Here is a 144,179-nt window from a genome sequence, read left to right as displayed (position 1 = left end):
TTGTGGATCAGCTGCTTGCATGAACGAAGTCCAAGGTTCTGGAGAGGATTGTCTCTCCGACAATCTCTCATCCTCCTGGCTCACATCTGTGTCCTCTGATAATTCAGAATCCACATTCACAGTAGGCTCAAACCTTCCATCTTCAGAGGTATCAGAGTCAAAACTCCCAGCAGGGTCAATCCTTCCAGTCACAACAGTTTTGCCTTGTGCTTCTCTATTAAGATCATGTCAAATATAATTTCAAATGTGACCTGTGGTGAGTTTGTTAAGAGCACCATCTGCACGAAAACAACCAGTCTCAAGAGCACCAAGCACTCCTCAATTAACCTCTATTTCTCAATTAACCTCTATTTCATTCTAATAGGGTGCGAAGTGTCTCAGGTGGCACAGTTTTGAAAACCCTGCCTTAAACACAGAATTATTCAGAGTGTGTAATAGGACTGTTTGAATATTTTGTATTTTTTTCTGAGTTCAAGAACACTCAAGAACAGCCGTTCTGTACTTCAGGCAATCATTTTGCACTCAAAATGGAGTTTTCAAATTAAAAAAGTTTCAAAACTCTTTGCACTTTCCTATTCTATTCAATTACTATCCACAACCTTTATCAATATTCTCTTCATCCATTATGTACATACATGCTGAAGTCTCTGTGGATTGGCACTGCTTTGCTTAGAACATGTCAGGAAATGGTTCAATAATTTTAAGGTTAAAAATCTCCAGTGTGCTGAGGAGAATCCAAGGAATGGGTTAACTCTGCCTCTCTGCTCTTTAGACTGAGTCTGTCAATCTTTCATAGCCATGCCTCTTGCGCATACATTCTCAGTTTTGACTCTGTCTTCAGCTCAAATAGACACTTATAGATTAATTCCAACATTCAAATTCAAAGAGCAAAAGACACAGAATTTCCCTTCCTTGGATTCTCACTTGGGCAACAGGAAGGCAATTGGCTTTCTCCAGCGTTTGCAGGGAAAATGAACTGACAGGCAGTCTTCCCGGTGTGACCAGCATAACTGCCATTATCCAGCTCAGTCCAGTGAAAAAAGCCAAGATCCCTTGGAATTTCCCGCAGTCTGCGGAGGGGACTGGAGTCATTGCCCGGTCTCCAGTGGATACTCGTTGGTGGCAATCAATCAGCCACAGCAGCAATGTTTCTACTTGAAACAAGTCTGCCTTATTCGAAGGGCCAGCCTGGCCCCAGGCCCCAAAGAAATGCTCCTCAATTCTGAAATCGGCTGTCACAGGAGCAGCTGCCCGAGTTAGGGCAAAAGTCCTTTTCTCCAAAAAGGTCGCTAAGGCCAAGGAGAAGGATGTGCAGAGGCGTCAAAAGGCCCTAGGCAAGCAAAACACTAAAGCTGAAAAGGAGGCAGAGTGGATTTCCAGTGGTGACATCAGGATGGTGTGGAGAAGGGTGATGGTTCTCCATTCCCTAGATCTGAAATTTTACAGCCTCTGAGTGAGGCCAGGCAAATTAATAACTTGAGCTCCCAGTCTTGGTCACCAGATGGCACTCGAGAGCAACCCTCTCAGCCACAGTTTTCAGTGACAGACAGCAATGAGATGTTCCTTTCTCCCCTTTCTAATCTGTTCCCAGCAGAGGGGCTTTGGGAACCAGCTCCAAAAAGGATAAAGTATACCCCAGAGGCTAACTTTACCCCTACAGTGGCAGGACTCCATCCAACAGAAACTCAGGAACCAGAAATCTCCCCTCAAATGAGGCTCTTGATCTAAGAGGCTATTGCTCAGGGGATTGCTGCAAGCTTGCAGCAAAACCATCAGACAGCCTCTGTAGCATCTGATAACATGAAATCGCCAGGGGCATCATTCTGCACCCCAGCTTCCAAGAGAATTGTCGGTCCTCCAAAGGTTTAATTCCCCTACCTCTTCCATGCAAAGCCAAGAATCTCTTGGATGAGGAGGAACATAGGGAATTGATGTCTGAGGATGAAGGGATAGCTCCAGAGCCCCCCAGCCTTCACAAGGCTCTTTCACCCTGCCTTGTTTAAGACTTTTTATACAAGGCCAAGACTACAGCTCACAAAGGAGCGGACCCATCCACGTCAGATTCAGCATTGGGCTTGTCTGACTCAAATGATTACTGTTTTCAGAGCCTACCACAGATAACGAGGCGATTCCCTCCCTAAAATTATTCCTGGATGTTGTCCAGTGACAATGGGCATTCACAGCCTGCTGACTACTGTAGCCTCTGCTCCCTTCAAGGGTGACAAGCTATTTCGAGAGGCCTTAGAGCTATCCTCATAGAGACCAAGGGCAAAAAGAAGGTCCTACCCTCCATACCCAGGTGCACTGACCGCTGGCCCTCACCTTACTTTCGAAGGTCCTCATTCAGACCAGCAGATGCTGTATCTGACTTCTCGCATGCACAAAGGATATATTTCCAATGTCAGGATCGCCAATCCGACAGGGCCGGCTACAGGAACAAACAGCAGTCCCAGTTCAAATGGCCATTTCGAGGTAGTGGAAATTGTCCCTTCTGTCACGCCTGACGACTGCAATTCCAATCCCCCCATTGGTAGCTGTCTAAGTCTCTTTGTGGTTCAGTGGGAAGAAACCACCACAGATGCATGGGTCCTGAACACAGTAGGCTAGGCTTCACTCTCAAATTTCTCTCCACACCCCCAAGATTCTTCATTCATTGTCCCATCTTAAAAAACATCTCAAAAATCTTTAAGTTTATTAAAATGAAGGAAACTGGCATAAGTATTCAGACCCTTTGTAACATCACTTGAAATCTAGCTCTGGTGTCCTCCATTTCTCTTAATAGTTGCTGAAATGTTCCAACACTTTGATTAGATTCCACCTGTGATAAATTAAATTTTTTGGACATGATTTGGAAAGACATACACCTCTATAGAAGGCCTCACAGCTGACAATGCATATTGTAGCACAGCAAAAGCCATGAGGTCAAAAGAACTATCAGCAGAGCTCAGAGACAGGATTATTGTAAGGCACAGATCTGGAAAAGGCTACAATAAAATTTCTGCTGCACTGGAGGTTCCTTAAAAGCACAGTGGCCTCCATAATTCTCAAATGGAAGAGGTTTGGAACAACCAGGACTCTTCCAAGAGCTGATTGCCCAATCAAACTGAGCAATCAGGGGCCTTAGTAAGAGAGGTGACTAAGAACCTGATGGTCATTCTGACTGAGTTCCAGAGATCCTGTGTGGAGATGGGACAGAATTCTAGAAGAACAACAATCACTGTAGCCACTCTGGGCTTTATGGCAGAGTGGCTAGACGGAAGTATATCCTCAGCGCAAAACACATGAAAGCCTGCTTGGAGTTTGCAAAAAAGTTCCTGAAGGACTCTCAGCCTGTGAGAAACAAGATTCTCTGGTCTGATGAAACCAAAATTGAACTACTTGGCCTCAATTCTAAATGTTACGTCTGGAGGAAACCGTTCATCATCTGCCCATCATCATCCCAACAGTGAAGCATGGTGGTGGCAGCATCATGCTGTGGGGGTGTTTTTCAATAGCCTGGACTGGAAGACTGGTCAGGGTTGAGGGAAAGTTGAAATTACAGGGTTGCGCTTAATGAAAACCTGTTCCACAGTGCTCAGGACCTCACACAGGACCAAAAGTTCATTTTCCAATATGACAATAATCCTAAGCACATAGCCAAGACAATACAGGAGTGGCATAGGGACAATGCTATGAATGTCCTAGAGCAGGGGTCCCCAACCACCGGGCCGTGGACCGGTACTGGTCCGTGGAACATTTCCTACCGGGCCACCGGTTTGCTGAGCGCCGCCATCTTGTTTGACGAGAAAGTGCTTCCGGGTGAGCTTTTCTGGTTGGAAAGTGGCGTTTGCGTCCTGAAGGAATCCTTGTGCCTTAGTTTCATCGAAGGGGGGGGGGGGCTTCAAACGAAACTAAGGCGCGAGGATTCTTTCAGCACCCAAGGCAAGGCGAGCCGAGCGACCACCCCAAAGCTATCCCGAAGCGAAGCCCATCGACAAAGGAGGAGTTGAAGGTGGCAGGGAGAAGCGGGGGACAGCTGGCTGGCCGGTCGCTCGGCTTGCCTTGCCTTGTCATGCGTGCTGATGCCGGTACCGGGCCGTGGATCATTTTGTGATGCCGGTACCGGGCCGTGGCACAAAAAAGGTTGGGGGCCACTGTCCTAGAGTAGCCCAGCCAGAGCCCTGACTTGAACCCTATCGAACATTTCTGGAGGAACCTGAAAATGGTTGTCCACTGATGGTCACCATCCAATGTGACCAAGCTTGACAGGATTTGCAAGGAAGAATGGCAGAAAATTCCCCAATCCATGTGTTCAAAGCTTCTTGCATCATACCCAGAAAGACTCGAGGCTGCCAAAGGTGCTTCAACAAAGTACTGAGTGAAGGGTCTGAATACTTACGCCAATGCAATAGTTCATTTTTTTTTTCTTTTTACTAAATTTAGAGACTTTTCCAAAATTGTGTTTTTCACTGTGTCAAAATAGGGTACTGAGGGTAGATTAATGAGAAAAAATGAATTTCAATAACTGTAGAATCAGGCTGCAGCATAGCAAGATTGACAAAAGTGAACGGGATCTGAATATTTTCTGAATGCCCTGTACGTGTATAATAAGACTCTGTCAGTCTCTGAAACTTTTGGTTCTTGGTATCTTGGGTTCATCAAAAAGTACACAGTTCACACATGAATCCGGAGGTGGCCTCATTAGGTAGTATAGCATCTGCTTTCATGTAACCGATTAAATGCTATTAAGCCATCTGTGTTGAACAGTGCTGGATCTTATTTTTGAGAAATGCTACTATCATTGCAAACCATACCCTGTTTTAATCAGCTTTGGGAGTACTGCAAGGACCTGCTGAAACACTAATCTTGTATTTCTAGTGTAAGAATATGGAAAGGCTGAACAGGACCTTTTTTATAGGCATTTCATATAAATAAAAGTTTTTGTACAACAAATGGTGTATTTGTAGGAACTAGAAGTAGAACTAGAACGTCAAATATGGGCCATATTTGACGTTCAGCTCCTCTGAACACACATGCACATGCACACACACACACCATGCCCCAAGCTTCTCTTTAATACCATTCACATAGTTGTTGTCTACTCCACATTGAAAAGGACATTTCTGCAGTGGGGAATCTACTCTACTTTGTAGATTGCCCTGTGCAATTTTAAAATCCTGGATTTCAGATTAATAAATGACTTTAATCAAAGGTGCTCAACATGTAGGCCTAGATTTATCTGAGTCACAAACTTAGTTTGTGTCAAGATGGCTCCCAGAACTCTTGTATTGTCAGATTTTGAAGCAGAAAAATTAACATAAAAATGATCTTTTAAAAAGTAATTCCTGTTTTTCATATTTGGTAAAGTGAGGTGATTTTTACTTCAAGCTGCTCTGTTTTCTTTCTGTTTGCTGCAAAACAGAAACAAAAGGAATCACAAGGAAACTGTTAGTATAATTTAACAATGGGTGCAGGTAGTCCTCAACTTACAGCCATTCTTTTAGTGACCAAAATTACAATGGCACTGAAAAAAGAAATTTATGATTGTGTTTCACCCTATGTCCCTTGCAGCATCTCCATGATCATGACAAAATTCAGATGCTTGGCAACTGGTTCATATTTATGATGGGTGCAGAGCAGAGGTGGTATTCAGCAGGTTCTGACCAGTTCTGGAGAACCAGTAGCAGAAATTTTTAGTAGTTCGGAGAAGTGGCAAATTCCACCTCTGACTGGAGATTTTACAGTATCCTTCCCCTGCAACACCCACCAAGCCATGCCCACAGAACCAGTAGTAAAAAAAAAAAAAGCGAATCCTACCACTGATGCAGAGTCCAGGGATCATGAGGAGTCACCTTTTGTGACTTTCTGACAAGCAAAATCAATGCCAAAACCAGATTTATTTTACAGCTATATTACTAATTTAATAACTGCAGTAATTCACTTAACGGCTGTGGCAACAAAGGTAATAAAACAGGGCAAAACTCATTGAGCAACTGTCTCATTTAGCAACAGAAATTTTGGGTTCAATTGTGGTAAGTTGAGGACTACTGTATTCTGCTTTCTGGCTTTCAGGGTTTTTTTAAGATAATATATTACTGCATCTACCATTCTTTTCTGTTGTAGTGCTTAGTTTTGGAACAGTCTCCTTCTAAAATGTGGTTGGCCCTAACTCTGATAGCCTTTAGAAAGGCTTTAAAACTGATCTCTTTTCCCCCATGGACATTATACCAAGATCATAATGGTATATTTGCTGTTTTAATTGTAAGAGTCTTCTAGTTTTATTGCTTATGCTACCTGCAAATGTGATCATGAGTGTTGGGGAGTCGTATATAACTCTTCCAAATCAGTCAGTCAATCATTATAGTCCATTTTACTACCATGCTGTATAGTGCTATGTGTTTAGTTTGTATAGTGTTATGTTGAGCGCAAGAGTTAACAACAGTTTTCTTTACTTCTGCTAGTGAAAAATAGTTGAATCAAGACATGAACTGAGATTGAAATCTTAGTATTTGACCTTCTAGGTTTGGACATGCAAGAACCATTCTTTCCATTTCATGCAATTTAAATTATTACAGTCCGTTCTGTTACTCTGGTCACATGGTATATGTGTCAAATAATTGTTTAATAGTACTTTGCTTTCTTGCTATCGTCCTTAATCAGTTGCTTTTTCTGCTCAAGAGTTAAGCATTCATTAATTTGTACTTTCCTAGTGTGCCAAAGGCAGAAGAAACAACCTAGCATGGTCTACTTTTCAATCTAAACATCACTCAGATTTATTGTCATGTTGAAATCACTTTCTAAATTACAATGTAATTTTTTTTTCTCCTCAGGATTTGCAAATAGAACGTGAAAGAACTGTCTTCAATATATCTGGTGGTTGTACAGCTCTTGTGGTGGTGTATTTACTGGGGAAACTCTATGTGGCAAATGCAGGTGATAGCAGGTAAGCTAAATTTGTCATTTAGCTGGAAAATTGTAAGTAAAGTTATTTTTATATTTACATTTGTATGTGTTCAAACTAAAACATAAATGTATTTCTGTCTCCTTTCATGAATTCCATTTTTCACAAAAATTAATTCTGAATGAAGTTATGTTCTCCGCCACTTTCTGATGCTAAATCTTTCCTTCTGGCGGTGTCTTAGCTGACTTGAAGTTTCTGGGACAATCTCTTAAGATTTTTCTTCCCCTTCCTTTTGATGCTCTACCACGTCTTCTTGCTGCATTACAAGTTAAACATGTTTCAGTGTTCGTCTTTTCTTGGGTTTTTTGGCAGTTGAAGCAAATAGTCCAGCAATCCAGAGTGAACGCATCAATCTGAAGTACTGAAATAACTTGTAATTATATTTTATGTGATTGGGTTTTTTTGCCTTCAAAATAAAACTTTGATTCATTTGGCAAATTCATATGTTAAAGTGTCCTTAAAATGAAATCAGGTCTTTGTGTGAAGGCTAGGCCAATTCCCCCGTCCCCACTTGAAGTATACTTTTATCTTTCTCTGTTGTGGTTTGTGTACTCTAATTTTTAATGATTTTTTTTTTAAATTCCTTTTTAAAATTCTTTTTAAAAATTTTTAAATTCCTTTTTTAAGGCATGGATTTTAGCATTGTTTGCACAAAGTTGCATTGCTGTTGTGCAATAGCATTTTAAAAAAATAGTTCTGTTAATGTTTCAGCAGTACATTGCAACATAAATACAATGCATTAAGCATAAATGTATATCAAATGCACTGGCTACCAATCTCTAAAACTATTCTGATAATGCAGAATTTATAGTAAAATTCTCAGCCAAAGATTTGTATTCTAGATAAATATATAAAGTTTACTCTTGTCTTCATAATCAATCATTTCTTTTATAAGAATTTTCTTAGAGGAATATAAGAAAAATACTTACTTGACTGATTTCTTCATCTGAGCCTAACATACTAAACTTATGAAAATGAGTAAGGAAATGCTTTCAGTAACTGCAGTGTTAGAGCAATCCAGATGGCAATAGGGAAATGGCCTGGCACAGCAGCAAAAGTCAGTAAATCCAAATAAAATACATTTTTAAAAAGAAATCCAGGAAAGAACTTCTCTAGTTGTACATATTATGATTACTACTAGTCATATTAGAATGGACATATTTACTACAGTATAATTTTTAAGCCGTTGCTAGAAAATACTAACATTTATGTTTGGCTATTTATGCAAATAGTTAGTAGATGCATATCAAGTACCAATGTATTTAATTGTAGGAGTCAGTGGAGAAAAATCATACTTAACAAAATTTCTTTGTTCCTTTCCTACTCTTGCTGTTTTCTGATCCATATAATAAATAACTTCTTGCTGTGAATATAGTAAACTCTTTTTTGTTCATTGTATCTGTCCCACCTCTTCCTTTATAACATTTAAAATGCTTCTTTAAACATGCATATGTTTCTGCCTCACCTATGCAAAATTCCTAATGTCTGTAGCCTTTTGATAAAATGAGACATACTTCCTATGGTTTCAAATTCCTAAAAACTGTCAAAAAGGAATTGATAAATGATTTTATTACTTTTTAGCAGATTTTTGAATCTATTATAGAGATATGCAGTTCATTGTTGTGTTTCAAAAAATTTCTGGTTGAAAATGTATGTAACAGAATCAGGGCATCTTATGAATACTTTTTCACAGCAGGAAGAGAGTGTTTTTCTTTTTTCTTTAGAGTATTCAAATGCCAGATGACCTTATACAAATGAAATTACTCTTTCAACTCTGCAGCATGGTAGTATGTGCAGCTTAAGCAGGATGACTTTCTCCTACATATTTGGATTTCAGTTTTCCCTCTTTACAAGAAGCTTGAAATCTAAGCTATATCACAGAGTTGCTAAAATATGTTGAATGTGTTAGTCTGTTTGATGGCTTATGAACCAAAGTATGCTGGAATACAGATTTCTTTTCCTTATATAGAATCATATGAAGGTGCCTTGGGAAAAATAGGATTTGGATTATGGTTTTGACAACCTGGACAAAATTATTTGTTATAACTTTGTTATTTGAGTTATTAACTTTTATTATCAGGAAATTCTTCATATAGCCTGGATATGACTTAAGACTCCAACTTGAGTCTACTCCTTCTGTGCTTTACTAAAAAGCATTATGTGATAGACTTGATTGATTAAAGTAGTGATGGAGGTTAGTATCTGTAAGTCAATCTGGTGATAACCATATGGAAGATTAGGCTTATTATATTAGGGAAGTACATTATGAAGAGTTTAATTCAACAAATGAAATTAAAGAAAGAAAAATAGTCATGTTGTATGTCTCTGAAACTAAGAAAAAATATAATAAATCTGAAGAAAAGTAGGCTGGTTTTGTGGAATAGAGTTCAATACATGCAGAGAATTAAAAGTATAGTTTTAATACATGGCTATTGCTAACAGGTATGTCAGAAGAAGTGTCATCTAGGCTGATAAAAATGCATCTGAAAGTACAATAGGAGCCTATTGATTAGTGAATACATACATACATACATATGTTTTCTTAAGTTTTTGCGGGTACTTACATGTATGGTATTCAGCTTTGTTCGGGTATTTTCCCACGTCATTATAGTTGTGCTTTTAAAGTTGTAGCAATCTCATCTGCCATCATCAGGTTTCTGTATTGTGTTCGACGAACAATACAGACGAACACAATACAGAAGCCTGATGATGGCAGATGACATTCTGCTGAAATGTTGCTACAACTTTAAAAGCACAACTATAATGACGTGGGAAAATACCCGAACAAAGCTGAATACCATATGTGTGTGTGTGTGTGTGTGCGCGCGCGCGCGCGCACATGCGCACGCACACACACATACATATATACATTGCTCAAAAAAAAAAAGGGAACACAAAAATAAGACATCCTAGATCTGAGTGAATGAAATATTCTTATTAAATACTTTTTCATTACATAGTTGAATGTGCTGACAACAAAATCACACAAAAATTATCAATAGAAATCAAATTTAGCAACCCATGGAGGTCTGGATTTGGAGTTACACTCAAAATTAAAGTGGAAAAAAACACTACAGGCTGATCCAACTTTGATGTAATGTCCTTAAAACAAGTCAAAATGAGGCTCAGTAGTGTGTGTGGCCTCCACGTGCCTGTATGACCTCTCTACAAAGCCTGCCACTTCTGGCACGCTTGCCATAGGTTCACCATCATGGTTATAGCAAAGATTTATATAAATTATTTACATAAGTTATAGCAAAGCCACAAGGTTACATAGATCTTATAAAAATGTTGATCAAAAACAGTTTGAGCATCTATTTTCTCTAGCAGATGATCCCAAAGAAACAGTTGTATCACTACTGATAAGGAAACAGAGTTGTAAGTACTGTACCTTCATGGTGTGAAACATTAAACACATTCCTAGAACAGACATAACAACTTTGGTAAGTGACTTATAGCAAGGCTGTAATGGTTATTCTAAAAAGCAGATAAGCAAATGCTTCAAATCTTCTGTTTGTTTTCCCCTCCTCGTAAATGTGAACTTTAATCAATCACTATCAGACACAGATTTGTATAATAATAAAAGTTCATTCTGAAGGATTTTAAGCATGCAGGCCTGCACATATATTTACAGACACACAAACACACACATATGAAGCATAAGCATGGTTATATAATCATTTAACTTGGGTTCTTATTCTAACCCATCACACTGATGGTTTAAAAAAGGAAATTATGTAAGGAAGTTAAAATTCATCTGAATATATAAGTATGTTACTATATAGGTATCAGGCAGTGCCTTATTTTACCAGTTGATAAGAAAATAATGTATGTGCTACTGTGCTTCAGAGAAATCTTTTTAATGATGCCAAAATTGCATAAACAAAACCACTGTTGAAACGTTGTTTGAGTTAGTTGTGACTTTGTCCTCTTTTGTCAAATTAATTAGAAGCTCCAGATGCATTTAAAGATGCAAAGATTCTCTGTTGTATCTTTATGAATTAAAGTATCCACTGGCTCAGCATATGATTTAGATTCATATTCATGGTCAAACTTTGTTATTTCAGAAAGAATTAGTTAATAAATTGCTTCACTGATGATATTTCAATTACTGTAGTTAAAAAAAATTGAAGGCAGTTTTAACTATAACATTACATATTAAACAGTGTTTACTCATTCTTTCTTTTGACAGAAACCTAGTTAGGTTTTTTTTTGTCTAAACATGGTTTTGTTTCTGCTAGACATGCATTAATTTCTGCTAAAATGTTTTTTTTTCCTGAAATGACATGTGCATTCTGAATAAGTAAGCCATTTGCATAAGTCATGTGGAGCCAGAGATTGAAGACCCTTCACTCCTCTGAGGTCCTAGCCTGCAGAAAGCTGTTCAGCAGTGTGATTTGTGCTATATGTTTCCTATGGCATAGGCAAATGTGCTTCTTTTATTTTTTGATTCAATACATGGAACACATCAATACTTCAGTTTCTTAAAGTCATCTTTTTTAGGGACTGCTCTCCACACTCTCACTATATGTTGGATTTTTCAGAGCCATAATAATTAGAAATGGAGAGGTCATTCCAATGTCTTCAGAATTCACACCAGAAACAGAACGTCAGCGGCTCCAGTATCTGGTAAGAGGCCTAAATCCTTATATTAGTAGATGGTAAGAATGGATTTTTAAAACCAAGGTGTTGGAAGAAATGTCTATCTGGGTTCAGTTCTAAGTGGGAAGAAAGACACTGGAAACATGGAGGCTGATTGGAAAGATGGTTTAATGGTGGACAGGACCACATGGTTTGAAGTCCTGGGTAGCTGACTACATGGAGTGGAGAGTGAGATATAATTATACCCTCTCTTGGGCTTTGAACTTGCTTCCTGTTCCTGTGAAATAAATGTATTCTGATTAGTTGTCAGACTCCCATGGGGCAATGCATGGATAACTTTGTAGGTTGTCTTGAGTCCCAGGCTTGGTTAAATCTTGCTGGGTGATGTAATCTTCCCAGGTGCCATATGGTGAGATGGGTAGATGGCTAATCCTATTATGTCCTTTTAAAAAATAAGCCTTTATTGAAAAATTAAAACATTAAAATACAACATACAATACAATTATTTAAAATAAAAGTGTTATGTATATTACAATCCAATTTAATAGTGCTTGCATTTCAGTTGTTATTCCAGTGCATATTTTATACTTCTATTTGCAGGGGTGGCTTTCTACCAGTTCTGTCCACCTCTGTAGAACCGGTAGCTCTAAAGAGCAGCAGACATAGAACCGGTTCTATGTCTGCTGATGTTTTTGCCCACCTGACTGCCTTTATTCATCTTACCTGACCTTTATTTCCTGCTTTTTCAACTTCAGCTGCCGAGCGAGGCACAGCTGCAGTTAAAGAAGCAGGAAAAAAGTACTGTTTCAAAGGCTGCTTCTCGGCACGCAGTGCTGCTCAGCTGTCCAGGCACCAGGCTGATGACGATTTACAGGCGTGCGTGCAGGGAAGCACATCGTAAATCACCGAACCTCATAAATCACTGAACCGGTAGTTAATCCTGTCGGATCCCACCCCTGCCTATTCGTGTGTGTGTGTGTGTGTGTGTTTCTAAATTATGCATTCCTTATTTATTTGTTTATTTCTTTTGTTTATCCAAATTTTCCCATACTGTATAATAAACTGAATCATCCTTCTCTTTTAATTCTAATGAAAGTTTGTCCATTTCCGCACAGTCAAAGATCTTTTGGATAATTAAACTATCTGTCAACATCGAATCTCCTTTCCAACATTGTGTGAGTGCTAATCTCGCTGCTGTTATAATATGCAGGATTACATATTTTATCTCTTTTGTATAATTCCCTTTAATGATTTCCAAAAGAAACAATTCTGCTTTAAATTCTGTTTGGACTTTTGTAATTTCTTTTGACCATTTTCATATTTTGGTCCAATATTTCTTAACTTTTGGACAAAGCCACCATACGTTAAAGAAGGTACCCTGTATTTGCTTATATTTCCAACAATTTGGATTTAAATTAGGATACATTTTAGCCAATCTTGAAGGGGCTAGGTACCACTGATAGCACATTTTATATTGATTTTCTTTATATGCCGCTGATTTTGTTATCGTATAATTTTTTTTCCAAATCTTTTCCCAATCCTCCAATTCTATATTATGTCCCAAATTCATGGCCCACGCTATCATCGGTCCTTTCACTATTTCTTCTGCTAAATCATATTCTAATAAATAATTATAAATCTTTGATATCAATTTTTCCTCTGTAGCTGTCATTAGTTTATCTAACTGATTTGGTTCTATCTCAATTCCGAATTCCTCTTGGTCTTTTTTTATATTTTGGTTTTGAAAACACAGACTAAAAGTAACTGTAAATCTAACAATTTCTTACTTAAACTTGGGTCCTGGTTCTGTATCCTCTGTCAACTCAAAATCATTCTATGGTCTTTTAGAGTTGCCAACAGCAAAGGGAGGGGGGAGCAGTGCGACAGCTTGCAGCCGAAACTGCATTCCATAAATGTTTTCAAGATAGTAACTAGGTGACCAAAGTTTCTGCCGCGCAAAATTCTAACTGATTAGAAGCATCATCAAGCTTCTAATCATGAGCATGATTGATGACTCTTGGATATGGATTTATTTTATTTATTTGTCAAGCGATTATAAGATAATAGGTATAAGTATAAACATAGTTATGAATACATGAAATGGATACATATAAGAGAAATAAAAAGAAACAATAGGACAGGGACGGTAGCACGTTGGTGCGCTTATGTATCCCATTGGAGAATATGAATTATGCTACACCCAGGGGGTAGAGGAAAACCAGGGTCGAGGGTGACAATGAATGATGTGTCTCAGAATCAGCTACACCCAGGCAATGCCCCATCTTTAAACTCCCAATAAATCCTTTTGAAGTTTTGGAAGTTTTACTTGAGGTTCATGATATAAATGGGGTTATGTGCTGGAATCCTAACATCTTCACTGCTGGGCTTCCCCAACAGCCATCTACTCTAGCTCCCCACAGAGCATCTCTCCCTGCAATCACCCAGCAGCAAAGCCCACAGGAAAGAGAGAAAGACACTGCCAGTCCCATGATCCTTAGTGGGAACACAACTTTTTTTTCGAATAGTTTTTATTGAAATTAAGCTTTAAAAACATTGAACGTGGTGGTCTTTTTGACATATATCTCAGTCTTTACATTGTTTTATATATAAACAAAATATCACCAAACAATATAAACATTTATATACATATATACAGCTATACAGCTATATACACATTTACTTTGATCTTTATATCGATTTCTATCCTAGACATTATCTCTAGTTGTCACACTCTATATTGCAAAGTCAATGTTCTTATAGAGACTCCATATTATCACAGTTTCAAAATTTCCAAGTCTCTATTTTGTTTCTTTTCTATTCACAGACTATGTAACACCAAAAAGTTAAAGCTCTACAAAGTTTATCTTATGTATCTCTTCTTTTTTGCCCCTTCCAGCTTTATTCAGTTCTTATTATTTCCTGGTTTCTTTTCCACAAATTCTTTCACTGTCCAGCACTCTCGCTGCTACTGTTAAACCTTTCGCAGCTCTCACCTCTCACCAGGCTCCATGGTTCTGATCTCTTATATGCGCTCCCTTCCACCGCTTCACTCAATAAGCCTAGGGGAATACCTTTGTCAAATTCAGACCACCGTTGTTCCGCTCATTAATCACTTGCTCCGTCCAGTCATCAGATCATCTAGGTGGCCATTGCTGGTCGCCTTCTCCTGATCCGCTTGGATCCTGGTTTCTCCTGCCCTTCGCTGCCAGCCGCCGATTGCAAATGGTCCGCAGGATGCCCCACTCTTTCAGCTATCCCTTCGGGACTTCCACCAGCTTCGGCGAGCTCAGTGGGCATAGGAAAAGTGGCTTGCGAAGCAGAGAAGATTGCTCGCACCGCCGCTCTCTCCGACAGCTGGCCCCACCTCCCAGTGGGAGCACATCTGATTGGCTGGCAGCTGCTCCCTCCTTCCCCCTTCTGGGATATCCCTCTCAGACCAGGCCCTAGGAAGTGCACTTTAACAAAGTCAACAATAGGTAAATGAAACACAGCTGTTTCATCACAAATTTATAAGAACAGGCTTTCAAAAGTTCAGTTAATAGCTCATTTTCTAATTCCCCCCATTAAAAATCAAATTGTCCCCCTGTGAGGTGTGGGCCCCACATTGGGAACCACTGATCTACATGCTACTAAATTTATAATGAAAATCCACTGAAACAGTGGTGGGATTCAAAATGTTTTACTACCGGTTCTTTGAGCGTGGTGTGGCTTGGTGGGCATGGCAGGGGAAGAATACTGTAAAATCTCCATTCTCTCCCTACTCCTGGGGGAAGGTTACTGCAAAATCCCATTCCCTCCCCACCCTACTAACCTGCTTTCCAGATCCTTTGTAGAGTAACAAGAAGAACCAGCAAATCAGCTGGGACTTGGGAGGCAGAGAATAGATGGGGCAGGGCAAGTCAGAGATGGTATTTGCCGGTTCTCCAAACTACTCAAAATTTCTGCTACTGGTTCTCTAGAACTGGTCAGAACCTGCTGAATACCACCTCTGCACTGAAGCCATGTCAGATTTCAATATCAGTAGCATATATGTTTTTACAAAATAGGTCTTTTACTTTGCTCTTTTGTAAAAGAAAAAATTTTGAAGACCAGAAAAATGTAACTGTCTTACCAGATTTGTGAGAGTAAAAACAGTAGCATTCAGAAAGCAGAGGAAGATGAAAGCTTTAAAACAACAACTTATCAAGAGCTCTCATTAATTTCTTAAAAAAAATGTTTTAGGCTGAAATCTCTTGCCTATTAAGTTTATGGATTTTCCACTAACTAAGCAAATGATATGTATACTTTTTAAATTGTCCATTCATTTTTATTAAAGAAAGTTCATATATTTGGGATTGGCTGATACAGATTGTTTTGGCAATGGGACTTCTGTTTGGGCAGTCAAGGGAGACTGAGTCTAGATACCACTTTTCCAATAGTTTCATCTTCCAAGAAATGCTGAGGGTATTGGGAATCTATTAGCTCTTATGTTAGATGAGAAAATACAAATTAGTATTACTGAGTTGTGACGCTCTGCTCTGCTCAATAGAGGATCAAATGTATAAGCAGCTTCTCCCGATCATAAATGCTAGAAGAAAGATCAGCAATTGTGTACGCTTGACAATGAAAAGGTGTAACAGGGGTTTGGGGATAGTTTGATGAAACAAGGGAGAAATGTGAGTTGTAACTATGGATTTCTGGGATGATTGCCCAGTCAATGTCCTCTTTTAATTTGCAGGCATATATGCAACCCCATTTGCTGGGAAATGAGTTTACACATTTGGAGTTTCCAAGGAGAGTTCAGCGAAAGGAAGTTGGGAAAAGAATGCTTTATAGAGATTTCAGCATGATTGGTTGGTAAGTGCATGCCCTTTTGGGGAAAAATGGAAAATATGCTTTAAAAATCTCCCTACAGATGTGGTTGTACATATGCAACATTTAGAAATATAAAGGTATGATAATATACATTTCAATTACAAAACTAAGGACACTATATTGGAACGTGGATGTGGAAAACTGGTTGTGTCAAAATGTGGGAGATCGGGTGAAAACAAAAGTTCAGTCTTGTAATTTTTTCCCTGGTGGGGGAGGATAGGGGGTTGATAGGTGTGCAGCATCCTTGGGGCCAGTCATAAGGATGAAGGACCATAGGGGATAGCTTTAACTTTGGATCGTAAGTAGCTTTTGGTAACTTTAAAAAGCCACTAAGTGACAAATTAGCACTTTGTTTACATCTACATCTACCTCTGCATCTTTATTTTTTTCTGATTTTCTTTTTTTTTTAATTGAGGTGGTGCTTATTTTTCTCTGGAAACATATTTTAATCCAGTTGGTTTTCCTAACGTGCCTGCTGAATATAACACCCGATGCAGCTTTTCCTTTGTGTAATTGAGAAACTCTGCTTTGCAAATATAGTTACTGTAGGACTTCAGCTTTCAATGTTGTGTCTGGCTCACAAGAAGATAAGGCAAGTAGATGATGGCAAGGCCAATCCTGACCTTTCCAGTCCTCTGGTATGAATAGTTTTATAGAGTCAAGCATTAAAGTTCTGTTAGGCTTCATCTTCTTGAGAGTCATCTAATCAAAGAAATTCCACTGACAGTCTCCATTAGCTTTGCCACAAATACCAAAATAAAATTTAAAATGGCAACATCCCTTTTCCTGGTTTGGATTTATCTTCAGTCTATACCATGGCATCATGGCGGCATCACATGATGTATTAGCACTTCCCCCCCCCTTCACTAAACTGGGTGTGGGCGTAGTTAGCACACGACACATCTGGCCTAAGGGCCAGGAGTTTGACAGCCCTGGTCTATACCAAGCAATTTTATTAGCTGCTGCTTTGTCTTATTAAGTGCAATGGTCTTTCCTGCTAGATTGGAAAGGGTGTCAACTATAAAGTCTACTGAGGGTTGTCTGTGTACTGTTTTCACTTGTTGAGCTGTGCTTTTGTTTCCAAATCCATATCAGTTCCCACTATGAATGGTGGTTCAGTCACCTAGATAATATATAATGCATGGGTGTGTATTAGAACAGTGTTTCTCAACATCAGCAACTAAGATACATAGACTTCAACTCCCAGAAGCATAATCTCTTAGAAGTCTGCAAAAGAGCAGTGACTGTCTCTTAATGGTGTTGCCTTTCGCTTCAGTTATGCATACAATTTTATCCATGTACAGCTAGTCCTCAACTTACAACAGTTAATTTAGTGACCATTCAAAGTTACAGTGGCACTGGAAAAAGTGAGCCATGACAATTTTTCACCGTTACAACCCTTGCAGCATCCCCACGGTCATGTTATCAGAATTCAAACTCTTGGCAACTGACTCATATCTATGACGCTTTCAGTGTCCTGGGGTCACTTGATCACTTTTTGTGACCTTCTCACAAGCAAAGTCAATGGGAAAGCCATTCACTTAACAACCATGTTACTAACTTAACAACTGCACTGATTCACTTAATAACAGTGGCAGATGGGGCAAATTCACTTAACAAGTGTGCCGGTTAGCAAGAGAAATTTTGAACTCAGTTGTGGATGGAAGTCGAGAACTATCTGTAGTTCCCTTTTTTAAAAGCTATTTAGGCGGACAGCTGAACTTTTCTCTTAGACAAACGTAAAACTGAGGATGATTTTTTTTAACGTAATAGTAGCTACAGCTTCCACTAACTGGCAAACAGAGAAAAAAACCCACTAGAAATATTATGGAGATATTTGGGCTCCAGGTCTTGTTTGATTTCTAACTGTGTATGCAGGTGGCATAGAGCTTCATGGATTTTTTGGGGGAGTCTGGTTCAGTGATGATAAATGGGTGTATACAACCTGCGTTTTGCTCAAGATTTTCAGCCGTGGCTCCAAGAAGAGGGATCTGACCTTCCGTGTATTCTGCACATCTCTTGGCAGTGACAAATGAGCTTATTTTCTGTAGTTGCACACGTGGCAGAGGAACAGAAACAGTGGCATTGGGGCAGGATGAGCTGGAGAAAAAAAAAACAAGCCTCACAGATAACCCTCTCAATTGATGAGGAATGAGTTATCATTTAAAATTTAGGGCTCAACGTCACCACCAAATTGGCATGAACACATAATACTTTTTCTATGAGTTCATGATCACATTTACACTCATCCCCGATCCGCAGCTCAAGCAGCTTCCAAGCCCAAATGTCTGTTTGAGGCTCCTTTTCCATGGTTGCTGCTGCTGTCCATGACCGTTTCAGCTGGGGATAGAGCCTTGCTTGAACCGAAGCACTTGTCCCTGGTATGGCAACCTGGTTCCTTCTGAAGCCCTTTCCAGTTTTAATGGAGCATCCTAATTGTATATCAGTTTAAAATTCATTTGAGAGCACTAGATTTCCTTTTCCCCCCACCCTCTTCAAAATACGAGTTTAGTTTCTTTTGAAAGAGTCTTAGTGCTTTCTTTAAAAAACAGCATCCTGTTTAGATATTTGATTTCAACCTGGAGCCGGTGATGGTTTCTGTCAGCTAAATGTTGCTGGCTGTGTAACCAGCAAGGTTTTACATGGCCATGCTATTTGTTACTAGTTGGTGCGGATGTCCTCTTTTTTCCCTACCCTTCTCCATTTTTGGGCAATTCTTTGTTTGCTTCCAAGAGTTGCTAGACATGCTGTTATTTCCCTGTGATGTTAGCTGAGTTTGAAGCTGTGAAAATTCACTTCCTTTTACGTGTCTCACATTAAAAAGCCATAAGAACAGGACCACTTGCAGGTCTTGAGACAAAATGTAATGAGGAGAGCACAACATTTATGCTGCCATGCCCCAGATTGCAAGAAAACACTATGGTGGCTATCTGGCTATGCCTAGTTTAGAACTGTATGATAATTCCTGTTTGGGTCCTTGCATTGCTTCATCCTGAAAGATTTTGCTTTTACTTCCAAGTTGTTTTAGGGCATAGGATCATTTTTTTATTTCAATATTTCAGTTTTGACTTTGAAATGCACTGTCAACTTCTGCTTATTTGTTTTGGAGGTCAGTTTAGTGCCACAGCTAGGCTGAGCAGCTGGAGAAACAGATTCAGAAACTTATTCACAGTGAAGTAGCTGATTGATCTTGTTCCTGCCCTCTTTTTTCTATCCTATTTAGATACCTCTCTCTGCTATTTTTTTTACAATTCCTTCCTCAACTTACAACCATTTGTTTAGTGATTGTTTGAAGTTACAACAGCACTAAAAAAAGTGACTTAAGACTGTTGAAGCATCCCCATGGTCAAGTGATAAGAATTTGGATGCTTGACAACTGGCATGTATTTAGGATGGTTGCAATGTCTCAAAGTCACATGATCACCCTCGCAAAGTCAGTGGGGAAGCCAGATTCACTTAACAACTGTGGCAAGAAAGGTTGTAAAATGAGGCAAAACTTACTTAACAACTGTCTTGTTTAGCAACAGTCATTTTTGGCTCAATTGTGGTTATAAGTCAAGGACTATCTCTATTGTATTTCTGTCCTGCTACAATCTAACAGTTCCTGATCGCTTAGACTTAGAGACTATTTTCCCCTCTCCTCTTTTACTGCTGAATATTTTTAATTGAAGTTTAGTAACACTGCTGTCTATACAATCTAAATTTTATTTTAGAAGTGTAAATCTTGATCTTGGTGACAAACTGTTTTAGAATCCTGCCTATTTCCTTTCTAATAAACAAATAAAAGCAAACATTTGTGTGTGTGTGTGTGAGGGGGGGGAGGGGGAGAGAGAGAGAGAAAACACACACATCGGTGCTCAAGTTTGAGAAGAAAAATAAATCTAAAGTCAACATTCTGGGATGAAAATGAGAGGGTTTTGGGGGGGTGGGGTTACTACCCACATGTACACATGTACCTTTTTGTAGTAAATATGTAATAATAATAAAACGTAATAAAACACAGTTATGCTTATAGCCATAATTAGTACTGGCAATCACTACGGGGGAAATCGTGTAACTGTATCTCTGCTTCTTGCCTCCTTTTCTTGCCATTCCCTTTAGAGCGCTCAAATTCCTGCTTATAGTCTTATACACATCAAAAACAATGAGATTGCTTCGGCAACCTGGAGTTAGTAGCCACAGCTACGCTCTTTTTGCTGGAAGCTAGGAAACAAATGATTTCTCTTGGCAATCTCTCCTTTACCTGACCCTTTTCCCCCTTGGGCAGAAAGAAATTTCAAGAGTGAGTGTTTTGCATAGCCATAGCACATTGCAGGTCCCAGCCCCAGATTGCCTTGCAATCGCTTTCTCTGTAATCTCTCTGCTCTACAAAGTGGGGGGGGGGGGAGAAAATATTTCTTTGATATGATTACATTGGGAATCAACACTTCAGAATTCACATTTTTGAGACAGAAACTACCGAGGAATTTTAATGATCTCTTTACAGAATGGGGGAGTAGTAGTATTCCCTCTTACATGTCCTATTTCAGAAGTGAGTCCAGAGGACAAGTTTACAAAGTGTGCAGAAACTGTTGGAGAAAATAATGAGGAAAAATCCCATTGCAAAGAAAAATTATGCAGTGGAGTCCATCTTTGTTCTCTGATCTTATTCTTTTATTTATTTGTTTGTTTGTTTATTCAACATTTATAACCAGTTCTCCCCTCCTGGGCTTGGTCTTTTTCCCCCCGAAGACGACTGAAGCGGTGGTCCAAAATGGCCACCCCGAAGAGGAGGACTCAGCTGGACTAAGATTTGTGCAGGAGGGAAGAAAGAGGTGGATAACAACTGAACCGGGACAATTGGGCGAAACAATTAAACAAAAAGTTTAGTTGGTAACATTGAACTTTTAAGAAAAGAAAAGTGAGCGGCAAAAATACAAAGGGACAGGAAAAAAAATAAGAAAATAATTTTGACAGCTAAGCGGGGCTTCGAACTGGGAAAGGAAGAAGCCGGAACTAAAGATTTAATTAAACTGGACTAAAATATTTTGGCAATAAACAGGCATAAAATAAAGCTGGACTTAAGATTGTCAATAATAATAATAACAACAACAACAACAACAACAACAATTTGGAGACTGGATTGTGCTGGAATATTGCGGTTCAAAAAACCCTAAATAAAAAATAGGGGGAAAAGGCGAAGACTTTGCATAACGGAGAGTGCCATCTTCTGACAAAAACTTGAACTCAAACAAAAGGGAAAGCATCCTGTTTCTGTATGAACTGGTGTTGATATAATGTTAAAGAAATATTGAAACAAAGTAAGAATCTTAGAAAGTGAAAGCTGAACCAGAATAAAGAAAGAAGCAAGGAAAGACTGATTGGGGGATTGATTGATGTTTTTGGTATAGACCCTGGGCTGGAACAATTGAGAACTTTAGAAAACTGGAAGAAGAAAGAAGGAAAGTTTCTGAAAGTTTGGAATGGAAAACGTAATAATAGAATTAAGTATGCATATATGAATGTATAACTATTCTCATATTTGTATGTAAAAGTGATGACCTGGAAGTATGTTGTCCACTAAAAAGAGCTTTTTGTTTTTATGTGAAAAATTGAATAAAATTTGTTGGAAAAAAAAAAGAAACATGTCATGAATCAATTTCTGGGGCACCCTTAGCGACAGGGGAGTGTCCTCACAGATCTGACAGACTCAGTCCAATCAGTTAGCAGTGACTGACAACCCAATTCTGGATGATATCTCTACCATAATGGAGAAAAAAAAGGATAATAACTCCCCAAATGAGAACTCGCAGGATTATTTCTTGTTCTTTTTCTTAATCATATTCAGGATTAGTGACTGACTACAAATTTGAGACCATTTAACCAGTTTAACACTAATATATTTCTTTGCCTCTTGAAGTCCCTCTTGCTTTTTCCTTGCCTTTATCCTCCTGTTTCTGCTGTTCTTTCAGTCTCCCTGTTTTTGCTAACTTGCTTCATCACCCTCTTTGATCTTCATCCTTTTATGCATTTGTATCACTAATTTGGGGGTGCTGGGCCAGCAGTTGGGATAATCAGGAAGGAATTTAGCTTAATTTCCCATCTTTTATTATACCAAAGAATATATTTTTATTTGTAAAATTTTCATCACACTCCTTATATTTGTACAAGCTGTATAAGCTAAGGGAGGGGCTTAAAAGAGGAGAGAAAAACATGGGAATATGTTGCAAAGATGAAGCAAATGAATACACAGAGAAAGAGAACAGGGAGAAAATAGTGTTAAAGGACTGGACTGATACTTGAGTCCAAGTTTTATAAAATTATGTTATTCCTTCCGCAGGGCATACAAAACCATTGAAGAGGATGACTTGAAGTTTCCCCTTATATATGGAGAAGGCAAGAAGGTAGGAATAAACCTTGTGTGAAAGGAACCTGAATGCTGCATCATATTTACTACTCAATTTAGCCCCAAGTTGTTTGGAGTTTTCTACTTTCTTCACTTTATTTTATTTTTCTGACAATTTAAAATAGTATTTTGTTTCTAATAATTCAGTTCCTGTGTTCCATGACAAACAAGAAGCCTGTTACAGAAAAAAAGCAAGTTTCATTACTTTTATTGCTGAACTGTTTTATTTTGATTTTTGTTTGCTTTATATAAGTATGCATTTGAAGGCAGTTTAGGATAGAGGGGTTTTGAAAAGAAAAAAAAAGTTTGGATAGGCAGTTCTGCAGTTTGATTCTACAGTGTATAAGTGATCTTTTAAACTGGGAAAAATAAACTTTTTGGATTTGTGCAATTTTGGAGAGTTGTAGAGATCAAATAAGTTTAGGGCAATAAGGATGCCTATTGAATTTCTAGTTACTAGGGATTTTTTTGGGCTGCATTCACAGTTCATTCTTGGAATAAAATTTTCTTTCAGGGATGTGGATCAAAAACAGAGAAATAATTCTGTCAGAATAGCAACCGATTGCCAAATAGAAAATTAGAAAATAAATTATTAGCACTGACCCCTATAATTCTAAAGATGTGGATCTATGAGGAGTGTGAGGACTCTGTGATCTCAAGATTGCTTTTGTTTGCTCATCACATTTATAAGCCCTTCTCTAGTGGCTTGATTGCTTATTTCAATTAATCATATGAACTTCTGCATTGGTCGGACTGTTCTGGTCAGCTCTGCTACAGCTTACATGTATATTTTGATGAGAATTTTGTTTTTTCAACAGTATTTCTGCACCCTTTTTTTGCCCTATGTATGTATACTTTTCTCTGTAACAGTTCTTCCTATTTGCTACATATTTTAGAAGAATTTAGTATCTCTGAAAAGTAATCTGAAGAGTTCCACGCTGTATCTAGGGGAATTGGAGATTACAGTTTCATAACAGTGATGTTAAAAAGTGACAATTTTTTTGAAAGAAGACCCAAATTCTGTTTTCTCTTTAGATTGCAAAAAAAGAATATTGGTTTATATAAATGGTTCTCGAAGTATGGCCAGAGGGCCTCTAGAGATCCACAACGTCAAATATTTTAAAACTCAGTTTTAATTTCTAATATAGTAAATATTGATAAATATACCCCACATAAATCAAAACACTTTGGGGTCTCAATCATTTTTTAAGAAGGTAAAGGGCTGCTGAAACCAAATGTTTGAGAACCACCGGTTTATAGTAGGAATTTTTGACAGCTAATTTTGACTCCTCCTAGTGGTAGCAAACACTAAACTGTAAGGTGTATATGAGGAAAGTCACATGGCCAAAGACATGCTTATGTTCTTTTCTAGTGCCCTGTCAGTTGACATCTACTTGACATTTGAGAAGAAAACTTTTAATTAGCCCTTGTTCTGATATATAAGACAGCTTTCTTCAACTGTAGATATTTAAGGTATGCTACTTAATGTCAAATGATAGAATACAGCACTTAGGACAAATAGCTCCTTTGGAATTATTTAAAGTGGTAGCCATTCAATAATACCTAATTCTATTATTTTTACTATGTATACTTAAGGGTTTTTTTTTCTTGTTCAGGAATCTTTCCCCTAGTCTTCTCCAGTCTTCTCATGCTTTTATGATATTTATCTCTTCCTAGGCTCGTGTCATGGCAACCATTGGAGTTACAAGAGGACTTGGAGATCATGACCTGAAGGTGCATGACTCAAACATCTACATCAAACCTTTTTTGTCCTCTTCACCAGAGGTAGAACATTCATATATATCTATTATAGGGGAACATGAATTAAACCAATATTTTCTTTAAAAGCCAACGAAACATGTATATACTTTCTTTGTATTATTATTGTGCCTGTAAAAGATTTAAAAACACTTGAGTTAAGAAATATTATTACTTAAGGAACAGATGATCAAACCAAATATTTAGTGGGACTTATATAGTGTAGGCTTTCTAACCTAAAACTATTAACAGCAAGTGAGCGAGTCATACCTTTTTATTATAAATCTGCGTACATAATCTGTCTCTTTTTTTAAAAAAAATGATATTAGTGTTGTTTTTATCTGAAAATCTTTATGAGTCTTTCCAATTGAAAAGGAAGATATATGTAAATAAATAGATATGAAGTCGTTTAGAAAGCCCATTTGTTTTTTTAAATTGTGGAGCTAAATGCCTTGAAAGGCTCTGACATATGTACACATAATATAGAAGGCTAGTCAAAGACATCATAGCTTTTTCTAGGAGCAGCAATTCCTTCAGGCTATTGAAACTGATGTTTTAAGGTTGAAAGGGTGGGCAAAAGATGAAGAAATTCTATTTTTATAAATTGTTTTCTGCCAAGAATGACCTAGAATCGGTGAACTATTAAGACACATATTACAGTTTTTTGCCTCTAAGACATGATACTCCCAATTGCCTACTAGGTGATCAAAAGCATGCCATCAGTGTAAGTGGTTTCTTCTTTATCTTCTCTACATGGAGTCAATTTAAGGCAGCTGTGTGTATGACCCTGTGATTATATACAATATGTTTAGCTTTTACTTAATGAAACAAATGAAGCAAATATTACCAATCACTTGTTTTAATAAATCTAATTATAATTTGGTTGATGTTTTCAAATGCCACAAATTTAGTAATTTGTTTTAAATGAGTTGAATATTTGGTACTAATTTTTGACCTCTTAATTCACTTCATTATTGGTCCAAGAAATTAAATGACCCAATTTTGCCTTGCAGAATAGCGTTTAGATATTGCATATACACTATTTATGCAGGGTTCATTAGAAAGCTAAAAGCTATAACGCAATTCTCCAAGATGTTGCAGCTTAATCACATTATTAGATCCCTTCACTTTCCTGGTTTGTGTTGGTTTTTGTTTTTCCTATGTCCAAACTTCAAAAATCCTTTAAATAAAGACTACATTGAAATGAAGGTTCTTGGGCAACTTTGCATTAGTCAGCATGTTAACACTATACTGCTATAAAAAGGCTAAAGCAAATATGTCCTCAGTATGGTGTCTTTTAGGGTTCTAGGAAACTAAATAGATTCTTGAAGGGGAGAAAATATACAAGTTATGTGTGTTAGTAGTGAGCTTTCCAACTTCTGGATTATAGTTCTACCATTTTGATACTTTTAATGAGGATTGAATAATTATATGTGAGTAAATTAATAGGTACCACTTTGGTGGAAGATAACAGCATTCCACGTGCCTTTGGCATATAGCTATGTTGATCACATGACCACAGAAATTGTCTTTGGACAATACTGACACTCTCAGCCAAAAAACAGAGATGAGCATTGTGCCCTAGAGTTGGATACGACTGACTAGTTCATCAGAATTTAAATACTTCATTGATTTTCCCATTTCAGCAGATCAATTAAAATGATAATTCTTTTAAACTTTATTTGGGGTTATTTAACAGGAAAACAATAAGTATTGAAACCAAACTTCTTAAAGTGTTGAAATTCTGTTTCTTTGTCCTAGATTTTAAATATGAATAAAACACAAAATATCATGAATGGCCCTTTTCTTGCATTGTCAAAACATATCCCAAGCTGCCAACTGTCAACTACAAGGTTAATGTGATATTATAGACCAGGTACATGTTTTTCTGAATCCTGGTCTAAATGGTAATTTCGTCTTACCTGCTGTGGTAAGGTTACTGCACTTCTTTAAAAATAGTCAGTGATGAAGTAATTAAAATCCTTGATAATTCAATGGTTTTTTTTAAAATCAAGGAATCAGGTGATTTGACAATGCTAGGAGTATGTGTAGGCAATTAGAAGCTAGTGCTTTACAAAACAGACAATTGAAAAACATAAAGAATATAATCTGCATGTAAGAATAATTTTAAATGAGTCTCTATTTTTTCAACATGGAAGTATGTGAAATCTAAACTTCGTAATGTTTTCCTGATAAATTTATTTTTGAGGTGAAAGGGTTTTTTTGTTTTGTTTTGTTTATAGATTCTGGTCCCTGAATTCTTTCAAAGGGAAGTATGGCTTTTCTTCCGTTCTTCCAGGAAGAACTGTGTTTTCCCTTTTTGATTTGGACTATTCCCCCTACCTTAAGTCAACTTGAAATTACGAGGATTAGACTACAAAACATCCAGAGGAAAGTAAATTGGAACAGACTGGGGACAGTTTACTTTGGAAGATAATTATAGGCCCAAATGTTCATTTATTGATAATGGAAAAAGGTCTAGAAAAAGGTAGACAATAATGGCTATTCCCTAAAAGCTCTTATCTTTTCCCATTCCATGGATTATTTTTCAGGTAAGAGTTTATGATCTTCTCCAGTATGAACATGGACCGGATGATGTACTCACCTTAGCTACTGATGGACTCTGGGATGTATTATTAAATGAAGAAGTAGCAGAAGCCATCACTAATTTCCTGCCAAACTGTGACCCTGATGATCCACACAGGCATGTAACCTCTCTTCTGTAAGCTATCTTTGAAATTGTCCTGCTTTTTCCTGAGGATAATATTGAGGGTATTTTGTTATAATATTTGCTTACCACTTAGAACCAAAAGCATTTTCAGCATGGTTTTCGTATTGTATTTCACAAGAGGCTAATTTTAGTTCTAAAATTTTAAAGTGAATACAAATATATGCAAATAAAAAATGGACTGTAAACAAAAATGTGATTGGAGTCAGTTCAGGTTGAACCAAAGCAAATTTTACTGATTTCTGAATCCTGAAAAGAGATGCGCTTTTGTGAAGCATAGATTTAGGAACTTCAGCTATTGCTTAAAAGCCGATCAAAGCTATCCTATGCCCTGTAGGGAAGAAGATCAATTTTTAAAAACATTTAAGCTGATCTGCTTTCCATTTCTGATATTCACTCACTTTGTTAAAGACAAAGATGAATGCCTGCATATAGCAGTGATTGATGGACTGATTGCATGGTCATATTCAGAAAAATGCAAGCACACATAAATCCTAGAATATAAACAAACATCTAGTTAATAGTTCTTGTATGTGAATTTGTAATAAATGTCAGTTTGGGTAGGAAAGGGATATTAAACAGGACATAATATCTGAATTGATTCATAACTTCAGAACTTGAAAAGGTATACTGACAGTTGAGCACTTTTGTAATCCTAATGTATATCAAAATGAATAAATTGTACAAGATTCTGTTTGGTAGATTTTGTACTGCAATGCACGCTTAAATTTAGTTCCTAGTAAACATCCAGCTTTAATAAACTACCTAGAAGTAGACTAGTTATTACCAAACAAAGTAAGAGTGTTAAGTATTATATGCAAGTACTGTACCTCAGGGCAGTTATTAGATTTGAAAACAAGAGAAATGGTTTAGATGTAAGAGATATTTCTGCAAATTTTCAACTAGATCACTTGTTCACATGCCTTCTTTTAGATTTGTGAACTTCTTTTATTTCATCCAAACACAGTTATTTCTGATAAACTATTTTAAATGATGTTCTTGTCAATATCATTGCCTGTATGTATGCATACATATACATGCATGCATGCACAAATACACAGATATGCCCATGTGCAGAAACACACTTGATGAGGTCCACAATCTTATTTAGTAAAAGATATCCTAGGTGTCAATAAAGCAACAACCTTGCTCAAGATACCAATGTAGTATTCTGAAATTTGAGTATATCTTTTGGTCAATTTTTTTCTTAAATTGTCCTTAAGATCTACTTGTATATTGTCACTTATTAGTGATATTATAGGAGTAGATCTTAAAGAGAGTTCAAATGAGAGATGTATCTCATTTTTCTTTCTGCTTATTGTTTGCACTGGTGTTTCTTTTTCAAGGGAATAAATAAAAATGGTCAGTTCAGATTGCTTGCCTGAAGTGCCGTTTGTTGTCTGCAGTGGTTCCACGATCAATAAATTTAAGGGAGAAGCAAATGTATATTCTGAAGTGCCATACCAATTAGGTACTTCATTAGGGACGACTGATTGCTTGAAAGATACTTCAGCAATTTTGTAAAGTTGCTTTAAAAGTTGCATCTCAAATTCACTACATTAGAGGAGAAAGCATGATGTAATGTTGTTATTGATATTAATCCTCAGATTACTCGGAACATCCTGCTCGTGCATTGCCAAGAAAGAAAAGCAGCCTTCATTATTTACATGCTTTTCTTATTTTTCATTATTTAGATTTTCATTATTTACATATTTTCTATCAGTTTTTTTACTGCCATTTGCTTGCTCTTGTTTAATTTTAGTGTTGTTTTTTCTGTAATATCTGTATATTTTTATTTTAACTATTGAGAATTCCTTACTATGTTCAAGAATTTTCACTACACTTAAAGCATGAAAGATTACAAGCATTTTGTATCAGTAGTTCCACTGTATTGGTTATACTTATTCTAGATCACAAGTAAGCAGTTTGGCTTGTTCCAGATGCTTTGAATTTGTTGGTTTTAACTAGTATGGGCAAGAATAGAAACTGTGGGAAATAAAGCCCAGAATATCTGAAACAGATGAATACTCTGCTACATATATATCAGTATATCACTAATTTAGTTATGCCAGATTAGTTGCCTCTTGCAGTGTAAATTATTCTTTGGTCTTCTGCTATAAGATGCAGGATAAATGGTCTCTTCCTGGTCTCTTTCCTCTTGAGAAAAAAAATAAAGTTTATAGACATTAGACAAAGGATAGATACTTTGTATTAATAATACATGTTTTCCAAAATGGAGAGAAGATTCAGTTCCCTTCTTTTGTAGCATTTAAGCCCCATTGCAGTTTGGATATCTCTAATATACTGGTAGCAGGAAATGTAATAACAGATCTCTCATTATCTTCTCTAGTTTAATCTGGGCACTTCAGGTTTGCAGCTTTGCCTCATGTAATCATAATTAAGTTTCCTAATGCCTGGTAAGACATGTCTTACCTTGCTCAAGATCCCAAGGGTAAATAGCTTTGCAATGTTTAGATTGGAATACTTTTTCCTTCCACAGTGGAAATTGTGTGCAAACTATGTTCTTATCTGTTGAGTTTATAACATTTTTCAAAATAGTCAGAACATTTGGTCCTGGCTGAGGACTATGAATAAGGTAGCAAAATCTGAATGTTAATAAAGCAAATTTATGGTGATTAATATGGGCCATTCTTTCAAACAATAAAGATCCTTTTTGACAGCAGTTTTCAATATTGGCTTTTCCTTCTTTGCTTACAGGTACACACTAGCAGCTCAGGATTTGGTAATGCGAGCTAGGGGAGTGCTGAAGGACAGAGGCTGGAGGATATCCAATGACCGACTGGGCTCAGGAGATGACATTTCGGTCTATGTCATTCCTTTAATACATGGAAATAAACTCTTGTAAAAGCAGCATCAGTGCTGGTACAGGAAATGTTTGATTATTAACAAGATCCTTTGAAAAAGACAGTCCTTTGATAAATGAAAGTAATGGTTCAAACATTCTCTTAAGCTTGAGTAACCTGATCTCTTTATACCTGAAAGCAAGGGCTGATTTGCACATCTCTTAGAGGTTGCAGCTTCCCTAAGCTTATATTATTGGTACATATCAAGACCAGAACTTCAGTGCTGCTAGTATATTTAGTGTTTTCTTTTTAATGTTCCTCCTGGTGAGGACACTGTTGTGATCTAATTTAATTTATTTTTCCCAGTTTAATGTAGCCTAGAATACTGAATGAGATGTGAATTGGGAAGACCATAATTGAAACTGGATAGGCAGCCTTTATTTTCCCAATTTCTGTGCTAGCTTACTTTTATTTAGAAGACACTTAATTTATAATTACTAAAGTTAGAAAAGCTGGTAACTACTTAGGTATCGTTTGAAGGTAGTGATGTTTCAGTGGAGAGGTTCTAGAGTTTTGCTTATGCATATTAATTCAAGCTTTCTTTCCTCTTCACTGTAATGAATGGAAGCTTTTTGTATGTATAGATTTTTCTATGGTGAAATTAACTTTTTGGGTGGTGAAATTAACTTTTTTCTGGTTTCAGTCTAGCACCTGTCAATAAAATTGCCTAAGAGAATAGAGAAACATTGGGTGGTAAATCTATTTTTGTGTTATCTTTTTGTCAAATGTGTAGCTATGATGTAGCAGACTGGGAGATTATTTTAGTTAATATTTACTTGTTATCAGATTTTTCATGCATTAAATGCTTTGGTCTCCTCTTTCAATGGTATTCCTATTGAAAGAATTTTCCTACAAATACTGTTGATTTGGATGTACTGTATAAATGTTTGTCTTGTTTTTTCTTTAGCTATTTAATGCTAGTGAATATTAGAACATTCCTTTAGAACAATAAGCTTCTCCCATTTTCCTACTGTACTCTTTGAGCATTGATTTCTTTTACTGCTTCTATTGTAATCCGTTGCCAAGATGCAGTGGGTAAAAGTGTAAATTATAAATCCATATAGTATAGCAAGAATTTATGAACAATAAGCTTCATTAGTTTGTTTGTAATTGCCAATATTAATAAAATATCAAAATAGATAAGAATAAATATTCCAGTAAGAAACTTACTCAAGCAAAGTATTCATAATTATATATACATAATGCAAGCCACCTCTTCTGGAATTAGATGCTTGAGTTGGATTCCTCAGGTATTATCTTCTCAATCAAGAAATCTAGTAGCATGTTCTATATCATTTAAAAAGTAAATGATATGGCTGGAAAATAAGAGATCAACTTTTGAGAGATCTGAAATATTTTAAATATTTTCCAAAAAAGAAGCTTTAAGCATAAGAAGGAAATGGTTCTATATGTTTTCATATCTTTTTTCTTTAACATTTTCCCATCTTCAGTGTTTTAAGTTGGTATTTTTTGTGGGGCAGGCATTTCATATACTGTCTTTGCATCAATACAAATGTTTCTCTTGGTAGGGTAGTGCTACTGTAAATAAGTTTGAATCCATAACTGAACAGTTCAAAAGATAATTAACCTATGACATCTCTAAATATGTATGCAATAATGTATTTTATAGTAGGCTTCATGAAACTGTTATAAACAACATTTCATAGTGTATGGTCTTTTCAACTCTGTAAGGAAATCTGGAAGTGGATATTACACAGAATGTATTTCTGCATTCACAGTGTATACTTTTCAGTTCAGGTAATTCTTAATGTGGGTCGCTATTGATGTTCAGTTTCATTTCATTCTCATATGTGAAATCGGTGTTTTCTGGGTAAAATACTGTCACTGGTTCATCATCACTTTCTAATGTAGCATGTATATGGAAAAATGTGCTGTTGTGTTGTTTGTCTTCATTTTTCTTTTACATATTCCTCACTTCCACCACTAAAACCCTCTTTAAATGCAAATTGTCTCACTAGGTAATTAAAAATACATATTTGATTTTTATGTTGCTCTACCACGGGAGTCCCCAATCCCCAGACTGTGGACCAGTATTGGTCTGTGGCTCATTGAGAACTGAGCCACACAAATGACAGGCAAACGTGTGAAGTTTCATTTGTGTATGCACAGGAACTAGATTCTGCACGCGAAACCATCCTCTCCCTGCCTGTGCCACTGCTGCTGGCCCGTGGAGCTGGAAAGGTTGGGACCACTGCTCTATCACATTGACACATTGTATTTTGTTACAGCCTTTTTAGACACCTGGGCATAAAAATGAATCGGAATAGTCAATAGCAGGAATTGTATGTATTCATCACTATTACATTCTGTGTAGTTACTCTTTTTCTATAATTGCTAGTTTTACAGTAATCTAATGCTAGAAAACACAGATTCAATTCCAGTGTTACATTAGTTCTTTGCAGTTACTACTTAATTTGCATAAAGAAAAACATGGGTATCTGTAGAAGCTTCCTGTTTTTCATCAGTTGTGAAAGCAACATCATGCAGTTGTACCACAAAATCCACCTCTTTTGGTTGTAGATGTGATCATATGCCATATGTATAAAAGAGATAGGATTTGCATCATGGCAGTGTAACATTGCTTTTGTCAATCTATCCTTTGACACCCTCCCCGCAATAATATATCCATTAGCAATATTTTCAAAAGTAGTCTTAGAATTGACTGCCATGTGTTTTTCCAGGTGCAGTAGTAGTGACATCCTTGTATCAAAATAACACATGGAAACCAATTATAAATATCTTTCTAATAGTTCTGTCTTAATAACATTGTAGCGGCTACCAAATACTTCCTGGAAATACCAAAAGTCCCAGTCAGGACAATTAAAAAAATGTAGTCATGTCAATCCAATGCAAATCTAAGCAACATTGACTCACCTAACAAAATTCAGAAATTTAAGCTGACATTTAAGTTTCCTTCCATTTCTATTGCTGCAGAGCTTCTTCAAAGTTTTGATCTTGTTCAAAAGATTGCTTTGAATCAACAATGAGTCTCTCTCCTGCCCTCCCAAGAAGTATATTTTATATATGTCTTTGAGTAGTATCCAGATGAACGTAAGTAGCAGCTATTTATAAACCTCTGCAAAGAATTTGGTCTTCTAGAACAATACACTGTTGAAGGAACTGTATCAATTTCTGCATATGATAGAGTTGGAGTGGATTTTATGCCTTGTGTTATTAGACTGCAAATGAAGTCTTGCCAATCTCAACAGAGGTATCAAATGGTATCTCTATTTATTTGAGAAGAAAAAGTTCCACTGTGTTAGCAAAACCTAGCTAAGGCTTACATAACATCCCTTCTACATGAATGCATATGAAATAATACTCCATTAATCTATTCTGTTACGGAGTTTGTTATTATTATTTAGAGCAGGTTTCTCCAGATATACTAGTCTATATTTTCCAAATTAGTATTTGGGTTAGTTTGAGTTTTGGTCATTTGGGGCATTGGAAGAATTGTTCAGCACATATGGAGCAATACAAGCTGAGAAAGACTATCTTAAAAATAATGATGCTATACACCAAAACGCTGAAAATGAACAAGACTATAACTTCATTATTATATATTAAAGATCTTGAAGGAGTGTTGTTAAACAAAACCAAATACCCAGCCTCACTCCTTCACTCATCCACAATGGAGGAAACATCTGTATTTTTTTAAATGACTGTCTCAGTTAAAATCTAACTGAAAACATTTATAGGAAAATATAAATTTAAAATTCAGAAAAAAATTGTTGCTAATAGAGCAATATAAATTTCCATAATGTTCTTTGCCTGGTACTAAGTCAACAACATATAATTTCAAAATTCCAAGATATATTAATTACATTATTAAGTTTTACAACTGTGTAGTCTAAAATTTCCTTTACCAAATTAGGCAGTATTTTGGGGGTGATTCTTCTAACACCTTATTTCCAATTGTAGCTAACAATTATATAATGTTTTTAATGAAACATTCCAATTCAAATTATCTAAGATCTTGTTTCATTACTTACCAATGCCCATAAAAAGGATTCGTCTTAATTACAATCTAAAATCAGCAGCACATGACAAGTGGTCTTGGATTCCAAACAATAGTGAAATGGTTTTTTATCAAGAACTGTCAAGTGCTGAAAGTAAAGTAGTCATTGTATGTATTTTCTCTGAGGTCTGATTCTTATTTTTGATAATGAAGCACTAGAAATCTACAAAGCCCATTTTAGTACTTTTGCCCTTTGTACATGTACTATTGCAGTTTGCATTTTACAAACATTTGCACATTCTCAATTTACTTTGTTTTCTTTTAAAGAGATGTTGTAGGCCAGGGGTGTCAAACTTGATTTCATTGAGTGTTGTAGTTGTCTGCTGTTGGAAAAGGAGGGGCATGGTCGGGGTGGCTGAAGGAGCGTGGCTCGGGGATGTGGTCAGCTTGACATCAATCATGTGTGTGGTACCTGTGGGGATTGGGCTGGGTTGGGGAGGGAATTCAGGGATTTCCAGTGGGTGGGACGGGGGTTGGGAGGGTTGTCCCACAGGATGGGGTGAGGTGAGGCAGGGCAGCTATAGCCAGAAACCGATTGCCACCCTGTGCTTGCTGCCCTTTGTGTACGGGGGATGGGTGAGTTGATTTCTGGTTGTAGCTGCAGTCTGCTGTTCCCTTAGCTGGCACACGCTGTGGCTCTGAATCCCACCACTGGGTTGGCTGTCCATGCAGACTGCTGGGTGCGCTTATTCCATCCCACTGTCTGTTTTGGCTTGCAGTTGGAGACCTGTCATCTTGGCCCCTTTGCAGGTCTTGCCCTTAGCCTGTGTGTTCTCCTCACATACCTGATGCACCTCGGCCCCACTGTGGGCTGCCACCACTGCCACTCAGCAGACCCACCCAGCCCAAAGAAGGCGAAGCAGCCAGCTAGAAAGGCTGAGTAGGGGTGGTAGAGCAGGCCCAGGCCCAGGCAAAAGACAGCCACTGTGAGTGAGGAAAGCTGAATCCCCATTGGTGCCATGGTTGCCCATGCCCATCAGAGATGGGGGAAGGCACGCAATCACAGGTGATGATGGCAGTGGCCTAGTAGACCTGCGTGAGCTGCTGGCAGCCCATAGTGGTGTTGAGCTGCATCAGGTGTGTGAGAGGAATGTGGTCCATGTGCAGGCCAAGAGCACAAGACCTGAGAGGGGGCTGAGATGAGTACCGGTGACTTGTTCCCCAATGGCAAGCAAAAACAGATTGGACAGAGTAGGTGGGCTGATGGTGTCTGGCAGTAACCACCCCACACCCTCTTCACCTTTCTTACCCCGTGGCAGTAGCCCATGGCAGAGGTGCAGGGGAGAGGCATGCTGGATGCACCAGGCAGCTACCTGTCCCAGCCACATGGAATGGTGCAGGCATGTCCGGTGGTGTGCATAACATGCCTCCCCGCCAACTCTGCCTGCTCCCAGTGCTGCCACACTTGTTTCTTGGAGGGCCAGCTGCAGAGCCCCTGCTGCCGGACACCCCACATGTACACACACCTGAAAGCCGGTAAGGGCAGTCTTCCTAAAACAGCTAAGGGACTTGCCCATGTCGCTTTTGCCTGGCACATACCCTCCTGGCTGGCATGCATACACACAGGTGGCAGGTGCATATATGCACAGGCCTAGGCCACCCCATCCCGGCATATGTGCCTGCACCGTCCTGCTCGCCTGCGCCCGTCAGGATGGCATGGGCAAGGCTGAAGCAACATGGACTGGCCCCTTACTGTTTCCAGGAGGGTCATGCTGGCTGGATCTGACCACATTGTGGGCTGGATCCGGCCCATGGGCCTTGAGTTTGACACCCCTGTTGTAGGTAGACTTAAACCTCTACAATCATTCTGCCAAATTATACCTGTATTTTACTTGAAAACGTATTCCATTCCAATCTTTGCTTTATTTTAGTGGGATAATGATTATATTTATGGAATATAATATTTTCTAGGCTCAGCATTCTACATGATGAAATGAATTTGATGGATAAAAATGATTTAGATTAATGTACTTAACATTGTGACTGTCATTTTTTTTGTAATTTAAGAACAAAAATGTTTAGCAAAGGGATATATTTTATGTGTTTTGAAAAATTTTCAGTGCAATTAAGAAAGCTGAAAAACCAGAAAAATGTATGCACATTAAAATTTTTAAATGGAATTGTAAAAAAATAAAAATAAACAGAAAAACTCATTAAGGCTTTTTATATTGGATGGTGTTTCTGTGGGATTTATAGCTGATCGGTAAAAGCATAGAAATTTTTCATGACATGAAATCAAATGAAGAAAGTCTAATTAAGAGCAATCTAAATACAGTATCATACTTTATTGTGAAAGTTAAATGAAAATTTCCAGTCTGCAAATTGTTGTTATGCTATTGCTTTTCTACCTGTATATTTTAGGATATATATAAGTTCAGTGTACAAGTCTCCTGCTTGATGAAAAAGTGTTAAAGAAAACCAATAGCAAGGATGTATGACTTATTGCTTACAAAATTGTATTCATTTCATTAACTTGGCATTCAGAGTTTTATTGAGTACTATCAGAAGTCAGTCAAATCAGCTTTTTCCTTGCTAGTTTATTTCAATTCATTGAATGCAGAATTTATATATGGGTTTTGATATAGAAAATACATGGCTACTGATGAAATAATAAACTACTGGCATATGATAAAATTGATTTATATGCAACCCTAATCTCTAACATCTTGAACTGTACTATTGTCTAAGGCAGGGGTGTCAAACTGGATTTCTTCAAGGGCCTGATCAGCATTGTAGTTCTGCTGTGTGGGCCAGCGACAGTGGTCAGGACAGATGCCTCCTGCAGCACCCTGTTGGCCAAAATGGGGTGTGTGAGGTCTGTGTGCATCTCCCCTGCACCTCGTTTTCGCCCTCCATGGCCTCCTGGAGCACTCTGCCAGCCGAATGTCCATTTTTGGCCTGTTTTTCAGCCTGGCTTTGGTTTGTTTTCGGATGTTTTCTGCTCATTTTTTTTACCCAGTTTCAGTCAGCAGTGCTGCAGGAGGCCATGGAGAGTAAAAATGAAGGGGGGGGGCACCGCATGGGTCCGTTTTAGCCGCCAAAAGCACCACAGACCAGTCCCTTGATATTTCCAGGCTGGCCCCCCCGACTGGATTTAAGCACCCCACATCCGGCCCGCAGGCATTGAGTTTGACAACCCACGTCTAAGGCAATAGTTAAGCTATCAAATTGAGTCATAAAGGGCCTCCTTGATGACTTCTTCAAGGTATCTTAATAAATGAGATAATATAATGAAAGAAAATATTAGTTCAATTGATAAAAAAAGATCTATATTCAGAGAATATTTATTTTAAAACTTTCCACTTTATCACATCTAACCCATATCCTGCTAAACTTGTGATCCTTCCTAGATGCCGGGTTGGGTGCCTGTATGTCACTTTTTTTTGTTTATATGCATTTGATTAATATATTTCAAATATAGTGCTTTATCTATTTAGTTAATTACTAGAGAGGCTTACGAGACTGCCATCCCTACTGCAAAGCCTATTTTCTGAAAGCACAACATAGTCTCAGAACTGCAACTGTGCACATCCATGCTGTATTCTTTACATACTAATATGGACAACAAATTTTAAAACCAATAGAAAATAATTACTTTATTGAAATAATTTCCTAATAGTAATTAAAATATCACATTACCAAATCAGCAGCCTGTTTCCAAATCTGTGGCATAATTGCTTTTTGCTTTTTTAAGAAAACCTGGTTTCCAAGTAATATTTTCCCTGTGTCCCTATATCTTGCTCACTCTTTTTCTGACTTTTCATGCAAAATATAGATGGCAAGAAAACACTGAAAGGTTAAAATAAAACTGGACTCTCAGTAACATGGTAATTTTGCTATGGTGCACAAATACATGCTGCAAACCATTAGCTGCCATTCCAACATGGCCTCCTGCAGCCCACTGCCAGTGAAAATGGATCTGGGGAGGCACATACCCAAGCTCCATTTTCACTGGCAGAGGCACTGCGGGCTGGTCCTTCGCTGTTTCTAGGTTAGCCCTGATGGCCAGATGTGCATTCCAAAACACAATAGTTGATTAGCAGGTACATAATAAATTGTGTATTTTCTATTTTTGTATAATCTGGTATGTATTTTCTAAACAAAGAAAAGCTCGTGTTTTTGGCAACAAATGTGTTTGTTGACTCTAAATTTGTTTTTCTGCCTGTGAATGTTGACAGTATTGAAAATTGCTCATTTGGGTTTAGTATGTCTTCAAGAGAACAATTCCTTTCCTAATTTTAATATGAGGCTAAACTTTGTTATTTCAGGATGTGCCAGAATATGATACATATTCCTCAACATTGACAGGAAATACCATGCTTTTTAGGTTTATTAAGATTGTTTTTCTGAGCCGGTACTATATATTCTATTAAGATTCTTCTGTATTGCTATTATCATTAGATTTTAATACATTAATAATATATTCTTCCAACAGCTAAGTTCACTGACAGAAACCTTATTTCAATCATTAACCAATAAAAATATATTCAGTAAAACAAAGCAGTTAAATCAAGATCAGTGACTGCTGACAACCATTTGTGGATGATGTTTCCACAATGTTACAGAATTTTGCCATTTTTAGAGACTAATTTATTCTAGTTATCTAAAAAATAAGGCAAATAAAAATTATTGGAGTGACCTGGAAATGTAAATTAAAGGGTTAATCAAATGATGGTGAATGTCCTTTTAGAACTGATAAAAAAAAACATGGGCTGTGGCAAGTTCATTGTTCAGTCTATGTTTATATAGTTGTAATCACTTCTCAATTTGGAAGTAGCAATAGATGCAAAAGACATTTTAGAGCAGTGATCCTCAACTTTTCCAGCTCCATGGGCCAGTGGGAGGGGATGGTTTTGCATGCTCGCGCAAATAGAGCTTTGCATGCTGGCCCACTGCTTGCATGACCTGGTTCTTAATGGGCCATGGACTGGTTTCAGTCCACAGACTGGGGATTGGGAACCCATATTCTAGAGAACTCCACGTTGTATGTTTCCAATTGAGAACTAGCTTTCTAAACACAGGTTATAGTTTTAACATGGGATATTCAAAATACAATTATTTATCTCTAATGAAGACAGATATATTCAGAAGCATTTTTGAAAATCTGATTTCATAATTAAAATTTCCAAAATATAGGTTATACTTTAGCATTTCACTATAATTGGATATTTCTTTTAAGAATTTCTTGAGGTAACATTTTGATTTAACCCTTTTAAAATAAATTTAAGGTTTAAGACTGTCATAAAATTTAATGACCATGTTTCCAAGTTTCTAAACTGGGTGACATTTACATTTTTATATAACAGAATTATATTTTATTGTTCTTTCTCTATGGTCTATATAATTATTTTATTGAATAATTATGTATGGATATCCAAAAATAGATATATTTATTCATTAACACTAACTTGGATGCCAGGTTTTTTCCACCAGCAGGACTGTTTTCAGCAGTCCTTCAAATATGAGTGTTGAAAGAGGAATATAGGAATGAAGAGACAACCCAAACCAAAAGTATGTGCACAAGCTTTTTCCTGCTAATTTTCCCCCCTAAGTATTCCCTTACTCCTTTCTCCTTCACTATTCTTTATGAACTGTATTGTACAAAAGCTTGTATCAGAATTCCTGAAATAGCACTAACACTTTGGCTTCTTTGGCTTTATTCTGTATTTTCTGTTTGAATAAGATCAGTGTAATGACATCTAACATCAAGAATTTCTATACAGTGTTTAACAATGAAGGCTGTTAGAATTTCTACTTAAGTATGGCTTTTTAATGTTGAAAAGACTATGAGCGATACTCATGAAAAATCAAGAAATTTCTCTAAAATTCTTAATCCTTTATTTCTGTAATTTGAAATTATGACTTCTATTGTTTATATTGTAGTTAAATAACCTATGTTGGATTGTCTTTGAAGTATTGCTCACTGTAGATCTGCACAATCAAATGATGAATACATTGTTTACAGAAGTCAAAGAAATAAATTCAAGACCATAAATATCTATCTGGGTAACAATTTGGAAAAAAGCTGATAATGGAAGTGCTACTTTAAAACACATAACAACATTTCAAGCATTTAACATTGTTCAAACTGTATATACAATTCAATTTTTTGGAATGGTGATATTAATGTACTGAAGTTACACCAAATCCCCAACTTACTTATATATAAATATGCACATTCATGTACACATACATATACAGAAGGCACTTACCCTATGAAATGAGCCCAATTTGAAATTTTCTCCAATGGTATCTCAAAAGACCCTAAAATATGGCTCTTCAATCCAGGTTTTTGGTGAGAATGATCAATGCCCCTTTTCTTTTTTCCTTGTTTCTATCGTGTTTCTCATATAAGGCCGGGTCTTTTTTTTTTTTTGAGCCCCCCAAAAATGGATAGGCCGTCTCTTTGGGGGTGACTTAATTCCCCCCCCTTGCATCTTCGGGCAGGTGGCGATAGCTTGGATGTTTACCTTGGCATTGGTGGGGCACTTCGTATCGGGGTCAATGCAGGCAGCACCATATCTGGGTGTGCAACAAAAGTACTTCCTAGCGGCGAGCCCCCCCACCACTCCCCCCATTTCGCATGTTTTAATATAGGCCTTAATTTGGGGGGAGGGGCTTAATTTCATTTCATGCCTATAAAACATGCTGGGACTTCCTCTTGGGGGAGGCCGTATTGTTGGAGAAACAGGGTATCCAGTTTTTTTCTCTTTGCCATCTCTGTTCCTTTGGCTTATCCTTTTTGTACTGTTCCTTGTTTTTTAAATGTTTTCAACTATTTGTAACATACAGAGCTGCTGAGTCAGGCAGCATATACATTGAATAAACTATTATTAATTATTAATACAAGTTATAATGTACTTTATGATTTAGGAATCATGTTTTCTAATGACTTTTACATTTAAACAGTTGAATCTTTGTTCCTTTAGACTTCAGTAATACTACTGAATAAGACTAAAAGAAGTAAAGATAATTGAAAACATTTCTGAATACATGTTTAACAATATACTAAAACTGCACTGCATATTGTCTGCAATGCAGCTTGCTGTTTCATCCATAAAAACCTGGTTACTACACCGTTATGTCCCAATAGATACATGTAAGTCTTCCAAATTAGTTTTAAGAATAAATGAACATTGGGGGTAGCAATAACAAACATGTCAAAAAAACAATTATAATCTTATCAATTTTGTAAAAACACAGCTGAGCATCTAGTACACCCCTTCTTTTACAAGTGTTTTATTACTGGTTCTAACAATCTAGAGAAGCTAAAAGTCTTAGCAGAATTTAAAGTTTTTATAAAGCTACTTAAAGCAGTTGTGGGGAGGCAAGATTTTGCATATACATATACAGTTTTCTTAAAACTTCACTTCAAAAACTCTGAAAAAAATATTGCTATTGTTTAGATCTTTCTCTACTACTGTTTTACTAGAATCCTTATACTTCAGTTATATCTTTAAACAGGCTGTTCTACAATATATAGCTTTCTAACTCTGGGCTAAAATGATATATTTTTAATGAAGACACGATTAATTATATTAATACAAATACACTATAATGTACAACTTTTCAGATTTACTTTTATAATTTACATATTTTACATATTTAAAATAGTATAAAACTAAAAAATATGGAAGAAAATAATATGAGCCATGACCTCCATTATGGTTGGGTAGTGAATCTTCACAAAGTAACCTAATGTATGAATCCTTTACTAAAAGCAAGTTATAGAATTTCTTTATTATTCACAGGTTAAGTATTTCAATGAAATTTTCCATTAGAAAGTTTTAAAATGATTTAGAAAATGTTTACAGAGTTCTTTTTTATTTACTAAAGGTAAAAATATAGATATTTAAATATATGGGTTCTGATAATAATATGCACAATAAGTTTATTTCATGTTTTAATATAGTTTTAGTAGTTTTATTTATCTTAATGCAATCCTAACGTTTTTCTATAGTCTAAACTTTGAAATATACAGATGCATGATTTCATTCAATTTTGATGCCTTTAAACTTGAAAAAATTACAATATAAAACAAAATCCCGAACACTAATTTGTAATATCTCATTAGGAAGGCATTCTATATTAAAATATATTAATAAAAGTAACTATAGATACTGATCTAGAAGCAAAGTATATAGTTTATACAGGACACATAATATTTATCAGAATATTAAACTACTTTCAATGTTCAGATTTCAGATGGTTTTTATCATTCAACTATTTTACAAAGTCAGAATTGCAACATGAATTGAATTCATTTGCTTTATATTATTAATACAAAACATTTAAGATATGAGAAACTACGAGGCTATTTTGTATGTATTCCCAAAGTACAAAAATACTTGCTATTTTAGTTTTCTATATACAATTTAGTCCTACAATAGCAACATTTCTCAAGATGTCATATATTCAACGGCAATAAAAGCTAAATCAGGAGACTAGAAGCAGGTAGTCAGATTAACAGATTTTTAAAAAAGGTTGTAACTATGAATGCCTGTGCTTTTTAATAGTATTTAGTACTCTGAAAAGGTGCTACCAGACCCCCCCCCCCTTTTTTTTTTTTGCAATAATAGGTTAACATGATTTTCCTGGAATATTCCCTGAAAGAAAATTCTTAAATATTTGTATTTTCATTAAAGTTCCAGCACATCCACATATTCGTAAGATTATTTAAGGAGTCAAAAGAAAGCCAAGTCCTGTGTCTTTCCCGAATATAATCCCTGGGAAAACAAAGGGGATTCCTGTTGTTATTGTCTTCATTTGCAGCTGATCATCACCAGCACTAGCAAGGCAGTAGCTTGCGCAGTTATCTCCACAGCGGGCAGTATCACAGCCCGACGAACAGCACAAACTACTACCTCAGCCAGGGTCATGGTGCACCCGACCCATCTTGAGTGGGGAAGGGGGGGCGGAGGCGATAAGGGGGAAAAGAGGGATGGAAAGCATGCTCAACTTTCAACGAAGCGAAATCTCCAAAGAGAGCTGAAGGAAGATTTTCGCCCCTAAATCTGCCGCAGACATCAGCCCGGGTCTTGTCCTCGTCTGGCTACGGAGACCCCGCCCCAATCGTTGCTCTCCCCATCAACGTTGCCATTTTCCTCGCCTGACCTGAACATCTCGTTTCATTAGGCACATTAAAGGCCCCAGCTGTGACCAGCATAATAGTCGCCCGTAGCGCCACAAAGAGGAAAAGTCCCTCAGGAAATCCACTGCGCTGCACCCGCTTTTCCCCCTTCAGCGGTTACTCGCCTTTGTCCGAGCAACAAGGGTATCCTCTTCAGGCATGCATCACCTTATTTTAGGAGCAAAAAGCAGGAATTCACAAAGAGCCGCCCAGCGAGGCGCCATTCCGAGCGGTCCATGGCTGCAGGTATATGACGGCGACTGTCTCCTGCCCCGGCTCAGAGAATGAGAGACAGAAATGGGTGATGGAGGGACGCCAGAGACCCTGAATTCTTTCTTTGTGAACAGCTGCTGTCCCCCTCTTTTTTTCTCCCGACCGAAGCTAAACCTTTCCGACTGCATATCTTTGACGCTCCCGCCTCTTTCGGCTCCCCTTCCCGCCCACGCGGCTTTCTCGGAAAGGATGAGAAAACTCGCCTCCGCTGGCAGCCTCTCGCGCGCCCAACCGGCGGAAACCATAGAGAACAGGGGAGGTGAAGGGCTCGCAAATTACACGTGACTAGACCGGTGTGTCATACAGGCTGTTGCCGGCGCCATTTTGAACCAGAAGGATGGGGGAGGGGGAAATAAAACCAGGCAGATTCCAAGTTCTTTTTCTTGCTAATCTTGTTGGGAAGTGATGCGAAGATCGAAGCTTTACAAATCGAAACCCCGAAGAAAGTTGGAATTTTTAATGGATTTCCAATGCAACCCAGTTTTCTGTTCTGTCATCAAGTTAGGGGCCATTCAGCAGAAAACAAAAAATAGCGGGAAACTTGAAAGGCTACCCTTTTCGCGCTCTTGGTGAGGAATAGTGGGAAATGTAGTTCAGAATGCACTAATTCCAACCAGCGGCTATACTTTTCGTGAAGAATTAACGAAGATTTGATCGTGGAATAAACGCATTTTTAAATATAGGAGAAAAATCGCGTTGCAACTAAGTTGCGGTCTCTGCATTGAGTACATTATCCTGAAAAATGCAAAATGCGTGCGCGTTATTTTATATGTATGGAATGGAGAAATAATGGCTTTCACTTAATAGAACCACGACGGAGAAGAACTATCAGTAGCTGGAACCCAAGATTCTCTTCACCTATTCAAGCACTTTTGTCTATTCTCCCCTTAATCGTCCTGTTGAAAGTACTGAAACTAGGATCAAACAGGTTTTTAGTGTTGGGAAACTATCTTCTAAATGGTCATTATAACTTATTCTACTACAAAGCTTGGAACAGATCAATACTGCTGTTTTATTAACTTAACCTTTTTAACTCATATATTTAGTCAGACAAGAGTTCTACACATCATATAACATATAATCATAAAACATATAACAAGAAAAAAGTGAGGGAAACAGTTTTCCACTAGAGAGAGAAGATGGCAAGGAAGTAATGGGCAGTAGAGAGAAAGCAGAGCTGTTTAATTCATTCTTTGCCATCAGTCTTCACGCAAAAAGAAACTAGTCCAACCTACCAAAAATAACTAAAAGACAGAGTAGAAATAAAAATTAAAATAAGAAAATGGTAAGAGAACACTTGTCTGATCTTGATGAATATAAATTGCCAGGACCAGACGGATTACATCCCAGGGTTCTGAAGGAGCTGGCAGATGTTCTCTCAGAACCATTGTACATATTTTTTAAAAGTCCTGGAGCACTGGAGAACCACCAGAGGATTGGAAAAGAACTGGTTTTTTAACTGGTGTTAAAAAAAAGGGGGGGGGGAGGAACAGACCCAGGAAACTACAGACCAATTAGCCTAACATCAATACAAGGGGAGATAATGGAAATTGTCAGAAATAGATCTGTGAACATCTAGAAACAAAGTTATGATTTGTAGCCAGCACAAGTTTGTTAAAAACATCATGCCAAAGCAATCTTATTTCATTCTTTGACAATGTGACTAAATTAGCAGACTAGCGAAATGCTGTGGACATAGTATATTTAGACTTCAGCAAGGCATTTGATAAAGTAGACCACAACCTACTTCTTGGTAAACCAGAAAAATGTGGGATAGACAGCATCACCACCAGATGGATTTTAACACACGGTATTCCACTAATAGTCCTTAATGATACTACATCTACGTGGAGGGAAATAAGCAGAGGGGTACCACAATATTCTCTCTTAGGCCCAGTACTCTTCAATACCTTCATAAATGACTTAGAGTAGGGAATAGAAGGGGAACTCATCAAATTTACAGATGACACTAAGGTGGCAGGAATAGCCAACACCCCAGAAGACAAGCTTAGGATCCAAAAAGATCTTGACAGACTTGAACAATGGGCCTGTCCAGCAACATGAATCTTAATGTGGAGATTTTAAACCCAGGCAGGAAAAACCAAAGGCACAATTACAGAGTAGGCAAAACCTGTCTGAAAAACAGTAACTGTGAGAGGGAGCTTGGAGTCCTAGTGGACGATCACTTAAACATGAGCCAGCAGTGCGCAGACCCGCCAAAAAAGCTAATACAATCCATGGCTCCATAAATGAAGGCATAGAATCAAAATTACATTAAATATAAGTACCACATTATAAATCCTTAGTAAGGCCATACCTGGAATACTGCATCCAGTTTTGGTTACATTAGAAAAAAGATATTGAGACTTTGGGAAAAGTGCATGATTAAGGGCCAGGAGACAAAAACATGAAGAACAGTTGCAAGAATACCACAAAGAACACGGGATCAATTTATTTTCCAAAACACCAGAAGGCAAGACAAGAAACATTAATTACAAGAAATTAATCAAGGAGAAAAGCAACCTGGAATTAAGGAGAAACTTCCTAACAGTGAGGACAATAAACTAGTGGAATGGCTTGCCTTTAGAGGTTGTAGGTGCTTTATCACTGGAGGTTTTTATGAAAAGTCTGGACAGCCAATTGTCTGAAATGGCATAGTGTCTCCTCATTGAGCAGGGACTAGAAGACCTTCAAGGTCCCTTCCAGCTCAATTTTGATAGAAGTCACAACATCTTTCAACATGCCCAAATTTACGGAACTCTTCTAAAAGAAATGTTAAATGTTAAGAATGAAGTTTATTACTGCTTAATATTACGTGCTGCTTCTACCAAAAGCTTGCTATGATTATGGATGCAGACCTTCAAAAAATTGAATATATGGGACTATATAATTTCACCAACTAAAAAAATGAAAAGATCCAATTTGGTATAATAAGGCCTAGAAACAAAGAATTCTAGTTTTACCTTAGGCACAAAAGGTGGGTGGGTGATCTTGGCCAATCACACTAATCCGAACCCACCTCACAGGGTTGTTCTAAGACAAAAAGCAAACATTATTTCAGCTCTTATGTGCACCTCTGTTTGACATTGGGTTGATTGGAAAATATGACTTGGCTGATATCTTGGCTGGTATCCATTGATCATTTGAGTTTAAAACTAATTTAGGCATTGTTCATTTTGCTTGGTCCCCATACCAAAGACTTTAGTTTCTCTATGATTTGACCATCTTCTAGCCTGCTGCTTCATTCACCATGAGTTTGTAACCAGAAGTCAGGAAAGCAGATCACAGGTGAGAGAAATGTACCATAGATTAATTCTTGCCTGATAAAAGCCATCTGGCCTCCAGTTTGCTTCTGAAGGGCAATGTCATATTGATCTGAAGCAGGGACATTTTTTTTCTGCAAACGGATGTTTAAATGAGCTAGACTCCCGGAGCTTTTTGAAAAAGACATTTTGGCACACTGCTTAAGGACTGTTTTGGATTGTTTTTTCCTGTAATAGAAGCTCAGCCTGGGTCATTGGCAGCAAGCCCATGTTATCAGCAGTGGAAGAAAACAGCAAAGGTGAGCTGGGGTGGTGGAATGCAGACTAGCAAGTGTCTCTGTATAGGGCACTTGTAACTTCCTAGAGCCGTGATGGCGAACCTATGGCATGCATACCACAGGTGGCACGTAGAGCCATTTGTGTAGGCACACGAGCTTCAGGCAAACTTACTTCACTGCGCATGTGCGCGCCTCTCAGCTGATTTTCAGGCCTTTTTCAGCCTGCCAGAGGCTTGAGGGAAGCCTCTGCAGGCTTTGCAAGCCGAAAAATAAGCCCATTTCATAACTTCCTGTATTTCCAGAAATACTGGAAGTGACGAAACAGGTCCATTTTTCAGCCAGCAAAGCCTGCAGAGGCTTCCTTCAAGCTTCTGGCAGGCCGAAAAAAGCCTCAAACAGGCTGAAAATCAGCTGGGAGGTGCACTGCAGGTAAGAGGGCAGCAGCGGGGGTGGGGGAGGAAATCACGCATCCATGCACAAGGTATGGGGGTGTGTGCATTGCCTTCTGGATGCTGGCACGCAAGCATGCACGCAAGCGCACAATTTTTGGCACAGGAACCCAAAAAGGTTAGCCACCACTGACCTAGAGCATGGCAAGCAGCCATAGAAATTATGGTTCTGGAGCTGCTTGCCACTCTGCAAGGGGGAGGGTGCAGGGTGATCAAAGGGCAGAGATGGGGTGGGAGAGAGGCGGAGTTGGAGGATATCTGTGTCCTGTGGGTAGGCTACCAAGCACCCAAATTTTAATCACATTTGACTAAATCCATTTTTTTCAGTGCCATTATAACTGAATAATTGCTGAACAAATGGTTGTAAACTGAGGATCACCTGTACAGACTACCCCAATTGTGATGTCTGTTCCAGTTTAAGATTTAATATAATCAGATTAGCATGCTAATAGAATATATACTAGAGCTAACAAACTTGTAACTTCAACTCCCTTTCCCCCAAAGCACCAGTTTTATTGATTTCAATTAACCAGACTGAGAGCGAGGATGACAAAGTTGTCTCAGGAGCCACATGTTTTTTATCAATGCTACCAGGATTATTTATCATATTCTCTTATTCTAAATTCAGGGCACTTCAAAATATTTTAGGTAACTTAAAAGTCTCACTGAAATTATCTTTGAAAGTATATTGCTATAAAATGATGTTTATTCATATATCTTTGCCTACTTCACCAAAATTCTTAAGACAAAAAAAGAACATAACTCAATCTTACAAATATACTTATGTAGTATTTGTGACAATATTCAGAGTACTCCATTACAAAAGTGAGCGACTTGAAATATTTGCCCAGTTTGAAAGTTATTGTTTTAAGCAGGCCAAACAACAAAAGTGATATGACTGGGATTTCAAACAATTTCTAGTAAAAAGTATATCATATTAACATAATTTTTATGACAAAATGGTTTTATTAAAAAATAACCCTGTGATTGTTGTTGTTCAGTTGCTAAGTCTTTGCAACCCCATGGACTATAACGCACCAGGTCTCCCTGGACTCTAAGTAAAGGGAAACAACAACTGTACTTTGACAATTTACTGTATCTCTATGCTATCTTCAAAAACACACTTCTTTCTTGTATCACACTCACATCATAACCAAAAAGAACAGGTTTTTTTTAGTTTGAAAAGATATTACAAAACGAAGCACTTAAGATAGCTGGAATCATGACAATGACATACAGTAAAATATTGCTGATACTTGAAAATATCTTGTTTTAGTTATAATTAATGGTTCCAAGCTGATTAGGACCAAAACAAAGAAAACACATACATTTCAAATATAAGATTTTTTTTTAAAAAGTGTAGCATGGAAGGGCTAAAAGTAAAATAATTAGTTTGTGAAATGAGGTATGATAGTTTTGAGTGTTACATAACCATTTTCTGCCAATGCAGATTAATTTAACATAGCAGCTCACACGCTGTTTGCCACTATCTTTATTCACATGACTTGTTAGTAAAATTATTATTCAATGGCCACAGATAATATACATTCAAATATGCCAAATGAAAGAAAGAAAAACCCAGTATGCTCAGAGATGAATGCACATAAGTAAAATGCATATAAATTAATATCCATAATAAATATAGTTTCAATCCTTAAACATTAATATTTAAAAATAATTTAAATAATAAATGCAGTTTTTTTACAGAACTGTATGATTTATTATACACAGAAATACACATTCCCTTTGTTTACAAAGGCTGGTTACAGATAATATGGAATGTTACAGTACCATCTTGCATAAAAGTTTAGTACAGTTTGAAAAAAGAGTGTAAAACTCCTGCCTAATAAATTCAACAAATCAGTTTCTTAATTACATCATTAAGTCGTCCACAACAAGCTATACATAAGTCCACTTTTCAATCATCACTTCAAGTTACTGTATCGAGTACTGTACTTTAAAATGGATTCTTCTCAGTCAAAGGCTTGTACTTTATACCTCCACTCAACTAGATTCAGATGCGAGCTTGATATGAATCACTGAGTTCTGGTTATAAAGTTTAGAAGCTGTCAATGCTGCTTACCAAGTACAAGTCATATGAGATTTATTAGAGATGTGTCAAGTCATAATAAACATTTTATTAGATGATTTTTTTCTTTAAAAAGTATTAAAACTTGGTCATGACTCTCCATTCTGTACCTTGGATACTGGTGGGTGCATGAAGTCCTTAAATGGCACTAATGCTTCTTTGAGAGCAGAGCAGACTTCCGAAGATGAACAGGTGATACATTCTACTAATGTTGGGTACAGAGCAATAACCTGTGCCCATGTGTTATCATCAACTGTAACAATAAGTACATTTATTAGATTTTTAGAACCTTTTTCACCGCCACAAAAGTATTATTAATATTGTTTAAATTTGGAGGAAAATTTGAAGGACTTTTTAGTGCTTTTTATTTCTTGCAATTCTTAACTGTAAAATTGGTCAAGTTAATGAAGCAACTACTGGAGATTATCTTGACAGAAACAGCTTTTGTTCTAGCAAATATGCTCCCATACGCAATGGGACCAGATAACATGTGGGCATTTGCATCTTGCCTGAATATGTCTTACACCACAGAATTTCTGTGATTAAAATTCTGCAGAAACCTGGTTTTGAAGTCAGTTATGGTAGTGTTTTAGCCATTAAAGAAAATGAGTCATTCTGTCTAGATGTTTCTTTTCTTCTATTAAGAAATTAAATCAGAGTTATACTTTCAAGGAACAACAAAGTTAAGAATGCAAAAATATTACAATAGACTTTCTCAGCTAAGATAAGATGGATGGACAAATAAGCTATGTAAGGCAGTGAAGGAGGCACAGGGAATCATTCCTTAGCATGAGATTGCTCAGCCACACAAATATCCAAACAATGCTGAACAGTCTTCTGTTCCTAGCACTATGGCTTCTAGCTCTCAGTAGCGTTATCTACTCTTAAGCTAATAAGACTCACATACCCATAAATAACAGTTTTCTATGTCCATTCTTCCTTGATCATAATTCAACTGTTCAAGACACATCTCCAGTGAATTGCTTATGACCTGCCTTTCACTAAAGACCATTCATAAGTGAATGGTAATTAAGTTTTTGTTGTATGAAAAATAAATAAAATCGAACAGAATCTGTTTCTAGCATTTTGGGTAAAACCATAGTGACATTTGGAAAAAAGCTTTTAAATTATTTGGTATTGGTTAATGCTATCAGAAATACAAGACTATACAGAATTAGAGGTTATAAACAGATATTAAATAAATTGGGGAACAATTTCAAAATGTGAATTGGCTTTATGGGAAAATGATTCAAAGTGGTACCAAGACTGAAATATAAAGTATTTTGTGCTAAATTTATTTCAGGACACCTAAAATTGATATAACTTTCATATATGTAACAAGCAGTTCAAAAGCTCATTAAGTTAAGGGATTCCTCAAGGCATAATGGTAATAGGTATCAGAATTTCCATTGCTAATAGAAACATAATTTCCATTACATTTCTGTAACCATAAAATCTAACGTCACAAATGTGGCTCAAGGGTTTTTTGGCATGCCATGGCTTTGGAGCTACAAGAAGCCCCTGAGGCACAGTGTAGTATGAAGTCTCAGTCTTTGAAAGCTGCAGCTACCCTATCAACATGGTGCAAAGCTGTAGCACCTTGGGAAGCCCCAGATGCCCCATCGCAATTCCAGCCACAGTCGCCAACCTGGACTCTGCCTCCTCAGCTGACTTCACCATCTTCTTACTCCTGCTGTGACAAGGCATGTCCATCCTGGCTCTTTTGAGACAGCTGCTGATCATGAAGCCGTTTTCCCCAAGTCTCATGAAAAAACTGCCATATGTGACTCTGGGAAGTAAGCCTTGTATGGCCAGCAGCTGCTTCATGAAGGGCCAGGCCAGGCATGCTTGGTCAGCAGCAGGAGCAAGAAGATGAGGTAGGCAAGGACACAGTGTAAGGGCAAAAAGGACATAAACAGGGGGAAGGGGGTGGATGCGAGAAGTTGAAGCATCCCTTCATTAAATGCAACTGGGCCATCAAGTGCCCAATTTGGATCACATGACTGCAGGGGTGCTAAAATGGCCTGATGCTTCAAGGTTTGGCCGTAAGAGCCTTCGTTATGCAATGCTGTAACTTCAAACGGCCACTGAACAAATGATTGTAACTTGAGAACTAGCTGTAGAATATCTACATTTAGTCTCGTGCCAATTTGAAATTAGTATGATTGATTATCCTTCTGTTATATAATCAACTCATTATATATCTAACTATTCTTAAAAGAATCAAAATATATTTAATTTGCTAAACCAAAACACTTTATTTGCTTTTTTTTAAAATAATTTTTTTAAAAATGAGTAATTTCTAAATTCCATCTTTGAAACGTTTAAAATAATATCCAACTCTCTTTCAAATTATTTAGAACAAATACTTTAATCTTCCAATACATACTGCAATAGGAAAAAATTGCTAACTTATATAACTGTATTTTAAAGCATTTATGGCTTAGCAACTGCAAATTATGACTCATCGTGAAAATCTTTACAATATCAATCTACACTATCAGAGCCAAATTTAACAGTCTATCTTACAAGACTATAATTAATAAAAGAAAAAGTTGATACCCTATAAGAAAATATTACTTACCATTTTCTGGCTGAGTTTTTTTAAGAGAGTCTATGAGAGTACTGACAGCTTTTAAAACAAATATTATTTCTGTAACTTGTTGCCTAGAGTAGGAATAAAAAATAAGATGATGTTAAAATTGTAGAAAGTTATAATCAAGATCTGATTATGCTTATTTTGTAAAGGACACTTTTGTCATTTCTCTATATCCCTTACTATGCTTTAATTTAAATAAAAACTTGTATTTTATCTAAACATTTCTCTTACTTGATTTATTTCAAAAATATTGGTCATTTATAATTAAAGTATCTTCAATAAAGCAGTGGAAAATAAGACTAGCTAAGTATAGTTCTGTTTTCATTATGCATACTAACAATTACTTGAGCAAGTACCGTCCATAGGATGGATTCAAAACAAGCTTGCTGACAAATAATTATGAAACATACAGGTGAAACTTGAAAAACTAGAATATCATGCAAAAGTTCATTTATTTCAATAATGCAACTTAAAAGGTGAAAATAATATATGAGATAGATTCATTATATGCAAAGCAAGATAGTTCAAGCTGTGATTTGTCATAATGAGATGATTATGGCTTACAGCTCATGAAAACATCAAATCTACAATCTCAGAAAATTAGAATATTATATGCAATCAATAAAACAATGATTGTACATAGAACAATATCGGACCTCTGAAAAGTATAAGCATGCATATGTACTCAGTACTTGGTTTGGGGCCCTTTTGCAGCAATTACTGCCTCAATGCGGTGTGGCATGGAAGCTATCAGCCTGTGGCACTGCTGAGGTGTTATGGAAGACCAGGATGCTTCAATAGCGGCCTTCAGCTCTTCTGCATTGTTTGGTCTCATGCCTCTCATCTTTCTCTTGGCAATGCCCCATAGATTCTCTTATGGGGTTCAGGTCAGGTGAATTTGCTGGCCAATCAAGCACAGTAATCCCACGGTCATTGAAACAGGTTTCGGTGCTTTTGGCAATGAGGTCAGGTGCCAAGTCCTGCTGGAAAATGAAGTCAGCATCCCCATAAAGCTCGTCTGCGGAAGGAAGCATGAAGTGCTCCAAAATCTCCTGGTAGACGGCTGTGTTGACCCTGGACTTAATGAAGCACAGTGGACCAACTCCAGCAGATGACATGGCTCTCCAAATCAACACAGACTGTGGAAACTTCACATTGGACTTCAAGCATCTTGCAGTGTGTGCCTCTCGATTCTTCCTCCAGACTCTGGGTCCTTGGTTTCCAAATGCGATGCAAAAGTTCCTCTCATCAGAAAAGAGGACTTTGGACCATTGAGCAACAGACCAGTTCTTTTTTTCTTTAGCCCAGGTAAGATGCTTCTGATGTTGTTTGTTGTTCAGGAGTGGCTTGACAAGAGAAATATGACATTTGAAGCCCATGTCAGGATCCATCTGTGTGTGGTGGCTCTTGATGCACTGACTCCAGCCTCAGTCCACTCCTTGTGAAAGTCCCCAACACTTTTGAATGGCCTTTTCCTGACAATCCTCTCCAGGCTGCGCTCATCCCTGCTGCTTGTGCACCTTTTTCTTCCGCACTTTTCCCTTCCACACAACTTTCTATTAATATGCTTTGATACAGCACTTTGGGAACATCCAACTTCTTTTGCAATTACCTTTTGAAGCTTTCCCTCCTTATGGAGGGTGTCAATGATGGTTTTCTGCACAACTGTCAGGTCAGCAGTCTTTTCCATGATTGTGCTTCCTACTAAACCAGACTGAGAGACCATTCAAAGGCTCAGGAACCTTTTGAAGGTGTTATGGCTTAATTAGCTGATTAGAGTGGGACACTTTGAGCCTAGAATATTGAACCTTTTCACAATAGTCTAATTTTCTGAGATTGTGGATTTGGGGTTTTCATGGCTTGAACTACCTTGCTTTGCATGTAATGAATCTATCTCATATATTAGGGTTCAATTTTTAAGTTGCATTACTGAAATAAATCAACTTTTGCACATATTCTAATTTTTTGAGTTTCACCTGTATGTATACTGAGGAAGAAGAGAAGCCCAAGCTTTGCAGAAATACTGAAGTAAATTTTAGGGAAAAGGAACTTAAAAGACAACCTTTCTTCCTTGCCTCCATAAAGCATTCTTGGCACGCTCAGCCTTGTGTCTATTTGTATGGACAGAAATACCTGGGGTAGATTGAAGTATGTAAGGGTGACATTTTATTGCAGATCCTATTTGTTTCTAGAATTTTTGAACTCTGGCTATGTAAAGAATGATGAAGCAAGAGTTGTTGCTGAGTTGTTTGTTTTTCTTTCAGACTGCTGAGTTTGGAAGATGTTATATGTTAATAAAAAAATCCCTGTAATATTTCATTTTTAAAATTATAGTATAGGCATTTCAAAATACGTTTCTGTTAGAACCTAGTAATCTGTTGTCCAAAGTAAGGGAGAATGCAAATGGATATTCTTTGGATAATTGCTCATATTAATTTCAAAATGTGCAATCTAAGGATTACTGTGCATGCGATTTCTTGCCAACACTTTTCATAGGAACATTAGAATCATTCTCAGAATTAAGCATCTTTCTTCTAAATTCTAATTTTAGGCAAATCAAACTAAAACTTTAGCTAAAAAAATAAAATAAAAATCTCAGCTAAATATTATACAGAACGATTGGCTAGGTGTTTACTTATTGGAGTAATACTTTTTAATGCAATGAAACAGCAAGAAAGAGAGAGATTGTTGTAAGCAAAATATTGTTACTGCAAAACACATAATTTCCCCCCAGAAATTTTTAGTTAAAATAACAATTCTTAGCTCTTAGTATTGTAAACTAGAAAATTATAATAGCTGAACTAATGAATAGAAAAAGATAATCTAACCCAATATTAACTTTATGTTTATATATGATAATTAAAATATATAATAGCAAATACTTTCAGCTGTTCAGTCATAGTCATAACCATCTTTTACCAGCAAGGCTTTTATATAAATCTAAGGGCAAGTAGTATTGATTGGAATCCCACCAAAAACTGAGCTTACAAATCTCAAAGGGGCCAATAAGGCAGGACTTACAAGTTAAGGGCTTGCAAAAAAAAAGCTGGAACAATGTGCCATTTGCTGTAACATTCTTCCCTTCTTTGCTTTTAGAACATTTATATCCAGACTGTCTGGGATGATATGTGCAAAGTTACATATGTTCTTTTTCTGTTAGTTTATTTTAAAAGTAGGAAATTCTTTGTGGGATTATTATTGTCAAATTTATTTAGCAGTGAAAGCAAAGACTACTCTTATAATCATGATGGTATATTCTGAAAATATTTCTTTCTTTAAAACCTTTAACAAATCATTTTGTTATTGGGTAATACATGTTTGCCCAAAAGAATCCTAGATAAACATTAAGTCTCAGGTCTAAAATTAATTAAATGATCACTAATGGGTGATCAGTAAGTAAATGGCCTTATTGAGAAAAGGAATACAGACAAAACAATGATCATACCGTGGAAGAGGACACTTGCCACTTAATCTTTCATCTTCTATGTAACGATAAAGCACATCTTGAGATCGTTTTAATAGAACAGAAAGTGCCATTCGTGAAATATAGCCTTCTTGAGGAGTTGTTACTTTGTTACTGAATGAAAACTGAAGCAATGTTTCAAAACACATCTTGGAAAATTCCTCCCTCATACGAATATCAATTTCTGCCTCTGTCAAAATTAAAACATCCTTATTTTAATAATTTATTTTAAAAGTAGTTAGTGGAATGAATAGTAGGACATATAAAGAAAGACAAAATACCCATAGAGAAAATTAATCAGAGCAAAGTATAACAGGGATAATATAAGAATGTATAGGAACGATTTAACACAAATCTGATTAACTGTGGCCATATCTATATTTTTAATGGTTTAAATTGTCAGCTATTCTAGATAATCATTTTTCCCTATTAATAGACAGCATTCCAAAGAAACTAGTGAGGTGTCAAGGTCTTTTGAAATCAATAGCTTAAATGAGATATAAATAATTTATAATAATGATGAGACTTAAACATGACTTTATTCTATCAGTTTCCTTCCTATCTTCCTTTTGGAAATAAAGATAATTCAATACAGTAGTAGAAATCATATATTTAATCAAACTTATATCACAATATATTCATTGATTAAAGTATTTAATCAGAATATTTAGTAACTTCATCGTCAAGACGTGTTACTTCAAGGAGAAATGATTTCTCAATTTGTTAAGTTTTACCTACAAGTAGAAATATATATTTCTACAACTTAATTTTTAAGAACAGTCACTAAACTATTGTGATTGTAAATATTTTATTAAAAAATATGGTTGCTATATGAGCATAGGAAAAGGCACATTTTAAAGAAGTTATGTGACTAGATGTCTACCTAATGCTACCTTAATGCTTCCTTAATTCAAGAATATTTTTTTCTGAACCCAAATGGCTACAAAGACATAAATTAAATTAAAATTAAGCCCATGTAAATTTCAAAAGACACCCCTTTTGTGTTTTGGATCTGAACAGTACACACTACTGCTAAACATATTAAATCTTTTCCACTGAATTTTTATTGTGCCTGAATATATCTCTTTATAAAATTCTTTTGATTGACATACCTGTAAATGAAGAGGACTGAGAATGTATTGAACCTTTATTAAGCATAGTCATAATCTGACTAACAAATTCCTTGGGAATAAAATTAGCGTATGGCAATATCTCTGTACTGATGAGCTGCACCACCTGTAACAAATGACAAAGTTTTTGAACTAGTAATTTAGTAAACATTCATAGCAAGATTGAAGCAACAACTTCCAAATTAAATGAAATTTTGAATGTCAGCATACTGGAGTATACTGGCCACTTTGTTTAGTATGTATATAAAAATCTTCTGCAAACAGGTATCACAACTGACAGCAAAAGTTATACTTTACAATATTTAGCAATTATTATGATAAAATATTTTGTTATGCAAATATGAACTGTATATTTTTGGATGCTAAGAAATCTATACTTACTTCAACATCAATATTTTCATTTCTTTCAAACTCTTGAATAGAAAGATTATCTGGAGGTACACTGAAAGGCAAGTAAAATAGCCTTAATTAAGGGGTTGGAGAACCATTTTGTAAAAAATACCAAAGAAACATTATCTTTGCTTTAGTAAATATTTCTATGGGAAGATCATTTTAATTAGACCTCAGAATATATCAGTGGTTTACAATTAGTTCGTTATTTACTTGTTTTACTAATGGAGAACTAAGACACATTTGTGAATCAATGGCGGAGTTGATTCTGGAGATTTCACACATATTATGGTATCAAACAATTGCAGCAGCAAGATAGAACCACTATGTAAGTTACAGGAGACAGAAGGACCACAGCTCTTTCCAAACATTTTATGATTCTTAACTTTACTTTATGGTGCTCTTTATCGATTTTGTGTGAAGGAAACATTGGATAACATGGTATTGTCAGATAACAGAAAAGATGCATAGAAACGTGTGGGACAAGATAAGTGGTTGCTAAACTTTTCGGCACCAAGTGCCAAAACGGGAGCGTGCATGTGTGTGCGCGTGTGCACTGGAAACCGGAAGAGCAGCTCCCCAATGCGCACACATGGGAGTGCCGGAAATCAGAAGCTTAGCTTCCTGACTTGCACATGGGTGCTGGCTACCTGGTCTTCCGGTTTCTAATTCGCATGCAAAGACCAGTTGGGCATCGTGTGCATGTGCTCTGGGGAACTGATCTTCTGGTTTCCGGCATTCCCGCATGCACGAAGACCAGCTGGCCAGGGTGCATGCGTGTGCCGGAACCCAGAAGAGCAACAGGTGATAACTGGCATGCCTGGAGAGATGGCTCTGCGTGCCGCTTCTGGCATGCATGGCATAGGTTCGCCATCACGGACCTAGACAGTCTACTACAGGGATGTCAAACCCAAGGCCAGTAGGCCAGATCCAGCCTGCAGTGTGTTTAGATCTGACCCGGAACGCTGCCCTGGAAACAGTGAAGGACCAGCCCAGCATCTTGGCCCAGCCCAGGCCAATTGGCGCAGATCTATAACCTGGTGGCGGCCATCCAGGCTGGAATGCAGTCAGGCTACTCCCCCCCTGCCCCAGGTGCATGCACAGGAGGACCACGTTCTGTGCACACACTCAGGGGGTGCTGAGGTGGCAGGGTGACCCCTCACTGCCTCCAGGATGGCCCCGCAGGTCAGATTTAGGGCTGATCACATTCCGGCCCATATGGCCGCCACCAATTTGTAGATCAACGCTGCTGTTCAGTGGTTTGGCCTTGCAGTCCAAGTTCTCTTTCACCAGGACTGCTCCCGCCTCTGCATGGGAAAACCGCTCCTGGCAGTGCTGCCAATGTCTCCCTCTCCCCTTGTTCCTTCCTGAGCACGGAGGAAGGAGATGGGAATGAGAAGGGATGGAAGGAGGGGAGAGAAGGAAGGAAGAATGGAAAAAAGGCAGGGATAGGACAAGTAAGGGGAGGAGGGAGGGAGGGAGGGAGGAAGGAAGATGTGGATGAGAAGGAGGGAGGGAACTTATGAGAGGGGGAGAGGGAGGGTGGGTCTAAGGAAAATCTTGCTTAGCACTTGGCCACAGCAGCCCTGCTGCCCTTTTGTCATCCCCTTGCTCCCTCTTCTCCTGGTGGTCTTCCATCCCATAGCTGAGGTTGCTTTACTTACAAAGCTCAGTCTCCTCACAAGAAGAGGGAATGGGCCTCCCTCTGACCCATACACTTTGCCTTCCTGCACACACCATGAGCAACTGGCTAAGGAGAATGAGCACAGCAGCAGCAGCCTTGAGGAGGAGTTAAGCACAGCTGGGTGCCCCCTCAGGGAATCGGACTTGTGCTGTGATGTGGGGTCCTGGCATCCTGAGAGCTTGAGGGCTAGGCACTTGCCCTTCATTGCCCAGGGCTCTGTGCAGCCCGTACCACTGTGTGTGGGAGTCCTCTGCATGACTTAAGAGTGACGGTGAGGCTCCTCCTCTGGTGGACAAGAGTTGGTTCTTACCCTAGTCTTGCCTTCTGCTGGAGACAATGGAGCCCCCCAGCCCTGCCCGGGATACCACAGTGATGTTAAGCTGCCCACACCCATCCTGGCCACGCCCACCCAATTGGCTGAGACCACCTGTCCATACCCACCCAACCATCCTGCCCCCCCCAGAGGTCAACCACAATCCTGATGCGGCCCTCAATGAAATCGAGGTTGAAACCCCTGGTCTATTACTTGTGTAACAGAGTTACTTTTATATGGTTACTGTGTCAAGCACATAGCAAATACTTATTTGTTTATATATAAATAAATTTATATATATTGTTCATCTACACAAGGTTACTATTATTTTCAATAGGTGATTATTTTTTTTCTATCTTCCTTTTAGCACTGTTCAAGGGTGGCACCACACCTTGCCATGGTAAATGCTCTTATACAATAGGATAAAAACCCCACAGCTACCGCTGAATAAAAACAAGCCAAAAACAACTGCTCCAAATATTGCGGTCGTTATTTAAAGGCACAATGTGGAAAAAATTTCAAATTATTCTATTCCAAAACACTTGAACTTCATCCTCCCTACATTGCCCCACAACTATACAATTATACTTTACCTTTTAGTAAACAAAAAGTTTTCAAAAGTGTTGGCTAGCTCTGGCCACATAGTGTCAAATTTTCCAGAGGAAGCATGCTGTCTAGCAACCGGTAACCCAATTGAGAGAACTTTAAGGAGTGAAGAGACTGCGAGTTTCCATGTGCTTTCTGAAGGGCAAGCATATTTCAGACTAAGAGGCATCCTTAGTGTCTGTCAAAATAAAATATTTACATTGGTTTCAGTAAGATATATGTATATGAAACATATGAAACTTAGCAGTACAGGTAGTTCTCGATTTACTAGTTTGTTTAGTGACTGTTCAAAGTTATAGGCACTGAAAAAAGTGACTTATGACCAATTTCCACACTTATGACCATAATAGCATCCCCATGGTCATATGATCAAAATTCAGATGCTTGGCAATTAACTCATATTCATGACAATTGCAGTCTCCTGGGGTCACGTGATCCCCTTTTTGTGACCTTCTGACAAGCAAAGTCAATGGCGAGGCCAGATTCACTTAACAACAGTGTGACTAATAATTACAGTGATTCACTTAATAACTGTAGCAAGAAAGGTCATAAAATGGGGCAAACTTACTTAAATGTTTCACTTAGCAACAGAAATTTTGAACTCAATTATGGTCGTAAGTTGAGGATTACCTGTACTTGCATTTAAATCCCACTTACAGGCAAAGAAGAAAACAACCTAAAACTTTAGCTGGACTTAAATGCATGAGGTGGAAGAGAAGTCACAACATGTATCATTTATGGGAATGAGTGAAATCTGGGGAATTTTTTTAAAGGCATTTCATGTTGGTTCTGCAAATTATTAATAAGAAACCATCTCAAATGAATGGACATGCAAACTGATTCACACATATTACATACACATACTATTTTTCAGGTATTCTCTAAAATGGTAGAAAAACTGCTGGTTCTCCACTGTATAGCTCTAGGAAATACATGCAAAATTTGAACCAAGTATGTAAATAACTAACAGCCACATACCAAGAAATATCATGTCTGTGGCTTTTTTCATTATGTTCCTAAACATTAAGGGTTGCTAATAGAAAGAATATACTTCACATTAAACTTATCATGTGTATGTGTGGGTAGGCTTTTATGTTACCTCACCTCAGCTTTACAAAACAATGTAAAACTTAAGACATTTAAACACTTTGGTCAGCCCCTTTATTATATATGGCAGGTACCACAGATGAAATAAAGATTTGAATAAATTTTGAATTGCAATGTTCTTTAGACTTAAATGACTTCATCATCCATGAAAGGTAATTAAATTAATAATTTAAAACAAGATAATGTACTATTTTTGATTACTATATCTTCATATCTTTCAAATAATAATTGCTATCAAAAAAGGTTATAAAGGAATGTGATCCACACTGATAATTGACAAAATATGTGATTCTCAAAGAACAAAGATATGGGAGAGTGTAATTATTGAAATAATCTTATAACTGCAAAAAAAAAAAAGGTAATAAGCCACTCTTAGGCTTTCATGCAAGTTTCACAATCTAACCTCAGACTTGGAAAACAACAATGCAGCTCATTTTAAAATCTATATAAAATATTTACCTTGATAATATTTTGAAGGACTCTTTCATTTACCACAGCTTTGTGACAAGCAGTCTTTTGGTACAGATCTACCACAACTTCTAAAGATCTTTCTGCAAATGGTACATAATTAAGTGCTACCCATTCTGCCTGAAACAACAAACAACAGATTTTATAAAAGAAAATAAATAGGCCTAGTTTGGTTGCATGCACATTTTTTGAAAATTACTAAAAGAAAAATATCTGATCCATGAAATAATTTTTAAAAGACATTCCCAGTCCCACATATCTATATAGAATTTTGAACTGGCAATTACGTTTTGAATCAAAGACATTTTTAAACACGTGCAATATTGCAGTTTATGAAGGAAGAATGTTAAGCATGATCTTTTAAAGGATTTTAACTCACCGGTGCAAACAGTTGTATCTATAGTGATCCCATTGTGTTGCATAACAAACAGAATAAGGAAAAATTAATATATTTTTATACTTTTTACCTATATCATTCTTCTGATTGAATAGTATTACTAGTGAAAATGCAATCAAATCAGTGACATTATGTTTGAATTTCATAAAATAAAGTATTAAAAGTAAAATATGTCATTTAATATTCACAAGAAAATGCAAAGTTAGTTAAACCATCTTTGCTAACTAGGACATCTATTTTGTTTTTATAATGTCTTTTCTTAATAGTATCGATATCAAGTAGGAAAGTGACCGGAAAAAAAGAAAACTGAAAAACTTTACATATCTATTTAATTAGTTGGTAACATAAATATTGCAGTTGCTTGATACTTATCAATTCATGCAAAACTATATGTATTTTTCAATCTAAGCTTTTAAAAGCAAAACAGTAAAAGTAAAACATCTTACCTGATTGAATTTTGCATTGGCAATGTGTTTTGTTTCTAGCTGTCCATATTGTGGTGGTTTACAGGAAAATTCAACAAAAGCTAACAACTGATCAAAGATAGCAGGATACATTACTTGCATGTTTTCTGAACCTATACATATAGCCTATAAAAACCAATTAAAAATTAATTTTCCAGAAAATATTTAATTCATTGCAAAAATATGACATGTACATAGTTCAGAAATGTGAAATGCTATAGGAATTAGGTTTCTTTAGTATGAGAAACCTTCATGAAGTCTGTTACTGCTACAAAATATGCTGAACTGATAAAGCAGTCCAGTTTGCTGAACTAATTCAAAGGGTAATTACTTAACCTCTAAACTTTACATTAAATATACTAATACATTAAAGTGGTAACAATTCAGAAATCAATGAAACTCAGATTAGCTAACATTTGATTTACTTATGGTAGATACAATAGTAACAGTGGAAAATGCAGATCAGACAGAAAGATAGAAGTAGTGAGTATTTTTGTCAAATTGCAAAAAAATTATAATTGATAATTCAGGGCAACTGATCCCTGAGTTATATACAGATTATGGAAAGAATACAACCAAAATTCTATAATAATAGTGTGCATAATAACAAAATAATTGATAAAGAAGATAGTTCAAAGGAAGAATATAGTGAAGATAATAATAGTAGGTCAAAACAGTCTGAATGGTATGCTTGTTCAAATGATCTGTCCCACTTTATGCAATATTATATCAAACAAAAAATATTCTAACACAATGGAAAGCTTCAGATAGCTATCACTTCAATTTGTAATTCTATGATGAAACAGGTTAAATAAAATATTTTGAAGAGAATGATTTCACAATAACTAGGTTAATATTAAATAATCTATTTACTTAAGGTAGTCCTTAACTTACGACCACAATTGAGCCCAAAATTTGTGCTAAGTGAGAAATTTAAGTGAGTTTTGCTCCATTTTACCACCATATTTTTAGTGAATCAACCACTTGTCAAGCATTCAAACATAAATCATGTGACCATGGGGACGCTACAATGGTCATAAGTGTGAAAAATTGTCAGAAGTCACTTTTTTCTATGCCGCTATAACTTTGAATGGTTACTAAATGAACTGTTGTAAGTTGAGGATGACCTGTATATTGAGCATTTATCAATATATTTATCTTCTAGGTGGCATATGCAAGAAATTGGTCCATTAAGAAGTCCAAGAATGAATGAGCATTATGATTGTTGAGCATTTGCTTAGAATGTGTATCTATTATTACCTTTATTGTCAGAATACAACATGTGAACAATGAGATTGGCTGAGCTTCCCTTCGTGCTCCCCAACACAGCTCACAGTGAGGACACAAGTCCCTAACCCAGTCCCAATCTTATTACACTATGTGACCTTGTTGCACAATGCACCAGCCCCGCAAGTCTGTCATACTATGGTGACATGAAGTTATTTTCCGTTCAGAAGTCTGACAGCCCACAGGTAGAAACTGTTCTTCAGCCTGTTGGTGTGACTGGCTATGCTTCTATATCTCCTACCCAATGGTAGGAAATGAAGAAGTGCTGACTGGGACGTGAGTCATCCCTGAGAATTTTTCTCACTTTTCTAAGGTAGCGAGCCCTAGCAATGTCATCTAGTGCAGGGGTTGCCAACCTTTTGGAGCTCACCAAACTCATAATTTTAAATTCTGGGGAACCACTAATATGAATTCAAATTTCTTACCAACTGGTTCTGTGGGTGTGGCCTGATCTGTGGGTGTGGCTTGATGGTCATGTGACTGGCTGGGCATGACTTTTACCCAAAATCAGGCAAAGCAGGCAGGCAGATTGAGTTGCTCACAGAATCACAGATTCACTTAGAGATCTATGATTCTGTAATCAGCTACCTGGGTCTCTCACATAAAATTTGCTTGCAAGCCAACCCATAAAATTTGCTAATTTTTTTAATACTTAAAAAAAGAAATAATGAATATTCCACTGAAATCACAAGATTTCAATTAAGTGTAATGGCAAGTTTCATTAATTTCACTGAAACTATATTAGATTAGAATTACACTGATCAATTTAATTTATATTTTACATGTCCATTTCATTTTAAATGAATTACAGCACCAGAAAATTCATTTCAGATTTGTATTTTTTGAAAACATTTTCTTGATTCAGAAAATATGTACCGAATATAACAGTGGTTGCCAACCAGTGGGCTGGGGACTACTGGTGGTCCTCGAGAAAATTTTGGTGGTCCACAGAGAAATGTCACACCCAAAGCATCCCCCAAAGCAATTAATCCAGGCTGCACAGGAACATGGCCTGCAGGAACACAAGGCTTGTGTTGCTTGCATTGCAAACAACATGAGGTACTGAAGGGACAGGGAAAGGGCGGAGGGGGGAACTTGCCCCACTCACCCCACACGCCTCGCCACTGGGCAGCTTCTATGTGCTTCTTTCTTCTGCTTTCGGCTGCACACAAGGAAAGCAGCAAAAGTCTTTCTTTCTCTCCCCCCAACTCTGCCAGAAATGACTTTGGAACCCTACAAGGCATCTTGCTCCAAGAGGCTGCGCCGGTGCAACAAGTCTCACAAAGACTTATTTCTGGTGGAATTTGGGGGAGAGAAAAAAAGACTTTTGCTGCTTCTGCTGCTTTCCTTGCATGAAGCCAAAAGTCTCTCTCACCTGAGAACGGAGCTGGAGACGGTATCCTGTGATCCCAAATAAAGAATGATCGATCGGTAGGAAAATGGGGTGGGGAATTTTCCTGCAGACTTTTTTGGGGATTTTCCCAGGGTCTCTGGTCTGTGGGATTTAAAACTATGAGTTTGGTGGTTTGTTGGCGACCCCTGAAATATAAGGTTAAAGAACTCTGACAGGCAAGGTCTAGCAAAAGAGCCTTCTCTGCTGTTTCCCCCACTATATTCTTCCCTCGGAGGTGAAGCAGACTCACCCCCACTATCCTAATTTTCTGAAAAGCAGTAAAAACATGGCTCTGTGGTCTTGCATGAGAAGCTCAGAGAAGCACACAGCTGTGGGGCTGGTTAGTCTCTGAATCACTTTTTAACTAATTTTAATCTGCCACCTCTTAAATTTTTAACTTTTAAATATACTGTTTTATATTTTAACATTTTATTGCATACTGCCCAGAGTCACTATCTGAGGGATAAATATGAAAAAATAAATACAAAAATAATAAAATTAAAAATGTAACATTAATCTATGTTGTGACAGATCTTTTGAATAAAGAATACTGAGCAGACCGCTTGAAACAGTATTTAAGATGTAGGAAAATTATTTAAAGTAATTAAAGTTAATTATTGTTAATATATAAGGCCATGGATGACAGCATAAAATAAATTGAGTGCTTTTCGTAAAGTATTTAAAAATTGTGTTACCTTTTGTAAGACATCTAAAGCTGTAAGTACAGCTTCTTGCAAACTTGTTAGAACTGCCTCAGTATATGATGGTAAGATGAAAGGAGATGCATCAGAACTGATTGGAACAGAGATTGCACCATGTAGAATGACGCCTAATTTTTGGAGATCATCCATACTGAAACCTGTTTTTATGTGTTGATAGAGGGCTGGAAATATCTGTATTAAAGCTGTAAGAAAAGGCTGGCTGGGAATAAAAGTCATTTTATCAAAAGAAAGCGGGGGCTGTGTACTTTCTGAACCAATTCTAAACCAACTGTTCCATGCAGCCCACCAAAGATCCAAGTCTTCAATTTCATCAGTTATCACAGACGGCTCAGTTGCACTATATTTTCCAATCCTTTCTCCTATAGAATCAGTTCTCATAAAAGATCTTCCAAGGCCAGTGGCAGTCACTGATCCTATGAGGATAGGCACAGGAACATTAATAGCAGGTGGCGTATCAGGTTTTTCCATTTCTCTAACAGGAGATACAATTTGTAAGATTTCCTGAAAGCTTTTCAAAGCAGCCAAAGAAACCTCATTGTTTTTGCTGAGTGCAGCTGACTGAATGTGATCAAGAAGAACATCCCAAGCTTCAGAAAAATCTCCTATTAGGGAAAAAGAAAGCTCAGTAAGATATGCTTCATCATTACTATGATATATACTAAGAACAGCTCACTGGTAAGAGAAAAATTGATTTGTTATAAAGTATAAAAATAAGACATATTACACTACTCTCCAAGGATGTGTGAGATTTCACTAGCCACTCTGCCTCCGTGGACAGTATCCCAAATCTACTGCCTAATCCCCTATTAAACAATACTATGCAAATTCAAGTTACAGTAGGAGACCATTTCAGGAGAAGTCCTTTGTTAAAGCAGAATGTCAATTAAAGCTTAATTTACATCATCTGTGTCATTTTACCATTTTACACAATTATGTATGTGATATAAACTTACAGATAGTCCTTGCTTAATGACTACTTGTTTAACAACCATACAAACCTATGCTGATGCTGAATGAATGGTTCTTTATTAGTCCTCGCGCTTATGCTCATGATCAAGGTGATTGGCCACTAGTTTACAACATTGCAGCATCTTGCAATCACATGATTGCCATTTACTACCTTTATTACTGTCTTCCTACAAGCAAAGGTAATGGGGAAGCTGGCAGGAGGTTGCAAATGACAGTCATATGACACTGCACTTAATGCAATGGTAGAGTTTGACAAGAGCCAGAATTTCCATCGCTAAGTGGCTGGTTACATGAAATTGCATTTTCCAACCTCATCACTTAGCAACAGATATTCAGTCCTAATTATTTTTGTTAAGTGAAGACTACATGTACATAAATGATGAAAATTTAAAGGAATCATATGAACTAATTCAAAAATAGTGGACTCTGGTACCTTGGGATGCTGTTTTGATAGAAAGTTTTTTGGGGTTGCACTTGAAATTAATTAAGATCCAATTAACAATAAGGAAACAGATGGTTTTAACAGAGAGTGTCATAAAAGGAAGAAATTACTTTTCAATTAATGCAGAATCGACAAGAAAATCTTATGATATAATGAAGTAAATAAATTAACCAAATTTGTATTAAAGATAAGAGTTATAAATATAATCGAGATGAAAATTAAAATGTCTTATTTGTGCAAAATACATCTGCAGAACCAAAATGTCTATATAAAAACCCTGTCTTAAACATAAATAAGAATCCACCGTACCTAAGGACTGCAACAAATACCGCCTTGTGTTGAATATTCTAGCTACTCCAGCCAATGTTAGTACCCATGTCTCAGCCCACTGTTTCTCTGCTGTATCTCGTGAATGGTGAATGAGAATGTTACCACCACCAGATTCAATCTTCTCTTTATCAGCAGTTGTAGAAGATTCCCGCACTCTATCCAGCAAATGAAAGAGAACCTATAAAACATTTAAGATTTTTAAACTAATATCTAATAAATAAAAACATTGGCAAATGTCTTTTCTGTAATGAAGAATTTGTAATCGGTATTTTATTTCATTTTATTTTAAATCAGTTTTCACTCCTGGCAACTACCTGGACTAGTCCCTGCTATTTTCTTGGTAAGATTTGAAGAAGGGATTTGTCTTTTTTTTTTGTAGGGCTGAGAAAGAGGGACTGGCCCAAGATCATCCAGTTAGCTTCATGCCTAAAACAGGCTCACGGTCTCAGTTTCTAGCCTGATGTGTTAATCACTACATTAATCTGGCTCTCATTTTAATTTTACTATAATATTTTAAGTTGAATTACCACCTTTGATACAGATTTAAGAGTTACAACAAAGCTAGCTTCTTTAAGTGCTTTTCCTCTGAAATGGAGTAGAATTTTTAAACATTAATTATAATAAGTTATTACTTATACAGTAATAAAGAATTAGAATCATATTACACCACTTTCTAATTTCACCAAATTCTAAAAACATGCTCAAGTGAGAATATTGATTCTATTAACTAGGGATTCAAAATGCAAAATTGATCTAGATAAAACAGAGAAAGAAAAAAGAGGATATTGTATGAGAGAACGCTGTCTGAACAACAGGACAGTAATCAGTGGTTTTTGTCATCTCTCTAGTTCAATCACATGGTTTGTTTAGTTGCTATGTTGCTCAGAAACAATTTTGCTGAAACCAATTGCAGTCGCTAAATGATGTATGTTGTTTGTTTCCATAAATAGTATTTAATTGCAATCTAATACGGTAATTTGATGATGCGCAAGAAGCAGTCCACGTAGTTTTCTTTGATTTTTCCAACCAAGCAAAAACTTCAATTTTCAAGAAGCAAGTAGTCGCTTTTTCCACAGTATGACTCAATCTTCTAATTCTAGAATCTATATTTGATCTTTTACCTGTTGCTAGAAATAACTAATCTCACCTTTTAGCAAATTATACCTGTATCCATTTTTCATATATGTAAGAGAAACTTTCTGGACTGTTAGAGCACTCCTCTCAGAATTTACACTTTCCAACTTAGGTGGGATGCAAAAAGAGAACTAATACAGCAGAAAAAAAGTGAAGTCACCCACACAGCATCTTTACTTGTATGTAATAGACAGTGCATTCAGAAAGTATTCAGACTCCTTTCACTTTTGTCAATTTTGTTATACTGCAGTCTGATTCTACAGTTGTTGAAATTCACTTTTTCTCATTAATCTACACTCAGTACTCCATAATGACAAAATGAAATCAGAATTTTAAAAATGTCTGTAAATGTACTAAAAAGAAAAAACTGAAGTATCGCATTATTCAGTATTCAGACCCTTCACTTAGTACTTTATTGAAGCACCTTTGGCATCAATTACAGCCTTGAGTCTTCTTGAGTATGATGTAACAAGCTTTGCATATCTGGATTGGGGGATTTTCTGTCATTCTTCCTTGCAAATCCTCTCCAGCTCAGTCAGGTTGGATGGCGACCGTTAGTGGACAACTATTTTCAGTTCTCTCCAGACATGTTCTATAGGGTTCAAATCAGGGCTCTGACTGGACCACTCTAGGATACTCAGGTTGTCCCTAAGCCACTCCTGTGCTATCTTGGTTCTGTGTTTAGGATCGTTGCATGTTGGCAAGTGAACTTTTGGCCCAGTCTGAGGTCCTAAGTCCTATGGCATAGGTTTTCATTGAGCACATCCCTGTACTTGGCTCCATTCAGCTTTCCCTCAATCCTGACCAGTCTTCCAGTCCCTGCTACTAAAAAACACCCACACAGCATGATTCACTATTGGAATGATGACGAGCAGGTGATTAGTTTTGGAAGTGTGGCTCTAGCTCATGATTTAATTGGAGTAACTGCTGGAATCCTGTCACGGTGCCTGGTTTCCTCCAGATATAACATTTAGAATCGAGACCGAACAGTTCAATTTTGGTTTTGTTAGACCAGAGAATCTTGTTCCTCACAGTCTGAGAGTCCTTCAGGAGCTTTTTTTGAAAACTCCAAGCAGGCTTTCATGTGTTTTGCACTGAGGAGAGGCTTCCGTCTAGCTACTCTGCCATAAAGCCCAGAACGGTGGCAGGCTACAGTGATTGTTGTTCTTCTAGAATTCTGTCCCATCTCCACACAGGATCTTTGGACTTCAGTCAGAGTGACCATCAGGTTCTTGGTCACCTATCTTACTAAGGCCCCTGATTGCTCAGTTTGATCGGGCAATCAGCTCTTAAAAGAGTCTTGGTTGTGCCAAACCTCTTCCATTTGAGAATTATGGAGGCCACTGTGCTTTTAAGGAACCTCCAGTGCAGCAAAAAAATTATTGTATTGTTCCGCAGATCTGTGTCTCGCAATAATCCTGTTTCTGAACTCTGCAGGCAATTTTTTTTACCTCATGGCTTTTGCTCTGCTACAGAATGCACTGTCAGCTGTGAAGCCTTCTATAGAGAGGTGTATGCCTTTCCAAATCATGTCCAATCAATTTAATTTACCACAGGTCAACTCCAATCAAGGTGTAGAAACATGTTAGCAAAAATCAAGAGAAATGGGAGGCACCAGAGCTACATTACAAGTTTTGTTGCAAAGAATCTGAATACTTATACCTATGTGATCTTTCAGTTTTTTATTTTTAATAAATTTACAGATATTTCTAAAATTCTATTTTCACTTTGTCATTATGGAGTACTGAGTGTAGATTAATGAGAAAAACTGAATTTCAACAACTATAGAAATCAGGCTGCAGCATAACAAAATTGACAAACGTGACTGGGGTCTGAATACTTTCTGAATGCATGTATACGATAAATAACTACAAAACCCATGTTGAAAATACAGTCAAATGTAATTTACAGGCCTGGAAAGATTGGTAACAGAAAATAATTAGTACATAAAAAGGATAATTTTGAGAACTGGGATCAAGTATATTGTAAGAACAATATTATTACATATAAACATCAGTACCTTCCATATAACTGTGTGCCATGTTGAATGCTGAAGTAAAGTTCCATGAGCACCAATTGTAGAGAATAGAGTCTGCCCAGCACTCTTTCTAACTGCAGGGCGTGGATCTACACAGAGTTCACCGAGCTTGGCATATAGGCAAAGCCAGAGGCAATCAAATGGTGGTGCTGGATGGAAGGGACGGTTCAATGTTGTCCCGTTTTCTTCTGCTTGCTTCTGTAACACTGATTCTTCCTTGTTTAATTCCTTTTCAATAATTTCACCTCTTTGGAAGAAATAGTCTGAAATATTCCACTACAAAACAAAGAGGACTTTTTTATATATGATTTCTGAACATAAAGAAGAATGGCAATCCTGCACTGGTAATGTAAAAAAAGCCCTCGCAGTTAAATGCACTATATAAACGAATTGTTCTGAACATTTAGCTATGCTTTAGCTTGGTATTATTTTTATGCACCATTTATGATGGATTGATGAATGTAGGCATTTGATGAACTATTGTTAGGTATATTCCTTCTAAAATACGTGATTATGATTTTGAATAAAAATATTATAGAACACTTTGGTAATTCCTTTTTAATGAAAACCAGTAAGATGAAAAAGCAGATCTTTTAGCCAAATTCCCACAGAAATGGAATTTCATCAAATACATTTTGGTTTAGAAGTGAACTATTTTCTTTTTAAAAAATCACTAAAGTATTTATATGTATGCTTTAAGTGAACCAGCTCCAATTTTAGGTTGCTGATAATACACAAAATACTTCCTATTTTGTATAGTAAAAAATAACACTTAAAATGGCAATTGTGTCCATTATTTTATACAGAACATGGTATTTTATATATCGTAATATCTTTTAAGATCATTGAGTTTTATTTCAGTGATACAGGTATATGTACAGTACTTGGATGCCCTAATATATTAACATGTACAATCAGGAGTAAGTAAAGTTTGCTTAAAACAATAGTCCCTAGCATTAGGCACATGGTTACTATAAGAGCATGTTACATTGTATATTAGTGCATTAATGTGTTAGTATATTAATGATTGATATGTTGGTAAATTCCAAATTAATGTCTCTTTAGTTAGATCTAAAAATATGATACCTAACTTGATTGTTAGGTTCTGTATTCTGACTAATATGCTAGTGATAGTTTAAAAATGGTAGCTGAACTATTATATTTAACTTTTTCTTTTAAGTTTGTGCTATGCAATTATAATGGCTCCCTGCTGGCCATAACAAGAATACTTATTAACATTTATTTGCCAAACGCTTTTATAACTCCATATTTATTTTGAAGCAATCTCTAACATGATTTGGTTTATTTATCAGAAAATGAGAACAGAATATCAATTTAAACCTTCACATAAAAATCTACATATTTAGGGGGTAAAAATAATAGAATAAATTAAGCCTCACCAAAAGACCAATTGATGTTAAACTGATGTTTAGTTCTTGGTTGTGAAGTCCAAAACTTCCAGCGACATCTACTACAATCTGTAGGCAAGTACATGGCATTGTTGGCAAAAAGTCAGTCACAACCAACTGGAGACACTGGAATGCAGTCCGGATTAGAGATTCTCTATTAACAAAATCAATACTTAGTTATAAATAAGAATTATGATACAGGTGGTCCTCAACTTATGATCAATTGTTTAATGACTGTTTGAAGTTGTGATGGATTTAAAGAAAGCTACCTGTGACCTATCCTTGAAGTTACAACTCCTGATCCCCCATGGTCACATTTGTTTATTTATTTAAATATATAAAGGTTGAAAGAAGTGCATGGGTTTGCATTATAATACACCGGCTGAAACTACTGTTCTTCCCTATAGGTTCGAGCCATCTCTTTATGGAGGTTAATCAACATGGATTAAGACTATTTAATTAAAACTCTAAAATCTTGGCCTCTCCAAGGAGGAGTTTCTAATGATGGACTGTGAATGTGTATTTAATGCATCTAAACATAGTATTAAAGATTACAATGTCCAACAGGAGTTGTCTGCTTTTTCCAAGAATGTTTTCTTGAGCAGATAGTCCCCCCTTCACAAACCAGTGAGACATGTATCTCCTAAATTTTGGAGGGCATTAACTCCAGCTAGATCTGATGCTCTGCCCATAGCAGTTACGGAGGGCTGAGCTGATACAAAAAAGTTCCATATGGGTTGAGATTGCGCCCTTGTGGACAAGCGAATCACTGAAACCACATCTTGCTGTATTGCACCCTCTATAAGGACTCATCTTAATGTTTTACTTAACACAAAATATCCCACTAATTCTGATCCTTTTTATGTACAAGTACTATTGGATCAGTATAATGCAGTTTCTTTGAACATAGTTAGGTTTTGCTATTTGGTCTGTAAAATTAGGCAGATCATGGTTACCCATTAATAATTTCATAAATATTAATAATTTCACCATTAATTATTAAGAAGTTCACCCTCAGTTGTAATATATTACTATGTCCTGTCCTATAGAGGTAAAGGTTAAAGCCTAGGGATTGTATTTAGTGTACTGGACTGTGTTGGTTGAAATGTCAGCCTCCAATTTTACCATCTTTGATTTTAGTTATTGGTGCTACCCTACTAGAGGTGTGGCAGATAAGATGATCAGCCATGTAAGTATTTTAAATAAAATAGATAAATAAGATACACTTACCCCTGATCACTTCTAATTGCTCCCATAACTCCAAGCACCAAGGGCCATCCAGGCCCTAGACTGTCCCCTTGGCTTTGCAAAATCTGTAAAACACATTCCAATTGCTTGAGTCTAATATCAGGGTGACTGATATTTGACAGCTCTTTCAGTGGGTTTAGTAACAACAGCTGAAGCCTCTGGAAAAAAAAGAAATGAAAATATTATTCATTCAAAGAAAGTAACAAAGTAACTAGAAATGGTAAGATAGTTACCATGATCAGTTGCAAACATCTTCTGTAACATAACTTAAAATTAGAAACAACATAAAATAATGTTCCAACTGTCTCATGAGTGATCAAAACCAAATTCTCTACTATCATAATTTTGTGATTAACCTGCTGCCAGTAGTCCTATTCTTAGAAATACTAGCAGATACAAACAAATGTGACTATACCACTTCTAAGTGTAGGAAAGATGCTTTCCTTGGGATTGAAAACAAACAAGTGCAGAAAAGTTACTTACCGTACTAATGACAAGACTGATTTACACCCAACCTTGTTCATAACTATCAGTTTTATTTAAGGGGACTTTATCATATAAATGGGTAGACTTCATACCTCTAAATTATAGACTATAATTTATAATTTATAGCTTTAAGACATTTTAAACTCCCCTCTTATCATATTAACATATAGGGCCACATCTTCTAACACTGTGATGGCGAACCTATGGTACTCGTGCCGGAAGTGACATGCAGAATCATCTCTCCAGGCATGCCAGCCGTCGCCTGTTGCTTTTCAGGGTGTGTGCAGGCCAGATGGTCTTTGTGAGTACTTGCGTGCCAGAAACTGGAAGACTAGGTGGCTGGCATGCACAACACTCAGCTTCCCAGTGTGCATGCATGTCAGGGAGCTACACTACTGGTTTCCGGCACTCGTGCACACCGGGGAGCTGCTCTTCTGATTTCTGGTGCTCCCTGTGCATGCGTACGCTCCCGTTTCAGCACTTGGTGCCGAAAAGGTTTGCCAACACTGTACATATCTGGTAACAATATAATCACTAGTAAATTAATGCCATGATATGTATTGTATATGCCATAACTTGCTCGTAATGCATTTTTATTCTATCTGGGCTGCAATCCTCTGTCAACTAAATGGGGTTTTCTTGAGAAAAGACTATTCATCAGTGTACCATTATTCAGTCCAATAAGCAGATAATTTCCTAGGAAACCCACTGATTAGCAGAACAACATTATAATCAAATAACATGGCATTGAAATTCTAGTTCTACTCTATTTATAACTACATTTGAATATAACTGCAAAAAACAATTTTGCTTCTTACTCAACATCATTATCAATTAAACTAATTATTTTCTAGCACGCTAATTTACCTGGTTCTGAGAGAGCAAAGGGTCATGGTTAAATGTCAATCCAGCTTTGATGAGAGAAGTTAAAGCTTCTGCTCCCCATTCCCTCATCCTTGAGTTTGGATGTTGGCAGACCTACAGTCAAAATGCCCATTAATAAATATGCAGCACTCTGTATTGCTTTTCAGTCTATAAAATCACTGTTAAGAATATTAATGTCTATGCTGATAATTATAAACCACTCTGTTTTTACATAAGCAAAGCAGTTGTTGCATTATTAGAAGCAAAATGCTTTGTATTTATTTTCAAAAATTAAATATGGTAAATTCAGAGCATATTTATCAGTGAATAATACCTTTATATTTTTCATATTTTACTATAGCCTCTACCCAATTCTGATGATTTGCATGGTTGTAGATTTATGTGTTGTGCCATCCTAACTTCTAAAATGCTAATTCTGCTTATATTAGAATTCATCTCTTTGAGATCTCAGTTTGGTTTTATATATCATTTTCCAACATCAGAATGTGGTAATTCTACATTAGGAAAAGATCAGATAGTAAATAAGTAAGACATACTTGCAAGGCATGCTTACCTTCTGAATTAAAAAATTAGGAAGCAATAAAGGAAAAGGGAAAAATGAAAAATATGAATCTAAGGCAATTCAAGCAATAAATATTAGAATAACAAAACTAAGCTTTATATCGAATATGTATTCATATCTGATGCCTAACATTTCCAGAAGTAATATAATGGTTGAAATGTCAGCCTTGTCTGGAAAGATCTGAATTGAAATATTGGTTCAGTCATGTTGCAATGAATTGTCATAGCTGCCAAGTCTAACCTATTCCCCATATTTGTTAAAAAATGAAACTGAGGAAGATAAAATCATTTATTATCAGCATATAAATAGTAAATAACAATACAAAATATTGGTGTAGCATTGTAGTTTAAAATATGGAACTGACCTATTTTTCAAACTGAATTCTACTACTCCCCCACTTCCTGAGTTTGCCAGCCTAGAAGTAAATTATTTTAATGATATATCAATGCAAAAAATATAATTTTTCTATTAATTTTATGAAGAGAAAAATGCATAGTAAAAATGAAAAAAGATCTGACAATGAGGTGTGGAACATCTATATTCCAATGTTATTACTGCTATTATATCTCATAATTGGCAATGTTGGCTTGAACTGAAATTTAGCAACATTGAAGGGCTACCTGGATTTCCACGTCTGCTAAGCTGAATCACTGCATTTCTGATCAATATAAATTTGTAAATTTTCAAGCATTAATATTTAATATTATACTTGTAGCACCCAAAATCTTGGTAATATTTCTAGCTATAGAACTTTTGGGGTTCTGTAAATCCTTTGAAAGATATGTATTACAAAAAGCAGAAAGAACTACAAAACAGAACTCTGTATCAATTAAGCAGCTGCAACATAGGGCAACATAGCTGCTTTTGGAATCTGGTTTTGATTGTATCTGCAGGGATAAGTATGGTCATGCATAAGCACTTCACTTTGGTAGGAAAAAAAACACCTCTGTTTTGAAAGATTAGTACTCCTTAAGCATATTTATTAAAAACTTAAAGTTTCTAATATAAAATTTATAAATTTATGTAAAGGAAAACAATTCAGCTGTAGCAATTTTTCTGAGGTAAGAAGCATAAGCAGCACATGTATACAATATACCCTTTTGTAGATAGCTAAAACATTACATTGTATACAATCCAAGAATATCTATTCTACTTTTCAGCTCAGAATTATAATTTTAATTTGCAATATAGTATTTTGGGCAGCATTATCCTGATTTAAATTATGTACAATAATAGCCCAACTGACAATCGTGTTACTTTTTACCTATACTAATATTAAAAAAACCTACCTGGTTAGTATTTGGATAAGAGATGTCAAAAAAATCCCAGGTTTTTAAGCTAATTAGAATGTTAGAAAAAAACATTTTGTTTTGTTCCTTATTTTAAAGGAAAAGAAAAAAATATTGTTCCATACTGCTGCCAAAAAAACTACAAAGGATACATCAATTGTTTTATCTGCTAGTATACAACTGTATGGTTTATTTATTTACAAGTTATTGACTATGCATTTTCTGAAACAATTATGGTGTTCATGTGGGGAAAATGTGACTTTCTTCTTAATCTGATATTTTCCCAATCCACACAGGTACAGAATTCACATAGTACACATTAAGCAGGGAGTTGGATTCAATAGTCTAATTAGCTCTTTTAATTCCATGACTCTACAGTTAATAAAGCAAAAAACAAAATAGGAACAGGAAAGCAACTAATATTAAACATTATTTGCTTCTAAGTATTAAGCTACTAAGATTTTTCAAACATAAATACCGATAGAAGATTGTAAAATGATTCGTTACCTCTAAAAGATGACCAGTCAGTGGTCTCCACAGAATTTCAATCCTATGCATGTTAACCAGTCCTGTTTCTAACAATTTAGCAACAGCAAACAATGATGGTTCCTAAATGCAAATGGTATTTAAAATGATTTCATTCACCAGCTCATACATTGAGTTACTGTACTGAAGAACAGTGATGTAAAGTGTTATCTTCAAGGTTTGTTGACATAGCAGTTTAATTTTTAGTTGTGTATTATAATCCTTTATCCACTATGATAAAATTCATATATCAACTGTTCATATGAAATTGAAGTATATATTTGTTAGAATACAGAGGCTGGATCTGTTTCACATATACTTTTAAAATACCAACTACACATACATGGGAGATCAATTCATTTCATTTTTAGTTTAATAAATCTCCTCATGATGAGGACATTGAAGTATTCTTATTAAATGACCAATACCTATACAATTCAAATTTATTTATACCCTTAGCTTACCGAGGGACCATAAGTATGCATACATACATGCATATTTTTGGAATTCATTGATCAGAACTTAGTATAATAAATTAAATTCTGCACACGAAACTGTGGTCTTTACTTTTCCCTTTTCTGCCACAAAGATGATATTTACAAATTGTGTAACAAGCTAGGATTGTAAATCAATTTCAAGCTTTAATTTAAGATATTAACTTTTCCCATCCTCTTTACAATTGCTTCTATATTTGAACTAAATGCATAATTATGAACAATTGTACTTAATTAAGGAATATCAAGAAAAGAGTTGGATACAGGGGTAAAAGACTAAAATGGGTATGTAAATTAATTAATACATCATGTTACATAAAACTGTTTTACTGCTGATGTATGCTGAATAATTGATAATAATAATTGTGCTTCATAGAAAAGCCACTGATGCTGTTGATAATGTCAAGCTGTGGAATGTGGTTAGAAAAATGGGAATCCCAGAAAACTGCTTTGTTGTCATGCAAAACCTTTATAGAAGTCAAGCCATAGTACAAACTGAACATGAACATCGTGAAATTGAGTGTCTTCAGATTGGCAAACTACTGAGACAAGGTTGTATATTTTCCACTTTCATACTTAAACTATTTGCTGAAATACATATCAAGGGAAGATACATTTGAAGAAATAGTGTCTGCTTTAAAAACTGGAGGAAGAAACATCTATAGTTGTGGGTTCTATCTACAAAGGATTCTCTACAAAGGATTTTCTGCCATGGCACTTTCTCTGTGGAACATCATTTCTTCCCTGCAATGGGATCTACCATTTTCATTCCATCCTTCCAGAAAACCTGCAAAATTTGACAGTGTCAACAAGCCTGGGAGACTCAAAGGAATGGTGGCTCTATATCTCCATGTCTAATGTTCTTGCTTAGCCTTTTAAATGTTTTTAATGGCATTCTGCTTTTATTTTACGATTTTATTATACACAACCCAGAGTCACATTCTGTGAGATGAGAGGCCATATGAATTATATTTATGAATATAACCTGTACTATGCTGAGGGCACTACTCTGATACCCACAAATGCATAGGATCAACAAGCTGCAAAATAGAAGTCAAAGAACACAGTGGAAAATGGCACTAGAATTAAATATGAAGAAGATCAAATTCATGATAACATGTACAACAAGAGCCTTAAAACTGGCAACAAAGATACTGAAGTGGTAAACAGCTTCAGCCTTTGGGATCCACCATCAACATAACCCCCCAGACACGATATACATCATGGAATAGCACTTCGTAAACAGTCATGAAGACCTTGAAAAAATGTTCAGATGCTGTTTATATACCTACATTTACGAAGATCAGAATAGTGCAAGCCATGGCACTCCATGTGATGCTGTATGGAAGCAAAAGCTTGACTTTGAAGCAGCAGAACAGAAAAAGTACTAATGCTTTTGAACTTCGATGTTGGAGAAGTTTCATGAGAATATCATGGCCAACCAGGAAAACAATGATTAATCAAATAAATAATCTCAAAGTTTTATCTCAAAGTACAAATATCGAGGCTCAAATTATCCTATTTTGGAAGGCTATAAAGCTGGGAAAGAGAAAAGAGACAAGGCTGATCGGCAGCAAGATGGAAGGCCAGTGGGGATGGCTGCACTGTTCAAAAACCCAAAGGACCAGATCAGGGACAGATCATCACAGAGAAAATCTATGTGGTTGATAAAAAGTCAACACCAATTTGATGACACATAATTAATAGAATATCTGATGTTTGCACTAAAAGGACCATATGGGATACTTTTTATAAATAATGTTTATATAATTCATGTTCATATAATTCATATGTAAACTTAACTGAATTAATCTGGTTGATTTATACAAAAAACTTAAACATAGTGTACCTTATTATTTCCATAGGCCATATCCATGGCTTCCAGAGACAATGAACAAAGTGCATTTATTAAATGATGTAATGAAACATCATCCAGATATCTGTGAGGAAGGAATGGAGGCGAGAAATCAAGTATTAAAACTATTTCAAAATGAATAAGAAAAAAGAACCCCAAAGTGGGGCTGTTTGCAACAAATAAAAGTGGTTAAAATGATAAAAAGAGATGTAACAGATAGTTAGAGACAGACTTTTATAACTGTGTATTCTAACATTTATTTGCAAAGTCATTTTCTTACTGTGAACTTTCAAAAAGTCTGGAAAGAATGTTGGAGATAATTGGCAAATCAGTCATAACAGCCGTAGTTAGAACCTAAAAGAAATAATTTCAAAATTTGGTAAATGTATAGTAAAAACATATGATATGATAACATTCTATTCAATAAAGTAATATATATCTTACTGTGCTAGGTCCTTCTACAGCTCTTCCAGGCTTTAAAGCACCTCCAATGCCTGGTTTTAAACCAAGAATCCATACAAGATGCTAAAATGCAAAAAAACAAAAAAACACACACACACACTTTAAAATTTGAAATACCTTTGTAAATATGTTCTGTGACAAAGTGTGCAAAGTTCTTATCACAATTTAAAAGCTTAGACTAAATAGCAAAATATCATTATAGCTCTGTATAATCATTCCATCCATGCTGTTGAATGGGTGATTAGAACATGTGGTTTCATGCATGGTAGGATTTCATGCATATTTGGATACCCAAAGTCAAGGTGACTGTCATATAACAATAGCAGTTTGGCAAATTGAATAGATCTTATTTTTAGCAAATGAGAAATTTCATTGCTCAACCACTGAAAATGATACATCCATTTTTATGAAAAAATTTAAATTCACCTGGAGTGTAGCTAAGACAAGTTGCCATGATGTACCAAGGACGGCTCCGTGACAATGAGCCAAGCTAAGTAACGTTCTCATGCATTGTATATTCTTAGATGTAAGCTAAAAGAAAATTTAAACAGTTAGCATTTTATAGATATAACCTAAAAATGTTTTATAAGTGAAAAACTGTTTCAACAATATTAATGAAAAATATAATCATTAAAAAAAAAAACCACTACACCAATTTATTCTTAGATTTTTCTATAACTGATGCTTGCATGTAAGGGGTATTTTACCCTGGATTTCAGTGACAACATCTGACATAATCCTTATTCATTATGGCAGAGGGAAGCCTTTTAATTTGATCAAATATTCAAACATTTTACTTTACAAACAAATATTAGTACAAGCTTGTACAAATAAAACTAAAGCAGAAAAGAGAGAACCCAAAATATACATGCTTCTTTTGATACAACGGTATTTAAAATGTGTTCGACTTGGCTTTTAACAGACTTTTTCAGCCAACATCTCTGAGAGTGACTGGGCTGCTTGGTGGAGGAACTCTGCCCTGCACAGGGCAAAATCAATTTGGCCGGTAAGTCTTCCACTCTCTTGGAGAATGGGTGCCAATGGACCTTTTTCAGCCAGACCCTAAAAACCAGATGGAGTCCTGTCAGCAGGCGGTGGCAGCTTGTAAGTTTCTTTACTGACTTTTGGCTCTCTGAAGAAGCTAGCAAGGGAAGATTTCAAATGATGATCACATTTGGATTGGCAAACTATTGTAAGAACGAGTTGCCAAGAACCCAGATCACAATCATGTGACTGTGGGGACACTGCAATAGCTTTGGGCATAGTCACAAATTCCTTCTTTCAGCACTGTCATAATTTTGAATGGTTGCTGAATGAACAGTCATAAAGCAAGGACTACCTGTAGTGTTCTCCTGCAATTAGTATTTTCAGATTCGTTCCAGGATAGAACTAATTTATATTTATAAATGACAAGTAGCAACAATAACTACAAACAAAACTCATTGTACACAGTTCATTCAAGTTCATTAATATTATCCCTTTAGTGTTTTTTTTAAAAAATAACAAAGATTAAGAATTGAATAATCAAACCCCTTCTCAATTTACTGCAAGGTGAAATATAAAGCTTGAAGATCTCACTAGATCAGATATTCAGACCATAAATTCACAATTGAAATTGAGAATGAGATGACATTAAATAAAACATGAAAAGATGTAGCTCATGCATCACAGGAACAAAGCAGAAGCCATCAAGTACAATATTAAATATCTTAATTAGTTAAAGGTACTATTACTATAATAGAAAAATAAAAGTAAAAGGAACACCATATCTGGAACAGCTGATAGGTTACCAATATAAAGGGAGCAGACACAGTAACCTAGTTACTGAATACTGGAAAAGTATTGTAAACTTTTATAAAGAATCCCTCTGCCAAGATAAGATTTCTCCAAAAACAAGAAGTAAAAAGTAAAAGGGTAGTGACTTATCCTTAAAAAATTCTTAAAAGTATACGGAGAAACTTTTTTTTTAATGGAAAAGAATGTAAAATACTATGAACTTCAATTACTCATAAGGCTGCTCATCAAACATGAGACAGATAAGAATAGTGTATCTGTTTAGAGGACTTCCTGTTTTTATCAGGGCAGGGATGACCCAAATCAGAAACCCACTGTGACAATGAAATACCAAGACCTGCACAGTGGCTCCCTAGTCCTCATCCAAAATGGTGGCTGGCAGGATACCTGAGTATGCAGGTGAGTAGGTGGGTTCCCCCTTCTCTGCATGCGGGGAACAGGCAGGAAAGGAAGGGAGAAGAGCTGATGCAAATTTTGCTTCTGCTGGATTGTTGTTCCTCTTAGTAGTTTGGCGAAAAATGAAAACTAAGACGGAAATCACCGCCCAAAGCCCTCTCCGAGGGAGATGGGCGGTTAAGAAATATGAAATATAAAACAAATAAAGCTTGCAGAAAAATGGTAAAGAGGAAGAACAGTTGACAAACACAAAGGAAGTCTAAATTTACAAGCCATCATCTAATTTTAAATAATTTCAAAATCAGATTACATTCTACAATAGCCATGCAACTGAAACTAGAATGGTGCCATGAAGACAGAAGAAAGCTTAGGAAGATTTAGTCCCCAGCTGCAAGGCTATTTTACTTTCTTTTACATAGGTAAGTAAATATCATTCAAGCAAAAGCTGTAAATGATGAATCTGAAAATAACTGCAGGTTACATCAATAATGAACATACTTCCTTTTATAACTAGAATATGCTATGAAAATTTGGCTCATGTAATGTATTAAACCAAGATATATTTAATCAGAGTTACTGAATAAATCATAATGCCTGCTTCATGCACCATTGTTAGGATTATGAATCTAGATCAAATATGCTATATAACTTTAGACAGGAGAGATTAAAATGGGAGCTATCTATACTGTTCCTCAGTGAATACATCACTTAAATATAATGGTAGTTAGCATGAGCTCCCTCTCTTGATCTAATGGGCTTTTTATTTGATTTAATTTGTACTTTTTTGTTCCGGTCTTTTCACTATGCTATAATAGAAGTCCCATCCTTTTTAAAACTGTAATAGTGTAATAAGAAGTGTAATAAAAAGTGTAATAAAAAGACTAAATAAATAATTAGCACAAGACATTAGGAAGCTTTCCAGTTGATGAAAATATATGTGAGTTTACTGAGTTTAGCATGGCTTAATAGCGATGGGGGAAATGAAAAGGAGATAGGTAATAATGAAGCAGAAAACAAATATTTACAAACTGTATTTTACCATTACTGTTCCCTGTGGTTGGAGAGCCAGTGGTTGCCCCACTGCTACAACTTGCTGATGAGATTCACTTGAGGGACTGATCATTTGCACATTTTGACCTTGAATAGAATATGCTGGAAAGCAAAACAATATTTAGATATGAACATTCATTAATATTATATTTTTAATTCAAATATACCCATATACATACATAAAAAATATTTATTAAATCTATTACTCATAGTTATAACAAACTATTAGTAATACATTTTAAAAAATCCTTAAAAAATCAGTTTGCTACTAATAGAGATATTTTAATGTAGCCTTCACATCTAAAATTATGCTGTGCATCCCAAACAGCAATGGAAGTCTTCATAGGCACATGGAAGTTTGTAATTTCTATGGTCTATTAATAACATTCAACCAATGAAAAAAAAACTGGCGGGCTTTCAGAATCTGGCCATATATATTTCTTTATATTATATTATCATTCACTTCTTACAGTTCCACAGATCCACATGATATTCTGATAAGTACTTGTGTCTAATATATATTAAGAAAACTACATTCTGTCAAAATTGCAGAGCATTTTTGCATTCAGATGATGTAAAATAAGACTAAATAATATCCTTACATTTACTGGAAAGGGCAGCACTAGTAGTATTCAGTACTGTCAAGGCATAGTGAGGAGGCAAAGAACTTTTGCAAATAGCAGTAATAAAGGCATCTCTTGATGTTACAAGATTTAATTTTCCACACAATGCAGCCATAGTTAGCTCTGCTTTTAGAATATTTTCTGTGGCAGCTTCATCGGTACTGAAATAGTACAGAAATCATTAACATAATCCATACATATTAAAAGTTATTTCGATTAAAAACAAAGCATAGATATCCACATTGTTCCATTGGAAATAAAATACATACTGTGTGCACAATTATTAGGCAAGTGAGTATTTTAACAGTATCATTTTTTTCATATTTTCCACCTCCAAGCTGTATAAACTTGAATGCTTAGTGGATATAAGCATATCAAGTAATGTGTATTTGTGTAACAAAGGAGGGTATGGCCTAAGGAGATCATCACTCTTTATCAAGGTGTGCATAATTATTAGGCAGCTTCTTTTCCTCAGGTAAAATGAGGCAAAGAAGAGAGATTTCACTAATTATGAAAAGTCAAAAATCGTAAAAAGTCTTTCAGAGGTATGTAGCACTCTTGATATTGCAAATGGTCAACAGGGTCACAGGAACGTGTTGAGAAAAAGATGCACATTAACTGCCAAAAATTTGAGAAGAATCAAACATGAAGCTACCAAGAACCTATTATCCTCCAGTGCTGTCATATTCCAGAACTGCAACCTACGTGGAGTGCCCAGAAGTACAAGGTGTTCAGTGCTCAGAGACATGGCAAAGGTAAGGAAGGCTGAAACTCGATCATTGATCAAGACACGCAAGTTGAAACAGCAAGACTGCGACAAGAAATATCTGAAGATAGATTTTTCAAAGGTTTTATAGACTGATAAAATGAGAGTGACTCTTGATGGACCAGATAGATAGGCCCAGGGCTGGATCAGTCATGAGGACAGAATTCCACTTTGACTAAGACGCCAGCAAGGTGGAGGTGGGGTACTGGAATGGGCTGGTATTATTAAAGATGAGCTAGTTGGATCTTTCCAGGTTGAAGATGGACTCAAAATCAACTCCCAAACCTACTGCCAGTTTTCAGAAGACACTTTCATCAAGCAGTAGTACAGAAAAAGCCTGCATCTTTCAAGACCATTATTTTTATGCAGGACAATGCTCCACACCATGCATTGAAGTACTCCACTGTGTGGCTAGCCAGTAAAGGCCTTAAAGATGAAAAAATAATGACATGGCCCGCTTCCGCATCTGACCTAAACCCTATTGAGAACTTGTGGGCCCTTCTTAAATGTGAGATTTATGGTGAAGGAAAACAGCACATCTCTCTGAACAGTGTCTGGGAGTCTATACTTGCTGCTGCACAAAAAGATGATCATCAACAGATCAAGAAATTGACAAGACTCCATGAATGAAAGATAGACTGTTTTTGAAAAGAAGGGTCACTGATTTTTTTTGAAATGTCAGAAATGCTTATTTGTACATTTTAGTTGTTTATTATTTTCACTATAACAGATGCAAATAAATGCGTAAGATGGGCAAATTTTTCATTTTTTATTTAATTACATAATAATGCTGCACACTAATAGTTGCCCCAAGATTGTCACATAGATATTCTCCTAAGAAAGCCAAAACCTCACTTTTACTTTTTTAAATATTCAAGTTTGAGGTTTATTAACATTTTGGATTGACCGAAAGCACTGTAGTTATTCAATAATAAAATTAATCATCCAAAATACAACTTGCCTAATGTGCACACAGTGTAAAAAGAAAATATTTATGTAAGAATTTACCAAGGTATCATAAGACATGGAAGGTAATTCTGAAGACACAAAACAAATTTAAAAGACTCCTTTAATAAAATAAGCTTATTAATATCTTTCAAATGTACATGTTTTGAAGATGTGCATGTTGTACCCTGTTTCTCCAACAATATGGCCTCCCGCAATAGGAAGTCCTAGCATATTTTATAGGCATGAAATGAAATTAAGCCCCTCCCCCAAATTAAGGCCTATATTAAAACATGTGAAATGGGGGGAATGGGGGGGGGTTGCCGTTAGGAAGTACTTTTCTTGCACACCCGAATATGGTGCTGCCTGCGTTGACCCCAATATGAAGTGCCCCACCAATGCCGAGGTCAACATCCAAGCCATCACTGCCCGCCCACCCGAAGATGCAAGGGGGGGAATTAAGTCACCCCCAAAAAGACGGCCTAGCCATTTTTTCGGGGCTCAAAAAAAAATAAGACCCAGCCTTATTATATGAGAAACACGGTAGAATCTTTCTGGAAAATCATTTTGCATACTGGGTTACAAAAAATAAAGTATAATAAAGTTTTGTGTTATAGTAAAGTAACACAATCCTTTATATTAGTTGGTGCTGTACAGATAGAAAGATCAATCTCACAGAATTCTCAAAAGTAATAATTCTAGCTAGGAAAATCTGAAAGTTGATGGAAGTCAGTGGAGGTCTCTGTCTTATGCTATAATTCATTTATTTCAATCAATTGTTATATTATCAGCTGTGGTGGTATCGCGGTTTTAATGCAATACTGCAGGCTAACTCCCTGCTCACTCCAGAAGTTTGATTTTGAACAGCTCAAGGTTAACTCAGCCTTCCATTTTTCCAAGGTCAATAAAATGGGAACCCAGATTGTTGGGGGGCAATATGCTAACATTGTAAACTGCTTAGAGAGGGCTATAAAGCACTGTGAAGTGATATATAAGTAAGTGCTATTGCTTTCATCTGCCTGGTATCAAAAATGATAAATCTCATGTAACTATATTTATGGACACCATAGTTCAATTATATATATATTATATATAATTATTATAATTATATATATTATAATTATATATATATATTCTCTAGAAGAAGAGAAAAGCTTAGTCTTGCTTAACTGATCAGTTAAATTGCAACAATATCAAATTTTTATAGCTTTTTGGCCATAAATATTTTTCTATAACTTTGTCTCTTTAAGTTCTTAAGAAATAAGATACTTAGTTGATGTGCAATTTGCTATATGAAATCTTAGCTTGTCTGTAAGAAAGCATCGTTTTCAAAAATGAAACTAAACTATTTAAAAACAATCCGATACCTAGCATCCAGAAGTAAAGACAGTGCAGCAAGAAGACCACACCAACATGCATTCACCATTTCTTCCCAAACAACTCTGTGATCTTTAAAAAAAAAACAAATTTACAATACTATTAAATAATGCTTAGCAAATCAATTATAGAAAATACATTTCTTGGTGCATTTTTGTTTTCACTTAAACATACACTGTCTCACAGTCATGTGATCACAATTTCTGACATCCTTTTGTCAGCTATCAACAAGAAAAGTCAATGGGGAAGCTGAAAGGAAGTTGCAAGTCGTGGTCATGTAAACTGCTTGCTTAAAGACCCACATGACCTTTGCTTAATAACAAAGCTGGGACTGTTGGAACTGCCATCACAAAGTGGTACAATCACAGGATATCATGCTTTATAACTGTATTGTTTAGTAATGACAATTCCAGTTCCAATTGCCATTATAAACTGGGACTGCCTGTACTTGATTCAAATAATGAAGACTAAGTACAGTGGAACCTTGGGTCATGAATGCTTCTGACCACAACCAAATTGGGTGCCAACCAAAAAATCCACAAAATGTTTGACTCTGGTCGTGCACATATCCTTGGGTGGCGATCAAACACAGCCATGGTGATTTCCCCTACCACGGTGATTTCCTCTCCCATGCCATTTGTTGGTGTGCGTATGCGCAATCAATCTCACTTCTGGTCATGAGCAAATTGGGTTGTGACCGAAATCCTGGAACTGATTAGAGTCATGACCAGAGTTTCCACCGTAATTTGTTAATGCAAAGATGCACATACAATTCCAAAATAAATTTTAAATTTTCATATTTTTAATCTGCAGTCCAGTGCTTTAAGGGAAATATACTTCATCTATTGTCATCTTATGAGGTAATGCAGGTAAGTATACCCAGAAATACTATTCTAACTTTATTACAACTTGACAGTAACAGAATCCTGCAAATCCAAAAGTATATCTCTCTCTGCTCATATCTACAGTCAAAGAAATTAGAGAAGATCCTTGCCAGATCCCTATTTCTTCTGCAGGTTAAGCTGTCTACTCTCTGACCATTAGACTGTGTCTCCTCCTATCTCCCAAGGTTAGTCCCACATTCCATTACATCTTTAATTCAAACTTGTAATAATCTAAAATGTTATTAAATATGGCTGTCCAAAGTTTAGTAATAGAATGGGATTTTTAAAGTAAAATAATACATACCAGATTAAAGGGCAAAACTAATGGAATATTTCAACAGCACTCATAAACACTCAATAAACAAAATCTAAAGAACTAGTTTTGTATATTTAAAAACTATCAAATAAATAAATATATTTTAAATCAACAAAGTTTGGTCTGAATAGAAAGCATAGATGATTTAGAAACACATCCTATCAGCTCCTCAATGCCTTCTTCCTGTTATCAACCCAGTTTTGGATATCATCATATACCTGTATCTTTGTCAGTTTGATCCAATGCTGAATGAAAATCCTGGCGGTATGAAGATGGTGTCGGTAAGGACTGTGCATCAACTGTTGATACTTGACTGTCTATTTCAATATGTCCCAATTCTTCTTCAATCATGTTAGTTATACCACGGACAAGATCCAGCAAACAATGGAATGCTACTGACATAGCATAGCCTTCGGGAATTGTTGGTGGCTCAACTTTATCCAACATTTCCAGACTAAGATATGAAGAAAAACCCACCCAAAATCAATCATATGGAAGTGCTATTTTATGAAGAGATTTACATTACTGCAAAAGACCAGCATGCATGTCCATACTCAAAAGAAAACTAAAATATATTAACCTAAGTCAATAAGGCAGTTGAAAATGAAACTGGTTAAATTGTTATTTTTCAAACTGGATGATTTAGGGAAATTGAAATTCTCTACAGTAGCGGTCCCCAACTTTAAGGCTCTGCAAACAGGTGGAGACTGGAGGGCAGGGGAGAGGGGATGGTTTCAAGCACTGTGTACCGCTTGCACAAATGCAGCTTTGCGCACTTGCCTGCTGCTTGTGAGCACTGGTTTCCAACAGGCTGTGGCCTGGCACCAGGTTGCGGACCAGGGGTTGGGAACCCCTACTCTAGACTGATTAAATCAAATAAGATAAGATCAATATTTAATGCTTTGTATGTCAAAAGATTAGCCTTTCAAATACTATTCCGATGCAAAGGTCTGATGCCATAAGAATAGTGTGTGTTATTTATTGCATTTTTGTTCCGGTCTTTCATTAGTTTGTAGGGCATACAGAATAAAATCCACAATTAAAATATAATAAAATGAAATAATCTAAAAGTAAAGGATGAATAAAAACACACAGATAACAGAAATACAATTAAAATACCAAGTAACAACATGTAACATGATGCTAACCACTTGAAAACAACCCATCTGCGTAATTTTATGAAAACAGAACAGCGAAGGGAAATATTTATCTGCTGCCATCACTGTGATGAAACAGATCCCAAAATAGTCTCTACATCAAAATCAGTTACAGTTCTACATTCCTCTTCAGTTCTATTCTTATAGGTTGTCTTTGATTTACAGCCATAATTGAGCCTGGAATGGTTAAATGTGTCATCACATGACAATGTTACATTTTTTGTGGCAATTGTGAAGTTAAGCAAATGGGAAAGTCATTAGGAACCCACTGAATCCATTGTTTATAATGGGTATTTTTTGTTGGAAACCAGAAGTAAATGCCAGCTTCTAGCAAAAAATGTAAATCGCACTCCTGTGACCATGGGACACTACAAATGACTGTAAATGCAGGGTAGTTGTTGAGCACCCAAAATGTGATCACACAACTGGGAGGGGTGGGGGTAGGCTGCAAATGTTAGAGCTTCAAATCTCAATCCTAAATCCTTTATTGGGGTCCTTCATAATTTTAAATGGTTGCCAATCATTAAGAAAGGACTACCTATATGTTTATCAACCCAAAGTCAATTCCCAAACCAGGGAGCTTGTTAGTTTCCCCAAAAATGGAAGAAGGTGCTCAATATTAAACAATCATAACTTTTTTCTATTCTAAATATCAACAGTATTTCAATAAACCTAAACCTTATATGTTTATTTAACAGTTAACTTTATTTCATTCAATTATATTTTAATTACCGTATTTATCGGCGTATAACACGCACAGGCGTATAACACGCATTCCCTTTAAGAGGGAAATTTCAGGAAAAAAATATGCGGCGGGCGCAGCGCTGACATCACGTCACGACGCTGCGCCGCCGCTAGGCACTATTGGGAACGGGATCCCTTAAAGAGGATTCCGCTCCCTGGACATCGGCGTATAACACGCATACATCATTTGCCCCCTATTTTCAGGGGGAAAAAGTGCGTGTTATACGCCGATAAATACGGTAATTATTTGAACCATCAAATAAGAATATTAATTTATTAATTCAATCACTTGATCTTTTATTCTAATAATACAATGTTTAGCACTGCAACATTCATTTGCATCAAAAGTGAAGTTTCTTGATTTAATTGGAGGCCGAAATATAACCAATTTTTTTTTTAACAGATAGTCTTGACTTATGACCAAACGGAGCCCAAAATTCTCACTGCCATATAAAACAGTTAAGTGAGTTGTGCTTCATTTTACTATTTTTGCCATAGTTAAGCAAATCACTATAGCTGTTAACTGAATCGTTGACTTTACTTGTTGTAAGCCAGCTGGGAAGGTTAGAAATGGTGATTACATGACTCTGGGACAGAGCAACTGTTATAAATACATATGCCAGTTGCTAAGTGCCTGAATTCTGATCATGTGATCATGGCATGCTACAACAGTTGTAAGTGTGAAGAAAGGTCGTAAGTCCTTTCTTCAGTGCTGTTTTAACTTTGAACAGTCACTAAATGAATAAGTTGAGGACTATCTGTATTATAAATGGCCGTAATTAAAAATTACATTTTAAATTACAAAGAGAACTAGTTGTATCTAGTAGTTTAAAGTGATGGACTAGGACTAGGGAGACCCATGTTCTAGTCTGCTTAGGCAGGGGTCCCCAACCACCGGTCCCCGGACTGGTACTGGTCCGTGGATCATTTTTTACCAGGCTGCAAAGCTTGGGCGCCGCCATCTTGTTTCGACGGCGCTTCCGGGTTTTCGGTTGCTTCCAGGTTTTTGGTTGGAAAGTGCTTCTGGGTTTTCAGTTGGAAGGCGGCGTTTGGGTGCTCGCGCCTTAGTTTCGTCGAGGATGGGCGGCTTCGAACAAAGAGCCGTCCCGATGGTGGTGGAGTCTCCCGTTACCCAGGTACCGGTCCGTGGAAGAATAAATAATCGTGAAACCGGTCCCTGGTTCAAAAAAGTTGGGGCCACTGCTCTTAAGGATAGAAGCCAGCTGACTTACTATGAGACAGCAAGTTTCTCTCAGCAACAACTGATTTTTATAAAGTAGTCACTCATATTGTCTGTTGCAATAATTACTTCAATTTATTTGCTTATTTAGCAAATTTACATAGCTGTCCATCTCACAAGTGATTCTGTGATTTATAAGCAAAATAACAATTAAAAACAATTTATCTGCTTGATATAAAAACTTGACATAAATAAAAACAAAAATAAAACTATAAAGTAATAAAACATAAAAGTACCATAAAAGACAATGAGAAGACAACCATCATTTAACCTTATTCAGCCATTCTGAAAGCTTGCCATAGGATCTCCAGGATTGATAAAGAACCACATTTTTAAGGCTTTCTGAAAGACTAACAGAGATGGGGCTAATCTCAGCTAATGGAGAGTGATGTTTGGGGGAGGAGGGGATTACAGCATTTTCTATTCTTTTATAAAAGTTCCAAATAATTTTAGCTGGTGTCTCCTTACCCCAACTTAGTGTACGATTTTTTTTATTAAAACTTTTTTTAAAAAATAAAATGGGATAACATCACTAGCAAATTTTGATTACTCTAAATAGCACATGTACGTGCTAGTGGTATGGAGGATATTTTACTCCGCAGTTTTGAGAAGATGAATTAAACAAGTTTATACAAACAGAGAAATAAATTATTTCACTTACTAGGTAGCTTTAGCACTACCCTGTGCGGATATATTGAGGATAGGTATCCAAGTACCTCTATATTCAAAAGCAGGTAATACAGTCACACCTCCACCAATACTTAACATTCCAGGATTGGATTGTGTTGAGGTTGTACCACCAGGAACATTGCCTCCTATACAACCAAATAAGAAAAAATAATGTGATATATTGCGTTATGCAGTAAAACAAGACTGAAAAATACTAATGATTCTATTTTCACTTCTTGTAGTCCTACAATATGTAAATAATTCTGACATGACCCAGAACTGAATTAGATAATAGTTTAACCGTGAAAAGTTTGATTTATTGATATAAGCCAGACATGTCAAACACAAGGACCGTGTTCCGGCCTGGATGGTCGACACCTGCCTCCATGCCCCGCCTCGCAGCCCATGAGGCTCCCCTTTTGCTGAGGTGGGGGGGCGTCCCCTCACTGCCTCCAGGGTGGGTCAAATCTAAGGTTGACTACGTTCCAGCCTTGTTAGCCGCTACAAGCCTCCATGCTCCGTTTGCCAGCCTGGCCTCACAGCTTGCGAGGCTTTCCTTTCACTGGACTGCCCCCGCATGGGAAAGCCACAGCTGTCAGCGGTATAGCCTACGGCAGCACTGCCAATCCCCTCCCCTCGTCTCTTCCTGAACACAGAGGAAGGAAGCAGATGGGAGTGACAAGCAGGGGAGGGAGGGAAGAACGAAGGAAGGAAGAAGGGAAATGGGTAGGGATAGAAAGAGGAAGGGGGAGGAGGAAGAGAAGGAAAAAGGAGGAGAGGAAGAGGAGGAGGAAGAAGTAAGTAAGGAAGGAAGATGGGAATGTGAAGGAAGGAAGGAAAGGAAGGAAGGAAAGAAAGAAGATGGGAATGGGAAGGAAGGAAGGTAGGAAAGAAGGAGATTATGAGAGGGAGAAAGGACTTCTGAGGGAAGTTCTACCTTAGCACTTGGCCACCAACAGCCCTGCTAAACTTTCGCCATCCCCTTGCCTCTCCTGGTGGTCTCACATCCTATAGCTGAAGATGCTTTGATACAAAGCCGGGTCTCCTTGCATGGAGAGGGTATGGGCCTCCCTTTGACCCACACACCTTGTCCTCCCTCACACACCATGAGCAACTTGGCCATGGAGAGCAAGCATAGCAGCAGCAGCCTCGAGGAGCTAAGTGCAAACATCCCCTTGGGGAAGTGGGGCTGGTCTGGGCTGTGCGGTCCCAGTGCCCTGCAAGCTCAAGAGCCAGGCTGGGCATTTGCCCTCCATTGCCCAGGGCTCCAGGCAGCCTGTGCCGCCATCCGGGGATTCTCCACCTGGCCTGAGGGATGGCGAAGTTCCTCTGGTGGACAAAGTTTTGGTGCTCATGCTGCTGTTGCCTTCCTCTGCTGAAGATCCCCCCAGCCCCAACTGGGCCACCATAGGCACCTGACATGAGCTGTCCATGCCCCCACAATCCCTGCCCCCCAAGGTCAACCACAACCCTGATGCAGCCCTCAATGAAATAGTTTGACACCCCTGATATAAGTTATCAGAATTTTTTCAGAGTTCTAAAAATGTAAAGCATATTCTAAAGATCATAGACCTCTCATCAAATATGAATTTCTTTGTGCAAAAATGTAAATGAAGTAAAAAGATTATAGCAGAGGAATTATAAAATAATAATAACAATAAAATGTACTGAAATAGGATTGGTCCTTGAATAAACAATTTAAAACAATACATTTCATTTACCAGTTTGGTTTATTGTAGCTGAGGCACTTCCTGTGTTTGGTACAAGAAACAATGATTGAATAAATGATCCCAAAGCATTCACAATGTCACGGAATACTTTGGTAGAATGCTGCTTCATATCATAAGATTGACAAAATGACCTGGTAAAAATATGAGTAAAACCATTGTTACTTTTATTTTCAAACATCTACTGTATAAAGAATTTGTGACCCCATATTTTAAAATAATTATCCTTTAATTTATTAAAATTAGGAAAAGACCTCTTGTTTTATAGAAAGCTTTTAAATTAAATAATTCAAAATAAATTTTAATATCCATGCATCATAATACTTTCTGGCACACCCAACAAAGATTCTAGAATATCTCCAAATATATAAGTATTTAATTTTTTTAAAAATCACTTAATTTAGTACATCAATTCAGGAAAAGCCTCTACCTTAGCAGTTGTGGTTGCACACAAAGTCTGTGTATAGATTCTGCTGCAACAGCTCTTAACCACTGTGGTTTATCTGAATCCAGAAACTTTACAAGTAATGACAGAAAGATTTCACATTCAGTTACCTAAACAAAAAAATATCGTGTTGAGAGACAAATAATTCTAATTTAGAGTAATGTGTGCAACAGGTTATTGTTACTTACATGTTACATTTAGCTACAACCTCAGTTTTAATGGGAAGCATGATTAAGAAATCTCATTTCTAAACAATTAGAAAATAACTGAATACAATTTTTCAAGTTCATAAAGTTTTATTCTAATTTGTACATATAATGGTCTGTAACGAAACCTTCTGAAATTTACTTCCAAATAGATTTTCATGGAGCTGTACTGAAAATTACCCAGGGTGACTTCAAGTATATAGAACAAAAATAGCATGTATCACATTTCGGTGCACAAGATATTTAAGATACATCATTTGAATAATATATTAAAATATTAATATTAAAACTCCATTCTTACCAACAAAGTATAGAATTGTTTGATTAATACAGAAACAACTCTTAAAAGGCGCATACAAATAGGAAAATAAGGCTTTTCCACTGGTGCAGGTGAAGATGAAGTACCAGAGCCTTGTCTGAATTTGATATTTGGTGAGAAGAGCTTAATCACCAGTGGACAAACTCTTTCTTTCAGGAGGAAACTAAATTCTTGATTCTGAAAGTAAAAAGAACATTTACATGATACGTTTTAGTAGAAAAAAACACTAGCAATCTTTAGGAATGCTATGTTGATATTAACATTCTGAAACAGCCATAAATACATATGTTTCAATATTTTTTAACCTTCAGAATCATAGGTATACCAAAACATGTATCTTATCTAACCAACTCTGGGTTGACAAAATGTTGTAGGTAAAATGGAGAAAATGAAATCAAATGATATTAAGTTAAGTTTAATTTTGTTTGATTTACTAGGTTATCTAAACATGATCAAGACTGTCAATATTTGAATGTTAACAGATACTTTCTAACAGCTCAATATCTTTTCCAACCTATTCCTATTTCTATGTCTAAATATAGTCTGTTAAACTTACATATCAGAAATCCTATCAGCTTCTTTCTACAATTAATAAATAAAAAAGTTACCTGTAAAAATACTTGTGGGAAATCATTGAGGACTGATTCAAGTAGCTCCAAACCAAATGTTCGAGTCATTTCTGTCATACCTACAAGCCAGTAAGGGGCATCAGCATTAACTAGTTGACAAAGATCCTAAAACAAACAAACAAATAAACAATTATCCCGTATCTTTGTTACTGTAATCAGCCTGGAAAAACTATAAAGTTCTACTCTTTTTAAAGAGGTAAGAATGACTATGTAAGGACCTCCCTCAGGAAAGTAAGACTCTTCAATCTATTGAATTGAATCAAAATAACTTTTATGAGAGAAAGCGGTTGCATAAAGTCATGAGGAATCTCAAGATCCTGCACAAACTATAAAGCAATTCTTTCATTTCCCCAAACCCAACCCTCTTGACCAAACCACTGGCAGCCAATGTAATGCCAAGAGGATGTTGTGAGAATGCTGAGGTGCTAGACAGATAACAGGTCACTCTCAAGGCCCAACAGCCTTGGTTGAAACTGGCTGGGAGGGAGTCTGCCCTATCTCCAAAGACAATCACTCTCCCTAATTGCCAAGCATTCAGGCAAAAGCGAAAGCATCCAAAGCATGCCATCCCCTTCCAACAGAACGGCAGGACATGATGGTGGACCTGACAGACTAAACAAATGTACTTGTTAATAAACTTACTATGATATCTACAATAATAATTCTGAGCCTGTGGATAATTCTATAAAATATTTCATGCTGATTATAAAGCTTATAATCTGCCTTTCATATCTTATAATCACCTTGTAAACAAGGAAACCATGGGTTAAAAATTGGTTGCCAATTCAAATGTCATAAATTTGTTTCCCTCAAATCAAGAAAAATAAAAGAGTAGTTAATATCAGCCTAAAGATGTCTATAGTGCCAAAATGACTAAAAACAATCCCATTATAAATGCAATAAAAATGCCTTTCAAAAATTGTATTTTTTGCTATAATGATATAAACTATTGGTTCATTACTTTTGTTTGCACTTAGACAAGAACATTCTCTATGTTCATAAGACTTTTTGTTTATATATCCAATTTTAGCATGTGAAATTGTTTTTATAAAACCTTTTCAATTTGACAAGTATCTTTAAATATGGCACATTTCCTGAGTATGAGTTCTGAATATGTCCTCAAATTTAAACAAATAGAAAGTCTGTTTATCTTAATGAATGCTGCAATCCTACAATCTAGGGAAGATGTTTTAGGGCTAAAGGGTTAATTTGATTTTCCCATCCAGTACCTTTCTTCTAGAGGAGAGGGAGAAAAAGTTCAATTCTCTACAGTTACTTCAATAAATATTATCATTGTATTATATTGGGATATGAATATTGGACAGAGGAAAGGAGAATTTGACAATATATGTTTTTGAGTATTCCATAACCACTAACCCAAGAAAAGTTTATACCAGAAACCAATAAGCACAGTGAATTTATTTTCATTGGTAATGAAATAAAGGAATGTAACAGCTATCAATATTTTCATGGAATCATAAAATTACCTTTTACCAGACCTAAAACTGGAATTTTTATGTATGTGTGCTTTAAGTCAGTGTTGCTTCCTGATTATTGCTTGGACTAGTCCTTGCAAGTTTATTGGTAAGATTTTTTTAAAAATGGTTTGCCTTATTCCTAGGGCTGAGACTTTTTCACATAAATTAGTGTTCGGGTAAATGATATTGCTTTTGGATTTATTTATTTATCATATTTATTTATTTATTGTAGTTATATTCCATCACAACCAATTCACCTCTAATAAGATATATAATTTATGTAGAGACCAATTTACATGAATAGGCAAGAGTCAAGGAAAAACATAACAGTCAATACCTGAAAAAGCATATATGCATCTTTAGCACATGGTTTCAAGGTGCTTACAGATCTTCTGTTACTATTTCCTTGATTTCCTACTGGTTCTTCAATAAAACCTATATTAAATATAGATCCAATTCAAAAAATATAAAGTGAATAGTTGGATTATCAAAACTGAACAATACTTCATGCTTTCTCCCTACATTGATTCAATTACTTAAATGTTTTGCAAGAAACTTTTTGGTCTATATTATAGTTGCTTTGTTATCCTGCTAAGTAGGAAAAAGTATACATATTTAGCAAAAAAATAGTAATATGTATACTTTATATATGTATACTTTGCTAAATATGTATTATATATGTATATAAATATAAATATAATATAAATAAATGGCTGTGAGTGTGTATGTTCCAGCATAACTCTGGAACGCCTCAAGCAATTTCAACCAAATACCCTTGTGGGGTGTGCCTTAAAATGGCTTCTACTGTACAGCACAGTGGAGTAGACATAGTAATGGCTTCACAGTACATTGTGTTACTACATCTAGAGCTTCAGAGACAGTACAACAGCATGTACTCCTACACTATAGGAGAGATAGAGCTGTTACATCTAGAGCTTCCTTTATAATTTTTATACTCTACTTATACTTTTAAAATCCTGTAAATAAAATTACTTTGATTTGACACTATAAATATAATTTATTCCTTTTCCTGTCTAATACAAGATTGGGATAAATAAATACCTGGGCAACATTGGGTTATTAGCTAGTTAACTATATAAATGCATCTGTCTGTGCAGTATGCATGTATGCAAAAATTAAACTATCTTTATTTTTGTAAACTAAGAAAACAGACTGGATGCACTTCTGTCTGATCTAAAGATTACTGATTGTCCTAGTTGGTCTTCTCTATCATTATCTTTAGTAGAGTTGTAATAATCTGCTTTAAAAAAAAGTTTAGCATATGCTTAAGACAAAATTAAATATTTACTATATTACAAGACATACGCACCTTTATAGCATTCATCTTCAGCAACCACTCTTTCAAAAACAACAGTAACTACCTGTCGGACTGTGGCTGCTGCAGTATTATTGGTGATATTATCTTTTGTGAAGTGTAATCGAAAACAAAGAACAATTGCCTAAACAGTAAACATTAAAATATACTCATTATTCAACAGAAAAGCATTGTCATCACTCAAGAGAAACATCATAATTCTTGCAATTTATAATTTAGTGCTGTAAGGCACTGAGTCAAATTTGTTTAATAAATAAAATAAAATGTTTTTCTGGAAATGACTCCAGAAACTATTGTTAAGGAAACATGGTATTATGTGTATAAAAGATCTTTTTCACTTTAGGAAGGCTTCCTGCTTCTTCCCTGCTTGTAACCCTACCCTTCCCCTTGGTGAAGAAAGTACCTCAATGAAAACTTTAAAAGATGCCCCTCTCCTCACCCCCTAAAACTTCACAAGTTGAACCAGATTGCTGATATCCGTGCCTCAACAGTAAAGTAAGAGTAAAGGTATATGTGAAATTGGTGACTTCTGGGTTAAAACAAGAAAAGAAAAAGGGAGCCCCCATTGTGCATTGGGAAAGTTGAGGTACACAAAAAGGACAACAGAAAAGGTGAAGGGGAGGAAATGTGGGCAGCTTCTGTGTGCTTTCTGCATACCCAAGTTATTTGCAGATTGTGGGCATACATGCATGCATCCATTTATACTTTTTATAAAAAGGACACAAGCTGGCACTAAACAGTGGCATTTATTTTATTAGAAAATATACAATAGGAAAGGAAATATGGATTAGACCTATGGGAAAAAATAGCTTACAAACAGACAATAAGTAGGTTTTCTACTATAGAGCCTAATCCTAGGAAAAACATAAATTGAATAGGGCTTTAAACATATTAAAAATAAAATCCAAATGCACTCTAATTATCATTTGCTGCCTATCTTACCTACCCCTTTCCTATGTAGATCTGAATATATCAAACAGGCTGCAAAAATACTCAGAATTCAGATTTTTTTAAAACTTTGCTATAATTATAACAACAACCCAGAAACCACATCTTTTACTTAAGGAAAATAAGTAGCTAAGGCATGCTAAACATTTACATAGTTATTGGGCTGCTTTTTTCTCATATTAAAAATATTTATACAATTGATTAGTAATAGGTTCATATAAGATTTTCAAGAATAGAAAGAGAAAGATGTGAAACCTTTTAAATGAGATTGCAGCAGTAATGTAAAAATCTATAATGGTATGTAATTTTCCTGTTGATTTCCCTTGCTGTGACTGTATACAAAAGCATGGCTAGAGAAATTCAGAGAATGAGTCATCCTGATACAAATAAAATTAGTTGATGTCATTTTGTCATTAATTAATTCTGAAGAGCACAAAATGATTACCTTAGAAAGCACTTCATCGTGGACAACAGTATTGGTTGTTAGTAATACAAGAACAGTTTGAAGCAGCTTAAGTTCCTCAAGGCTATTTTCCATAAGTTGCCAAAGCATATTAATAATATTTCCAGCAGCAACCTTGGAAGAAATTGAGACATATAATTACTGTAAATGCCTAGACACAGAGCTAGGGCTCACTCTTTAAATTGGTATTGGTTTTTAAATCTCTAGAGCAGGGGCGTCAAACTGGATTTCTTCAAGGCCCAGATCAGCATTGTAGTTCTCCCCAGGCTGGTGGCAGGGTGTGTGTGTGTATGGGGAGATGGAACGGATGCTTCCTGTACCACCCTGCCAGCCAAAACAGGGCACGGGGGCTGTGTGCAACACCCTGTGCCCTGCTTTTCGCCTGGACTGCGTCCAGCAACACTTTGCCAGCAAAAATGGGCACCGAGGAGGCTCATTTTTAGCTTCCATGGCCTCCTGCAGCACTCTCCCAGCCAAAAGCGGGGCACGCTGAGGCCCTGTGAGGTCTCCAAGTGGCCCATTTTTGGTAGGGAGATCACTGCTGGAAGTTGGGGAAGCCGAAAACAGGCCGCGCAGGGGCCTCGGAGGGCCCACCATGGCCTATTTTGGCTGGCAGAGGCACCATGGGTCGGTCCTTTGATATTTCCAGGCCGGCTAAGGGGCCAGATTTAAGCACCCCTTGAGATTGACATCCCTGCTCTAGAATGATAGTGAAAGTATTTTGCTTCCTATTTTTATTTTTAATATTTTCATACGTATTAAAAATAATGTTAGGTGGGGTTTCTACAGATGGTCCTTGCTAATGATCACTTGTTTAGCTACCATTCAAACTTAGAATAGCACTGAATGAGTAGTAGTTATGACAGATCCTCACACTTACAGCCACTTCAACATCCCTTGATCATGTGACTGTGATTTGCAATCTTCCTTGCTAGCTTCAATGCAGAAGCTGGCATGAAATTATAGTCACCTGAGGACCTTGCTTAATGATTCACATAGTCCTTACTCAACAACAACAATTGGGACTGCTGGGACTGCCATCACTAAACAATGCAGTCATATGGTTGTTTTTCTGCTTATAAGTATGTGGCTCAATGATGGAATTTCCAGATCTAAATAGAATCATTAAGTTAATTGCTAAGGAAATAAAATACAGTAGGCTTAATCTTGAATACATATTATAATATCATGAGCTATGGTGGTGCAATGATTAGAATGCAGTACTGCAGGCTACTTCTGCTGACTACCAGCTGCCTACAGTTTGGCAGTTTGATTCTCACCGGCTCAAGGTTGACTCAGCCTTTCATCCTACTGAGATTGGTAAAATGAGGACCCTGTTCATTGGGGGCAACATGCTGACTCTGTAAACTGCTTGGAGATTCTGTAAAGCACTGTGAAGTGGTATATAAGTCTAAGTGCTAGTGTTATAATAGATTTGTTCCTCAAAGTATGTATATAAGTTAAAGACATGCATTTTCTTAAATTTAAATCATGTATTAACTTAACTTTCAAATATCTTATAAATAGGGTTGAGTAAATGATCTTAAAGTATCAACCTTAGTAATAGTTCTTTTAAATCATAATTTTAAATATAATGCTGGGTCTTGACAGAAAATTCCCAAAAACCTTGCATATCTTTTCCTACTTTTTAAAATGGCTTCTGTTATATTAGCTGCTTGCTATATTAGCATCAATAATAGCTTCAATCAGTATATAGATAAAACATGCAGCCTAGTACAATTTCTTATATTTCCTATCATGCAGCTCACACCAGCAGATACAGTTGTACTGTTCAATTTTAATTTTAAAACAAACTCATCTATCTGATAAGAAAAGAAAGCTGGCTTCTCACAACTAAATAATACATGTGCTTTAGAAGACTTTATCTACCTAAATTAAGCTTAATTATATTAGTATACATTAATTCTCATAATGCTATCTTTATTTCTGAAACTGAAAGACCAAGTGTCTAGCGAAAAGTATTTCCAATATTCTGTATTAGTATTACACTGGTCCCTCAGTTTTCTATTATGCAAATCTGAAATTTTCATAATTAATTCCTTAAAGATGAATAATACCATGAAATATTTCCACTGAATAAAACCAGTTTGGTTACCTTAACCTTACCTCTGAAACAACTTCATGAGACATGAGCCTCTGGATAGCAGCTAGACACAGCTGAGTGATCTTTGGTTCTTTTGTTCCACAGCCCATTAGAAAAGGCTGAACCACTTCTGAGCTATTCTCTTTCAAAGCTTTGAAATTGAGAGAGAAAACACAAGCAGGCAAATTTTTAAAAAAATCAAATCAGGAATACTAAAGATATATTTATGATAAAAATTTATGTTTGATAACATATTTAGACTAGTACATATTTAATTTATGCTATAATTAAGCACCCTCCAATTAAATAACTAAATTAAAATAAATAATAGTAGAAAAACAGTAATAAATCAACACCTGTAATGAAGCTGTATATATAACCCAGATATTAAATTATTTTAAGGTATCTTCCTGTACCTCAAATGAGAAATATCATATTGCTATACAGCTGTCCTCAAGACTACTTTTTCTTACCTATTAATGGATGTTAAAAATTGTGAAAGCAGAAAAAAGTTACAACTGAAATATATTTTTATACAACATGATTTTACATAATTCTTCAAGTTAAGTAAAATGTATGTATGTATGTATGTATGTATGTATGTATGTATGTATGTATGTATACCGGTGTGTGTGTGTGTGTGTGTGTGTGTGTTTCTGTATATCCATCCATCCATCATATTGGTTTTGTTACCAAGGAATATTCTGACATTAGCTTCTAGTACAATGTACAATAAATAATTTTATTGCTAGTAGCATTATCATTTTATTTTTGAAAATAATCATCTTTTAAAAGTTCTTATTTTTTAGTTTCAGAACAATAAATAAAATCTGGTTTATTAGATAACTGGCAATAGTCCACTTGATAAAAATGGTCAATTTATTATGAAAATAGAATTATCTTTGCTGAAAATGCAGCATTTCTAGAAATATATTAGGGTTATAGTATTACTAATATGACGATGACTCAATTCAAAATTAAACAGTGAATGAATAAAATAAAATCTTGTAGAAAAAAATATTTGTTCTCAAATAATCTTTCTAAAAAAACTTGATATGTATATCATATATATGTTTTCAAATACGTAACTTACACCTGCTATTTCAATTAGTTCATTAAAACATACCTTCAATCTCAAGTAAAGGTTATCACAACCAACCAGTGCCAATTTTCATTTAAACTTTGCATTCCAGAGTACATTAAAAATAATTTCATTAGTGCTAAATTACAGCCGATTATTTTTAATGCTGATAGGCAAACATGCAGAACACTTGGATTAAAGTGTCATACAGTAAGTAAATATTGCCATTCCAGGCGAATTTATTCTTTGAACATATTTTTTCCCATATTAAAAAAGCAAATTCTGTTTTTTGAAACTTGTTTATGTTATAGATCTCTTTTAATGAGCTGTAATGTAAGTACTGTTTCAACATTTTATGCTTATTAGCTCAAGATATAGTAATAGAGATTGGTATGTAGAAGTGGAAGAGCGTGTAGAGGGAAAGGCAAGAAAGAGACAAGCTTGATAAACTAACTTTGAAGCTGGAATTTGTTGAAGAAACAGAAAGGTGAAGAACTGATAGGGCAAAAGCTGGTAGAGTGGAATGGTCAGAAAGTGACAGTTGGAAGACAGTTGGAAAATGGAGCTGAGCCGGGCGTCTTAGAATGAGAAGGAGTGCTGGAGGAGTAATACCTCCTTAAGACTTTTTGGTCCAGCTGGCCTGGCTGGTAGAACCTTGTAAGGACCCCTTTCCAAGGTTCCAGGAGAAGATGGCCAACGGTTTTGAAGGTGGAAGAGGGCTTTATGCCCCAATGGCAGATAAAACGGTAGAACCATCTTCTAGGAGAAGGGAAACTCTGATTTCAAACCTCCACTGCCTTCCAATCTATTACTGGAAAAGGCTTCAGAAGTCAACCTTGAGGCAAAATCCAGAGCCGGTTCCGGAAGCAGTTTGTGACTGTGTACAATCACATTCTGGTAACTTTCTGTTTGGGTAACAGTTTATCCTCCATATTAAATCACCCTGGCCTCATGCTCCGGAGAGGACACTCCAGCTTTGCATACAGCATTGAAACAACATGGGAAGTGGCAGTTACCGGTTTCATAGCACAATACCATAGTCTCTTGAGACTGAAGGATGCCAATTCATTCTTTAAGTAATAGACCAGCATAGACCCGTGTAATAACAACAACAATAAATACAAAGATCTACAAATAGATATAGAATGACTGTGGAAAAGGTAAGCAAGGATAGCAGCAATAGTAATAGGTGCCTTGTGTGCAATCCAAGGGTGGGATTACCAGTTCAGACTGGTTCAGGTGAACTGGATGTTAAATTTGCATCTGGTTCGCTGAACCGGTATTTGAATCGACTGGCTGGCCCTGCCCACCCCTCACCTCCCAGAAGTCTCCACATGGCTCATTTTCAATGTAGTTAAGTGCAGGGTCTGCACGGAGGCTCTGTGAGGGGGAAAAACAAGCCTTCCAAAACTACTGGAAGTCCAGAAACGGGCCTGTTTCCGGCTTCCAGAAAGTCTATAGAGCCCAGGGAAGACCATTTTCATCCTCCCAGAGACCCAAGGGAAGACTCTGGACCTTTGGGAAGGCGAAAAACGGCCCTCCCAGAAGTACCGGAAGTCCAGAAATGGGCCTGTTTCTGGCTTCCGGAAAGCCTCCAGAGCCTAGTGGGGGCTGTTTTCACCCTCCCAGAGACCTGAGGGAAGGCTCTGGACCCTTGGGAAGGTGAAAAACGGCCCTATCTGAAGTTGTGAAACGGGCCTGTTTCCAGCTTCCAGAGTGCCTCCAGAGCCCGGGGAAGGCCATTTTTGCCCTCCCATAGGCCCAAAGGAAGCCTCCGGAACCTTGGGAAGGCGAAAAACGGCTCTACCAGAAGTACCAGTAGGCCACGCCCACCGTGGCCACACCCACCCAGCAACTGGGCAGTGAACCAATTGCTAGGATTTTTGAATCCCACTACTGGTGCAATCCCAAAACAACTAGAGCACTACCTGAACACCAATGGCATTGACAAATTTGCCATCTGTCAATTGCAAAAGGCGGCTTTACTTGGAACAGCTTCCACTTTGAGACGATATCTGTAACACCATCAAACATCCATATCTGCTTATCCCAAGTCCTTAGACAAAAATGCCAAACCCAGTCTGAACATTTGGCTGACTGTATGATGATCAATAATAATAATACAATAGAATTCCCTTTAACTCTCAATGATTCATTCTATTAAAGTTATGTTATCTATTTACGTAAAACACTCATTCTATTTAAAAACCTACTAAATTATGTAGTATCAAAGATAAAGATTTTTTTGTATTAGTGTAATAGTTTACTAGTTTTGGCTAAAAATCACTCCAGCAAGCTATATTTTAGCTTCAACTGAGTTAAAAAATTAAAACTGTTACTTCCAAATTCTAAAAATAACGACACTTAATTTCACATCAAACATAACAGATTCAACTCGTATAACTTTTTAATAAAACCAATGTTTTTATTTATTTTGTATGAAAATAATTACCTGCTAGGATGTCAGTGTGTCGTGCTGCTATTGTTTTTACTTTTATTATTCCTGACTCAGCAGCCTGTGAAAAAATAATTAAGAAATCAGTTTATTTTACACTTTATATAAGTAATTATTTGTTTAACGGCACCTTAAAATGTTATTTTATTGTTGCATAAATTGCAACTATAAAGTGTATACATATTCATAGCCTAGTTAAATTGTACTTAAATTAGGTGTACTGTACATATTATATGCAGTTTCTCACTAATCATGGAAATATGTCTCATCTGATTTCTATTTTTTGGAAAGTACGTGAATTGTTTGAAAAAAATGTTCCAAGCAAAAAATCCTTGTTTATATTTTCTGTTTAAGAAAATTCCATATCAAACAATTTTTTAAAAAATTAAATCACATAAGTTTAACATGCAGTTTAGTTCATAAAGGCAAGCAGTGGGAGAGTTTACATGCATGCACAACCTAGGTTAAGAGTCTCAACTGGCCAGGATAAAGAACTGGATAATTTTAAAGAACAAGAGGCTATCAGACATTGTACTGAGATTTGGAGAGATACTTATTTATAATATGACAAAGCTAAAGTGACTGCAGATTTTAAGAATCATTTTGTTAGGCATGTCATCCTAAGAGTTTGGAATAAATATAAAACAAGGCTCTTTCCTACATTTTTGGTTATCACCCAAGAAGGTTTTTTTTAAAAGTACAGCAATATGTCAACTGTCCCATTCATTTAGCTAGCAAAGAAAGGCTCTTGGGCCATTGTTTAACCAAGAGTAGTACACTTTTTAAATAGATACAGAAGAAAAGAAAAGTCAACTCTGATATTTTTGTGCGTAAAAAGCATAATTAACTTTTCCCTTGGCCTGCCCATAGTTGTTATTCACTGTCGAATCATTTGCATTCTTTTTTGTCTGAAGAACAGAGTTTTCATTCTGGCAGACATTCCCAGGAAAAAACCTTGGGAAGCTGGCATTCTTTTACCACCCCCACCCCCGCTTCCCTCCCACTGTTGCTAAATGTCTGTCTCTGAGTGGAAGTTGCAGAGCAAGCTGATTTGCAGCCATGACATGCCGCCAGGGGTGGGATTCTACCAGTTCGCACCTATTTGCTAGAACCGGATGTTAACATTCTAAGCAGTTCGGAGAACCGGTTGTTAGAAGAAATTACTGGCCTAATCCTGTAAGGAAGGCAGCAAGGAAACATTCTGGTGTTGCTTACAGAAACTGCCTCTCCGTTAACCCTTATTACATTCTTGGCAGGACTAGACTTCCTGACTCAGGAACTTCTCTGGAGTTTTTTTCCCCTCCTTTGCTGGTACTTTGCTTGTGTGGAGTGACCATTCAAAGTTACAATGGCACTGAAAAAAAGTGACTTATGACCATTTTTCACACTTAGCCACACTTCAGCCACGACTGTTGCAGCATCCCCACAGCCATGAGAGGCCAGGGGAGGAGATGTGTGCCTCAATGTGAGTGATATTGAATTGGCCATGCCCAGTCAATAACATGACCATCAAGCCACAGCCACCCAGTCACATGACCACCTAAGCCACAGCCACAGAACTGGTTGTTAAAAATTTGAATCCCACCCCTGCATGCTGCCCTTACAAAAAGGACTAGTCCTGACATATACCAAACAGACATACATCATTAATAACATGACAATACCACTACTGTACAAAAATCACCTTGGCTTGTCTGGATACCGGGCATAGAATGTCCAGGTGAGTCTAGGACAAGGGTGTTAAACACAAGGCCTGGGGGCCAGATCTGGCCCATGAGGTACTTAGATCTGTCCCGTGGGGCCACCCTGGAAACAGTGAAGGACTAGCCTATGGTGCCTCTGCCAGCAAAAACAGAATTCAGGAGGGCCACATGCAGTCCTCATGAACTCTGTTTTTGCTGGCAGTGTTGCAGGAGGCCGTTGCAGCTGAAAACAGAGCTCGGGAGCCTGTTTTTGTTGGCAGAGCACTCAGGCCACAACAAGTGCCGCTGGCCACAACAAGTGCCGCTGACACGAGTGATGTCGAGCTGGCCATGCCCACTCCAACCCCCCAAAGTAAAAAATAACCCTGATGTGGCCCTCAATGAAATCAAGTTTGACACCTCTGGTCTAGGGACACAGGCATTTGTCGCTTCTACCTATTCTGCCTCTGCTGGGGTAAATTCTTTGTATAAGATTAAATACTGTAACTATGTAATACTATGGAACCGAGACTCAAGGATGTCTTTCACCTCAAAATATTTCTCTCCCTCTATCCAAATGGGGAGATGATTTAGTGTCAGGTTGCAAATGCAAACTACGAACAGCTTCAGTAAACTACAATGGAATACTGAAAGGATGAACCTAAAATTCTTTGGTAGCTTTAATTCTACTGTGACTGGATTTATGATCCAGATGATGGGAAAAAGTCCCAAGTACTTGGGACCCAACTTCTTGAAGGATTGCTTTGACTGCAAAATCTTGGTGGCAAGGTGCACCTTATGCCCTATTCTCCTTTTGAAGCACTCTTTTCCTGTCAGCTTTAAGGGCTGTCTTGGCATGGATTTGTGGCCCACTTAGTTTTTAAAAAGTTTGTGATGGGCAGGATGATTTGAGAAAATGCAGGGATAAATTGCCAGTAAAAGTTGGCAAAGCCAACTCTGCAGTTCATCACCCAAGGTGCTTCACAATCTAAGATTACGTGCACCTTTCCAGCATTCATCTCTATGCTGTCCTGCGACATTCGGTATCTTAGGTAATCCAGTTTTGTTTTGTGAAAGTCATATTTGGGCAGTTTTAAATAAAGCTGGGCTTTTCAAGTAGTGCTCTGACTAATTTCACATGTTCTTCAATTGTTTTGGTGTAAATCAAAATATACCAAATCTCTTTGTACAAATGCTTGTGCAGGACCTCATTTATCAATGCCTCTTCATTGGATGGTGGGGTAACCTCTATGACCTCTACTCCTTTACGAACACCTTTTTTTGGTTTTGGTTTTTCTTTGTTTGGTTGTCCCCGGGACTGGTGCGAGACACTTGGCTACTCTCTGCCCTTCCTTGCTATAGCGGAAGTATTTGGTAGGACCTTAGGATATTTTGCCTATCTTGGCAGGGGCTGTACATCTTCTTCTTCCTCTCAGGTGGATGGTGGCCTCAGCTCTTTCATTCCTCATGCTCATGAAACTCATTCAGATTGATTTCCACTTCACTGATCAGATGCTACCACACTTATAGGGTTTGCAACATTCCCCGGGATAGGCTGGTGTAGTACACCTCTTTTCTCAACCCTTCTTGGAAATGGGCGATCAATACACATTCAGGCCAGTTTCCTAGGTAGCTGCCCAGCTGGCAGAAGTCTTGAATGTACTGTTACTGGCTGCTTCCCGTTTAATGGCCTAGATGCAGGTTTCTGCATTGAGGTTGATTAACTCTGGGGTTTCCTCATCATGTAGTGATATCAGTCGTTCTGAAGCATATTCCTCCAGGTTGACAGCAACAGCATCAACATGGGCTGCACTATCTAGATATAACGCTCTGTAGCGCTGTATGTGATGCCAAGCCTAGGCTAAGAAATGAGCTTCAGCCACTCATCAAAATGAGCTGCAGAGAGATAGCTGGTGGTCTTCACAAACCAGGTTAAATCCCAGAGCCAGGGGCCCACAAGCCACCTGCACTACCACGGCTGCTGAATGAGCTTCTGGTGGATGAGTAGCAGTATCAGGTGCCATTGCAGGGGTGGTGATGGGTTTCAGTACTGGGCAGTGTCTCCTGGTGTCACCAGGGTGCGGACTTCCATTCTCTCAAACTTCTCCTCAATAGTTCCACAGCTGGGCTTGGGGTGATGGTCTGGAACTTCTACTCTGTGGGGTCATCTCATTCTGCTGCCTGTTGAGCCCCAACTGTGTTAGGAAAAATACACCCGGTATTTCATAGTAGCCTATTAAAACCTGTGGTCATAGGAGGCCAAACCCCTTATGAGGTGCTGTGGATCCTCGATTTGAAGTGGCACAGGAGACAACTCCAATATTTCATCAAGTGGAAGGGCTACCCCTTATCAGAGGCATCATGGGTAAAGAGTAGGAATGTCCAAGCTAATCGCCTTGTAGCAAGGTTTCATGCAGAAAATCCAACCAAACCTGGGGTGGGGGGGGGGAGCATAAGCTTCCATATCTGCAATCAAATTGATTGTGTGTGTGTTGTACAGATCACTTTCAAGAAGTGAGGGGAGCCAAATGTCAACTCATAAAACATTTTGTATACACATTTTATAGTTGACAACAGAAAGAAGGGGAAAGTTTCAAGGAGCAGGCAGCAGTGTGGAATCGAAAGTACTGTACATTCCATTCATATTTTCTTCAAAAACTGATTAAATGATTGAAGCTTCTGCTGCGCAAAAATCTAATTGGAGAGCATGATTGATGACTCTTGGCTATGAATGTTTTTCATTGGATGATACACCCAGAGGGGTGGGTAGAAAAACAGGATCAAGGATAACAGTGAATTACATATCTCAGAGTTGGTTACGCCCAGGTTAATGCTGAACGTAGAATGTTAACTTCAAATAAATCCTTTTTAGTTTTGGGAGTGTGGCTCAAGGCTCATGATTTAATTGAAGTAACTGCCAGAATTCTGACACCACTGAAGCCAAGGTTACCATCTGCCGTTGCAAAGTATTCAGTGATAAACCACTGTCTACAAGACCGTCTTGCAGAAAGTCCAGAATATCTGCCACTGACACCGAGGTGGGTTCAATCTGTCACCTTGAACACCAATCACAGAAATTCTTCCACGTAGGATCATAAATCTCAGCAGTGAAAGGCCATCTGGCTGCCTGAATTGTCTATATGACATCTGGCTGCCTGAATTATCTATATGATCTTTGTGGAAAACATCTCCCATCTCAGAAATCCCCACTCTAGTGCCAGATGGTCAGCCACTGTAGCCACTGGGGCTCCGGATGTTTGATGGGACCCTGATCGAGGGAGACTCTGTCTGGGGGAATCCTCCAAGGCCTGGAAATCTACAGGCTTACCAGATCGGAGAACCACAGTCGTCTGGGCCAATGTGGACCTAGAAGACCTCCCCCCTTCCAGGTTCGACAGAGAGGCAAAGAGGTCCAGAATCGGATGGCTGAACTGCTCTGAAAGTTCCTCGAACAGACTGGGATGCAGGCGCCACTCCAACTTGTCGACTGTGGCCCTGCTTAACCAGTTTGTCTGCACACTTGATGATCCCAATATGTGCTCTGCCCATATCAATAGGAGATGTCTCTGCCCAAAGGCACAGTAGGGTCACTTCCTGCATTACGGACCTGGACCTGGTATCCCCTGCCAATTGATGTGAGCCTTGGTGGCCACATTGTCTGTGAGGAGTAGAACATGCTGTCCCGAAACCTCCTGCTGGAATCCTTTGAGGCCCAACCGAGCTGTCCTGAGCTCCAGCCAGCTGATACTGTGATGCTGCTCCTCTTGCGTCCACTACCCTGGGTGACCTGTGATCCCAGGTGGGCTCCCCAACTGAACAGGCTGGCATCAGTTGTGATGGTCAGTCTTTGAGATTCCTTGAAGCAACAACCCTGAACGATGGCCCAGGAGGGAGCAAAGTACCCTTAGTGGCACTCAAACCCTCACTGCTGAATTGCCCCAGCCCACCTTTTGATAGGGAAGCAGAAATCACTGTAGGGTCTGAGCATGAAATCGTGTCCAGGGAACTATGGCAATGCAAGAGATCATTTTGCCCAGGAGCTGAGACAGCAATGTGAGAGGAGCCCCTCTGGTTGACAGAATCTAGCCAGTCAAGGGCTTGATGCTGTCCTGTCACTCCTGGGAGAGAAAAACATGTCTGCTTAAGGTGTCTTTGATTGACCCCAAGTATATGAGCCACTTGTTGTGGGGACAAAATGCCACTTGTCCATGTTTATTGAGAAGCCATGCTCCCTGATGATCCCAATTGTCATATGCAGATCGTCTTCCACTTGTAGGCGCGAGGAGAACTCGATCAAGATATTGTCAAAGTAGCACTGGATCCTGATGAGAAGGGTTCTGAGGTATGCTGCCACAATTTTGATAAATGTTCGAGGAGCTGATGACAGGCCAAACGGGGGGGCCATGTACTGAAAATGCCGGCTAGCAGAGCAAAACCGCAGGAACTGTAAGTGATTTAGATGAACAGGCACAGGGAGGTAAGACTCCATCAGATCTACAGAGGTCAAGAAGTCTCCATCCTGGTCTTCCAGCTGGACTCCCTTGCTGATGAACTGAAATCCACAATCGTCCATGGTTTCGGTTTGTGCTCTCCCATTGGAGGGCCCCGATCAACTCAATTTGGGGTTGGAGCCACCCCATTGAGGTGGCGAAGAAAGGGGAGACTGCCAGCTGTGTCGAGGGGAGCTGCATCTCCCCTCCTTGGCTTGGCAATACTACCCTCTGAAGACAGCTGTAGCGGTGGCACCCTGAAGAGGTGAGCTGACCCGGAAAAGATGGTGCAGGAGCAGAGAAGAAGAGGATGGAATAGAAACCAGGAGAATTGGGTGCAATTTTAAAATAAAAGGTACCCTGGAATTAACCCTTAAAGAATTTTTAAGAAAGGAACTAAAGCTAGAAAGAGAGGAAAGAAAAAAAATGTCTTTCACAGCTGAGAGTGGTTTTGAACCATGAAAGGAAGAAGCTGGAAGAAGATATTCATTTAAATTGGATAAATATATTTTTGACACCAAGCAGGCTTAGTTAAAATTGGATTTAAAGGTGTCAAGGGAAAAACAAAAAAATATTAATTGTATATTTGGCTCTATTGGAATTTTGAAGTTTAAAAAGCCAAATAGAAAAAAAAGCAAAAGGGTGAAGTTTTGACATAACAGAAAACTTGACAGCCAAAGAACTTAATTACAATCCTTTTTAAAAGAACCTTTTTTTTTTAAAGAATTTGACTTGATACAAGTAAATGAAATCTTGATACAATAAAACAAAGACCCTGGAAAGTGAAAGTAGAACTTTGAACACTGAAATAAAGAAAGAAGTAAGAAGAAACTATTTTGGGACTGACTGGTGACTTTGGTATAAATCTGACACTGGATTATCTGATGAATCTAAAAAACCTGAAGAGAAGTTATTTAAAGCTGATCGTTGGAAATAAACTTTACCTATATTAATTGAATTAAACTACTGGACAGAAACGTAAAAAATGGCAGAATCTCTTTTGGAACTAAAAATGGAACTTGGAAATATGAAAGAAACACTACCAGAAAGAGATGAATCGTTAGGCTTTCCTTTATAATTTTTAGAAATGGTGATTCTAGAATACAAAGAACAGAAAGGAGTGCCAAAAGAGGAGTAGTTGATCAAAGAAGAGGCCATCTTTAATGAACATTTGCAACAACAAATTTTAAAGCAAGGGGGGAAAACAGTGGGAATTAAAAATTTGAGATTCAAGGAGGTAACTAAAAAGGGGAACACTTATAAAACTAAAAATAGTAAAAAGAAACAGCAGAAAAGTAAATTGTGGAAGTGAGCTTAAAAGAGGGAGGGGGACGAAAACTGGAGTGTGAAAAGAAAGGGGAAAATGAAGGGGAAAAGAAGCAATAAAAAACAGGATCAGGAAACAAAGAAATATAGAAATTTTACAGAAATTAAAAGAAATTGTTTATTCAAAAGACATAGAGATAATGGTTAATCAGGAATAAGAAAGGGGATTCTGCAAAGTGATGAGATATAAGATAAATATATCATAAGTTATAAACTACTTAGAAAATAGGGAATATAGGATATTAAAAAGAAAGGTGGGAACTGATATTTTTTGCTATTGGAATGTTCATTTTTTTTTTCTTTTAAACTATATACAGAGATAAATGGAATAAATGTGAGAAAAGGGAAATTATGATAAGTTTATAAAATATGTTTAATGTATACATAGAATACAATTGAAATGAATTATGAGGTGGTTGTAATGTGATTAATATCAGTGTCTAGGATGAATTGAATAGATTAATTTTTCTTATCGAAGTTATAAATATTTTTTATGAAACTGAAAAGGGAAAGTACTATGCGAAATCTAACCCTAACCTAAAAGGTATATATGCTATGTAGTTGTTAGGAGATTATTATTATTAACTTTACAGGTAATAAAAGTTAAAGGGGAGGTAATTAAAGAATATGTAAGCTACAGGGGTGACATACTCAAATAAGTAATTGTGGGTGGGGGGGAAATCTTTTGAAATGTTTGAATGAAATTAGAATTTGTGGAATGATGAAACAAGAATATGTGATGAAATTGCAAATCTGACAGATAAAAGTACAATAGTATAATGATTTTGAAGATATGAGTTATTTGTGGTTCAAATAGGAGGAAAGTATTTGAAAAAATATAATAATAGAAAATATGTAAAATATTGGTAAGATATGAAATTGAATATGAAATATGAATGTGTAATTATGGTCATTTTTGTATGAAATGTGGAAAACTGAAATAAAATTTTATTAAAAAAAAACACCACGAAGTCTCCATACTGAATCCCTTCTAGAATGGAATGGAGAGAATAAATTTGAATCTTCTGTAGACCAGATTCCTGTTGAGGCCCTTGAGATTTAGAATCGCTCTCCATCCCCTGGAGGCCTTTGAGTTAATGAACAACTTTGAATAGAATCCCTGCCCCCTCTGGTGCACTGGCACTGGTTGGATGGCCCAAATGTCCAGCAAATGCTGGATTGCCGATTCCATGAGGCCTCTCTTTGCTGGATGTTTGGAAATGGGGCAGCAGATAAAATCTTTTGGGACTGAAGAGAGAAACTCGAAGGACAGCCCTGCTCCTATTGTCTCCCTGATCCAGGCATCTGTCGTGGTCTGCTCCCAATGATATGTGAATAGACCAAGATGGCCCCCTATGGGGGGATCCAGCTTGATGTCACTTGGAACGTCTGAAGGATCTATTGTTGCCACGAAAGGGCCACTTTCCCTGTGATTGCTGTCTGCCTCTGGACCCAAATGCTGGCCCCAATCTGCCTGTTGCTGTTGGGGAAAGCTTGCCCCAGCCTCCCCCTGCCTTTAGGAGGGTCCCCTAAAATAGGGCAAAGGACAGTAGTCTTCTCGCCTGCCCTGAGATGGAAGAATCTTCCACTTGTCTCTGGTTTCCACTAAAAATGGATCCAGAGATTCCCCAAATAGCTTCTCCCCCTTGAAGATGGTGGAAGCTAACTTCCACTTATTCTTGTTGTCCATATTCCAATGACGGAGCCACAACATTCGACGGGCCATGACCAAAGAGGCAATGGCCCTCGAAAAAAACTTGGTGCCATTCAGCATGGCGTCTGCCGTAAATTTGGTTACTGCAATAATCTTATTATGCTCCTGGTGGACTCAAAGGTATTTCCCAGGGATTCTTCCCTGCAGCTGCTTGAGCCAATGCAATGAGGCCCAAGTGAAGAAAGAAGCTGCCATGGCCGGGCATCAGCCTGATGTGTTCTGTGAAGAGACATCTCTTCCTTCCTTTCCTCAGCTTTAAGCGCATCCTCTGCATCAGATGGTAATACGGATGACGAGATCAAGGCTGCTACCAGCGCATCCACTGACAGACCTGAGTTGCATCCAGTAGTTCAGAGTCTACTTTGAAGAAACATCTTGGGCACAGTATGGCATCAGCCTCTGTGGTCTTCTCTGTAAAAATGAAGTCCTCGGATCTGACTCGTCTCAAGGGGTGTCCTGGACTACTGGCTGCTTTCTGAGGTGAGCCATGCTCTTAGCCTTGAAGAGTAGAGGTTTAAATAGGCTGGGGTGGAATAAGCCTTTGGCGGCCAGGGTGCTAGATGATTCACCTTCATCACATAGCTCTCCCTCTGAGGCAGAGGACTGGCTTCTGAATGAAGGTTGAGGAGAATGAGACCTGTAGAGTTGCTCCTCACCAGTGTAGAGCCTTTGCTCTGATTGCAAATCCTGCTCAGCCATTGATGTGGGCAACCACTGCCACTGCTGAAACTCTGCTGCCATCTCCTGCCTAATAGCCTGTGAGATCAAAGCTCTGAAGTAAGATGGCATTTTTGGAATTTGAGGCTTTCCTTCACTATAGGAATGAAGGCAGCCTCCGGTACAGACCTTACAGTAAGTTCTTCTCTTTCTCCAGTAGCTATCATAGCACTTGTAGAAGGTGGGAAGTAAGAAGGCAAAGGAAGGTCCTGATGAATATATTGCTCACTAGAGCCCCCTGGAGACCAGGCTTGTACCCGTAGGTTACTGGGCCCTGCAATCTTCTCTGGCTGAGGCCTGTCCTCAGAAAAATGACGGGCAGCGGTGTCAGCAGCCACTTTGGCCTCTGTTGACTGCTTCTGATGCTCTAAGTCCTTCCTAGCTTTCTCAAACTCTTTATCTAATGCTTTATTCCTTCCCTTAGCTTGCTTCTCTTCAGCCCTAGATGGCTTTTTGGAAGCAAGGGCTCTGGCCTTAAGCTCAGCTGCAGTCTCTGACCTAGCGGACCTGGATCCAGCTGGCCTCTTCCTAGTTTTGGCCTGTGGCAAAGGTGATAAAGGGGCTTTCTTCTGGGAGGAAGTTCCCTCACCATCAGACCCTCCAACTTCCATTCCGATCCCAAATTCCCTGTAACTCACAGTTTATTCCAAGACTGGTTCAGCAACAGGGCAGACACTTGCAAATTGCTTTCCCTTTCTGTTTTAGAAAGCCCCTTCCGCAGATGCAGTATCGATTTGGGCTTCTTCCAGCAAGCCAGAGGTTGCATACTAATTGCTGCAAAGGCAGTCTTACAGCTCCAAAGGCAATCTGCAGCTCCAAAGGCAGTCCTCTCCTCTAGCCTTCAGAGAACTGCCAACTGGAAACAATTGCAACAAGCGCTGGAGTGCTCAACAGCTGATTTGCTAGTCACATGGCAGTCTTAAGCAGAAGCACTGCTGCCACAGCTATTTTTAATGGGAGTTTGATCTAATGATCAATCAGGGACTCCAGTCCCCTTCTGCAAGTGCGGAAAGCTTCCAGGGGTCTTCTGTCACTTGTTCCGATGATGTTTTGTCCTCCTCTTGTAAATAAATCGAATGGAAGAATCCAGGGAGTAAGAAAAGTCTCTAAAGAACTGAGACTTAGTTGAAGAATGGGGACAGTTACCAGGGAGGCGTGCCCTCAGAATTCAACTCATTCTGTAGAGCACATGACATGAGACTACCCACTCTGGATTCTCCTGTCAACTCAGTGGAGAATTTGGATCTTTAACAATCCCAATTCATTAAGCATAATCACCCAGTGGCAAAATCAATAGATATTTCTGAATATTTTCTCAGAGGTACTTTGCATATAAAAGAAAACTGTAGAATTTATAGTGTGAGCTGCACAGAGTTGAACTGGAGCTGAGTGGCATTGAAATGAAATGAAATTGTACTAAGTGGTCTAACTATGGAGATAGTCCATTTGCTATTACTATTATATAAATAATAAAAATTGTCCTTAAATTAACTTTTGCTGGCAGTTCACAAAAAACTCTCAGCAAATTCCCTTGAGACCCATCTTTTCCTCTCCCCTGAACATTCATCTTTAAAAGGAAACAACAGATCAGATTGGAATAACTTCTAAATGAAGTTATTTCCAGAAAATTAATGTTTCTGTAGGAAAAGGAGGACAAAGAAAATAGATGTAGTCCTTTTCAAGAAACACCTGAAAAATTTAAGAAAACTTATTTTAAGATGATTTGTAAAATGAACTATTGAATGAGCTGTCCATATTTTTAATATTAACTTTAGTAAAGATTATAACAGTAAAAACCAAACAAACTGAAAAAGATAGAATAAAAGGAGAAAGTGAAGAAAAAAGAAAAAAAAGTAAAACATAAAAATGCCTACATTCCTCACAACAAGTAAACAATTTAATAACTTATCACTTTCACTTAAAATACAATACTGGTAATTGACTTCTTTTTCCTTATCTTATCTGTAAACAAATCCATAAAACATTGCCATTTCAGGCCTGATGTTAGCAAAATCCATTAGTAGAGATAATATCTATTTTAATTTTGACCAAATAATCCAATTTATATATTTTTTCTTTTTAACAATATTAATCTTTAATGCATTCAAATAATGTCATAGGACTTTATTTCTTTTCATTTTCTTTGTTCTTTCTCACAAGATTCTTCAAAACTATAATAAGCTTCTTTTGTAAATTTGTAACTCCAATATAGTTAATTTATCCAACTCATTCTCTTACTTTATTAAATTTTTTAATGATTAAAACATGGTTCAGTGTTACAATTTTTTCTATGTCATTCTATTAGTCTGTCATTTGTAAATCCACTTTCAACTCACTTTCAATCTTATCAGATAGAACTTTTGCTGTTCTGTAACATACTTTGGAGATAGTCTAGCCATAGAAGCAGATACTATTAAAATCAACTTCTGGGTCCATGTTCAAAAATATTCTTCAATATGCCCGTTAGAATTTCTTGCCTCATTCTGCAATTGTAAGTCGAGTTTAAATGTTTCCTTTGATTATAAAATTTAGTTCCCTGTAGTATTCAAGGTCAAGACTTAATTGCTTTGCTTCTTTCAAACTCTAATGCTTTTCAACTTGCCAATGAACTGCGGGGAGGGGAAGGGGGAAATAGAATGCTGAGAATGTGTGCAGATATGCAGAGGTGTGACAGCATGGAAACCATCAAGGTCACCACTGCAGGTGCTTGAGAAAGAGAAGTACTGTTCCCATAACAAAAGAACATCTGATAATTGGACAATGTGATCAGTCAGGGGTGGGGAGAAGAGGAAGCTATTGTTTAACTAGGCAAGCAATTGCATGGGAAAACCAGAGCTGGATTTGTTTTTCAGTACCAACATGGTATATCCAATAAAGTTTTACTTTTGGGAATTCAAATTTCCTGAGTGTTTCCTTGTTTTGGGTTCCCTAGTTGGACAGCTGACATCCAATTTTTAAAAAATTATTTTTTATTTAAAAAAAATCAAAACAAAAGCATTTTCCCATAGGAAGGATTCTTTATAATTAATTCCAAAATCTTACTTCAAATTTATCTGGACCTTTAGTCCACTTATTACTTTCTAAAATCAAAATTTTAATTATTTATAAATTTTGCTATTTATTGCATTTAAAAAAAATTCTTAAACTTGTAGTTAAAAGTTATTTCGCTAAGGATTGAAGGAAATTCATGCAGTGCTGTAAAGCTTATTAACCCAAAGATTCTTAATAGTTGAAAAGCAGCTTACAAGCAATTTCCAAAAGTGATCAGAAAAGGAAGTATGCAAATTTAGTATCCTTTCAAAGATGCCAATCACAATTTGAAGAAGATGGTTATTCCTTTACAAACATCTCTGAATATTTTTCCCAAGATGATTGTCACACAAATGTAGAGAATATATATGTATTCCCAATGATATATCTATATCATGTATGTGGTTGTGAACAAAGTAAAAATAATGTTTTTGAGAAATGCTGAGAATTGAGAAGAGTTAGATGGAAAACAGTAAAAGATTTGATAATCCTTTATGTATACAGTTGTTATACAAAACCAACAAGACTAATTCCATACTGCTTTGAGTGTGACAATGAAACAATGCCTCAAACCATGGAAATCCAGAGGTTTCATTAGGCAGGCATGGATTCCATTCCTGTTGGCACTGGGTGCAACTAGCTGAAGTAAGGAGTCTGAGAGTGAGTTGATATTGTTGAGCAAGTGTTCAGAAACTGAGGAAATTAAAAAAAATGTCTGCTTGACAGAAAAGTATTTTATTGCAGGTTTAACAGTTAAAAAATCCATGGACATGCCCATAGTGCTTTAAGCAAATTGTTGAATATAAAAATGTGCACTCTATTACATCTCCTTATAGAGTGGCTTCACAGTTGCGCTGTCAACTTAAAAAAACCAATATCTTATTTGCATGTTTATCTTTGCAGATTATCTAATGTAGAAAGTGTCAGTGTGCAAATATGCTTTAGAAAAAATCTCAGGTCTTCAGTCAGATAAATACATTTTTGCTATTCTTATATTGCTCAAAGGCTTTACTATTGAAATAAATAATAGTTATTGCTTCTTGCTGAAATGTGTCTATTTGCCTTAGCAAGTCATGTGCAAAAATACAATTTATTTAGTTGTTTATTTAATTTAATTTATATCTCCTCCCATTTCACTTTTATGTGACTCCAGGTGAGTAAAATATAGAATACACAATTGTAAAATAAAAATAAAACACATAGCAGCCAAACATTATTTATGTGAACTATTCTCAGGCTTAGGCACAAGAGAAAGTTTTCAAGATTTTACAGAAGTCTAACAATAACAAGGCAATCTAATCTCAGGAGTGATGATATTCAATAGGACAGTTGCCATGGCAGAAAAGGTTCTCCTTCTGAGAACCACCCGCCAACACTTCCTTGCCAAAGGTATCCAAAGCAGGCTCTTCCTGCCAGATTGGGTAGAATTGGCAGAAATAATTAGTAGGGAATTCTTTATCATATAACGTAGTAATTTCCTTGGCTAATATTACTGAATGATAAAATATCAGTCTGCATAGATGAGGGGTGTGAAATTTGATTTCATTGAGGGCCGCATCAGAGTTGTGCTTGATCTTGTGGGGACCGGGGAGGACCATCTTGACATCACTTGTGTCAGGGGTGCCTGTGGCAGCCCAAGTGCTCTTCCAGCAAAAACGAGTTCCCAAGCTTTGTTTTCGGCTGCAATGGCCTCCTGAAACCCTCTGCCAGTGAAAACGGAGCTCAGGGGATGGATGTGTGGCCCTTCCAAGCTCTATTTTTGCTGGCAGAGGAACCCCGAGTTGGTCCTTCGCTGTTTCCAGGTCAACCCTGCGGGCCAGATCTAAGCACCCCGCAGGTCGGATCCAGCTCATGGGCCTTGAGTTTGACACCCCTGGAGCAGACTATACCTCACACATTTTTGTGATTCCAGGATGGAAATTGAGGAACCAAGGGTTGTTTTAAATCTTGTTTAGAGGACTCTTACAACAAATGTACACTTCTTTTGCCTAGTAATGTTGTGTCGCCGGCAGCAGGTGCGGACAGCTGAGCTCTCGGAGAACGAAGACTCAGATGAGGGGCCTGCATGTGATGCAGGGATGGGGCCAGGACCATCAGAAAGAGGAGTGCAGCCTTCAGAGATTGTGGAGGCTGGCAGCAGTGATGCAGAAGACCCCGAGGAGCCTGTGCCCAGGTCGCGCGCGCACATGGCTGCTTGAAGGAAAGAGCAGCTGCAGCAGCATAGGCGACTTGGGAATAAGGCTGCAAGATAATGGCCCTTCCTTTAAGGGATAAAAGCCAGCCTGAGTGACCGGGATTCTTTGCAGGAAGCAAAGAAGTTCTTGCACTTCAAGCCTTGTGGACATTCGGACTATCTAGTTTGTGTTTGGAGACTTTTTGTTTTGAATAGTTCTTGGCAATTTAATCTAATGTTCTTGGCAGCCTTGAACAACCTTGGCAAGGCTCGTTCTTATTAGAGACAATAGTTTCATAGCCTTTTAACTGTGAATGAACAGAATTTGCAGAAAAGCATTAAAAGATTTTGCTTTTACCTCTGTTTGGTGTTTGTTTCCTTGGAACAAGGTTGGGGTCAGAACAGGTAATGCTACAATACATTAGAGCTAATACTTGCCAAAGGTGGGACTTCGTTGATGGAAACTTAATGAAAAAAGAAGCTCTTTAATTACCTAAACTTTAGGCTGTAAAGTTTTAACTTCAGTGTTTAGGATCTGTAAATATGGAGACATTTAAAATCACAATACTATACAATTCGACAACGTAACTGCTGTCCTCTGGCAATTGAACCTTTTAGATATTCTTAAAGGATAGGCCTCAACAGAGGATATCATAATAGTTTAAGCATGATGCAACCAAGGTATAAATAACAATTGCCAGATGGGGCTGATTCAGACATAGCTGCTATTCATCTAGCAATCTTTATTTATTGTACTCTATGTATGATTTCACATAAAGCATTCATATTCTGTCTCTAGATTTAAGCTCTTTTTCTCTTTGAAGCTAGAAAAGGGAATCTGGGTAATATAGCTGCTGGAATGGTGCAACAAGACTAGGACTGCATCCTAAATAAATTAAAATTCTGACAATGGCAGTACTGGCAGTATTAAAAATATTGTTAATTACATGTTGATACCATTCCATCCCTAATTGATCAATGACAACTATGTCTTAAGATTTCAGGTATGGAAGAGAATGATATGTAAATGACATATACAAACTTACCAGTAATTATTGTGGATATTGTGGATATTACATCTTACAAATCTGAAATCTCATCCAAGTTTGCAAATCTATCTGTGTAAGATTACCCTACTTCTGATGGCCAAGTGGGAGAGTTAATATTATGGTATATAGTGATGAGTACAACAAACACCTATTTATCTATACAGGTAGTCCTCGATTTACAAGAGTTCATTTAGTGACCATTCCAAAGTTACAACAGCAGTGAAAAAAGGTGACTTATGACCATTTTCCACACTTACGACCACTACAACATGATTCATATTTTTGACAGTTGCAGTGTCCCGGGGTCATGTGAACAGCTTTTGCAACCTTCTGACAAGCAAACTCAATGGGGGATTAACTTAACAACTGCGATACTAACTTAACAACTGCAATGATTCACTTAACAACTGTGGCAAGAAAGGTTGTAAAATGGGCAAAGCTCTCTTAACAAATGTTTCACTTAGCAACATAAATTTTGGGCTCAATTGTGGTTGTAACTTGAGAACTACCTGTATACGGAAAAAATAGTAATAGCACGAGTATATATAAACAGAAGTCTCCTTTGATTATGACAACACTCCAACTGTCAGGTCATCTTCAAACAAGAATTTGAACTGAAAATTACCCTATAAAGAGAGCCAAATTAGGTACAATGCATTGTATATTGAGAGACTACTTTGAGTGGAAATAAGTATCGAAAAAACAACATGCAGGAGACAGAACAATATCCTACATTCAGTACATGAGAGACAGGAGATAAATTAATCTGAATAAGGCACGCAACGGACAGACCGTGCGGGCAATGTAAAGGAAGCGATACTATCGGACAACTGTGGCGAAGAGATCCACGCGTCTTAATCCAACTGTTTTCAGTTTACAGGGAGAAAAGGACGACACTATCATACCCAACGACTTCGAGATAATCGCTCCAGGACAAAAGAGAAAGAGAAGCCAACACAATTTTACACACGTACCAAAAGAAAGCCTAATACCGTAGAGACATCCCCACGCCAAGTCCCGCTCACCTCTTTGACGGGAGGGAATTTTTTGCGGCACTCCAGGCTCAAGGCCCGTAAGTCGCCCTGCATATTTTCCAGCAGTTTCTTCACGGCCTCAGGACTGCTGGTGCCGGCCATGGTTTGGCCGGGGGGATCAGCACAGTAGCGGGGGCAAAGAGAGAAGGCCCACAATGACCAGCCGGCCGAGCCAGCCTCACCCGTCTTTCGAGGGGCGTCCCCGAATCAATAAATCCAGAAGGAAAGTATTGTTGCCTCAGGAAGGGAGTCCTCCTTCTCCTCACCCCCACCCCGCCCCCGTAGGGGCCGGTCCGGCCGCGTCCACGTCCACTTCAGTTCCCACAATGCCAAGCGTTGCGCACGTCAGCCCCGCTTCCGCACGCGGGGCCTCGGGGGGAAGAGGCGGAGCGGGAGGGCTGGGCGGCGACTGGACGACTCGGAGAGGGTTCTCCAAGCGGCCCTCGGAGTCGCGTGGGAAGCCTCTGTGGGAATACCGTGATTTTTGATTCCGCGGCAGGCAGAGTGTCCCTTTCGGGGCTTAATTGGCGACAAGACTCAGTCCCGGCACAAATGAAATACCCAGTATTTTCTTCATCTACAGCAGGGGTGTCCAACCTTGGCAACTTTAAGACTTGTGGACTTCAACTCCCAGAATTCCTCAGCCAGCTGGCTGAGGAATTCTGGGAGTTGAAGTCCACAAGTCTTAAAGTTGCCAAGGTTGGACACCCCGATCTATAGCATCGGCGTCGGATGGATGGATGTGTCTATCTTTTTAAGCACTGTTTTTCGGTTTGCTCTGTTAAAGATAAGGCGCAAAAAGTGGATGGCTACGTATATCTTTTATTTGTAGTTCAATAGGTTTTGCTCTTGGGTAAGTACAGTATATATAAGATTGCCAGCCAACGAATAGGGTCAGCAAACAACTGCTCGAAGTAAATCTCCTTGCCTGATTTTCGACTTTCATTTAGGTTTGTTCCTGCTAGCATTGTGGCCTTTGGTCTTTCCTTATATATTTATTTCCCCTGTTTTATGCAGTATAATAATGTAGTTCCATCAAGGTTTTAATCTAAACTATCTTTTCTTTTCTTTTTACATTATCTACGGGCAGACGTCTAGTGGTCTATGTTGCTTTCCTTGTTTAGAATAGAAACTGCTTCAGGAGGTTAATAAATGTCACTATATGAAAGGGCATATGTCTTCTTGGAGATAGCAAAATCTTTTCCTTGCCTGAGTGTCTTTTTAAAGATTCTGCATTCTGTTTCAACTTGTATGCCTGCTTCCCTGGAGCAGTATTATGAAAATGTTTAGTGTATTAAAGATTGAGTTATTTGTATTTTCTTGATAAATGCACAGTATGTGTTAAAATCCTCTTTTCTTCCTAAATGATCAGTCATGGAAATACAGTTAAATTATTTTATTCTGCCAACTCCTCTGTGCAAATTGGAACCCCGTACAACACTTTAAAGGATTTTGCTAGACTACTGCTGTTTATTTTAGAACAGATTAAAAAAAAACTATGGCTCTCTAAATATGGATTTCTAAGTTCAATGTTGCTAGGAGCTATGATTGGACTACAGCCTTGAGTCTTGTTAAGGTATGTCATTGAATGGAAAAATTAGGCAACTCACCTTTCATATTCAATTCAAAGCATTGCTCCATTAAAAATTAAGAGGAGTGTCAATGGTATCATGTGATATAGATGGTTCTAATAACGTGACAGTAAAACAGGCATATAATTATGGATATGATTAAATTGTGTTTAGTAAAGCTATTCACATGCTTAAAAGTCTTAGCTTCTGAAATATTTTAATTATCATATCCTGTCAAGATATCATAATGGCCTGTAATAATCTTACATTATCTTGAGGTAAGAATGCACATACCGTGTTTCTCCAACAATACGGCCCAGCATGTTTTATCGGCATAAAATCAAATTAAGCCCCTCCCCCCCAAATTAAGGCCTATATTAAACATGCGAAATAGGGGAGAATGCGGGGGGGCTTGCCATTAGGAAGTAGTTTTGTTGCAAAACCGGATATGGTCCTGCCTGCATTGACTTTGGCGGGGCACTTCGTATTGGGAGATCTTCCGCCACTGTTGCTTTCCCTTCTCCCTTGCTGCTGCGGTGTTTAGAGCAACGCTGCAGCTTTGGCGCAGCCATGCGCAGCCAGCCAGGACTCCTCCCTGCAACCAGAGCCTGGCGGAGACACTCGGCTTCAGGCGCTCCTGTCGCCACCTTCCCTTCGCCTTCAAAGGCAAAGCCCATTCTTTTAAAAACGACACCCTACTACCGGTATGAAAAAGCCTCCCCTGCCCTAGAGGGCAGCCCAACCCCATGTGGGGAGGTGAATCTCCCAGGGCCGCAGGATTGGCCCACCCCGGGAGAAGCACTTAACCGTCATCCCTGCCCGGCGCCAGGCAGAGTGCAGAGAGCTTCGCCTGGGGCGCCCAGCACAGCTGACAGGCAGGCCTTCCTGCCCGGCGGTGGAGCTCTCGCCAAGGCAGTGAACACCTCCCCGCTGGACCCTCCGCTCATCCTGCCAGGGCTGCACCAGAGCCATGCGGGCTGGGCAGAGCCGGGAAAGCAAGCCGCGGGTGCGCGCCTGCCTGCCAAGCAAAAGAGCCAGGCCGACCTGAGCTTGGCTTCCTTCCCAAGTCCCTCCAGCGTGAACCTGAAGGGAGAGGCCGCCCGAGGCAGTGATAGTGCCCACCCATCCATGGACAGGTAGGCAAGGCGACGGCCTGTGCCAAGTCCTCCAAACTGAGCCCTGCCGAGTCAGCGCCTCTGCCTGATGCCCGTTCTGCTGCAGCGTTTGGAGCTGCCAGCGCATTTGGAAGTGTACGGGGACGGGCTGGGCGAGGGGTGGAAAGGATGGGCGGCTTCGGCCTCTCTCCACCGGCCAGGGAAGCTGCCATCACCTAGCCTCCCTGTCCATGGACGGGTGGGCGCTATCACTACCTCGGGCTAGGTTGGGCTGCCCTCTCGGGCAGGGGAGCCTTTGTTGTAGTAGGGCGTCGTTTTTAAAATAATTGCCTTTACCTTCGAAGGCAAAGGGAAGGCGGCAACAGGAGCGCCTGAAGCCGAGTGTCTCTGCCGGGCTCCGGTTGCAGGGAGGAGTCCTAGCTGGCTGCGCATGGCTGCGCCAAACGCCGCGGCGTTGCTCTAAATGCCGCGGCAGCAAGGGAGAAGGGAAAGCAGTGGTGGCGGAAGGTCTCCCGATACGAAGTGCCCCACCAACGCCAAGGTCAACATCCAAGCTGTCGCTGCCCGCCCCCCCCCGAGGTTGCAAGGGGGGGGAATTAAGTTACCCCCAAAAAGACGGCCTAGCCGTTTTTTCGGGGGTCAAAAAAAATAATAAGGCCGGGCCTTATTTTATGAGAAACACGGTAGCTATTCAAGAAACTAAAGGTAATGCTGATGGGAATATATTACAGTATATAGATTAAGTAATAACTCTTGATTTTATTTCATATATGAGTTTGCTTTGAAATGAACTGTTAGACTTTGTGATATTGCTTTAATTACTTTAGTTATTGAAGCTATTCCCTTTTGGGATAAGCATTTTTCAAGATAGGGAATAAGGAATAGTAAGCTAAAGAAAGGCATAAATTCTTTAGTAGAACCAAGAGCTGAGATGGCGCAGTGGTTAGAATGCAGTACTGCAGGTTACTTTTGCTGACTGCTGGCTGCCTGCAATTTGCAGTTTGAATCTTCCAGCCTCAAGGTTGACTCAGCCTTCCATCCTTCCGAGGTTGGTAAAATGAGGACCCAGTTCGTTGGGGGCAATATGCTGACTCTGTAAACTGCTTGGAGAGGGCTGTAAAGCACTGTGAAGTAGTATATAAGTCGAAGTGCTATTGCTATAATAGATTTGTTCCCCAAAGTATGTATATAAGTTAAAGACATGCATTTTCTTAAATTTAAATCATGTATTAACTTCTGTTTAATACTTTTCAAATATCTTATAAATAGGGTTGAGTAAATCTTAAAGCTATCAACCTTAGTAGTAGCTTTTTAAAATCATAATCTTTATTAATGCTGGGTCTTGACAGAAAATTCCTGAAAGCCTTGCATATATTTTCCTACTTTTTTTAATGGCTTCTGTTGTATTAGCATCAGTAATAGCTTCAATCAGTATATAGATAAAACATGCAACCTAGTACAATTTCTTATATTTCCTATCATGCAGCTCACACCAGCAGATACAGTTGTACTGTCCAATTTTAATTTCAAAACAAACTCATCTATCTGATAAGAAAAGAAAGCTGGCTTCTCACAACTAAACAATACATGTGTTTTAGAAGACCTTATCTACCTAAAATAAGCTTAATTATATTAGTATACATTAATTCTCATAATGCTATCTTTAGTTCTGAAACTGAAAGGCCAAGTGTCTAGCGAAAAGGTATTCCCAATATTCTGTATTAGTATTAGTATTACACTGGTCCCTCAGTTTTCTATTACGCAAATCTGAAATTTTCATAAATAATCCCTTAAAGATGAATAATACCATGAAATATTTCCACTGTGTAAAAGCACTGTGAAGCAGGATATAAATCTAAATGCTATTGCTAGTAAGCTAAAGAAAGGCATAAGAAAACATATCTAAAACAATCTCAATACTATTTACTATGTTTCATTGTGCAAAGTGGACATGTGTGCATCTTCGTAACCATGACTTATGACCAAAATTCTTGTCTCAATTGTTATAAATTGACCTGACAAAACAGCATGCAATCATTATAATTATTCCTGTTTAAAATAAGATTATGATTTGCATATAAGGTCTTTTTCTTATGAGATGATTCATCTTTTTATAATTCCAGACTGAATGCATACTTCCTTGAAATATGACTAAAGCTAGATTGCAGTCACAGTTATGTTCCTTGTATTTCATGTACATAGTTACATTAATCAAATTACTGTTACATAATACTTAGGTGAATATTACCAATAGCTTCAGTATATTTTTTTCTTTGATAACTATGGCATTTAGGTCTAATGAGATCTTATGACTGGCATTTCATTTTTTCCATTTCTAGTTTACTAAATGTAAATAATAACTTTTAAATTATAGTTTCTTTATTGCAATATATATATATTGCAATATAAAAGCTATCTTGAAGCATATATGTTTGTATGTATGTATATATGTATGTATGCATGTATTTAATTGCTAAAATTGAAAATAACTTGATGGCAACATAATCAGTCAATCTATGTTGTAAATTTATTTTTCTGAAAATGGATTGAAACTATTTTCTTTTTTTTTAAATATAGTTTATTAATTTTTACAATTAAAACCAGTCACAATACATACACAAATAAGCAAAAGAAAGAAAGAAAGAAAAGAAAGAAAAGAGAAGAGGAAGAGAGGGAAAGGATTTTAAGAAAAGAAAGAAAGAAAGAGGTTACAGGATTAAAAGTATTCTTATTTTAACAGTTTGCAAGATCTTCTTTTGTTTTCATCACCTTAACTTGTGTCATATAACCACACCTGTTTTTAACTTATATCGCTACCTCGTTATTATGTATTGATACTTTTCTTTTATGCCTTATAATATATTATTTATCTTTGGTCAATCCAATTATACCAACAATTCCAGCTGTCATAGTATAGTGAAGTGTCTTTGTTTTTTAGCGCCAAAGTCAATTTATCCATTTCTGCGCATTTTGAGATTTTTTCAATAATCATTTCTTCTGATGGAATTTGGTGTTGTTTCCAATGTTGAGCGAAGGCTAATCTGGCCGCTGTTAAAATGTGTATTGTTATGTATTTGGTTTTTTTGGAAATTTGCTTATCAAAAATACCTAGTAGGAAGGACTCTGGTTTGTATTCGATCTGCTCTTTGGTGATTTCTTCCAACCAAGTTTTGATTTTCTTCCAATACTTTTGGGTTTCTGCACAGGACCACCACATATGGAAAAAGGTTCCTTCTTTTTCCTACACTTCCAGCAATGCGAACTCATGTTGGGGTGCATCTTCGCTAACCTCGAAGGGGGAGATGCCATCTATAAAACATTTTATAAAGATTTTCCTTGTATGCTGCCGATTTGGTAATCTTATTGTTTCTGCCCCAAACTTTCTCCCATTCCGCTAATGTGATGCTGCGCCCTACGTTCTTACTCCAAGCAATCATATTTCCTTTTACGATTTCTTCTTCTAGTTCTGTTTCTAATAAGTAGTTATAAAATTTTGTTATGTTTTTTTATTTGATCCTAATAAAATTTTATCTAACTGTTGCAGTTTGTTATTAATTCCAATTCTTTTTGTCTTGTTTATATCTGCTTTGAATCTGAAGATAAACCCATTGATCAATTTTATGTCCTTGCTCTTGAAGATCCAGCCTCGGTTTCAAATTTCCTTGTGGGTCTAATAAGTCTTTGTATTTAATCATTTTGGTAAGCTCCAAATTGTTTGGGTGAATCATTGCCTCCATTGTTGAAATCCATACTGGTACTTTTGTATAATGTTTTTCCTTATTTTCCTCCAAATTGTTAATAGTGCGTCTCTAATTAAATGTCTATGGAAATATTTTTGACTGGTTTTCCCTACGTCCCATAGAAAGGCGTGCCACCCACTTTGTAAATCATGGCCTTCTAGAAATAGTATTCTTTTATTGGTTAAATTCACCCAATCCTTCAACCAAACTAATGAGGTGGCCATATGGTATAACTCCCAGTTTGGAAATGCTAACCCTCCCTGCTCTTCATATCCTGCATTGCTTTTACATTTATTCTGGGTTTTTCCCTTGCCAAATAAATTTCAGGGTTGTTCTATTGAGTTCTTCAAAAAACTTTTTATGTAATTTAATTGGGATCGTTTGGAATAAATACAAAAATTTAGGAGAATGTTCATTTTAATAGTAGCAATTCGGCCTAGTAGTGAAATTTGAAGTTTCCCCACGATTCTAAATCTTTCTTTACCTGATGTATCAGTTTATCATAATTGTTTTCTTTAAGTGTCTTACAGTGTGGGGTTAGCCAAATTCCTAAGTATTTCACTTTCTTTGTCACTTGTATCTGCATTATTTCTTCTAGTTCTATTTTCTGTTTTTCTGTTAGGTTTTTGGTCATTAATTTGGTTTTTTTTTTGTTTATTTTAAGTCCCGCTACTGCTCCAAATTTCTCTAATTCACTCATCAATTTTGGTCCCCTGTCTTTTGGTTCTTCAAGGAAGAAAATCATGTCGTCCGCAAACGCTTGCAATTTATATTCCTCTTTCTTAACTGTTAATCCCTTTATATCTGAATTCGCCTAATTCGTGTTAATAATGTCTCTAATGCTAATATGAAGAGCAGGGAGAGAGTGGGCAACCCTGTCTCACTCCTTTTCTATCTTTATTGGCGGGTGCATTCCCCATTCACTATTATATTAGCTTGTTGTGTGTCATATATAGTTGTTATAATATTTTCAAATTTGGTACCCAGATTCAAATTATAAATTTTTGAATTAAAATTGCCAATTCAAATTATCAAAGCTTTTTCTGCATCTAGAAACATGAGTGCTACTTGTCTCTCTGGGTGGGCTTCATAAAATTCTAGTACGTCTAATACTATTCTTAGATTATTCTTTATTTGCCTAGTTGGAAGGAATCCATTTTGATCTTCATGTATATACAAGTTTAGCAATCTTTTTAATCTGTTTGCTATAATAGAAGTGAATATTTTATAATCAGTATTTAAGAGTGAAATCGGCCTGTAATTGTTTATATATCTGGGATCTGTATCCTCCTTCGGGATCAGCGAGATCAGTGCCCCCTCCATGAGTCCGGCATCCTAGCTGCTAGTAAAACGTCATTAAAAACTTCCACCATAAGTGGTCCGATTTGATCTGCTATTGCCTTGTACAGCTCCCCTGGGATCCCGTCTGGGCCCGGGTTTTATTATTTTTCTGGCTCTCTATTGCTGATTTCAATTCCGATTCAGTAATGTCTTTATTTAATAGTTCAGCCATTTCTTCCCCAATTGCCTTATCCTTTACTTCATCTAGATAATTCCTTATTCTATCTTCACTGACATCCTCTCTTTTGTATAAATCTTCAAAGTATTTATGAATGATTTCTTTTTTCTGTTCTATTTCCTGGTATGTATCTCCTTTGCTATCTATTAACTGGTATATCAGTCTCTTCTCTTTCTTTTTTTTCAATTTATAAGATAGCCATCTTCCTGGCTTGTTGGCATGTTCAAAATAGATTTGTCTAGTTAAGTTCAAATTCATAGTCATTTTCTCTTGATCAATTAAATTCAGTTTGTGTTTGACTATACTTATCTGATTTTGCAGTTTGGATTCTTTTGGGTTATTTTGTAGAAGGGTTTCTAGCTCCTTAATTCTCTGTTGTAATTTGTTTTGTTGGGAATATTTTTCCTTGTTTCTCTTAGCATTATAAGAGATTGTTGTGCCTCTTATAACCACCTTCATCGTATCCCAGACATTTTGTTTCGTGGTTTCTCCGTTATCATTTTCTTTAATAAAAAAAATCAATTCCTCCTTTTATTTATTAATATATTCTTTCTCTCTTATTAATTGAGTGTTTAAGGTCCATCTTTTCTTTGGTTTTGCCCTGCCCTTCCATATTACCTGTATTGGATTATGGTCTGCCCATTCATTAGGCAAAATTTCCACTTCTTTTGTCTCATTTGCTATCTCTCCACTCATCCATGCCATATCAATCCGTGTCCATGTTTGGTGGGGATTTGAATAAAATGTAAATTGTCTTTTTCAGGATGTAATCTTCTCCATATATCTGTCAGATTTAGCTCTTTCATCATTTCCCTACAAATCTTGGGGAGCTCTCTCTTCCCCTTTTTATTCTTCCGGCATTACTGTGATCCTTTTGGAAATCAGCAATGGAGTTGAAGTCCCCTACCATACAAATATTTCTTTTTTGCAATTCAACCAATTTTCCATATAGGTGTTTAAAAACTCTTTTTGGTCTCCATTTGGGGCATATATTACTACTAAAAGAATTGGAATATCATTAATCCAGATCTGCAAACCCAGAGTCCTTCCTTCTAAGTCCGACCATATTAGCTCAGATTTCAAATCCTCTTTCACATATACTGCGATTCCCTTCTTTTTCTCCTCATCTGCTGGTGTGGTAAATAATTTTCCTAATTTCGGGCATTCTAAATATTTTTCATCCTTCTTCTTTATATGGGTTTCTTGCAGGCACGTTATATCTGCATTATGTTTAATTAATTTAGATAATATCCTTTTTCTCTTAATTGTTGAATTTAAACCATTTATGTTTATTGATAGTAATTTTTTTCTTCTCCCATCTATTTAGTTTTGTTTTGCTCTTTGTCGTGTAACAATTCCTCTCTCTTCTTCTTGCGCTTGTATTGATGTAGTTCCTTCTGTCTTTTGTTGTGGATAGGTATTTTCTTGGTTTCCTACCGTTCCAGTTCTATTTTTATGTCCACTGTATTCTTCTTGAAACTTTGTGTCCAATTTCTCCCTACTACTTTGCTCCTGTGGGCCCACCATCCGTTTGTAAAAATCCTGGGCTTTTTCCATAGTATCTATTTTGATTTTCCTCTCTTTCCACGACACTAACATTCCTTCTGGAATAAGCCATTTAAATGTGATTCTTTTTTTATTTAAATATGCTGCCAGAAATTTATAGTCACGCCTTTGTTCCCTTATTCTCCTCGGTATCTGTTTAAGAATCACAATTTCTTTCTCTTTGTAGGTTATAGTTTTATCTCTTGAGGTTCTATATATCATGTCTCGAACACATCTTCTAGTGAATCGTATATGTACTTCCCTAGAACAATTGTGGCGTCTTGCATAATTTGTATTGACCCGGTAGACTTCATCAAACTCTTTTTGAATTTCATCTTTATCCATCTTCAATAAACCGCCAGTATTTCTGCCATCAAGTATTCCAGGTCTTCTTCTTTTGATTCTGTCACATTTTGGAATCTTAGGTAAGTTGCTGCCTTGTCCATTTCTAGGAGGACAAGGGAGTCCTCCATTTCTTTGCTCATGCTTCTGAGATCTTCATCCACCCTTTCTAATTCCCTTTCTGTTCGTTCGGTTCTTTTCTCTACTTCTTTTATTATAACTTCGTTTTTCTCCAAGGCCTGCTGCAACACCCCCACTTTATCCTCTACTTTAGAAATGTCCGCTTTCATTTCTGTCTTTAGTTTCCCCATTTCTTCCTTCAATTCATTGATATCTGCCCTTGTTTCACTGTGGTTTTTAATCATTGTTTCTTGCAATCTTGTCAATGAGTCCTGTAAAGTTAGGAACATTGCTTGGATATTAGCATTCGAGATGCTAGTTGACTTCTCTGTTGGTAGTGTTTCCTCTATTGTTTTTTGTGCCATGGGTGAAGTTGTTGTCAAAGTAGTCATTACTGTGGGATTAACCTTCCTACCAGATTTCAAAGCAGTGGTAGTTGTAGTAGTCATTTCCTTTAAAATTTGTTTTTGTTGTTGTACAATATTGAATATATTATTCCAAATTGGCATTCAGTATTCTTAGTTCTGTAACTAAAATTGACCAAGATCTATCAACCTATTAAGTAGCTATATTCTTGACTAATTAGTAAAGTGTATATATTTTTCTCTAGTTTAACTTCAATATAAAGTAACCTTAACTATAAAATATATTACATTCACAGATAAACCCACACAAAGAAATATAATATTGGTCTAGAGAGCTCTAAGCTTATTAAGTAACTAATGCTTAATATTCTTACTGTCTCCCCTATATTCCCATTCAAATTATAACAATCTCTATTAATAATAACTTAACTAAATTAATCCAATATTTTAACACTCTAATATTTCATTACTAAATGTACATATTTATCAAGAGGAAATCAGAGGGAAAAAAAAAAGCAAGCATATTTCAACATAGCATACCATCCACAAGTAAGAAAGAAGAGAGGCTATTTTAGTAAGTATGTACACACAGAAAAGGGTTGAGGAAAAGAAAAAGAAAATTCCAAAGACAAGAGTTTTTGTTTCCGCTTTTCACTTTGGAAGCTTCCACTTCTAGCACACCGGAAATGGCAAATGAAGATTTGCTGAGTAACAGCTGCCAGTAAGCAATATTCCCACTCGTTTCAGCGTTCTGGATACTGCCTATGGCGTTGCTCTGTCTTTCCCCCGATCGGCTTCGTTCTGCTTCTGGATCCAATTTAATAGCTTCAATCCAAATGTTAGTGATAATAGAGTCTTCAGACTTCCAAAATTCTCTTTACTTCTTTTTTATTTCCGACTCTCTTCTGCCTGCCAAGCTCTTTCACATTCACTAAACCAATTCTTTTGTAGCCGCTTCGTCTTGGAGCTCACAGCTGGCATTCACACAGTATTTAACAGCCTGAAATCAGTCTATTGTCAGTCAAATATCTTCTCTGCCACGACTCTCTTTCCCCCCGAGCTTGCAAACTTTCACTCACTTTTTCTTCCCATCGGTGGCAGTCCGGACTTTGGAGCCTCCATTGTTAGGAGGCTGTTCTTGATCGTTGGGCTCTGGAGGGCTTCCTCTTCGTTACAGGGGGGTTGCTTTCCCCACACTGCAGCCCGAGGTTCCCCCACACCGGCACGGGTCTCTCCAAGACTCGAGCACCCCGAAAGATCGCACCAAACTCAAGAAAAGGGAGGCTAGAATCACGAGCAGATTTCTGCCCCTCTGACCGTCCTTGCCTTGCCACCGGAAGCTTGGATTGAAACTATTTTCTAATTAAAACTAATTTTATTAAACTCTAATTAAAACTCTATCGAGTTATTACTTATTTGTCGTATATGTGCATGAAAAGAATCCATTATTCCATAATATTTAATGTGTGAAGGGATCTTTGTTAATATTATAATTTCCTGTAATAATTGATATTGATCAGTCAAGGTTGTGCTGACTGGTTCAAGGTATTGAACTGAAGACAAATTGACTTATCAAACAAGTTTAGAAAAATGAAATGTAAGCAGTTCTGCACCTCAAAATATATTTATTGTCACAAAATAACTTTTTTTAAATTAAGAGTTTTAATTTCTTAAAATTCAGTAAGCATGTCAGTGTAATGCTATGATTGGCACTGGAAAGACCAATCTTTAACTTCATACTGTTAACAGAATCTCACTGGGTGGCTTTAGGCCAAGATATATTACCTGTGTTGAGCAAAAGGCAGAATGTTAATTTAATTAAATCTTGACTTTGCACAATATCCTCTGGAATCTGTTTGGTTTATTAAAGTTCCATTTCTAATATGTCCTTTAGTCTACCAACTACCAACGGCATTTATAAATTTTAAAAAATAGTACGGTGAAAGGAAAACACCACTCTCTTTTTGAGTAATATAGAACAGAGTATATTTTCACAGACTCAGTGGCTGCTGACCTTAAAGATTGTTCTGAAGAAAGTAAAGATAGCGGTTGCAGAAGAAGGTTGAGGAAGATGCCTGAGAAAAGCCTACAGATACAGATTTTGTTACTAGGCCTGTACAAACTCCCCGCCCTTCTATACTGTCTAGCCTGGATTTGACTGCCCAGGCTGAGGTTGCTGATCCTTAAGCCATTCTCAGAGGGAAGTGAACTGGCTAAAATTAGGGGGTGGAAAATGCTGTTACCTCTATAATCATAATATTGTTGGGTGTTAACTTTAGATAAATTTGTAGGCAAGTTTACCTGAACATGCATATATATATCTAACTAGATCATAGTTCTGCTGATGTACAACACTAGAAACAGTACAAAAATAGCGAAGATTAATGAAGTGGGCAGAGCAATAAAGCATGTTTGAATACAGTGGTACCTTGATACTTAACTGCTTTGAAACTCATTGAATTTGGTACTCAACATATTTTAACATGAACATTTTGTCCCAGTACTCATCGTTTGCTTAGTACTCAACACACAAACTAGAACTTGGTGTCAGTGGCCTTGTGACCACCATTATTCCTTAAAAATTGTTTGGTGCTCATTGTTTTTAGTACTCATTGTACCTCTCAGAACCAATTAAGGACGAGTGCTGAGGTACCACTGTATATGTATTCCCATCAGAATCCTTTTTAAAGGACCATTCAAAGACAAGACAGGGGCCATACACATCTAGGGTTGGGAATGGGAGCGCTGTTTCAAGTAGCAGAGACTGCAGCAGAGAAAACCCATTTCCTGCATCCCATCAGATGACACTGCCTGATCAATCAATTTGATGCATATCAATTCTGTCCAATTGTAAAGGGTGGGCAGAAACAATGGATACGGTCCTTTAGACAAACACTCTGCCATGGATGAATTTATAGCTGGCAACTAACCCTTGAATTTCAATCAAAAGCTAATTGGCAGCCAGTACAAGTCATGAATCAGAGGGATTACATGAGTGTAGCCAGTACAGCTCATGGTGCTGTATTTTGGGCACTGCAACTTCAAAATGGTCTTTTAAGGACATCCCCAAATAAAGTTCAGTGCAATTATCCACAGGTGCAGTGATCCGGATATGAGTGACTTTCCTGGTCCAGTAGAATATCCTGGTCCAGGAATGGGTGCAACTGGTACATACGGTTTTCCTGGCCATGATTTCCACCTGCTCTTTTTTTGTATCAATTTTATTAATTTTCTGTTAGTTACATTACTTAGTGCTTAATAAACATTGTGTTGTCTGGGTATTTAATTTGCTTAACAATACAAATGCTATTCTTACTCTCCATCCCTTTTTTCCAACCATTGGTAAAATAGATTCCAAGTTTGATAATACTTTGTGTCTTCTTTCTGTTTGATTTTCAATGCAAGTCTGTCCATTTCTGCACAGTCTAATATCTTCTTAATTATGTCTTCATCTTCAGGTGTTTCTTCATCTTTCCAATATTGTGCAAAGATAATCCTCGCTGCTGTTAAAACATGTAATACTAAACAACATATTTCTCTTATTAAGTTTATCTGATATCATCCCTAATAAAAACAGTTTAAAATCTATATATTTCCCTATTATCTTTTCTAGCCATCTATGTATTTTTGCCCATTTTTTTTAGCACAAGTCCGCCACATATGATAAAATGTGCCCATCTTTTGGTTACATTTACAACATTTGCTAGACCTATTTTTAAACATTTTAGCCAACTTTGCAGGTGGTAAATGCCATCTATAAAACATTTTATATAGATTTTCTTTGTAAGAAGTTACCATTGTTAATCTATAGTTCCTTTCCCATAAAATTTTGCCAATTTTTTAATTCTATGTTGTAGCTAATTCTATGTTGTTTTCCCATTGTATAATTGTCTCTTATTTGTCCATTCTCCATTTTTAAATTTAACAAAAATTTGTATACGTTTCTTAATTTTTCATCAGAGTTCAACAGTATCTTATCAAATGGTGTTTGTCCTTTATAAAAACCGTACTTTTTCTTATCTATATCATATCTAGACTGTATTTGCAATTGAGGCAACCATGATAATATAATGTTCTGTTCTTCTTTGATTTTAAATTCCATTTAATGTCTCAAATGTCTTTATATGTCACAATGTTTTCAAACTTTACCAGATTTGGGTATGTAAAAGCTTCCATCATTGAGAGCCATTCTGGAATTTTCAAGTATATTTTAGGCTTTATCTTTTCCCATATCAATATTAATTCCTTATGTAGTGATTTTGAAAATATCTATGAATTTTATTTTTCTCATACCATAGGAAGGTGTGCCATCCTAATTGTAGATTGTGTCCTTCTAAATATAACGTCTCTTGTATCTGAGAGTTATCCATTCTTTTAACCATATTATCACACATGCTTGATAATATAAAAGCCAATCTGGTAGTCCAAACCCTCCATTTTCTTTAGCCTGTTGTAACATTTTAAATTTTATTCTCGCTTTTTTTCCTTGCCAAATAATTTTCAGTATTAATTTGTTCTAATCATCAAAGAATTTCTGTTCAATTTTTACAGATATTGTTTGAAACACAAAAAGCAGTTTTGGTAAGATATTATAATATCATGGCAATCCTTCCTAACACTGACAAATATAGATATTTCTATTTTTCCAAATTTAATTTTATTCGCTTAAGTAGTTTTATATAGCTGTCTTCTTTTAGCGTTGCACATCTTGCTTGTTAAGTGTATTCCCAAATATTTATCTTTCTTAACTATTTGAAAATCCACTTTTTCTGCCAGATTTTCTTTTTGTTTTTGTGTGAGATTTTTAACTATAACTTTAGTTTTTTCTGTTTATTTTCAGTCTTGCTACATCTCCAAATTCCTCTCTCTTTTAACAGCTTTGGGGTTGTCTATCGGTTCTTCTACAATAAATACCAAGTCATCTACAAATGCTTGCAGTTTATATCTTTCCTCTCTTATTTCCAGTCCCTTAATTTCTAAGATTAACACCTGCTCTTTGAAGCAGGACTCTTAAGGTCCAGGAAAACAAAACAAAACAAAAAATCACAAATAGGGAGGTGTGACCCTACTTGGGATTAAAGATAAAATTAGCCAGTCTTACTAGGGTTGAACCTGAGTTGATTTTTCCTTATCCAAATTTTCATCACATCCAAGTACTTGATAGCTTTATTCTGCCAGCCTAAGATTCATGTGCAGTACTGACGCTGCTTGAGATGATGAATGACCAACCTCAGCAGTCTTATGACTGTTATTCAGAAGGGGTGAAAATTCCAAGTACTGTTGTACCCTACATTTCAGGGGCTTTGGCTACAAACATTCTCTGACCGAAACTGATTATAATCACAAAACACAGCACCCCCACTCCTAATCTCTCTTGGGAATTGAAGATCCCACAAATCAATGGTATCCAAAGCTTTTGAGAGATCCAGGAGAAGCAGAACAGTTGCAGCAACCCTCCCATGCCTCTGCTGGAAGTCATCCAAAAGTGTGGCTAGTATCCCAGTAGTCCGCCCCAATCTGAAATGTGCCTGAAACATTATCAATATAATCTTTTTTCCAGAATCCACAAAAGGCACAGCCTGATCACCACCTCAACTTTTTCTGAAGTTGGGTCCAGCATTGATTTGAGGAGGGGCACACTGCCACCTTTAAGGAAGGTGCAATACCATTGGACCAACTGCCTATCATTCCCCAGCTGGTCTTCAATCAGGAGGGACAGAGATTAAGTTAACTGGTTGCGCTTACAGTCCTGGGAACTCTTGTCTACTTTCTTAACAGTTAAAAGAGTCCATCATGTTATAGGTTGAACATTTGAAATATCAGTTGAGTCAAGTGTTTTAGCTTAGTCTGCATCATGGTGTATCAGTTCTCAGTTGTACTGGTTGCAGAATCCAAAGCGTGGATTGTCTCTGCTTCCTTGCTTGAAGATTGAGTCAATCAAAGCTTAGTCTCGCCTCCTCAGCATTCCCAGTTTTTGACTCCGTCTTAAAGCAAGGAAGAAGCACGGAGAGAGTGCTGCAGAGGAAGAAAAAATTAATCACGCTCTGGATTCCACAGACAATTTAAAAGAGAACAAAGAGGCAAATTCAGCAAACTGTGAGGCGGGCCGAAGCCATGACTAGAGAGAGCAGTTTGGCCCTTAGAAGAAAGCCGCTGCGGCTCCTAACGAGTAGGCGGGCTGACACTTGGCCATCCTGAATCACAGAGGGGCCCAGAGGGAAAGGCAGACTGGCACTTGGCTATCCTGAGGCCACGAGGCAAAAACGCAGCAGGGAAGCACTTAGAAAAGAGCCGCCATGGTCCCAAACAAACAGGCGGCTAAGAGCTCCGCCATCCCCGAAAGCAGCTAGAGCGTTCCAAAGGAAGGGGGTCCCAAGCAAGTAGGAGTGTCCGTACTCAGTTGAGGTTGAGCATACTGTTGGGTATATGAATACTCCAACTGGTTTGGGTTGAATAAATATGTGAACCTAGGATAAAGTGTTATGTAGCTTTAAAGCTAGAAACTGCAATGTCATTGTGGGTGCGGTTGCAGGCAGCCATATAGGTAGGAGGGGAAACGTAATAGCCCCGGCTTCTGGATGCAACTGTCTGAGTCCGGCTTCTGGATGCACCTGGTTACTGTTCCAGGTCTGCTGTCTGCTGTGTTGGTCTATCTGCTTACCTTGGAGGCTACTGTGCCAGATACCATTTCACCTGAACACAAGGACTGTTTACTGGTGAGCTGTGGATTCAGCGTTAGTACTTGAGAGAAAGGTATCTTAAGAAGAAGATATACAAGCAGATAAAGAGATTGTATTTACTGTTTAATGGACTTGATAACTGGATAGATAAACTGGATACTGACATATGGACTGAATGACTATTCTTAATCTCTGTATGAATTAAATACCTATTTTAAAACCACAAACAGTGTTTTGTCTCAAGTGTGTGTATACTCTAGGGCCCAGCCTCTCTCTCATTTGGCTGCCTGGCTTGACTGCTGCTGCACACTCTGCTAAGGGGTTTATCCCCAAACACTAACATTGGTTATGGGCCCAGCAGTGTGCACAGTCTAGCTAACCAGGATATACCAGTGAGAGTTTGGTCAAGAGTTACACATTACTGTAAAGACAAACTGTTTGTTAAATAGTTATTTTTCTGCAGAGCAATGGCACAAGTAAATTTGCCAAGTCTGTCCATGATAGCCAGACTAGATGGAACAAACTATGTTTCATGGTCACTGAAATGTAGTTTACTGCTACGAAGAGAAGGTTTGTGGGACATAATTACAAACCCACCAGATATATCAAACTTAAATCCTAATGATGAAGAGGATTATAAACTGATACAGGACTATGAGAGAAAGAATGAGCAGGCTTTGTGCATCATAGGTCTCACCCTGTCTGACCAGCAACTCATTCATATCCGTGGAGTGGAAAATGCTGCAGAATGCTGGGAGAATCTCAAAAGGATTTATGTTCGAGACAGTGTAGGAGCTCATATCAATCTTACACGGAAGCTGTTTAGAACACATCTTGAGATAAATGGAGACATGTTGACTCATTTAAACTGTATGAAAAGCATTTTTCAACAACTGCAAGAAAAAGAGCTTATATTTAATGAGTTGCAACAAGTATACATCATATTGTCTTCTTTGGATCCAACCTATGATGATTTTGTGACTGCCTTAGAGGTATTGCCTAAAGACAGTTTATCAGTAACTGAGATTACCGGCAGGCTATTAGAGGAAGCCAGGAGAAGGAGCGAACGTGAACAGCTGAGGGAAGATAAACATAAGGAAGAGAAATTATCTTCAAAGCTTGAGAGAAACCATCTGTGTAAAGCAAAGCACCCGGAGGAAGAGAAGTTATCTTCAACGGCATACACAATTAAAAAGTGTTTTAATTGTGGAGGCAGAGGACATTTGGCAAGATTCTGCAAAAAAGGAAAAAGCCAGAATTTAAAGAAGCCAAAGAAATCCTTTGAACTAGCCACGTTCAGCAACTGTGATATGAAAAATGATATATGGGTGGTGGACAGTGGAGCATCCCACTGTATCACGAGAGATAAGACAAAGTTTATAAAAATGTCTACAAGCTCTCAGCATATATCACTCGCGAACGGGTGGCACCTCAAGGCCAAGGGTCAAGGTATTGCTTATTGTCCATGTTTAGACCAGAATATAAACATGTTATATGTACCACAGTTAAAAATGAATTTACTTTCTGTGAGAGAATTAGATAAGCTAGGATATGTGGTTACATTTAAGAATAATAAGTGCACACTGGAAAGGGATAACAAAAAGGTAACTGCAGCTTTAAATGGAGCATTGTATGTCTTACATGATAGTAAGAAAGGGGAGGCACAGACTGTATTTAATAATACCAAGCCTCATGATGAATGTATCCATTTATTGCATAGGCGTTTGGGGCATGTAAATTTTAAAATGCTAAAACGTACAGTAGAGTTATCTGAAGGTATAAGGTTAAAACCCTGTGATAAGTATTTGCGTTGTAATGTCTGTTGTGAAGATAAGAGTAAAATATTGCCTGCAAATAGGCTAAATGGTTTTAGAACTAAAGAACCTTTAGAAGTAGTATTTGCAGACATTATTGGTCCTAAGAAACCCAGTATGGGGGGTGCTCGATATATACTGAGCATTATGGACCATTACTCTAGATATGGGTTTTGCTACTTAATGAAAAGCAAAACTGAAACATATCAACACTTCTTCAACTGGTTAAAGTTTGCAGAAAGGAAAAGCAAACGGCAACTGATAACCTTGGTGACAGATAATGGCACGGAATTTGTCAATAGCAAATTCCAGAATAGGTTAAAGGCAGCTGGAATAGCTCATAAGACATCTGTACCATACAGACCACAGCACAATGCATTTATAGAAAGAAGAGGCCAAACACTACAGGCAATGGTTAGAACAATGTTAACTGATTCTGGATTACCTGATACTTTGTGGGGGGAGGCAACAATGTGTGCTAATAATTTATTAAATAACGTGGTTAACTCAACCACTGGTGAAATACCATTCACCATGTGGCATGGCAGGAAGCCTGATCTGAGTTACCTGCACACATTTGGTGCACCAGCATGGGTACATATCCCTACACAACTCAGGCGTAAAGGGCAACACAGAGCTAAACAATTATTCTTCGTTGGTTACCAAGCTAACCATAGGGCATATAGATTTTGGGAGAAAGGCACATCTAGAGTGTTATGTAGTGCCAATGCCCAATTTCTAGAGCACGTAGGATGGGATAAGTTAGAGCAGGATACCAATAAAGAGGTGGTTATTGAATCATACAGAAATCCCATTAAGTATCCCTGTAACTTTAAGAAAGATGTAAAGCGAGAAGTACAGGAAGAGATAGTGCCCATAGAAGAAGAAAAGGAAGAAATAGCTGAGCAAGATGAGGAACAGGTAGTAACTCAACCAAGCCCTGTAATTCCCAGAAGAACTACACGTGTATCTAGACCGCCTGATAGATACCAGGCTAACGCAGTGTGCCAGGAAAATAGAATTCCATCTACTGTGGATGAGATAAAAAGATATCCTTCTAAAGAGAAAGAAAAATGGTATGCAGCAATTAATAAAGAATTGAAGTCTCTGAAGGATATGCAGGTGTATGAAAATGTGAGATTACCTAGTAATGAAAAAACCATTGGCTGCAAATGGATTTTTAAAATAAAAACAGATAAGGATGGAAACACAATCCATAAGGCAAGGTTAGTAGCCCAAGGCTTTAGACAAAGTGCAAAAGACTATGATGAAGTATTTGCACCTAGTCTGAAAGCAGCAACGTTAAGGGCAGCCTTAGTGTGGGCAGCAAGCAAGAAATATATAGTTAACCATTTAGATGTGGAAACTGCTTACTTGCATGCTCCACTAAGACATACTGTTTATATGAAAAGGCCTAATGGATTTAAAGGAGACAATAATAATGATAATGATTGTTGGTTATTAAAGAAGAGCCTTTATGGTCTTAAACAATCGGGCTATGAATGGAACCAGTATATTGTGAAGGAACTGACCAATATAGGATATAAAGCTGGTTTAGCTGACCCATGTCTATTTAAGAGAGAAAAGAATGGGAAGGTATCATTATTATTATTGTTTACTGATGATATTGCTCTGATAACTAAGACTAATGATGAAGCAAATGAAATAATAACATCATTAGCCAAGAAAGTAAAAATCAAGCAATTAGGTGAGATAAAGAGATATCTAGGTTTAAATATACTAAGAACACAGAAAGGGTTTAGGATATCTCAAGAAGATAAGATATCTAAATTGCTAATGGATTATAAAATGGAACTTTGTAAGCCTGTAAAGACTCCAATGAGTCAGGATATTTGCAAAATGGATACACAAAGTCCCAAAAGTGATAAGGAACTGTATCAATCCTTGATTGGTAGCTTATCATATATTAGCAATTGGTCAAGGCCAGATATTGCTTTTAGTATTAATCAGCTGGCACGGCACAATAATGACCCACTTCAATGTCACTGGATAGCATTGAAAAGAATCCTAAGATATCTTAAAGGAACATTACACCATGCACTGTATTTAGAACCAGAAGGTGATCTCATATTGAGTGCTTATGCGGATGCTAGTTTTGCAGCAGAAAGAGATACTAGAAAGTCGACTTCAGGAACAGCCATAATGCTGGGTAAGACATTAATTGGCTGGAAGTCAATTAGACAACAGCATATAAGTTTGTCTACTATGGAGGCAGAATTCTCCTGTTTATCATTTTTGTGTACTGAGTTGATCATGTACAAACAAATGTTGAAGGATATGGGTATAACTGTAAATTACCCTGTAGGTGTACATGAGGATAATCAGGCAGCAATTCAAATGGCCACTAATATTGCAGTTAAAACGAGAAGTAAACATACAGATTTGAAGTATCTTAATGTAAGAGAATCTGTACAGAGTAAATTGATACAGCTGGAATACTACATGTCGGAGGACAATGTAGCTGATCATTTTACTAAGGCCCAAGGTGCTATTAAGCATCTAGAGAGTTGTAAAAAATATGGGTTCAGATTGTGAAGGCATTACATATTTATATCACCCAAAAGGGGAGAATGTTGGGTATATGAATACTCCAACTGGTTTGGGTTGAATAAATATGTGAACCTAGGATAAAGTGTTATGTAGCTTTAAAGCTAGAAACTGCAATGTCATTGTGGGTGCGGTTGCAGGCAGCCATATAGGTAGGAGGGGAAACGTAATAGCCCCGGCTTCTGGATGCAACTGTCTGAGTCCGGCTTCTGGATGCAACTGTCTGAGTCCGGCTTCTGGATGCACCTGGTTACTGTTCCAGGTCTGCTGTCTGCTGTGTTGGTCTATCTGCTTACCTTGGAGGCTACTGTGCCAGATACCATTTCACCTGAACACAAGGACTGTTTACTGGTGAGCTGTGGATTCAGCGTTAGTACTTGAGAGAAAGGTATCTTAAGAAGAAGATATACAAGCAGATAAAGAGATTGTATTTACTGTTTAATGGACTTGATAACTGGATAGATAAACTGGATACTGACATATGGACTGAATGACTATTCTTAATCTCTGTATGAATTAAATACCTATTTTAAAACCACAAACAGTGTTTTGTCTCAAGTGTGTGTATACTCTAGGGCCCAGCCTCTCTCTCATTTGGCTGCCTGGCTTGACTGCTGCTGCACACTCTGC

At 37.3% G+C, this 144,179-nt stretch overlaps 2 protein-coding genes and 1 long non-coding RNA gene across 5 annotated transcripts in view; 2 read left to right on the top strand and 1 right to left on the bottom strand.

Annotated features, from left to right (window-relative positions):
- The window catches only part of PPM1H (protein phosphatase, Mg2+/Mn2+ dependent 1H), a 54,796-nt gene extending 22,704 nt beyond the window's left edge, over positions 1-32,092 (top strand). The window contains exons 4-10 of one of the 2 annotated variants that reach the window (XM_026700272.2): positions 6,810-6,922; positions 11,485-11,569; positions 16,260-16,378; positions 22,716-22,779; positions 24,459-24,566; positions 27,092-27,243; positions 29,986-32,092. In XM_026700272.2, the coding sequence (XP_026556057.1) occupies positions 6,810-6,922; positions 11,485-11,569; positions 16,260-16,378; positions 22,716-22,779; positions 24,459-24,566; positions 27,092-27,243; positions 29,986-30,133 (789 nt within the window). In that variant the 3' untranslated portion in view covers positions 30,134-32,092. Of the gene's footprint in view, positions 1-6,809; positions 6,923-11,484; positions 11,570-16,259; positions 16,379-22,715; positions 22,780-24,458; positions 24,567-27,091; positions 27,262-29,985 lie in introns of both variants that reach the window. The other variant, XM_026700263.2, reaches the window with a different exon arrangement.
- Positions 32,093-35,591: 3,499 nt separating this feature from the next.
- LOC148125581 (uncharacterized) lies at positions 35,592-36,323 on the top strand. Its single transcript, XR_015743809.1, has 2 exons — positions 35,592-35,720; positions 36,198-36,323. It is a non-coding gene; the product is annotated as an uncharacterized LOC148125581 (long non-coding RNA).
- Positions 36,324-48,512: 12,189 nt separating this feature from the next.
- MON2 (MON2 regulator of endosome-to-Golgi trafficking) lies at positions 48,513-122,523 on the bottom strand. 2 transcript variants are annotated; one of them, XM_026700290.2, is made up of 35 exons: positions 122,162-122,523; positions 104,953-105,016; positions 101,443-101,570; positions 99,298-99,429; positions 97,899-98,028; positions 96,906-97,003; positions 95,070-95,195; positions 94,444-94,638; positions 93,922-94,046; positions 93,486-93,625; positions 91,757-91,910; positions 88,173-88,408; positions 86,745-86,826; positions 83,646-83,827; positions 83,033-83,145; positions 80,230-80,334; positions 79,786-79,866; positions 79,622-79,695; positions 79,336-79,426; positions 76,975-77,076; positions 74,599-74,709; positions 73,228-73,403; positions 71,989-72,151; positions 70,571-70,864; positions 67,396-67,594; positions 65,649-66,277; positions 62,256-62,399; positions 61,792-61,809; positions 61,404-61,532; positions 59,825-60,015; positions 57,226-57,286; positions 56,827-56,950; positions 55,697-55,904; positions 52,237-52,319; positions 48,513-49,905 (listed from the first exon to the last, which is right to left on the bottom strand). In XM_026700290.2, exons 1-35 carry the CDS (start codon positions 122,270-122,272, stop codon positions 49,742-49,744), a joined length of 5,163 nt encoding a protein of 1,720 aa, XP_026556075.1. In that variant the 5' UTR covers positions 122,273-122,523; the 3' UTR covers positions 48,513-49,741. The 2 variants fall into 2 exon arrangements, with proteins under 2 accessions (XP_026556075.1, XP_026556095.1); XM_026700310.2 differs by lacking the exon at positions 61,792-61,809.
- Positions 122,524-144,179: the final 21,656 nt, after the last annotated feature.

Source organism: Pseudonaja textilis, chromosome 5, assembly GCF_049901715.1.
Source record: "Pseudonaja textilis isolate UNSWEBS1 chromosome 5, rPseTex1.2, whole genome shotgun sequence".
NCBI classification, from domain to species: Eukaryota; Metazoa; Chordata; class Lepidosauria; order Squamata; family Elapidae; genus Pseudonaja; species Pseudonaja textilis.
The sequence above is the reverse complement of the archived record's forward strand: the minus strand, read 5'-3'. Positions and strand labels throughout refer to the sequence as shown.

Bases quoted from the DNA above. Each gene is read 5' to 3' on its own strand.
- MON2 (XM_026700290.2), bottom strand. From the start codon at position 122,272: ATGGCCGGCACCAGCAGTCCTGAGGCCGTGAAGAAACTGCTGGAAAAT. The intron at 79,867-80,229 runs GTGAATTTAAAT...TTTGCATTTTAG, and splicing joins TTGTCTTAGCTACACTCCAG to CATCTTGTATGGATTCTTGG. The intron at 79,696-79,785 runs GTAAGATATATA...TATTTCTTTTAG, and splicing joins CTGTAGAAGGACCTAGCACA to GTTCTAACTACGGCTGTTAT.